Source organism: Solea senegalensis, linkage group LG11 (assembly GCF_019176455.1).
Source record: "Solea senegalensis isolate Sse05_10M linkage group LG11, IFAPA_SoseM_1, whole genome shotgun sequence".
NCBI classification, from domain to species: domain Eukaryota; kingdom Metazoa; phylum Chordata; class Actinopteri; order Pleuronectiformes; family Soleidae; genus Solea; species Solea senegalensis.
The window spans coordinates 13,821,964-13,930,304 of NC_058031.1; the positions used below are offsets into that span (position 1 = coordinate 13,821,964).

The 108,341-nt window shown below is 40.4% G+C and overlaps 7 protein-coding genes across 10 annotated transcripts in view; 1 reads left to right on the forward strand and 6 right to left on the reverse strand.

Annotated features, from left to right (window-relative positions):
* pex14 (peroxisomal biogenesis factor 14) overlaps positions 1–9,638 on the reverse strand; it is a 42,624-nt gene extending 32,986 nt beyond the window's left edge. For 2 of the 3 annotated variants that reach the window (XM_044038712.1, XM_044038710.1), the window contains exons 1-2: positions 9,543–9,638; positions 8,074–8,124 (exon numbers count right to left, since the gene is read on the reverse strand). In XM_044038712.1, coding sequence (XP_043894647.1) covers positions 8,074–8,124; positions 9,543–9,578 — 87 coding nt within the window. In that variant the 5' untranslated portion in view covers positions 9,579–9,638. The remainder of the gene's footprint in view (positions 1–8,073; positions 8,125–9,542) is intronic. The other variant, XM_044038711.1, reaches the window with a different exon arrangement.
* A 917-nt stretch (positions 9,639–10,555) lies between these two features.
* dffa (DNA fragmentation factor, alpha polypeptide) lies at positions 10,556–18,112 on the forward strand. The gene is made up of 6 exons (XM_044039323.1): positions 10,556–10,760; positions 11,984–12,142; positions 12,243–12,397; positions 13,232–13,436; positions 14,702–14,829; positions 16,036–18,112. The coding sequence occupies exons 1-6, from the start codon at positions 10,667–10,669 to the stop codon at positions 16,237–16,239; spliced, it is 945 nt and encodes a 314-aa protein (XP_043895258.1). The 5' UTR covers positions 10,556–10,666; the 3' UTR covers positions 16,240–18,112.
* A 1,765-nt stretch (positions 18,113–19,877) lies between these two features.
* masp2 (MBL associated serine protease 2) lies at positions 19,878–24,674 on the reverse strand. 2 transcript variants are annotated; one of them, XM_044039325.1, is made up of 6 exons: positions 24,587–24,674; positions 24,290–24,512; positions 24,031–24,208; positions 22,852–22,983; positions 20,750–20,946; positions 19,878–20,508 (listed from the first exon to the last, which is right to left on the reverse strand). In XM_044039325.1, the coding sequence occupies exons 1-6, from the start codon at positions 24,592–24,594 to the stop codon at positions 20,332–20,334; spliced, it is 915 nt and encodes a 304-aa protein (XP_043895260.1). In that variant the 5' UTR covers positions 24,595–24,674; the 3' UTR covers positions 19,878–20,331. The 2 variants fall into 2 exon arrangements, with proteins under 2 accessions (XP_043895260.1, XP_043895259.1); XM_044039324.1 differs by lacking the exon at positions 24,587–24,674 and having other exon boundaries at positions 24,290–24,577.
* A 16,297-nt stretch (positions 24,675–40,971) lies between these two features.
* On the reverse strand, positions 40,972–42,858 carry sst7 (somatostatin family member 7). The gene is made up of 2 exons (XM_044038831.1): positions 41,663–42,858; positions 40,972–41,437 (listed from the first exon to the last, which is right to left on the reverse strand). Exons 1-2 carry the CDS (start codon positions 41,765–41,767, stop codon positions 41,210–41,212), a joined length of 333 nt encoding a protein of 110 aa, XP_043894766.1. The 5' UTR covers positions 41,768–42,858; the 3' UTR covers positions 40,972–41,209.
* A 2,651-nt stretch (positions 42,859–45,509) lies between these two features.
* srm (spermidine synthase) lies at positions 45,510–49,431 on the reverse strand. The gene is made up of 8 exons (XM_044039417.1): positions 49,242–49,431; positions 48,101–48,221; positions 47,930–48,022; positions 47,690–47,843; positions 47,518–47,601; positions 47,197–47,342; positions 46,943–47,065; positions 45,510–46,837 (listed from the first exon to the last, which is right to left on the reverse strand). Exons 1-8 carry the CDS (start codon positions 49,370–49,372, stop codon positions 46,820–46,822), a joined length of 870 nt encoding a protein of 289 aa, XP_043895352.1. The 5' UTR covers positions 49,373–49,431; the 3' UTR covers positions 45,510–46,819.
* A 1,354-nt stretch (positions 49,432–50,785) lies between these two features.
* exosc10 (exosome component 10) lies at positions 50,786–59,927 on the reverse strand. The gene is made up of 25 exons (XM_044039134.1): positions 59,750–59,927; positions 59,115–59,251; positions 58,458–58,581; positions 58,266–58,370; positions 57,935–58,094; positions 57,724–57,832; positions 57,565–57,640; positions 57,367–57,477; positions 57,108–57,251; positions 56,154–56,344; positions 55,844–56,000; positions 55,532–55,680; positions 55,321–55,371; positions 55,096–55,207; positions 54,911–54,958; positions 54,748–54,823; positions 54,551–54,660; positions 54,372–54,464; positions 54,213–54,281; positions 53,454–53,559; positions 53,297–53,370; positions 51,410–51,590; positions 51,252–51,316; positions 51,091–51,167; positions 50,786–51,007 (listed from the first exon to the last, which is right to left on the reverse strand). The coding sequence occupies exons 1-25, from the start codon at positions 59,873–59,875 to the stop codon at positions 50,977–50,979; spliced, it is 2,682 nt and encodes an 893-aa protein (XP_043895069.1). The 5' UTR covers positions 59,876–59,927; the 3' UTR covers positions 50,786–50,976.
* A 2,373-nt stretch (positions 59,928–62,300) lies between these two features.
* Positions 62,301–99,776, reverse strand: LOC122777645 (contactin-3-like). The gene is made up of 23 exons (XM_044038995.1): positions 99,309–99,776; positions 94,723–94,860; positions 93,985–94,120; positions 91,287–91,462; positions 89,505–89,600; positions 88,512–88,715; positions 87,541–87,643; positions 87,045–87,229; positions 85,977–86,113; positions 82,779–82,908; positions 82,247–82,397; positions 81,021–81,148; positions 79,688–79,857; positions 78,178–78,295; positions 73,871–74,029; positions 72,812–72,961; positions 72,558–72,628; positions 70,863–71,097; positions 70,261–70,370; positions 68,805–68,991; positions 68,481–68,593; positions 68,232–68,400; positions 62,301–66,143 (listed from the first exon to the last, which is right to left on the reverse strand). Exons 2-23 carry the CDS (start codon positions 94,775–94,777, stop codon positions 66,046–66,048), a joined length of 3,081 nt encoding a protein of 1,026 aa, XP_043894930.1. The 5' UTR covers positions 94,778–94,860; positions 99,309–99,776; the 3' UTR covers positions 62,301–66,045.
* Positions 99,777–108,341: the final 8,565 nt, after the last annotated feature.

Sequence of the window (108,341 nt, forward strand, 5' to 3'; positions counted from 1 at the left end):
CATGACAGAGCTACAATTCTTCCATCCATCTACCACTTTAATCAAAAAGAAAGCAAAGCACTGCTGCCAGGAGAGCTGCGCAGGAAAAACAAATGCAATCTTCCTGTTAATCACTGCATTAACAAGAAGTCGTCAGTCTTGACGCACATGCCAGGGAGGGGAACCAGTCCAGGTGTTGGATAATTGTCAGTTGTGTCAGTGGCTACGGCTGTTTTTTTACTGTGCCAGCCTCTGTTTCACTGCTGATCTACACTTGTGCACCACCTTAATGATAGCTTTTAAAAGTCCTCTTTCTGCTGAAGATGGCATACAGACACAAAGAAGACTTGGCAAGGGATTCTCCACACTGACTGTAGTGGACTTGGATGTAGTCATAGATCCCACACTGTAATCAGTGCCAAGTGCGGCTCAATTTTCATGATACTCTTTCAAAATAGGTGCATCAGTTTTGAAAGAGAAGCTTTGGGAAGAAACAAACACAGACACACACATCCCATCCAAGCTTTACAACATCACATTACTGGCAAACAAATCATAACACAAAGACAGATTTGCCAGAATTCTTTGTGGCAATTGTTTTTTTCTTTCATTCACAAAAATCCCTCAGCTGCAGGTGAGAATAGAGTCAGACTCAACTTTCCAATTGTAACAGACTAAAAACTTAACCTTGATCATTCATATTCTTCAGTATTACACATCTAGTTGGGCTTATTGGAGTGCAAAATTCTCACATTACTTTTTGAGATAATTTCTCATTTTCTGTATTTCACTTTCATTTAAGTCTTGAGTAGCCCACTATCTCCTTTTTTCAGATTCCCCAGATAAAGCCACAATCTCAGGGAGCCACACACAGTGCAACTCTGAAATCCCATTAGCATTGCGCTTTCATTATTTTTAATCAAACCCACAAAACTGACACTTATTAATTAATATCCATTACCAATTTTTGCCCCTCTCCCAGAGAAGACATTGGGGGGGTAGCAATTAACTTAACAAAATAATCAAAAAAATTGTTTCACAAATCCCTGATAAATGTCATGTGAGGTCCCGTCTTAATGTAAGAAGTGTAATACATTCTTGCTGTCATATTCCATTAAACTGCTATTACCATCTTGATAGAACTATTAGTCACTACATTATTAATAACATTAATGTATTTACATTTTTGGTGTACAAGCCTGCTTTCATGCAATAATTTATGAACCCAACTTCAAATATGTTATAATGTTCCCCATCTCTGCTCTTTTGTGTTTATTATTGATTGTGAAAACGGTCAAAATTCCAAGTCAAAACCAACCCCCGCCCTTCACCCACCCCTTAATGTATTGAAGTGGGCTGTTTACATTAAAGGACTGGAATAAAGTGCATTTACATCTGAAGCATAACTTCATAATTTACATTCCAACATTTATTAAAGGTGACAAACGAGCATTTGGTCCACTCGTGCTTTTCCACAATGCAGCGCTCATTCAATCCATATAAATTACAGCCTGGCTATGGAGTGCAAGAGCAAATTATTTTATTATATTTATGCATGTATGACTCTATAGGGGGTTACTAAGACAAACAGGGAATTACTTGATTAGGCCAACTGTGGTTAACAAAGAAAGAAATATGACATTGAGGGTAGGGCCAATCAAATTTCAGCATCACTCAAATGTTTGGCCACAATTCAAATATCTAAAATACACGGATCTTATTGTAAAAGCTTTAAATCTTCAAGAATTGTTTTTATAAAATGAATAAACCGCAGACTCGCAATCTCTGGTGGATTTTACTGTACACTTCTGTCAATTGCATATAGTAGAGACCTTTTTGTTTTTAAGTATTACTGTTGCAAATGCTTACACTTAGCAAGAACTAATATTATTCAATTAAAATAAACTTGCCTAAAAGGCAGTATTATATTACATAATTAGACAGGGCAGCATTTTCTGAAGTGTAGTTACAAATGCACTGAGGGGATCCCAGCATTTGAACAAATATCTGACGCTGTAGGGGAGCTTGCCGACAAATTAACAGCTAATAACTTACTGGGAAGCCAGATAAAAAGGGAAAAAAATGTTCCCCAAAGTGTCAATTAAAAATAATTTTTCCTCTGATTTCTACTCTTGTGAAAGTGTAATGTGCTGAAAAGCATTTGGAACAGCATGCCAAAATTGCACGTTGTTTGTTTGTTTATTTAATTTTTGTATCCTGACGAACTGGATTAATGCAGAGAGAGAGATAATTCAGCACCAGCAGCAGGATTGTTCAGGAGCTCTGGAAGTATAACCATATGGCTCCCTCGTTGGTCAAAGAGGAGAGACAGGCATATGGGTGAAGGGGCAGAGGGAGTTGAAGGCGGATTCAATCAAATTCATGTTCATTAAAATTAGAGGACATCACAAAAATTAGAAAGATGCTGACAAATCAAAGGGTCTCAGTACCTGAATTACCATAGTCATTTACTTATTAAAGCCAGGATGCTTCCTGTCAATCAAGGGCCATCACAGTCTCCATTTGCAGCGGAAAGCCAGCGTAATTGCTTCTCATACTAATCAACACAACTTGTGTAATTATGCCTTGAAAGTGACATTGGAGGCTGAGAGCGATGTGAGCAGTCTTGACAGCGGAGACATCTCAGATTCATCGGGAGATTTCTAGCCTTGCTGCAAGGAGACAAGCCACTCTCAGACCAAGTTACTCACTCGAGCAGTTTACAACCATAAACACAAAGAAAAGACGATAAATCAAGCTGAAGTAATTACAAAGCAGAATAGAGTATAAAGGAAGCTCGGCTCAATAAGGCCACTTTCCCAAGTATATTGAGGCAAAGTGACTACACTGTAATTAAACCAGTGTCATATTTCTATCAATTCTTAAGTAAACACATTATGACAGTTCACTAAATTGTGGGAGAATAGGAAATTACAGCTCTGTTACCATGCTGTTTACATTAATGTACTCGCAGAGACGAAAAACCTACAAATAAAGTCCTAAGTATTCATTAAAGTTTATTGAATTTGGTGTCTCCAAAATGAACTTTGTGTAAAACTAGCTTCAGCATTCCTCAGAGCATTGGAAAACTATCCAAACCATATTCCCAGGCTGCATCTGTCACTAGTCACACTGCAGCACAGCCAGGAAGGTCAGGGCGAGGTTAAATAAATGCAACAAACCAAGAGCCACGGGTCATGACATGAAACTCTCCACATAAAATATCTGTATTATTGACATACAGTGACAACAGCTTCTTCTTCATTTACTATGAACTTTACAGCAAATTAAAAGATTTCCAATGCACTCATCAAAAACTGAGAGGGGGAGGAAAAAAAAGTTATTGTCTGGATTGGCAAAGCAGATCTAGTCCGGCTCTGCACATGAGACAGAAACCACAAAATAAATACAATTTATAAAACGGGTTTGACTCATCTGTGCACATCATTTTCAAAGAGGTGGGTGGAACCGTCAGGAAAAAAAAGTTACCAACATCAAAAAGAAATCAACTGATAATTCTGGCATACTATGAGGGGACTATGCTCAATGAGTTCATCTGCGAACAGAAACAAAGATGAGAGATTTATGGCTCATAAAAAGTTCAAACGACAGAAAAACCAAAAATCCTTGTCTGTGTCATCCCTCACTTATGACCTCCAAACTTTAGCACATGTTCGAGACAAAGTGAATACTGTAAATGCTCTTTTGTGGCTAAATACGAGAAAAACAAGTACACTTACTGATATAGAAAAAAAGAGGCTTTTACAGGAAAAGCCTGTGTGATTCACCCAGTGCATTCAACTCTAATGAGTCAAAAAGTGCAACCTGCACTTAAACAAGAAGTCAAAGCCAGAAGCTGTAAACTCATTTTCCCCATCCAAGCAAGCAACGTCTGCAGGACCTGAAAGATGTGCTCCGAGCATGCACGATAAATCTGACGTGAAATCATAATCATAAAAGCAATTAGCTGACCCTGCGCCACTCGTCCTTGGACATGACAGTGAGAATTCATACAGAGTCCTCTAAGGAGGCTGGCTGCCGGGTTGGGTGAGGAGGGGGAAAAGTGCAACACAGCAACAATAAAATGGAGGGCTTTTCCTGTATCATTAACCACCGAAACAAACAGCGTATGATGCACAATGAGTGTCGTGCTGAGAAACAAAAGAATCACGCTTTTGTGCTTTTCAAAAAGAAAACTTACACCGCGATCACTGAAACAACGTGCATGTGTGCACATGGTCTGCATGTAAATCTACTGGCAAAGAAAACAAATTACACAGGAGGTGCCACGATGCCGTCGCCATATCTTACATCAGCGTGCAATGGTTCAGTTAGTTATTTTGAATTAACCACAAAAACATGAAGATAGATTATTTCTATACCTGTCTTTGTTCTGCGCTTCCGTTTACCATCAATATGACAGGTTACAGAATGTATTGATTGTGAGATGGCAGGTGATCAAATTTATTTGACTTTTCCCTTTCAAGGAGGGTGACAGAATTTGAAAAAGCTTCCTCTCTTCACACACCACTGCACACACACATGCACATACACTAGCCATCACTTCCCACCCAGTAATTACAACAAGGCCGAACTAGTGGCTGCCACCTAGTGACCGTCTTCTCCAATAATCATGAAATATCTCTATGGCTTGCGCCCCCACTCGGACCATAACTCTCCTTTACTGCAGACAGCCCCAATAAAGGATTACAATTACAATTAAAGTAATGAGCAAAGAGGAAAAAAGGAAAATCTCAGAAGGTTCCCTTGACTAACTAAATTGTAGCCTAGTTTCATGACAGAATGGAGTTAACATACCAGACTCATTAGTGGCTCTCATTTCTTATTCTTGCCCAATAATTAATTTGAAACATGTTGAAACCTGAAAATTTAAGTCATGGATTTAACAGTGATAAACGTGAACTGAAATTAAATATCACTTCTCTAATGTAAGAGGGACCATTTCAAATTATTTTCACTATGGTAGTGAAAAATGACATATTAATTACAATCTATAGTAAAGAAAAATGTTATGTTTTCAAAATAAATGTCTAAGTTAGACATTTTTTTGAAAGACATACTTCTATAAACACATTATTCCATGGGGAAAGTCATTAAGAACAAAAAAGAATAACCGAGTCAAGACCCAAGAGTGAACTCTGACTTCCTGGTATCACCACTGTGTTACATTTGTGTTACACCCACTTAGTAAAGAAAAAAAAAAATCCCTTTTTAGAGCTACCATATGAACAACATCTGTTTGACTGCAACTCACAGGGCTCAGCAGAAGAGCCATGAGGGAGGGAGAGGTGACGGGAGGAGAAAAGAGCAAGAGAGAGACCAAAGGGGACAGTAGCAGCAGTAGTGCCTTCATGTCTTTGGCTGGACAGATTACTGCTGGCATGTCCTCTACCAACCAGCCAGGTCTCCCACAACTCCCACACTACTCTTCCCTTTTCCCGCTCTCTCTCTCCCTCTGTGGTATGATGGCTACTGCAGAGTGGCTACGGAAATTCTGAGACTGCAGAGCTAAAACAGATCACTTCAAAGCGGCTTATTTAATGCTTGCTAAATTTTTCATCACAGTCACTTAATATCCTGGGGAAGGGGAGCTTTTGAAGTTGCTGTGAGACCGGGGATGTTCTTCATACAATTCTTTTTCCCCCTCCCATTACTGCCCTCCCTCTGCTGGCTTTAAATCCCCCAAACCTAAACACATACGTACACTCAGTTTACATTATGCTCACATGTATATGCAGAGGTACACAAATGGAACACATGCACACATAATCCATACACTTTTTCTCCCACTTGAGCGTGTGACTTTTCAATGCATATAAAGTATGGGCTTACAGATGCATAAAAAGAGCGTGAATCGTACTTGGTGTGGGGTCAACACTCCACGTAAATCAGCTACACATCTAATTGTGGCGCTGTCAAATCATCTTTTTATATATGTATATGTATATATATCCATATATGTATATATATCCATATATATACATATATATATATATATATATACACATCGCCATTTGATTTTTAATAAACCATTTTAAATGGGCAGGACGATTCAGCGATTAATCATTGCTAAATGTATCACCGACTATTTTGATAATCAGTTTGAGTGTTTTCTTTAACAACTTTTTAGTTTTTTAGTATTTTCTGGGGGTGGTTGCTCCATATAATAAATAAAGGTTATTTTATGTACACTGTTTGAGTAAATGTGTAAAAGCCACATTTCATTATCATTTTTCCAAAACATTTCATTGAAAAAAAGAATCAAAGTAATAATCAGCAGGGGCTACATGCCAGAGTAGTGCCGAGCACTGTTGCCTTATAGCAAAATGACACGGTTTTGTGACATGGTTCAACCGAGGGCCTTTCTGTATGGAGTTTGCATGTTCTCCCTGTGTGGTTTTTCTCCAGGTACTCCGGCAAAGAGCACAGTCCAGAAGCAACAACAGTAACTGGCAGTGACTGGTATACAAGTCAACCATGGAACACACACACACTCACACTTTCTTCCATGCATTTATCTTTCAACAGTAAGTGCAGGTTCAGACCTGCACCTCTGGTTTAGGCAGGGGCAGAGGCTACGGCACCAGCAGCTGAGCTGGGCCCTCTTGCCAAAGAGAAGAGCCCACACCATTACAATGTGCCAGGGCCTGCTGATCTGGGCGAGGTGAGTCAGAACCTGTTAACATGACTGGTGTCCCCAGCCTGACACACTGGCTTGTCTGACATGCACATGTGCACATAAATGTTATACAAATGTGTATACTCTTGCTCGCGCTCTCCTTCTCTCTCTCTGCGTCTCTCTCTGCCCTCCCAACCCTGCCAGCACTCCCTTTCCTCTCATCCAGATAAAATCCTTTCAGACACAAATTTCAATTATTCACCTCATCCAAATAATGCCATGTGACAAGAATTATCCCTACTGTAATAATCCACTTAACTGGGAAAGAGCAGCTCATCAAAAAGAGAAAGAAGAAAAGGGGCTGGAAGTGAGTGTGGTGGTGGTGGCCTTTTTGAGGAGGCAGTCTGGAAGCGCACTGGGATGATGAAATTGAAGTAAATTGAAAGAAAGCCTGGGAGAATGCTCCCACAATCAATAACCCGAGGGTTAAATTAGCCTTGGCATGAAGGGATGATGGGGGAGGATGAAGAGTGAATGGTGGTGAATGACATTGAGACATGTAGGCTGAACAATACAATACACTCCTCTAACCTGGATGCTGTGTCCACACAAGGACAGTGAATGTACCGGTGATCCATTCCATCCCACTTAGCAATAAGACCGTCCGAGTAGTAACTGTTGTCATCACTTGTTTCACACAAGCATGTCTTATTTAACACGTTTTATTACAAATTGTCAAACAATAGTGCTGTTGATACAAAACTAAATTTGATGTTTACATGGTCAAAGTTTTATGTTAAGCATGATTAAAGCAACTGTGGCGTTAAAATAGAACTTTCTACAAGCTTTTTATTTTCTAAAGACAAGGAACACAAAGTACACTCATTATGGGCTTGGAGACATCAGTGTGGTGCTAAATGACTGGCTGCTAATTGGATGCCTTTAATACTTGATCTCACTGGGGAATGTGTAATATCATCTGATTAGAAAAGGAAAAGTGGTTTGTTGATGAAAAGATGGAAACAAACGTCCTTAAATCACCAGATCATAAAAAAACAAACACAGCGTTCCTCCACTATGTGTCATCGACAACACCACCAAATCTAGGCTTTCATTCTTTCCAAATAATACGGTAGCTCATTTAAGTGACAAACAGAAACATAGATAGGTAACAACAGGTACTTTGGTGTCCAAAATGTTGTGTTTAAAAGTTTTTCTGAAGAATTGATTAACATCAACATTAGGAAATGATCATCTAACATGGAAAATACTATTGCCTTTTGCACATGAGATTTTTGTGTCTACCATTTGATGTTCTCTGTCTTTTATCCAAATAACATTCACATAAAAAAATCTGTATAGTCTTTTGAAATGTCTAATAAAATATAGTCTGTAGTCTATTCTGGTCTATATTGCTTTAGTAAAGACACTAGTATTAAGTACCAATTTCTTACCAGCGTTTCTCTGGGGGGAGCTGCCCCACTATCTCCGGGTTGAAGGCCGGGCTGAGAAGGTAAACAAAGACTTGTATTAGAGTACCATCTACTGGATGAAAACGGGATGTCAGTTTTACAACAGCAGTGACTGGGCAAATAATAACAACAATAATATATTTATTCATGGAGAACTTTTCAAGCAAATGAACACAATGTGCCTTTCAAGTTTAAAATAAAACACAAAACAATTAAACGGTAAAAGGAGGGGTAAACAAGATGGCACAAATGACAGTCCTGTAAGGGCTCAATAACCTTTAGTCTTTAACCTGGACTCTGGAATACTTAAGACCATGAGTGGCAGATCATAGAGGCCTGTTTGGAGCATTAGGAGTAAAGAGCTCACTTAATCTCACGTAATCTATCTAGCCTCTAAAGAAACATACATTAAAAAATGTATTGTTTCTAAAGGAGTGCATTTCTAGTGGAGAAAAGTGATACAATGACATGTAAGACTCTTGCAACTTTTTTTCCTATGGGTGCCCTTCCAATCAAGTCCCAATCCCAGTCCCTACATGACAGTGTCCCAAAGGGGAAATGATGATAGAAAAATACACTGTGCAGTAAAGGATGCCCCTGTATAGGTGTGTGAGAATGTGGGAAATTATATACTAGTGGCAACTCCCTCACTTTTAATTTTCCATCTATCTAGATCTTTTGACATATTAAATATTGATATTGGTTGTGTCTTAAAATGTAGTTGTGAATTAACTGGAAGAAACCAGTGACATCAGCTATTGTCATAACACCTGAGTAGTTTTCTTCTGACTCATTATAGCCGTATAAGGTATCTAGGGTGAAAGTAAGAGCATAATATAGTCAGGTATTTTGAATAGACGTTGGCTGCTTGTGCACCAGCTAACTACTTGGAGTTTGGTCAACATAAATTCTGCCTATGCACGCCAACATCTGTGCTGAAAATGTATGCAGTCAATGTATCGGCAAGTCCTAAGCTGCTACTTGGGAATCTTGACCTTATGTCGGCTCTCAATGATTGAGTGTGTGTTTGTATAGTATAAGGACACGAGAAAGTGGTGAGTTCAAACCACCAGGTTTGTCCGGCTAATTGTGACCTTTCCACAAGCAACCAACAAACATTAACTGCACATAAAAACAAGGCTGCATGGTCAGGTGGAAGGACGCAGATAGTCGCACTAAACAGCTGGCCATCATATGTTAAAGCACAAGGACGTCAGCTTGACAATTTGTGTCAACACAAACATGTCTGATATGAGGTGGAACTTCTCAAACATTGAAAGAGCTAGCTAACATGCTACTAGCACGCATGCTATCTAACGCTAGATTGAGTAGTTTTTGAAATACGTGACAAAAGAAGAAGTCATTTACGAGCCGTCAAATATCAACACTTTGTAAGAATCCGCTGTCTGGTGTGCACAAGTGACAAATGTCTAAGACGAGTCAAAGGAGACCTGTGTTGGTGAATCCGGTTGCTCGGTGGATGCCATCTTCCTACTCCTCGTTTATTTGACAGAGGCTGCTCCTCGAACGATCCATGCTCGATTGCTTTTCCTTTGGGGGAACGAACGACGGTTACGTTGCCACAAGATCTGGTTTAGGACTACTTTACTCATTTTACTACTTAAATAACTAGTCTTCAGTCAACAAAATACTTACCACAGTGAACAGATTAAACCCAGAGCCCCCTGTGCTTACTGTAGAAGTAGCAAAAAAAAAATACAAACACAACACACCTGAACTGAAGTCATAAAAATAATCAAAATAGAAATAGTGAATCTGTCTAGGTGCAATGACATCTATTAGTACAACTGTTATGTTTCAGTACAGTTTGATGAAAATGTGAATATTATTCACATTTTCTTCACTTGTTGCATGTCCACGAATAAGTCATATGTTTATATCCAAACCAGGACGGCTTTGTCCATATTCCAAGCTGCAGTCACTCATATCTGTTTTTATCTATTTATTTTATCTATCTTTTTGTCTGTGTGGACACATAATCCATATGGATTTTTGCCTACACATGCGCTGAGTGTTGTCATGATCGACCAATAATGAATGAGTGCCGTCCTATAGAGCAGTGCTTCCAAAAAGTGGACCCACTTTTTAAAACTGAAAAACCATCTCCATCCAATAAATAATATAGTTTGTGAAAAGACATTTCCGTATAGTGCACCTATTATTATTTTTGAATAGAGAAAACAGACAATTCCAGGAAATATATTAGATACATTAATGAACTTGAAAATACACATAAATATGGAGTAAAATGAGAAATCCTGCACCTCGAATTGGATTTATGTGTCCTGTGTCCACACAGACCTGAACAAAAGACATCTGAGCAAGATCAACAGGGGAAAAAGTCGGATATGAGTCATTTTAGCCTCTTAATGTGAACGTACCGTTTGCCATTTTAGTATAGCATAAAACTACATATCCCAGAGTTCATAGCGCCATAGTGAACCAGCGCTGTTCCGCGTTGGTTCGAACCTTTTTATGCCAACTGCTGTGGATGTTTAGTGTGTGAAGCCCAGAGAAAGACAACAGAAAGTTCATTTTCCACATAAAGCTTAGGATGACAGACAGGAGACCGTGTAGAGTGTGTAATTTCACACGACAGAAATCATACGGGTTGGTCGTTCCCTCCCTGGATGATCTGAAGATAAAAGGTAAGTTAGACTTTGCCAGAAAGGCGTTGTTGTTAACTTCAAATGCCGCTGTTTCATTTAAAATTCAGAATGAAGGAAGCTCAAGCCACAGTAAACTGAAATCCAGTCTTGTGTAGTCGTATATGTTTGGTATTCAGCAGTGGTGTTTGTTAGCGTTGGTGTGTGTTGTTGGGCAAGCGTTAGTAAAAGAGGGTCATCTAATGTGAGTTTGTTTTACTGTTGGAACAATAATCTTAAAACCGGCATCTTTTCAAAAGATAAAGACGTTTTTAACAGCCACTGAAACCATCACCATTGGCATTTTTGCTGCTCATGTGCTGCACAGTGTACATCGTGTCTAAACATGCAGGAGATGAAGACGAGATGTCAGAAAGACCTGCCTCAAGTCCTGCTCATTCCGAGAATGCTAGTCAGCAGCAGGCGTTGCCCAGATCATTGCACACTCAGGCGTCCGCACAATAGAAGTGTACAGTGCACATAGTTTGTATTTAACGTCACATCAGTGGTTTTCTTCTAGGAGTTTGTGTCATTGTTGTTGTTTTTTTCTAAAAGAAATTGAGGTATTTTGACACAGGTCAAAATGATGTTACAAGCTAGTTTGATTAAAATCAGGGTTACCAACATCTAAAAAAAGTTTAAAAACAAAATGTATTTCTACAGAAACAGAAAAACACCCACACTACTACTAAGACCACAAGGAACAGACAGTTTCTAGTGATCCATAGTCTCGTTCATTTTACTACTAGCAAAAAAAATACAAAGACAAAAAATCCTCTTTCCCCAAACAGAAAAAAACCTATACTACTAGTACCTCAACAATCCTTAAATAGCTGAACTCCCACTGCACCGGCTGCCAACATGAACTGCACACCACAGAAGAAAAAAAATGGAAGTCAATATTAATGCCACTTTTGGACTGTCAGGACCCAAATACGTTATGCTCTGGCGCATTCACTGGTGAAGCAACCTCACTTGTACAGTTAAGTTAATTTTATATGTAAATTATCGAGGTACACTAATTACACACAATCATAATAAGAAGCAAATATACAGTACAGACATCTTTTAGAACGCAAGCCTAAGGTTAGAGTGTCAGTGACCACACAGCATACAGCATTGTACTGAAAGACGAATAGCAAGAGCTGTGATGGATTAACTTTGAAGTAGTGTTTGGCCTTTCTTTACAGATATGTACGTTTGTAATTTATTTTTTCTTCCTACAGGGTCTGAGTTCCTTGGGTTCAGCCCCAGAGAACAAGTCACAGTCGTGCTGGAGAATGATGGGACAATAGTAGAGGATCAGGCCTATTTCTTGTGTTTACCCCCGAACACCAAGTTCATGCTCCTGCATGATAAAGACTTGTGGTCTCCACTTCGCAGAAGTGAGCACGTTTGTTTCTATGAGATGTATAACTAGATAGTTACAATCCGGAGGGATTCCTCAGCCTTATTTTTTGGCACTTAAATATCTTTTCATTGTAGTGGATGGTGGCACGGCCTGGATGGCCAGAGAGTCTGTGATACTGGAAAGTGATACCGTTGATGCCAACATTGATGTCCCACCCTGGTGCGACTTGGCTCATCAGCTGAAGCAGGACCTGGCCAGCATCATCCTAATGTCTGAAGCAGACATACAGGTACCTAAATACTTTCTTTACTTCCCCAAACATGCGGATTCCAGCATGCAGTGATAAGAAAACATAAGCAAGCAATGTGTTGCTTTAAAACTTTTTAATGTGACTTTCAAGCACCAAGCAGTAGAGCTGCATGAAATTGTCAATTTTGATTGACTGTTCAATTCATTTTCTACCACTTTAACCTTCATATGAGGGCTGCAGGGCCGCTGGACTGGGACATGAACCGGGGTCTTTTTAATTTAAGGCAACTGTGCGAGCCACTACTTCGACGCGTGGCTTTTCAATATCAGTCAAAATGATCTTCATTAACTTGGCAATAAACATGACTTCATGATTCACAATTGGTACATCAGTGTTCATGTTTGCTTCTTAGTTGAATTATTTTTTTTTCCATCTGAAAGGCAACATTTTTGGGCCTGTGAATTCCTGCAGGACTGCAGAATTTCGTCATAACGCCATTTGACACAAATTTCATCTTAATTCAGTAATTACAAAAAAGTGTCTTTTGATTTTCATACTGCACTTTGTCGTATACTTTTCCATTAACTGTGTAGCCCTACCACACATATACATTGTTGAAAGGTCCAAAAACATGTAGATTTGGGCAAATAGGCAAATTTGAAACTCTAAATTGACTGTAGGTGTGAGAGTGGATGGATTTTTGTCTTTGTATGTGGCCCTGTGATGGACTGACGACCTGTCCAGGGTTTACCCTGCCTTTCACACCCCCCCTGTGACCCTCATGTGGAGGATAAAGTGGTAGAATATAATTCAATGAATGAATCTTATGTTATTTTTGCTTTTGAATATAATTTGTGCTGCCTGATCTCCCAGACCTTGGTAGATGCCCCATGCCCTGAGCTGGCCTCTGCTTTGCGTTTCCAAGAAAAGACCACCGAGAGCCTTCAGGAGTCACTGCAGAGGTTTTTGGACCGAAAAGAGGAAGAGCGGCAGTCCAAAGAGTTGCTCCAGCTCTACCTCAAAGCTGTGGAGAAAGAGGACATGCAGCAGGAAGAGCAGGGGAAGTCCAGTCTAGGAGGTATGGCTGTATGTAGGGCTGCAGCTAACATTTATTTTCCTAATCAATTTGTCTGCCAATTATTTTCTCGATTCATCGATAAGTTGTTTGGTTCGTGTCAGAAAATGTTGAAAAATGTTGATTGTTTTTTCCCTAACTTCAAAATTATGATGTTCTCAAATGTCTCGTTTTGCCCACAAACCAACGTTATTCAGTTTTTTATGATTTATTTGCTGTTGAACAAAGAAAATAGACACGTTTAAGAAGCTTGTTTTGATTACAAAACAGTTGATGATTAATGTCGTAATCAATACAGTTCTCCAGGAGGAACTGCAGCGGTGATATATTCAGTTTTGGGTTATTGTGTCTTCTGTTCTATCACGTAATATTTTGAATGTTCTGAATCTGTTAAATCCAAAGTCTGACGCAGCTCTATCTAATGGCCTGTTGATAACAAACAGTGTGTAACAGTGTGTAATAATGGTTGTGATGTCGGGCTCTTAGCTTTGATCTCGTGGTCTATTTATGTGATAGTCTCTTTAATTTTTCTCAAATTAATTAGTTTGTAAGTATCACAGTATAAAATGAATTTTGTATAAACAAAAATTCTGCAGTAAATGAATAAATATTTGAGACTTAAAATGCCAAAGGTGCTCATATCTCTTTCCCCACCCCCCCAAAACTCTGATCAGTAAATATGAGCACAGCATCCAACAAAATAATCAATGTAATCCAATGACTGTACAGCCTTCAGGAAAGTAATGAGCCATCTTCTGAATCTGAAAACAGTATTTTATAAATATCAATGTTTATTATTATCATTATAATGACTCGGAACACTGTTTATGTTATGTATTAATATTATATTCATGTTCATATATTGTAACAAGTATAATGATAATAATAATAATTATTAGAATAAGATAAAATAACTAATCCAAAACAAAAACTGGGTTTGTGAAATCTTTTAGCTCAATGTAGCTAATTAAGTATACCTTTAACTTGTCTTTTTTTATGTTATCTTTTCCTCTTCTTTTCCTTTTTGCCTGGTTCAGGTGTTGCCACCTCTTTCCACTGTCCACTCTTTCACATTTGAAGCTGCAGAGTCATGTAATTGCACTACAGAGGTAGAAATAGTTTTGCGTTTATGCATTCAGTGACAAAATGACTGGGACAAGGTGTGATTTTGCATTTTGGTCACTAGGTGGAACTGTTGTCACTGCAGAATAAGTATACTTTTTAGAGAACAAATGAACCTGAGGAAAAAATCTGTTTCAACGTATCAGGGGCTGAAGATGTTGATATGCCAGATGGACTGGAAGTGGAGTCTGCATCCGGATTCATGTCTAGGACCTTGATGGTGCTGAAAGGCAAAACAAGCCCAGAGACCAGGCTCTCCACTGAAGATCTGCAGGTACTCCACTCATCCAGTCTGCCTCAAAACCTGTGCAAATTAAAATAGCCCAAAATATGATAATTGTTTTTGTTCGTCTTTCAAAAAATAAAATGAAATAGAGTGATACCTTTCACCTCTCAGTAGTAAATTGGAAGTCAATAAGCTGTAGTAAAAGCTTATTTACTCCTTCCTCTTTTACAATGATCACAAAAACACATTTATGACAAAATAAAAGGATCATTGTCAGTGATAGTTTTGACAAATATATGATTGCATAGCTGATTTGGTCTGTCTTAAAGGTTTTACAGTGGATTTACTCAGACCTGAGAAACCATGGGACATTTACATATCCAAACAATGTAAGGCCAATTATTATAGGCCACCATTATATTTCTACACCATTCCTTCTGACACAACGCTCATAATAATCATTCATACCCTGTCAAGTCTAGTAAGCTGCAGTCATGTATATCTGCATGTGAAATCACGCCTCTGTTCTGTACTTTATTATCGACACAGGTCTCTGTACAGAGGGCCTTTGCTTGGGCCGGGTATCGCTGCTGATTTCCAGGATGAATTTGATCCCTATTCACAACGTCCCAAATCAATTGCATTTTCATTTAGTGATCGATTCATTTAGAGATTTGTCGTTTTCCAAACCAATCGTGCTTGGTTATGAAATATATTTTCATAACTCTAACCTGATGCATCATTAAAAGTAATGTGCATAAAAACCTTTTCTTTCATATGACCACACAGTTCAATTCTACAGTGCAGCAGTAGATGATAATTAAAACTCTAAGCCTGTTCATGTCTCGTGCAATTTGCCCTCCATAAACAGGAAGTGATGTATATTAAATGAGGATTATATGAATCGATATCGGATCTTCCAAATTAAAATAGCTGTTAACCTGAATTTGTTTTGTTTTTACCCAGCCCTAGCCTTTACCTTAGCTAAAATTTAAGTTTAACATTTTTTCCCACAAGTTTCTGTTCGCACAACAGTGTGAGGAGTTAGATGTGTAAATGTGGTTCAGTCTAATGCGCCAAAACACAACTGACTACAGCCTAAAATCAACTCCTACTGGCATAATTTTCACAAAAATCTACCATTATACTCTTCACAAAAGATATTCCAGGGACGTACGAGTGTGTCCACAGAAGTTAAATCATTTTAGAATTTTAGAATGTGTTTGAAACAAAGGCTTTTTCTTGTGTCTTTAGATGGTAGTGACCAAAGGGATTGACACTATGGAGCAGGTGCTGGGCTGGAACAGGACAAGGACGTCCGAGCTGCTCCAGGCCTGTGAAGCTGAGCTGACCAAACGTCTGCAGCAGGTTCAGGCCATACAGTCCGTCAGGAGCAGCGCGCAAGAGTCCGGTGAGACGTGCGCCGAGGAGAGCGAAGCAACTCAAGACAACAACTAGGCTGAGGTTTCACCTGAGCACAGACTGATAAGAATGAACACTACCTGCCTCAGGGTCAGTGGAATGGGTTTCACCCTGTGTTGCTGATAATATCCATACTGCTGGAATCCATGAATGCTAATGATGTTGATGTTTATATCATTTTGCAAAAAAACATGCCACTCCAACGCTTTTGCCAGGAAGCAGAGTCATTCGTACAAGTCATCGTTATCAAAGTTATTGAAAGACTTATTGGCATTAACCACTGGCATCAACTCTATATTGGCTCCTAATCTTCTGCCAGACTTTGAAAATAAACGTAAATGTAAACATGATCATGTGAAAGCATGAAGCAAGTTAGATATACAGTAGAGTATATTTATTTTTTTGCTTTTAGTAGGATGTCATCACTCTCATGTCTGACAGTGACGGGCAGAGTGAACCTGGAAAATGGCTCCACATCTCTTTTGTTTAAACTGAGTGCTATTAGTCTTCCCAAAACGTCGGCACTATTGGTTCATGCTTTTTTAATTCCACATATAATATTGTGGAGGATAAATAATAACAACAATAATAATAATAATATTGTTTACATTCTGCTGCTCATCTTTCAGAACCTTAGGTTGAAAGTAACTAATGGAAAGCTAGTTCCAGAAACCCTGTCAATCTCCAGCCTATAGCGAGAAACAAGACAAATTCTTTTGTAAGTGTTTCTTTTTGGATGTTTAGAGAATCTGGGCACTGGATTGTTCTCCTAAATTCTGTAGTCCCACATTTGATTCCAATCAGGTTTAAAGCCAAATAGTCAACTCTCAGTGTCAAGCAATGTTTAAGGTGAGTAGAAGAACACTAAAATGTATTTAAACTTGCCTAATGTGGCATTTTTGTTTTTTATCTTTTACCACAGTCTTCATGTACATGCTACTTGTGTTGAAATGTCACTGAATGTAACTGATCCGTGACTGTTAGCAGATTCTATGCTTGGGGATGAAGAAAGAGTAACATAATACAATGAGTACATGAACCAAGGTGAAGTTGCATGGCCCTGTGTTAAAACCGGAAAACTATTGTAACTATTGTTATGCGATATATATAAATTCTAATTATACTGAATTGGTATGATTATTTAATCATTTACTCTGCCGATTATTTTCTAAAACCAAAATGATTCAGTTTGAATGATTTCTTTGTTAAACGGAGCAATCGATTCATAATCTAATAATCTTTGCAGCCGTATGCAGAACTCATAAATTGATAACACGGATTAATGTACCATTCCATTCCAAAGACAAGATGTGTGTCACATATTGTACGTGCAAGTCTCACGGGACACATTATAGCTGACATGGAATCAGTATTTCTGGACGTGCGATCTTTAGACTATCAATTTTATTCTATTGTGCAAGTTTTGTGTCGATCTAGTGGCTGTGTGTGTGCATGTGCAGGTCCATGTGACTCATAGGTCACATAGGCCCTTTTTTAATGCTCGGCATCTCATCATCTGCCTGCTGAACAATGAACACAAATAATGGAGTATTTCAATTTGTGAAAGGGTCGTCTTTTTTTGTTGTGGTGAGATTGAGATGTCAGTGCCAGCTTGTACTTTCAGAACTGCATACGGAGAATAGTGGAGGGTTAATAAAGGGATAAATAAATCCCTGATACACTAAAGTAAACTGTCACTTAAAGCTGATAAGAACTGTTATGTGTGAGCTCTTCAACATATTATTTTTTAAAAATGAAAAATGTGTGACAGTTGTTCCAGCAGGAAGCTGTGTATGACCATACCTTTTATTCACATGTTGAATGGTAGGAGTAATGGTGTAATGAAACATAACAAAGCTTGGGCTAGAAGCTTTTCTTTTGATAAATAAAATTTTAATGGAATACTTCACCAATTTGCATTTAGCTTTGTATTACTAGAATAGGGGTAGTATTTTTGAAGTCGAGAAATAGCTTCTTTCATTTTTTTTGTTATGTGCCCACCAGTGACACTTGGTCCGATGCTTGAAACTGCAACGCTAATTGCGTACTTTTTAGACCCACTCGTAGGGGGGCGGGACCTCATTCCCAGAATGTAAACAGTGTCCGCCATTACAACCGTTATGCTAACAGCCTGTTAGCATAACTGTTAGCATAGTGGCACTTCAGAAACATTACTTACAAAAAATATAACATTCCTTAACATACAGTATGTGCATGCAGGGTTGGCAGCATTCATCAATAATTCAGTTTCAATTAAAAAAACAATTAAATAGCTCAGAGCAGTGATTAATGTTTGTAAGAAATGTACATACTTGTATGGCATGAATTAATATAAAAACTATTATACTTATATATACAGCACTTAACACATTTATCTTAATCAAGAAATAATGTGCTTTACTATTTATTATTTCAGTTTTTTGTAAAACAATAAATCTGAAAATGCATGGATAACAACAATAACAATTTTTACATTAAAAAAACATTTGGTTATATAGCTTCTACATACTGGTGTATTAAGTGTTTTTGATAATTGCCAATGCTGTATAATTTAGGGCAGTTGTGGCATAAATCTTAATGAAGTGCAGTGTGTAGAATATACACACACTGTGCATAAGTCTCTCGACACCATCAGCTTTGTAGTTTTTAGCGCTGTCAAATATTTTGATCTGAATATCAACACATGTGCATAATGCTCAAACATGTCTTGAATAAAACTGGTGTCGTACACCTTTTTCGCATCATTAAATTATCATTAAACAGTTGGACAAGCACAGGTTTTTACCTCTAACATTAATTAAGGTTCCACTCCAGGTTTAAGAGAGCCACGGTTGTGCTATTGTTCAAGTGTAAGGAGGTCACACTAAATACTTGACCCTTATGTTTTGTCGAGGCTGAATTTTCTTTGTGAAAAATGTGTTATCTGGATGTGTTCCACTAGGGCGATAGAGAAATAATTGCACTGTATAGTCATTAAAGCATTGCTAAAACAGCACTGTATATATATATTATCACGTATGTACTATATTATACACATTTACCAGTTACAAGGCTGCACAGACGTCCAGTATGCACGTTACAGAGCAAACCTGTATGGGGACATGTGCTGTGGATATAATCCTGTTGGCTGCATGTTGCTGCTTGATATTGTCCAGCAGTTTTGTTAATGGGTTTCATGGTGTGCGTAATTCCTGTGGAATTGGCTCCAACTAGGCTGAACAGTCAGAGTGTGATGTGGGAGCAGTTGATTGTGCCGTTATGTTCTACACCGTCTTGTTGGATTTGGATTGTGAGGATTGGAACTGCAGGTTTGGCTCTGTAAGATCCCCGTTGCCCTGAGGACTGCCTGTACAATTCACCCTGGAAATAAAACCTTACCCCATGTGGCTGGATGACTTACAAAAGTGCATGTCCACAGAATACCTTGTGATTCTGTTGGGTTGAAAATGCCAAGGTGGTAAACGGTATGGATCATTAAGTCCCTTGTCTTGATAAGTAGAACAGTTGATTCAAAGTCTGCCTTAAAAAAAAGTGCTGTTGGCCTACCTTAAAAAATAATTTGGCGCATGGGGAATAACAGAGAGAGTAAAAATAAATCAATAAATGTGTAATTCTCTCTGACAGTGGACATGCTCTTTTGTGAGGCGCAGATGGAGGAAATGAGAGTCAGTTAATTCATGGGCTTAAAGAACAATTTAATGATAGTTTTGATAGAGAACAGAGCTGGGATTGCATAATGTATGACTGTTTAACAACCTCTTTGGTAAGATTGACTGATTCCAAAATATTCAAAACAGAATGTATTCTCTATTTTTGTCAGGGCTTTTAAATGTGTCTGTTTGTAGTAGTTTGTGTTCTATGGCCACATATAGTGTATATAGGTTGTATACTGTAGTCAGAAGACATGTAGCCATACAAACATGTTAAAAAGCTGATTTAAAAATTGTAAATTGGTTGTGACAGTGTCTCAAAACAATGAAATACAAGTGAAATAGCTTGAAATCGAGAGCGTATGTTTGCAGCAAGTGTTCACAGTGTATATATTAACGCTTCACAATAAAAAAATGTGTGAAGGTGCGCCACTGTAAAAGTCACTGTATTTTTCTGGTTGTGTAGAACATACAATGTTCAGGTCAACAAAGGGAGCGACTCAGCTTTAACACTGGTGTATCTAATCTTCCACCCCTTGTTTTTCCCACTGGTGTCAGACCTGAAATGAACATGCACTTGGTAACTCCCGGTGTCAATGTCGGCTGGTGCGGTCGACCCACAGAAAGGTCCATATTCTTGTCCGGCGGTTGAAATCTTGAAAAAGAGGAAGAAGAAAAAATAATAAAGAGGTGTGTTGTTTCATCAAATGCCAGTGTGAGTTATGTCCAGCCAAATTAAATATGCAGGAAAACGCATGGCCACCCAGTACATCACCTAAGGAGGACAAGTCAGTGACAGACTGCCTCCACAAGCATGAGCAGGAATACATTACTTATTCATAATCTCGTGTGTGTGTGTGTGTGTGTGTGTGTGGCTCCGGAATCACACGGCCAACCTTCAACATGTCATACGGACAGGGGACATCTGGGTGCCCCTCAACGTCAAAGGGTTCCATGAAGTCCAGGATGATTCTGTGGCCCTCTGGCCTGCGGATGGTGTGGTCACACTGGGTCATGGGAGGGTAGGGGTTCGGGTAGCCGGGGCTGGTCAGAACCCCCGATGCTGAGGTCAACACCTGGGTGTGGCACGGCACTGTGAGGAGGACTCACACACTCATTACTGTGCTCTTTCAATTGTTGTCATTTTGTCATGTTTGAGACACTGATTCCTCTCTCCTGTGTTTAAAGTAGTAGTGGTAATGCCAAACCTTTAAATATAAACAAATGCTCACTACCTTCAAACCATTGGTAAGAGTTCACACAATCTTGATGAACCCTTTCAGCTCCACACATATGAAAGTTAACCCTAACCCTGTGGAGCTGAAACACAAGGCAACAAGGCAAGATTGGGATTTGTGGTCCTCTGGTGCCCCCTAGTACATGGTCTATGCCTAGAGCCTGTGTTCTGACAGATTTTGGTGCAAAAAATGCTACCGATGCGAAAATCAATAGCGGAGTCTATCGTATTTCGCTACCTTATAGTTTCCACTTCCACTTACAGTAATAATAGAGTGGGTAGTGGTATAATACACTCTAACATAATATGACTAATATGACTTTTAGTTCACGCTGCTGAAGTGTCTGTGAAGTGCTACTAAATCATTTTTATTGAATTAACTCAATACTACAAATGCATTTTTTTTTAGAATCCAATTATAGACCTAATATGCACTAAATATAGACCTTAGTTTAGCAGGGCAAAATTACTCATTAATCACCTACTACACCACAAAGTGGAAATGAGCGATGGGAACCACAGAGTAGCAGATTTTGATAGGTAGCATGGATTGATAGAACACCAGTTCTGTTCTCGGTTGAGCTGTATTTAGATCTTGTGTCGCCTGGCGACATCCCCACACTGCACGCAGAAAGTGGTTTGTTTTCTGTCAAGACAGACGGAGGCAACAAGCAACCTGGCTACAGTGAAACAAGATGGCTGCAAACAGGTTTCAATACGACGCAAACAAGTGCCAGCAAAACGTCTCAGAGGTGAATTCTGCTGCTCACAGAAACCTGGTTGTTTCACAGTTTGATGGGATAGATGCTGCCCATGCACTGCCACTGAGCAAATGCTCACCCAGTCAGGACTGATAGTATTGCCCGCTGTTCAATTAAAGGGCGCAACATACAAATAAATAATGTTGCATAGTGTCTGTTCACAAAACCAGAGGCAAAATAATAATATCATCAAAAACAACACAAATCTGCACTTCACGTCAACTATTTCCAACTCTTACATGTTATTTTGAAAACTGTTGAACAAAAGTTTTTTCATTACATAGTTTTTTTTTTTTCCACATCAGTTGAAATATTTCCTGGTGTCATTAATGATGGGATTCATTAGGGCTTGCATTATTGCTTTGGTGAATGTGCAGATGTTGTTACAGACAAAAACAAATGAGTGTTGCAACGAGGCCGAGTCACTGTAATTCATATAATTAGTTCAATCTTTAGGCAGATAATCATTTTTTCTGCCTATTCATTGCGTGATTTGTTTTGTTACCCTTTTTTCCTCTGGCATAGAATAATAATTTAAGGCACATCAACTGGTAATTGTGATAAATCACTTGGTGTCAGTGCACTATTAGCATGGCGCGCGGTAATAATTTTTAACATCATTTTTGAAGTCGCTTTTCCCTTAGGAATCGACAGTAATTAACCTTACTTTGCACCAGCTGGCAGAGATCAACTACTGTATGCATCAGTGGGCCTTTTCAGTCTGAAATGAGTTAGCACAGGCCGGGAGAAGATAGAAATAATTCCATATGGGGACACAACACTCGGTGAGAAGTGTCATAAAATATATTGCATATGGCATAGATACAACTCTCCAAATTGTGATCTTGTTTTCATCCGTGCTTCTCGCAATATCTTGATAAATGTGCATTTAATAAATAAAGATGCATTATTTAATTTGTATACAAATATATAGAAAGTCAAAAACAAGACAGTCAAACATGACACAGCTTCACTATACTCTGGTCTGTGTGGCTCTTACCTGTGCACGATCTGTTGTTGGCATGGAGAAGGAATCCCTGCCTGCATGTGCAGTAATACCCACCAATATAATTGTGGCAAAAATGATCACACACTCTCTCCCCGTCCACCTTGGTCAGACATTCATCGATATCTGTGAGCATCAGAGAGGTTCACAGTAAATATGTAGTAACATACTTGTGATGCAAATGATCTGTCATGTGAATGCTGTCTGAACCTGAGTAACACACGTCAGTCTTCTTAATAACGACACGAAAGAAGCTTAAATTAAATTAAAGGTAGGGTTGGAGATTCTGGAAGAACAGTTAGAGCAGGCTACATTTTGAATTTCTTCAGACTTCCCTCCGGAGCTACGCCTCCAGAGCACAGGGACGCGCGACGAACAAGGATGAGCGCAGCATCGGTAATTTTCAGTTTTCAGTTTTTTTTGACGCCAAGTTTTGTGGATATTTCAATTGACAACATGATGATGAAAAACAACAAATACTCTGGGCTTTCAGTTGTCACCACTGTTCTCTGGTCTTGGATCGTTCTGCATCAGCCATTTTCTTGGCAGTAGCTTTCCCAAAAGTGGTCTTTCGTTTGCAACCAACACCTGTTGTTGGCACCTTTTCCGCCATAACGTTGCTGCAACGGTCTCGTTGGATTTAGCAAGCTAGCACAAGCTCTGGCGCTGTCTTTTGCTCATGCGCGATTAGTGCACGAAGAGGTGGACGCACATGGGGGAGAGAGGGGCAGATGGCAGTTTGACTGATGCATCACGATCCAATTAAGTTGTTCGGGCCATTCAATATGATTGGATGGTGTTTTTACAGGCCTGTCTGTTCCACAGCTGTCTGATATTTTCCATTTTTGTGCATTCATTCATTAATTAATTGGTTGGTTACAATCGGGTTGTGAAAAGGATTTTAAGCAATAGAGAAAAAAATCTTGAGAAAATGATCTCCCACCTTACCTTTAAGATAAGAAAAACTACAGTGCATAAAAAGCTTTTTGTTTAAACTGGGATCAAACAGAGGAAACTAACCACTAAAGGACATGTTTGATAACGGTGCTGTAGCTGCATCTGATGTGTGATCTATCATCCAATTAAATCTGGAAACTCATTTACTATTGGTATAATTGCAGCCAACAAAAACAATCTGCCCTCCGGAAACAAAATGTCACTATTGTGCATCACCTTCTGAGGTGTAAAATGCTCGAAAGCCGGTGAATCGGCCCTCATTAGAGTAGTCACTCCTGAAGACCACTGACATGATGTTCCCGGCTGACAGGATGACAGTGTTCCCCGGGGTGCTTTCAAACTTCTTCTCTTCCTCACCACAGAACCGCAAGGTTTCATTTCCATCTGCCAGAACCTGCCATGACAAGGTCAAGGGCTTTTTAATAATCTCTAAAGTCTAATGCAGATAAGGGGACGGTGTTTCTCCAGCACGGACCTGGATGTAGTCATGTTCACACAGGTTGGAGGGTTCCAGGCTGAAGTGGGTGAAGTAGACTCTGACCCTGTGGCCGTCTGGGACAGAGATGTTCCACACTCGCTGCTGGTTGTCAGGATATGGCTGCGGGAAGTCGGGGGAGGTGAAACTGCCATACAGCCCTCTCATTTCCACACTCAGTGAGACATGGAGGAGGGAAAACAGGACAAAGACACAACAACCACTGGGCAACATTAAGTGTGATGGCAGCAGTTTGAAGCATTATTTGGGCAGAAATAAATGGTAACTGACGCTCACCTGCTCATGTCGGCCGCACCGTCGTCAGATATTTTGGAACAGTTCACTCTCACTCTGATCTGAGGGTAAATGAACCCTGCTGTCCTGGCTGCCTGACATTTAGGTAAACAGAGTGAGACAGGCACATGGTCAGTTTGTCATCACTGTCCACCTCCCTCAGTCTCCCAAATCTATCACACCATTGAATGCCAGGATCATTCATATTCATTCTTATTCTTTAACTTTTCTTTCTTATCGTTTAAGCACCTCAACTACATTTTTACAAGGGGAATAATTTACAACTGTGGACGACATTACACCACGCACTACGTATTTTTTTGCTTCTCACGTAATTGTATTGATTTTGCTCTTAAAACCTCATGAAAGGATCTGTAAAAATAATAAAAAAATAAAAAAATAACCCCTAACATTCATCACACTCCAGTGCCCGATTTAACTTGTAGACAGTGATGCTGATCAGACCAGACACTAATTATTTCAGACGCTGCTCTCATCATTGCTCCAGTGAGGTTGTTAAATAAAACCCACACAAGATAAACGCACTATACGCACAACATTCATCAGCCCAGCTCTTTGGTTTGGACCCTGCATTGACGTGAAGACAGTCAGTGCTTTAGCTGCACCAGTTTCCTAGAGAATGAAACCAGATTGCGTCCCATTTTTTTCTCTCCCTCTCTCTCTCTCAACGTATTCATTTAAAGCTTTTAACATTAGCCTCTTCAATGGGCCAATTGCCGTGAGGTCAGACCTCATTCTAAATGCCTTTATAACAAGCGCACTGAGAGTTCATGCTTTGTGTTTTGACGGAACATATATTGCTGTTATTTTCAAAGTGATGGGGCCTTTCAACCAGCGACTGTTTCACAATAAGTGAGCATATGATAACCAGCCTCCAATTTGCCTAATGCCATGGGCGCTAATGGCCAGCACTGAAGTGAATTACAATAATTATCCACATAAACATCAACGTTCATTTCCCTTTCGCAAATAACCTTTCCGAGGGTGCTCTTTTTTCTTTTTTTCTTTTTTAAACGATGCCGGACCCTTTTCGTTTTCACCTGTGAGCCTGTGGGATGTTGAGTTGTCGATATTCTCCTCCTATTTGTCAAACTGCTCCAGTGTGAAGAATTGACAGCTCCCAGGCTTTTATTTTCACAAAACCCACGGTGAAAAAAAAGTCAATCCTGACCTTTTGCATCAAGGGTTACAATCAAAGTCTCTAATAAGAGTATAAACAGATAACGTGCGTGCACATTGCCCTGCTGACCAAATGTTTTTCTCTTAGATATGGAGAGATCTTCTTTAAACTCCCCCATTCAGCATATTATTTGTCTCTATAATGTACTGCTTGTTTGTGTTATTGACAGCACACAAAAGATTGTTTTAACCTGAACGTCAACCCAAGTTTTCTGTGGCTGTGGACACCGGCACCTTTTGCTGCTCAGCTTCATAACTTAACCTAAGGTCAAACCTTTCACAAACGCACATTAAGGATGAGAAAATGATGAAAAAAGATACCCGATGACATTATGATTAAATCATGCTTAATAAGTTACTGTTTGGGTCTCAGATTGATGATGATGGCAATAAGAAAAATTGTTTGTATTGTCCGTTTCAATAGATAGATTGTATATATGAACAGTATGTGTCATAATAAGAATATGTAATTGTGGATGCATGTATATAGAGTATGTGTATACTAAATGATGCAATAAGATATACATTTGGATAATACACTTTGTTACAGGAGATTTATGTGGCAAAATTAAGCTAAAAAGCATATGCTTCTTCCTTTACATATACATACATAGTAGAGATAGTTTATATTGACTGTGTTTTCAAATGTTGTTTATTATTAATATTCTTTGTTGTTGTGTTTTCTTATGTGTATGAAATAAAGTGGTTTAAACAAAGTTGCTATGATTCCAGAAATAATCACCTGACAACATCTTTATTTCAAATATAATTTTTTCTTTTCACATTTGTTTGTCAGTAAAATGAAAGGGGAACTCATGTTGACACCTGAAGGCCTTCCTGGTGACTTAAACCATGAAACACAGCATCCAATCCTCCAAACACCTTCCATCCACTAAAGGCTGCAGGGTACCTTTGAATATTGGTATGTTGTACATGCGCGTCAAACAAAACACATTCGCAAGCCACTGACACGTGCCTGTCTTTGTGCACGCACCACAAATAATTTGGTCACACACACACACACGGAGCAGAGCATGCACTCAAAAATGTGCAGGGACACACAAGCACGTGATTTTGATTCCAATGTCCATGTGCGCAATGCGGACACTTGTCCTCACAGCATTGTCTCACCTGCTCGCTGTACCATGCCGTAATGAAGTGCTTCCTTTTACGAGGTCAGCCAGTCATTAAATAAAAAACAAGCTGCTGAGACTGATATCTGCAAAGTCAACACAGCGCAGTGATGAAGACTCAGGGTCGGCTACAGTACACATCAGGATTCACAAAGTTCATATTCTTCAATGTCTCTGCTGGTCATATGACAACAACTGTGCCTCGAGTTAATATTCCTTTGAACATCTTGTGCTAGTATATGTATATGTGCCCTCACTATGACAACCTTCTGCAATCTTCATCCTCACTCTCACTCTATTTTTCTTTTCCACTGGCTGTGCAATCACAGCAGTCTCAACCACCCACATGCAGTAAACTGTAATTAAGGACTTGAATAAGTGGCGATGTGTCACTTGAGCTGAACGCAGTGAAACAATGTGGAGTTAATCCACTGTAATTTGCTCCTCCACCGTATAGTTATGCAAGAACTATAGCGTTTAAGCTTCCACAGCGCAGTGTACCTGCAGCAAATAACAGAGCGGCGTGTGTCTCTTTCAGATGTTTCTTTTTGTCATTTTGTCTGCGTCTGAGGTCAGGTCAGTAAAATAAACAACCTTTAATGCATTTACTCTCTTTTAAAACACAAAACAACTGCCTTGACTCCAGCGTCAATTTCAACTGTTTGTGAGCCCAGGGAACAGGACTAAATGAATGTATTCAAAGAAATTTGCTTAGAACTTTTAGTGGCGGGGCATTCTTTACATCATTTAAATCAGTGCATTGACTCTTTAGTGTCATATACCAAACAAGCTACATATGTTGTTCTTATTTAAATAGAAATAGTTTAACCGTATGTAAACAGAAATGTACCGCAGACCGCTGTGTTCATTAGAACAACAGATTAATATATGCAAATTAACTTGGACTGTTTCTCACTTCGATGTGTGACTGTGGTTTCTGATGCTGCACAGTTTTGACAGAAAGAGGCTTTAAAACTAACAGTTTTCATGGGACACAGGCCTGATGCTTGGTCTGTGTCTGCCGTTGCTATGGGTGCACTTCGGGATTGCCAACTGTTCCGTCAAAATAAGGATTTGATCTGTATTTAAAAGATAAAATATTGCGTGTTGTACAGATACGGAATGCACTCTGTTCCTTTTTTATGATCATCAAGCAAAACCATGACAGCAAAATTACAGATTAGTCCATGAACGAAGGTTTGTATGAGAGAAACTAGGTAAATTGGCGACAGGAGGATACTGCTCAGGCAAACCCTAGTGCACTTTTTCAGCAACAGGGAGAACAACTGTGTCCGAGAACTCGGGCCGAGGTGAATGCATTATAAACATGATTTGAAAGATTCTCTGACACACGAAGCAGCGGACCCACAATGCAGTTTGGCAATTATCTTCAAAAATATGCAGTAGTATAGGGCAGAGTATTGGTTTTCTACAGGGGACTCTGATTTTTCCTGTAGTCCAAAAACATGCAGATGTCACTCTAAATTGACCATAGGTGTGAATGTGAGAGTGAATTGTCCCAATCCAATCCAAACGTATTTCTATAGCACATTTTAAAACAACAGAGTTGACCAAAGTGCTGTACATCGCAAAACTACATAAAACGGACGGCGGTAAAAACAAAACAACTGAATACAAAATATATACAACACACAGTAAAAGATCAATGAAAATGTGAAACACTAAAACTGCCAACTTTTGTACATGGCCAGGGAACGCCAAGGAGAAGAAGTGGGTTTTTAGTCAAGATTTATAAACGGGCAGTGTGGGAGCAAGTTTAATATTGGGGGGGGGCAAAGGCTCTGTCTCCACACGGTGTTTTAATCTCAATCTAGGTTTTTCTGCAGACTTCAGTGATCGTGAGACAGTAATGGACAGCGAACTGTCCATGGTGTCCTCCCCCGCCTTTCAATGAACGTCACCTGTGATCGTCTCCAGCGGCCCCGCACCCCTCATGTGGAGGATAAAGCAGCAGAAAATGAATGCATGCACATTTACTACAAGGTGTCTCAAATGCTTAAGCCAGATGTTCAACGTATAAGTCGTTGTTCAGCCTGGCTTGCAACTTTCCCCAAGCGCTAATGAGCAAGAATGGCTCCTGATGAATTGATGTTGAGTGTCTTTGTGTGGAATTTCATTTGTGACGTCAGGCCCATTACTCTTTCAATTTAGTCTGATTTGGCTCCTTTTTACAGTTAACAAATACAGTCATTTCCTTGCTAACTCAAACCCGGTCCCAGCTTTAGCAATTCAGTGGACAGCCATAAGGCAATAAAGCAGTCGGTGATGGCGGGAGGTTGCGATGATGAGAAATGGCACACAGGTGCTGCTCTCGTCCTCGAATCCTTTCCTTCATTATGGTGCTCAACGTCGCCGTGTGCTTTCCTTACTGATGCTTCAGAGAGCTTACTTGGAACTACATTGCACAATGTTGAATTTCTATTAAAGGTCAAAAGAGACATTTTAACTTGAAAAACACTCTCTCAACTGACATGACTTTTACAAAATCACACTCATCTGGATTTCCTCTTGGCAGTTTGTGGTGCAGTCAGCAGAATTCACACTCATGCAACAGGCACAGCAGGATTACTTATTCAAATGACATGGTGTTAAGCCAAAGCTTCATGATCACCAGGCTCAGGCCCGGTCCTCAGCGACCCCTGCCCTGCAACATCTTAAATGTGCAGGACGGGGGTCGCTGAGGACCAAGATTGGGAAACAGCGGCCAAACAGGTTGTTGGTTAGTGTGCCAGAGAAGACCCGTGATCTCAGAGACACAGACCTCAAAAGAGATCTGCAGGTGGCCCGTAGTATGTGGCCTAAGAGCAGTGGTGTGCTGTAGTGTGTAACTTTAGAAGATAAACTAGCGTCTGTTCCATTCAAACCAATGCTGATTAAGCCTATCACCTCCACACAACTCTCTGTGCAATAGCAATAGCAGTTCCACAGGACAAATGTGTTGTCTATGTGCTTCCGCTGTATACACACACAATTGCTCCCTAATCTGGTCTGATAATTTAAATAAATTTTGAATGACTTTATTCCTCCCCCAGGGGGGAAACACACATTCACAACAGCTCAGTTAAGGTGAGAATCGAATAAAAGAAAAAAATAAGAATAAAAATAAAAATAAGATAAAATAAAAATACAATACAATACAATAGTAGGACAAAATTACCAAAAGATAAAAAGTAAAAAGATAAAATTGAAATTACACTCTAATATAGAGTATTATCAGGGAAAGTGAGTGGACATTTAAGAGGAGTTAAATATCCGAACAGCAGTGGGGATGAAGGACTTTCGGTAGCGCTCTGTCCTACACTGAGGGTGCCGGAGCCTGCCGCTGAAGGAGCTGCCAAGCCCCTCCACAGTCAGGTGCAGTGGGTGGAGTGTGTTCTCCATGATGGAGGACAGTCTGGATAACGTCCTCCTCTGTCCCACCTCCTCCACCGATTCCAGCGAGCAGCCCAGGACAGAGCCGGCCCTCCTGACCAGCCTGTTCAGTTTCTTCCTGTCCCGGTCCGTGCTGCCCGCTCCCCAACAAACCACAGCATAGTGGATGGCAGAGGCCACCACAAAGTCAAAGAAAGTGCGGAGTAGAGGTCTGCACACTCCGAAGGACCAATCATTTTTAGGGGCCGTTTTCCAAAAAATCCCCAAACATTAAAGCTGCCACAGAGCAAACCTGTTGCAGCTCATCCTCCATGTCACTCAATCACGTGTGACTTCTGACCACCACAAACCCACGGGCCTTCGAGCCACGACGATCCTACACCATGAACACACTTGTGTCACTGATATATAACAATGCCGACAGGCCGTGCCTCAATGACTCCAGTAATGGTATTAATGAGGGAGTATTTCTTGTGTCATTGATTAAACATTTTTGGGTCTGTTAGGCCTGAGAAAAATGATGGTCAGCCTGGACATTAAACATGGATTTCCAATATGAATAATGGCACGACTCTGGTCTGCAGCAGCAAGGACTTCACATGCTATTAATGAACAAAAATCATCACCGCCACCCATAATGGTGTGTTGACATTCAGGATATCAGTAGCTCACACAGCCTTGTCTGTGTGTGTGTGTGTGTGTTTGTATTTCAAGCAACTCATTTGACATAAAGAGATTTTGTGTTGTTAGAGGAACTGCAATCAGGTGTACTGCCATCTCACAAGAGCCCAATTGTGCTGAAAATAGTCAAAAGTAGCTGGGAGAAAATACCATTACTTAAGATCCTCATCTAGCGCTGTGGCAACAAGTCTATTACAGGTGAAAGGCTGAGCCGAACAATGACAGCTCTCGTAGCTAATCACAGGATGATTAGAGACCTATATTGTGCACCTCATACAGGACACGGCAGTGCTTAAACTAAGCGGTCGATATAATCTTGTTTCGATGCCTTCCTGCCTCCCCGCCGTCCCGTTCTTCTAATGACACTATCAACATGAGTGGCTCCTCGACATGAGGCAGACGTCCAGTGTAAAAGCCAAACTAATGAGCTGTGACTGTAACTCAGCTTTAACATGATGGATTGCGTTTACTCTCATGGAAATTCGGCGTCTATAATGCAGCGGCGTTTATTGAAAATTGTACATAGAGTGCATATGATTTTCATTTTCCTCTTGTTTTTTTTTTTTTTTAAGAAGTCAGTTTCACATCAAATCAGCGTCCCTCTTCATGGGATCGCGGCTGCTGTGTACATTCTTTTTTATGATCGAAATAATGTTGATAGGTTTTCACTGAGACTCCAGTGGAAATTGGTCTTGGGGGCTTACACAACAGAATACAGGCGCCAATAATTTACTTGGACAAGATGTTGTCTCAGAGAAAGTTGAAACTGAATTGATGAATTAGTTGTCAGTGCAGAGAGTTGTTCATTTGGTCAACGATGCAAAAAAAAACAATTAATCTCTACATGCTTTGCGTTGATGTACAGCCACACGTCTGCCTCTGCACCTCCTCTTATATATTAATCCTCTGCTTTGCTGCTGAACCTCACTAAACTGTATCGCCCACGGATGTTGCTGTGTAATTCAGTCCAGCCAAGGATAAACACCAGTTCCACTGTTTTTATGGGTCTGGTGAGTGTAAAATTGTCCCTTTCTAAATATGAATATCACCCGCTGAGCAATTTTAGATCACTTTGCTTTGAAAATGGTTACAGCCCTCAGGGCAGAAATGAGCTTTAAAAGTGAAGATTAACAGCATTGGATTTTTAAGATATAAAGCCTAATATCCGTCTTCTGCTGGGTAAAAACAGCAAGACACAGGCAACAAAAAAATCACAGAGAGTGTCCTGTGGACAAAGTCTAAATTATAACTAAGAAGTGTGTAACTTTTAAATATCAACAAAAGTCCAAGACAGTTTGTTTTTGTACCGCACCAAGTCACAAAACACATTATCTCAAGAAACTTTAGGCTGATACTTTTACAATATGATCGAGAGAGAAGAGAAAACCCAACAGTTCACACAACGAGCAACTGGCATCAGTGGAGACAAATCTGTGGCAAAGAATCAAGCCACCTGCCTCGGCCAGTTGGGGTGAAAGGAAAAATGGTAAAATATGATACAGATATCTCATAGCATAATGAGTATGAATATCCCAAAGGCACAGAAAGTAACTGCTTTGTTGGAAGGAAAATGCATTTGAGTATGTGCGTTGTGCCCATGGGGCAATAAACAGACTTTCCAACATTAGATGTACTGTAAAGAAGCATTGTTACAACAAATAAATAATCGACCAATCACCAATGCCCTTACTATTTAGTTTATAAACTAATGAGCTGTTACACACTCACTGCAGAAGTTCAGTTAATGTTCATTTTTACTTCTGGTAGTTTTTATTTTGTTTTTTTTTTAGCTTTAGATTGTAATACATTTGTATCTTTGATTCATTTCTTTGCACTACACGTTGAGAGAGAGTCGGGTGGTTGGACGGCGACGCTTACAGTGATTTATAACAGAAGTTAGAAACTGGAGCTTTAACTCAAATAGTGCAGAAGAACTCTAAAGTCCAGGCCTGTTCCTGAAAATTTACAGAGGGGGTTGTATTTGAGAATGAAAATGTCGTTTTTATAATTATATAATGCATTTTATTCAATAAAATGAATCATTTACAACAATAAAACAAAGCTATTTCAAACAGAATATCAAGTGGGACAAATAACAATTGACAGGAACTAAACATGAGGGCCACACGGTTGGTGTAGCGGTTAGCACTCTTGCCTTTATAGCAAGTCGGAACAAGGGCCAGGTGAGCACAATCAACAGGTGAGGTGGGTGTGGCCGACACTCCCACAGCAGGGAAGTGGCTCAAACTGGACAGAATGATGCAGATTATGACACATAGACCCCCTTACCAAATATTTTTCTTTTTCTTTTATAAACCTGTTCTTTTAGCAAGCTGACATTAGCATTTAGCATCATCACTGCCTCACAGACCTCAGCACAGCTGCTGGGTTGTTAACACAAAATAATTGGGAGTAAACTTGTCATAACATTTTAGTTTGGGCTTTATCTCATGTGCTCATTTATTCACACTGGCAAAAAAAGAACAAACCAAATACAAAGTTGAGGGAGTTGTCGTCATCATCATCATCGTCAGGGCACATGGGCTATTGTTCTGACCTTGATCCTTAAACAAAAGGTCACATAGAGGCTGAGTAGGCTCTGCAGTCCCAATATGTTTAACCCTTAGTCCTAAGACTTCTGAAACATAACATTATGTGAAAATATGAGAGTCTAGAGCATATCCTCTTAGTTCCACCTAAACACCTGCTAAAGATTACTCCTTATTCATTCAGAACAAAACATAAACAAAAGCACTATTTTGGCTCTTACAACTAAATGAAATTGCTTTATGTAGTTTGAAAACTTTAAAAGTCCCCCTTACCTAAACCCTTTGTCTTCCTTTCACTGCACAGATCTGTCAGGACCAGAATGAACAGGGGGGTTTTTCTATTCTGACCAGCTTGTTGCATCCCTTCCTCTTGCCGGTGACAGCTCATTTTCGGAGCCACGGCTTCAGCACTGAAAGAGCAGAGGGCCCTATAATGATCAGCTTTTAGTGCTGCGGCTGGTAGGCTGAATAAGCCATCAGGCATCATTAGGCCCCGCGAGAGGAAAAACAAAAAAAACCCTCTCCATTCCAGACGGCGCAGCCAAATAGGGCAACTCGTTGGGTGACATGCATCAGAGACACTTTAGCTTTTGTGACGTGTGTGTGTGATAAAATGCTCTGCTCTGTCAATACATCACTCAGCGGTGAAAGACTCCACATTATCGATGATGACGCTTTTTTTTTTCTTTTAACAGCGTCTTTGAAAACTGTCATTTATTTAATCTGAAGCATCTGGTTGTCAGTTTATCTATCAACCGGATGCAAATTTTTTTACTTGAATTGAAAGCAGCGTCTCATCAACAGCGAGCGCACATGAAACTCGACTGAATCCGCTCTGAAAAGAGACTAATGATCTCTCAACAGCTTTGTAAATCTGTCGCATTCACAGAGAGGTCTATTATTGTGACCTGGCAGGTCCTTTCTCTGGAACATTTTTAAAAAAAAAACAGCTTCTTTTTTTTTTTTTACGTCGAAATGTCTCAGCTAGTCGAGCGTACTGCATTTGCTCAGTGCTCTCGATACAAGTTAAATCTGAAATGTCACAAATGCTAAACAAAGTGAGCCCAGCTGACAGAGATGAATACGGTGCCACGGGCGCTTCAGAGTCGCTGGGTTAATACACTACACACAAGCACAGAACCGCCATCTCTGTTTTTGAAACAAAAGATGCACACCCAACATATTAGATAAAAATCCAGGAAGTCTAGGGCAAGCAACTTCCAATTTGTATTTTTATTCAAATTTATTCTGGTACGTGCTGAACTGATACTTGCTTTGGGGAGCATGGTACGTTTTAAATGCACATCAGTGGCAACAGCCTGAATCTCTAAAACATTACATGTATAATAAATCATTCTACTCCCTTTCGTGTCACTTTTTCTTATTCTTCTTCTTCTTCAGGATTATCTTTTTGTTCACAGTGTTTGTTGTTCACAAAGAGCAGCCCTTTTGTCTTTCGGCGGGGCATCGCCACACAACCTGCCTGTTAACACCTCTCTCGAGAAGCGTCAGCCGAGCGCTGGGTGTTAATTTGGCCTGTCGTGACTGATCGAGGCCAAGCTCGTGGACCGTTTGATGTCAACCGTTTCTAAATTTTCACTACAGCGGGACGAAAATGAATTCCGACGTCTGTGAAATGCAAAGACAAACAAAATGACTCATGTGACAGTGACGCTGACACGGCTTATACAATGAACGCGGCGGGATCAAATAGATATTTGTGGAGAAGATGAGTGAGTGACTTTTCAGGGTATCATCATACCTGTCGCTCTTATCATATGTGCAAATAGAAGCAAACTCACAACTGGATCCATGGAGTTTCTCAACCAAAATGTGGCCAAAATGAGGAAATGACTGAAACAACGTTGCCGTCTCCCAACATGGCCGCCACTAATGTCAAATAAAGCAAAGTAAGCAAGTAAAATAATAGCATAATAACCTATAAACAACAAGATCTCCAAAGGTTTCCCCTTTGTTTTACATTTAATGCAGCATCACTTTACAAAACATATAAAGAAAAATAAGTGCAATTTCAACAATATTAACTCACAGATCACAGTGGACCTACAACGGCACAAGTCATTTAGCCACAGGTTTCTGGAGCTTAAAAATACAGTATATCACATTATGATTAGAATCACAAACGGATCGGACCCTCCGGTGGGGCGGCTGTGGCCCGCAGGTCGTATGTTTGACACCCCTGAACTAGACAATACATTTTTCTTTAGAAAACTAGAAACATCCTTCTGTTGCTTTATATCACACCTTTAGCTGCACTGCTGATTGTTGATCAAACCTTGTTGAAATGTTTATGGACGCACTCACAAATTGGAATCCACTATCAACATTAGTCTTCATTTGAGGGTTTTTCTGGCCACTAAAAATGTTAATCCAATATCCATTCTCTTGTTAGTTCTGTTTTGGTCTCATTTAACATTTGAGAGGAGGAAAAAAAAACACAATTTTCCCTGCTAAATGCACTTTCTTCATTCATTTGTTGTCGGTCATGTGTGCTGTGTGCTCTTTGGCAGGCAGCGTTCAAAGCATTTAGAGGCTGCTTGTTGAAAATAGCCGCCTGCTGTCACTGGAAACACATTGACCAAAACAGTGGGAATAATTTTGCGGGCCATAAAACCAAGACAATTAGCTAAAATTGGCCAAAAAGCTTTGTCGTTACATGATCACTCTCTGTGGATTTAGTTCTATAACCCACACCTTTCACGTGCATTATTTGATTAAAGGCCTAAAGTGTGAAAGACAGTGATGTCTAATGGTGAGAGAGTGCAGAGTGCAGAGTGTAACACAAGCAGGACTCACATCAGGGAGTTGTGTGGATTTTCTCCAGTTTCCTCCCAGAGTCCAAAAACAATCCAGATTTAGGGATTAGGCACGTTGGACACTCTTAATTGAGGTGTGAGTGTGAGAGTGAATGTTTGTTTGTTTCTATGTGGCCCTGTTGTAGCGTAGAAGCCTCTCAAAAACAGAAGTTATAATGGGAGCCAGACGAGGAGGAACAATCGAAAGTCAAAACCTCAAAGTTCAAATATTCATAATTCAGAGAGGTTGTTTCTATGCTACAAAAGATGCCAACATAACATGAACATACAACCAAGGCAAGGTTACCTTCAGGTATATTATATTCAAAATAATAACTGAATTAGACCAGTGTTGTCAAACTCATTATAGTTCAGGGGCCACACACAGCACAATCTGCGCTTAAGTGGGCCGGACCAGTAAAGTAATTGCATAATAACCGATAAACCCTTTGTTTTTCTCTTTGTTTTACATTTAAAGAAGTCTCAAAACATATTATGAACAACCTTTAACAACCAAGTTTTAGCATTTGCACGTGTGCAAGATCACAGTGGATCTACGACGACACAAATCATTTAGTCACAGGTATCTGGAACTGAAAAATACAGTATTTGACATCTTCCTGTGGGCCGGATTGGACCCTCTAGTGGGCCCTGAATTAGACCAACCCACAAACTCTAAACAAAATGATCATATTCAAATTCAACATTCAAGCAATAATTGAATCGGAGCAACTCACAAACTCAAAACACAATTCAAAATCAACAATCAGAGTGTAAGAGTATGTATCTGTGCATATGTGTACATATGTATGTGTGTGGGGGAGTGTGGGGTAATGGGAATATAATTTCACTTCAGTTCAGTTTCAGAGGGATATGAATTGATTATGGGGTGTGTGTGTGTGTGTGTGTGTGTGTGTGAGGTAGACAGAGAAAAAAGACAGAAGAGGGAAGAGGGGGGTGATCTGTAGTTTGAGGTTGGAAGCCAGGAGAGTTTTGAACTTATCTGCTACGAGTAGGTGTCTTCCAACCAATCCGCTTATTCCTCTCGTTTTTTGTCCCACCCCAAACTGTCTTTCATTTTACTTTTCTTAGTGGCTCAAAGAACTTCATCGAAACTTCAGAATATTTCGTCATTTGTCTGCACTCCTTCTCCTGCATTCATTCCACCTTCCAGCTTCTTTTGTTTGTTCCCGCTCTCTCCTCAGCTCTCAGGTGTGACTGATTTATGAGTTCCCTCCTCCTTTTACTTCCTGCTCTGGTGAGGAAAAACTTGTCGGCCATTTTCTTTTTTTTTCCCCATCCTCCCTTCTCGTTACACTGTGATGGACTAGAGACCTGTGCAGACCTAATAAGTACAGACTTATTCTAAGTAGCCACTTTTTTGTGTCTGATACGATACCGATATCACAAACTTGAGTATCTACCGATACCGATATTAGTCCGATACAATCATTTTAGACCATTCCAGAAATAAGCAGCCCAAACATGACTCAGCTAAAATGCTTTTGCTGATTTTGATTTCCATTTTCACAGTCTGTGCATAGTAAGGTATGTGATATATAGGATTTTTGGTTGTATCAGATTTCACATTTGTTCCTGTCCGATATACAGCCCAGTGATTTTGACCAGTATCACACTGATACCGATACTGATCGATACCGATACCCATCCCTAATGGTATATATATATATATATATATATATATATATATATATATATATATATATATATATATATATATATATACTTCCGCACATCGTGCACATGACACGATTTGCGTCATCAACGCCTTTTTTCTGTCCAGAAAAGTTGCAGAAAAAGTCACCATGGAGAATAGTGACCACAGATAATGACATTTCACTGGCAAAATGCACTCAAAGACAAAAACCCAGGAATGTACCGCTCAAATAATTTGCATTTAAACGAAACCAATTTATGTGACAGAATGTCTTTCCACTTAGGTTTCTCCAAAACTCAGTCAATGAGGAAGAAAGGCGCACATCAGTGCGCTTGAGGTGGCACTGTCAAAAACACTGAAATATGTCTGACAGCTACAAAAAGCACACGGTGTGAACACAGACAAATTCTGCTACAAAATGACCGACAAATTGTGAAATCGTGGAGAAAGATGTTGGAGCTGAAAGAGAAGAAACCTGAGAGAAAATTAAAAAAAATACACTGTTGCCTTTGATGTGTGTTTGCCCGCCTTTGATCTGCCGTCTCTATGAGGGAAATTTGAATAGTTGCTCAAATGTTGTGAGCAAGCCAAACATTTTTGATGTATGGACTGTTTAAATCAGCTGAAATCGGTATTCTCAACTAATACATGATCAAAATGACCAGATCAAAAACATTAGCGGTAACCAGACAAATGAGTGATACCATGACAGGACCTCTAACATACAGTCACATCCTTTAAATTTTACAACTTTCTCGACATTTATGGAGTGACCATTACGGTTCATTTAGGAGTAGGTTGTTTTTTTTTTATGACGCACACTAACAAAACCTTAAAAGTCTTTGTTATTTTTAAACACCGGCGCATATGAAGTCACATTTAAATTTAAAATTACACAGTTAGGCCTGAGCACTCCCTTCCCTCTTCCTCCAGATCAAAAGGAAAGCTAATAAAATGCTTTGCTTCCAGGCATCAGCTTTGATGTTGCTCCTCTGCTTGCTCATTTAAGCTCAGGGGCATAAAGTCAAGAGTGGCCAGCACCTACTGACATCAAATTGTTTTGTGTTCTCTCAACTGCATGAGATACTGATTGGTACAAAGTCCTGTGTAGAAGTAATATTTTTCATTTTTTCCTCTAATTCTGTAGATATGTATGTATATATATATATATATATATAAAAAGATTGCTGCTTTTTCTCTGGCAAAGGGTAGTTAGTCTATGTCAGTCCATGTCGTAAACTGCTGCAAAATGTATGGTTTCAATATGGTTCTTTTTCTTTCATGACAGACGCTGCCTGAGGAGCCATAATCAAACGAGCCCCTAGGAGCCTTTATTATCCGGCGTCGTTAAAGGAAGCAACATGACACAGAGCCATGTAATTAGAGAGTTTTGTGAAATTTGTGGAACTGTAACTCCGCACCAGCAGGTGATTTCTGCAGATTTTTGCATTGTCTGTCTCGATGCAAAAAAACTATACGGGATCATTGAAGAGTGTCGCCAACACGTGCACATCAAGAAAGGGTAAAAAATGTCATTAACGTGGCCTTTGATATTCCACTTGTGTAACTGGATCAGCACTGCGTGAACCCGGGCGACGGCGTGTCTCTGCAGCACGTGTGAAACAAGCACATTCATCATTACCTGCTATTCATCCAGTTTAGGAAGATGATGAGCAGCACACCAGCTGAAAAGAGCGTAATGAAGCCTTTGCCTTTGGCTGCACGGGATTTCTAAAGAATCTGGGGCTACGCTGTCTCGTAGGTTGTTCACGAATTAACGTGCAACTTATTTGATTATCCATTCTCTCGGCTTCCTCACACACAGCTTGACGTCACTGTTTGAGTCAACACTCCAGTAAAGTTGGAATGATGTGTTATATGATGGACAGAATATAAAGTGTCCCAAGTGCCCTGTGTTTAATGCACGCTGTTGTTAGTTGTTGCTCCTCTTTGGTGTATTTTTCTTCTTTAATGACCGTGCAAGAATGACCGGTATATTTCACCGGGTCTGATTTACAACGTGAAATTCATTCACTATAGAAACTGGGGGCAAAAAGTCAATATTTGAGCGTGCGTGCGTCACCTCGTGCGACTTTGCCTCAGTAAGTGGTTCAGAATCCCATACATCACATTGTTGCCAGGAAGGCTATGAGAGTGTGTGATAATTGCAGTGTGACGGATTCACCCTGTAACCAACACAGAGGCTTTGCTGCTGCAAGAATCAGAAGCCGGGCTGATTAGGTGACACTGGAGACGGCACTAGACTTAAAGCCTGCTACTGAACGTGTTTTGACGGCACAAGGATTTTCTTTATCCCAGGCTACATGTCGTGCATTCAGACATCAGCATCCAGCGAAGACGGGCAGTTTATCTTCCACTTTAATCTGCTCTCCTAAATGGGACTGACGGGTTTAACAACCTGTGATAAGTCACTACTGAAGCAACTCCCTCGACTTGTGACTGGGAATTAAATGAGGAATTAAAAGGACCACTGTCTGGAAACTACTATTCTCTCACATCACAGTGTCACCAGCATTACATTTAATTTGATTTATATTTAAGAATGAATGCTCTTTTTCCCCCCCCCTTCTTTGAAGTTGAAAGTAGAAAGCAGAGTAAATGCGATACACAGATTACGAACCTACCTCTTAACACACTGAGGGGGAAATAAACACATTTACAGCCACAACTTGGCTTTTAGTAGGCGAAGACATAAATCTGTGCAATAATGATGAACTATAAAATATCTTAACTACTTTAGCGCAGTAAATGTGGTAATCATAATAATAATAATAATAATAATAATAAGGATAATAAAAAAGCAGCCATAACTGTTGCATGACATCAGTGTTTGCGTTTATATCGTAGAAACAGGTGGGGAAATATTATGACCTTTCTCTCGGAACACTTTGCAATTAACTGTTATTACCATCGCAAATATTATATCCATGCTTTATTGTTCACCCTGAAATAAAGTGTTACATACATAGATACACACATTTCATACATAAAAAGATAAATAAATAATGTTCAAACGCACAAACACTGTCTCAGTGAAGTCCATCAATGCTGCATGTCTGACAGTTGCAGATAATATGTACAGTCGAGGTCAACTCCAGTTCATGTGGAGCCGGGAGGGACGGAGCACATTAGGGCGGGCAGGGTTTGGGGCAGTGTTAGCAGGAGGTGAAAGTTTTCCAGAAGAAGTTTTTACAGGGGGCTTTGCGGTCGCGCTGAGGCAGCGATAACCTGTTATAGACAGCCCTCTCCTCCAGGCGAGACTCCAGCGGTTCCTCCAGATCCTCGGACGCCACATCCCCGGGCAGCATGTTGGTGTCCAGAGCTCCGTCCAACAAGCCAGACACCAACTTCAGGATCAGGTCTTTGCGCTCTTTGCTCAGCTCCTGCTCAAACAGCACAGCAGAAAAGACAGCATTATTACCAATATGACTACCAAGTCATTCAAAAAAGGGAGCTCTAGAATTGTTATTTTTCACTTTAAATGCAAATTAGAAATCTTTAAAACATTGTACATAATGAATTTCAAAGGTAAGTTAAAAATGATTCAAATTTTCACAAAACGTAGAAAATCTGAAATTTCCCCCCCTGAGCAATAACAATGAACTTACCCTGTTCACATGGATGGAGCTTCTGTCCTCCACAGGAAGCACAGCGGCTGCTCTTACACTGAACACAACCCCCATGAGAGCTGCTAACATCACCAGGAGCTGCATGCTGTGACAGGAGTGCAGGGGACCGACTAGAGCTACAGCCACAGGAGCAGGAGGCTCACAGAGATACTGTAGGAGTGAGTGAATGAGTGAGTGAGTGAGTGAGTGAGTGAGTGTGAGGTCTGAGCAGCTCACTCTGGCCAGAGATCCACAGGAGAGTGGGTCAGAAAGTACAGTGCAGGAGATTTGGAAGATTTGGAAGCCAGTGATGTTTCTTCTCCCCTTCCTCCAAAGTCCCTCACCCTTTTATATGCCTCTCTCTCCCCCCCCGTCTCCCACTGACGTAGAAGGTGGTGGGTGTATGACGGAAGGGTGGAGTGTGTTTTGTGTACGTGCATTTTGGGTTGGTGGGTTTAACGTGAGTGTGGAAGAGGAGGGGAGGTGGAGGAGGAGGAGGAGAAGAAGGGGTCAGGGGAGAACAAATGGAGGTGGCGGGTGTTTGTGTGATTCACGGGGAGAACATCTGCAGCGGACAACGTCACCGGGCTGAAACAAGGCTCTGACATTGACGCGTACCTAATGTATTGGCAGTGATGAGAGACGATCCTCAAACAAGACCTCCTCAGACAGAGGGACAAACCGTTTCAAACTCATCCCCAGTGTGATACCACCCGACGTACTCGAAACCCTCCGTGACACGCCAGATGAAGTGGTCACATTTGAGCCACGACCACAAACGCTACAAGAAAACACGACCTCATCACAAGCGGACTTATCAGTGATTCCTGTCACAGTTACATGAGCTTCTCTGACACCTGCAGATTACAATTGACTGATCTGACACACGGCATGGCTTGGGCAGCTGTCCTTCATTACGTGCACATCACTGACTGTTGCTTTAAAGAAATAAACTTTTTAAAAAAAGAAGCATACGTGTAGGATCTGGAGCTGTTCATTAAGAGCGACACAAGCAACTTGGTAATTACAGTTTACAGACTTCTATTTGCATTTTAAATTAAATCCAAACAGTATCTCTGAGAGTGCAATATAGTTTATGGTAAACAGGAGCTACTTTTAAATTAAAGTCACATGCATTCAATTCATTGGATTCAGCAACTGACGAATGCTTTGCAGTGAGCAGCCGATATTAAGTGTTTTATGAACAGTCAAGTTACATATGTGTGTGAGTACGGAGGAGTATTAGGGCCACATACATATATATATATATATATATATACATATATATATATATATATATATATATATATATATATATATATATATATATATATACATATATGTATATATATATACATATATACATATGTATATATAAACAAATAATATAACAGCATGAATTCTGAGATTAACGACAGAATTCTGAGACAAAAAATAAGAATTCTGACTTTAATCTCAGAATTCTGAGATTAAAGTGAACCCAAGTGAGCATGTTTTTTTTTGTTATTTTAGGTAGTTATTATCACAATAATGTATGTTCAAGTGTTTATTTCCCCCGCTAAGGTGTTTTTAATTTGTTATTTGATTCTTTAAACACGGCCTGACCTCCTAAAGCTTTTATTTTGGTACTTCCGGTTACCAGCAGTGTGAATTTGCATATTAGCTAAATATTTAGTTTCACCCAAAAGATTTCAATTTAACATTTAGATTTGGATTTAACTGTATATATATAATATATATAATATATAATATAATATATTTCTAAGTTAACAGATATTTTTTTTTTAAAATGTGCTAAAAAGCAGGAGCTAAATGTTGTTTTTTTGCACAAAAAAAAGAAAAGATTTGTGTGAAAGTCTCCGAAAGTAAATTTAAAATATACTATAATTCTACACCCAGTCGACTCCTCACAACAAAAACCGTGATGTGAAGCTGATAATGAGCTCATTATGAAACTGAGCACACTTGTAAATCTGGATGCAACCGACAGCATCCATCACCGACATTAACAGTAAAAGGTTGTTTTTTTTTTTTTTAGGTTTATCGTTTCCGTCAGTGCTACTTACAGGGAACACGCACTACTTCTATTCCAGTATAACGGGGTCAAATGGATTTGTTGTGCTTTGAGAAAAAAAAAAAGCGTTTGAGGTATTTTCCTCACACTCCGCTGAGCTGGAAAAAAAAAAGGCCCAGAGCAAATCAGAAATGAGCTGAAATGGTTGTACAACGAACCGGCCCTCCTAAAGATATCTGCAAGACCGTCTGCCACAGACTTCAAAAAGTGTAGGACGTCACAGTGACGTCTGGTATAGGAGCTACCACATGTGACTAATGTGTGTGGCGCTGTTAACTTTTCACAACAATTACTTCCAGTGTGGCCCCCCAGCACTGCCTCGGCACCATCTCAGGAAGAGATCGCCAAGGAATATTGACTCCAAGATCTTTGGTGGCGAGTGTGATGACCTGGTGAATCAAAAAACATTTGAATTTCACTAAATACGACTTGCATAAAAAGACAATTATGTCCTCCATGGACAAAAGAGTGAGGAAATACGTTCCAACTACAGATGACGCAACAGAAGGCAATATTGATCAGAGGAGTGTAATGAAGCCCAGGGCCTTTTCATTCAAATTCAAAGGTTACATAAAATATCTGTATTCACTGAATATTAATTCTTTCTTTTTAGTTTAACACCCTCTGATGTGTCAACCCAGTAAACACATTCAAAGATTGAAGGGTGACACCTTGTGCCAATACAGGGGAACTGCACTTCAGAGAGAGTTGGCACTGCTCGCACCAGCGCCTGCCGGGTTGTTTTCAATAAAAAGCAGTTGAAAGTAAAGTATTAAACATAGTAAACTGTGTGGATACAAAGTGACGTTGTTAAAGTTGTCAGAACAATAAACGCTTAAGATTTAGAATGCACACACACGCCATGGACAAATCATTTCTTTCCACTAAAGCACCACAACTTTTAAATGACACATTTTAAAACCACAAAACTTGCACAAACTAAGTTGTCTTAACTGTGATTTTGTGCAAACAGACGATAGCAGTGAATATGCTAGAAATGTAATAGTATTTCCATTTTATCAATTATTACAGCTCATTATTATAAAATCTAATAAATTGATCAGGTGTGAAAAGGGGTTCGTTTAACAGAGACTAACAAAGACTAATATAATCCTGCAGTAAGACTTACTTCAACTCACTAGCACTGGTCAATACCTAATGCAGAGTGTTCCATAAGAAACTGATGTATACGTATATGTATACATATATTATCGAGTAGGGACATATTGGCTCTAAAATGTATTATTAGATATCAGCAAACATGGCAGGAAAAGAACAGGAGGCTGAATAGGATGATAGCTTCTTTACTTCTATTCCCGCAGCTATTTTTTTAATGTTCATTTACTCTGCACAAACATATAGAAGTATATCTACACCACCTGCCACATACGTAAGTACGTAAAAATACTATGTTTATTTCAATAAAGAGACTAAATGATCTTTGCAGTTGGGCACAGGGAAATACATAACATATAATAATATAAGGGCTCCTGATATATCAGCAAATAGTCCAATATTGTGCATGCCTACTATCAAGGGTATCACATAAAACTTTTAATGCTCAGTAAGGAGTCCAAAATTGGAAAAATTTTGTTTTCAATTCATGTTGGTCAAAAATAAACAAAGTTTAACAACAGGACCAACTTAGCGTGACAGGGAAATCAATGACTTGTCGCTCTTTCTATAGCAATTACATAAAAGTGATGTGGCCATTATGAGGTGATTGAGCAGCAACATCTGTAAGTGTCAAAATAAAGTAATGAGTCTGTGAGATTCAAAGTTTAACTTCCTGTTTCAGCAAAAGAAAAAGGGGGGGGGGGAGAAAGCAAACCAAAAGGCTGTGATTTTTGTTACATTCATAAATTTATAAAATACCAAGTGTTTTTTTTTTATATTTCCCCAAGGATGAAGTGAATATACAATAATAATCAATGGAAAGTGTATTTTCCTACGATGACAAGCTGATATCATCTACAAATAAAAATGCATTACATATACATACGCTCTATAGTATGTAACATACTGCAAAATATGTTAAGTACAGTGAATACAATGAACAGCTCCATGTTTCAGAGTGAGGTCAGGTATGACGGCAATGCTCTTCCTATTCAGCCCAGCCCACTACATTGCGAAATGTTGATAAGACGAGAGTAAAAGTGAAAACGTAAACACGAGTGAAAAAATAAATTAACATCAAAAGCATGCGGAGAGGAAACCACAATCAACAATCTCTCTCTAAAAATAAGCAAGTTGTCCCCCACTGATTCTTAGGCCTAGTGTTAACATCCATGCTCGCTGATCTGATCGTATGTGGACAGACTCAAATATGACTGTTTACACTGGCATTAAAATGTGTCCTGGGTGTGTTTTGTGTGACCTAATACGATTGAGGCTGACGTGTCAGGTTGTGTTGGTGCATGCCTCAGTGTGCCTGTGTGCGAGCTACAGAGATGAATCCGACAGTTTTAACAATAATAAAAATAGTCAGAGGACGTGGAGGAATACTTAAAACAATTTGCATTTAGCTTTGTATTACTAGAATCTATCTATCTTCACTCTCTTCTTTGTTATGTGCCCACCAGTGACACTTGGTCTTGTTAGCCTAACTTTTAGCAAAGATGGAGGACACGGTTTACATTCTGGGAATGAGTACCCGCCCCCCCCTCCGAGTGGGTCGAAAAAGTGCGAGATTAGCGTTAGTTTCAAGGCTCGGCTCTAGTGTCACTGGTGGGCACGTAACAAAAAAAATAAGAATGAAGATATTTCAAATGCAAATCGGTGAAGTATTCCTTTAAGGACTGATATCGTTCATGCAGCGCACAACTGTGGACACGTGTGTCCTCACACCACCACCGAACTTGGTTTCTGTGAACGGATCTGGACATGACTGGATCACTCAGGACGGATGTTACGACCAGGTCTGAATGGGGACTTTGTTGAAGCAGCCTCCTAAGTACGAAGTATGATTGAAGCCGAGTTGAACCGTGTTGAGGATTTGAACTGTAAAAGCTGTAGATTAAGGTTGCCTATCTGTGATCTGAGGGCCAGGCAAGGGATGAACATGGTGGTCCTGTTGTTTCTGGTCATGCTTCGCGAAGTACCTGCCAAAGGTCAAAAGGCACTGAGTGAAGTGTTCTTAGTGCGTACATCAAAAAATATTACATATAAATATAAAAGAAACGGATGCATCACGTATTTTAACGTACCTTTCTTGCAAACTCGGGGAGGACGAACGATGCTTTGTGAATTTCAGGGTTGTAATACTTAAGGTTCATACTTTCAATTTCTTCTTTTGCCAAAGCTTTCACTGGATTCTTGAAATCTGTTTCCTAATTCAAAAAAACAAAAGAAGTGTCTTTAAAAGTCTGTAAAGTCTTATGACGGTCTATGCCAATGACATAAAAACAGGAGAAGTCACTGAGTGAGTGTGGTGTTGCATAATTACTCAGATCACACTTACAGAGTTTTTACTACAGAGCATGAATCCAATTTGGCCACTGGGATATGTTGGGATGGTGCTGTAGGCATAGTCGACCACAGGGAACAGGGTCTTGCAGAAGGTCTGCATCTCCTTTATCAGCTCCAAATGGAGCCACTGACACTCTCCTGAGAAAATGACAAGAGCAGAATAAGGAACTCGTTCACCTTGACAGATAAACTAGGTTATATACACAGGAGTACTTAATCCTCACTTATGAGCATGCCCACTATTTGTCTTCTAAATTATCCATTAAGCCATCTTTAACTATTGACACAAAACTGGGGTGAAAATTTACGTTACCCTGGGAACAAAGAATTCCACCATTCCGTAATGCCGCCCTCATCAGCTGATAGTAAGACTCCTTAAACAAACTCTCAGCAGGCCCTGCAACCAAAACAGACAGGACTGCCTCTTGTAACAGCTCACAAAGTAAGACATTTTTTTTTTTTTACATGAATTATGAGGCACTGACCGACTGGATCTGAGGAATCAGTTATAATGACGTCAAAGGCATCCTGGTTCTGCTTCATGAATTCAAAGCCATCTCCCACATGGAGGGTGAGCTTGGGACTGAAGAATCCTTTGGCCATCCCAGGGAGGAACTTCTTTGATACATTAATCACATCCTACACATGAGACAGCATCGATATTGACATGAGCAGGCAAGACACAAGGAAAAAATCAGTAACTGTCAGGGTGGTGTCGTTCCCACCTCATCTATCTCACACAGAACCACCGACTCCACCAGTGGATTTTTCACCACTTCTCTGAGCACACCACCATCTCCACCGCCGATAATCAGAACCTGAAAAACAGGAAAAATGATTTGAAACGATCTCAACAACTGCAGCTACTGTACTTGTAAACATGCACAGAGTCATACCTTCTTGGGGCAAGGGTGGCTGCACAGTGGAAGGTAGGCAATCATCTCTTGATAAGCAAACTCATCTCTCTCGGTGCACTGAATCACTCCATCCAGCACCAAGACATTACCATAGGTTTTACTGAGAAGTGATTTTAAAGCACAGAATGAGAGACATGCTTGAAAGGTCTGAATAGAAACACAACTTTAACAGGAGGCAGCAGCAGATGTCAGCAGAAAGTCTGTCTATTAATGGGTGATGCATTTGTCAAGATGACGGTTTCTTCTTTATAGTCCACTTGCTGTCTATGATGAGCAATGTAAAGTCAGACTGGCCGTATTAGGACTGGTGATAGGGCCACAAATAAAATCAGAAAATGTCGAAAATGTCAAAAAGTTTAGCCTCTGTGGGATAAAGCTAAAACTCAAGAAGTCTTTTGGATGAAATGTCTTCAAGAATCCAAAAACAGGTCCACTTGCATCTGATTAAGCACCTTTGGATAACTATGACTATAATAGAGAATCTACTCAGTTACACTGATCAGCCAAAACAATAAAACAGCTAAGTGAAGTACATTATTGATATATTTTAAAATAGTTATCATTACTGACTTGTAGCCCAGCACCAGTAAAATTAGACTTCCCTAAAATGACTAAAATGGCCAAGATTACAACTTTTATTTTCTGTGACAGACACTTTCCATATGATGTACACACACATTCGAGAGTAACAATGTAAACAGTGTAATATTAAATTAATAACATCTGTAATTAGGAGTTAATTACTTAACCACAACAGTCTGACACTGTCTCCTCCGCGGACCGTTTAAAGTGTCAACTCGTATGCCTACTGTAGTAATTCTGAAGCATCAAAATTATCGATCAGAAAATAACAAATAAAAGACTGCTTTATTGGCTTATGTTAAATTGTTAGTGAAGGATAACATTACAGTTAGCCTCACTTACTTCCCACTTTATCTGATGTACGTTGATGAGCTGATAAGTGGGTTTGTTAGCTTAAACTTGAGCCAAAGTAAGAAACTTGAACGACGCCATCTCACGAAACTTATCACGACTCCACGAGCTCCAGAACACACGTCCACTGCTACTTGATGCTAACGGCTAGCGGCGTTAGCTAAGTTGTACACCTAAAAGTACTCACCTCTTAAAAACCATAACATCTTGAAATTTTGATTTATTGTGGTAGAGGACCTCCTCCACTTGGAGGCTCATCGCTTGCCCCGGCCATAACGTGCACAATTCTGTAAACCAGCCGTCTTTAATGAGGTCCATAACAGATGCCAACAGCCACAAGTACAACCAGCGGGTTTGTCAATGCAGCAACGTGAGTACGCTACGACACAAATGACGCTTGACGGCTACATTTTGCTGCCCAGGGCGGCCACCAATGTACATGACGTAGCATTAAGTCAGCCAATAGGAAGGCAGTATGAGTCGGCACGGCGCCGCCCATTGTGTTGTGAAGAGCAGAGAGCGCAAGTACCATAAAAGCTGTATGGTATGGCAAACCCTTTTAACATCTACGTTTGACTACCTGGAATTACCATTACAGATATGTGTGAGAATGAACTGTAGTTGTCTATATCTGTGACGCAATTCTTACTAGTCAAAACTAGTTTCAGATATCTATAATGATAAACCCCATCCACATGAATGGCAAAAGTGATGTCATTCTGACTAGTACAAAGTGAATTACGGATATCTAATTTTTTGACTAGTAAGAATGACTTTGCAGATAGTGAATGTCCCGTCTACCAATTAAATATTGAAACCACTTGCCAGATACGTTACAAAACAAATACCTGAGAACTCACTACCCCCTGTAATACCTGAATTAAATATAAGTTATTAATTATTTATTAATTAACTAATCAATTAGTGATGTTTTCATTTAATTTGCCTGTAGAGAGCTGCTAATGGGAAGTCAAGATGGCCTTCAGCTTATCTGTGGTCACTCCTGGTGAAGTAGTTTTAGCATTAGAATTCCTGAGAAATGTTAATAACCTGTTGGTAAATTATGCAAATACACATCTCGAGTTTCATTGGAAAAAAGGAAGTCCTGGAAGTTGCAGCCTTCCTCATCAACCTTTATTTTTTTAAGTTGTGGTGGCCATGATACCACCGGCAAGTTTGTTTGATCACGCTGGGAACTATAGTCAGTACATTTTAAAAAGGAAGTCAGGGGCCACATCAAACCTGTCCAAGTGCCATGATTGGCCTCAGGTCCAGACTTTGAGATAAGAACACACAAGTGGTGATCTGTATCTGAATCAAAACCAAAATCTAATAACACCCCCAGAACATTTTACATTTGAATTTCCCTGTTCACAAACAAGCATTCAAATACATTTGCCAAGGTAGCAAATAAGACTTCAACTTTGTGGCAGTAGTTTGGCCTATCTGTTTGTCATTAATGCCCCTGTGCATAAAATGAGGACCACAAAGGAGAAGTTTTTTTAAGGTTGGGGCCCCATCACACACGTATAAAAAATAAACTGGAACACTGGCTGAATGACGTGATAAGGAAAGGCTTTCCAGAAGTGGAGGTTGTTGAAGCAGCAGCAGTAGGGATGTGATGTTAATGTGTGATGCTCTCCAGACAAATGTTGATACTTTAAAAAGCACACATTTACTATCTTAATTGTTTCTGCAATACCCACAAATTGAAAAGTGTAGACATTAATATTTCCCTCTAAAATCATCTTTAATGCAGGTTTGTGTTTCCACATATTTACAGGATACACTGTTACAAAGATGGAAAAAAAAACATTAAATTACAGAAATACTGAAGTGAGTTTGAAAGAAAGCAAAAAAGTCGATAAACGTTTTAGAACAAAAAATGTTATAAAACACGACAAAATACCATTAAAGATGGTCTATCTTTTGGGCCAGTTATGCCGGAATCCTCTGTGGAAAATAAAAAGATTGTTAACATACAGAGATGTTTCAATTTGAGTTCAAAAAAAGCCAACTGAGTGGTGAATGTTTACCTGTCAGATTTTCCAGAGAGGTACGACATGCTTCGGTTTCCAGCACTAAAGTTTGATTTCTGTCCTTTGGGAGTTTTCTGTTAGATAAAAGATTTAAACTCAATCACAAATATAATTTCTACTGATCAATCAACAAAGAATAAAACACTTTTTGACAATACCTTTTTCCTTATATCGTGGCCTTGTCGGTATGGGTCAAACTGTGCGTTACCCTTGGATTTGGTATCTGTGAACCAAAGGAAATGTAATAAAAGGGATTAAATTTAAAAGGACAGTATCTGTAACTAATGCTATGAAAATCAAAATCAAAAATACACACCAGCAAACACTTTGAGGTCTGACTGACTATAATCAAAGGGTGTGAACTCGTCTTGGGTAGGTGGTTCAGTGTTCTGGGCCTTCGCAGCGGATTTCATCAACTTCTTACTCGGTTTGGGAGTCGACTCTCCAACCTCACTGGGAACCCGCTCTCTTTTCTGTCCGCCACCTTTTGCTGATTCCTGATGAAATAGAGTCAGTAGCATGATGAACAGCGTTTGACAGTATTGGTGCGGTTTTGCTGCACAAGTAATCAAACACCTCTTTGATTTAGGATTGTTCATAATAATTAAAAATAATGGGGTTTCAAAACATAACAGAATCTTCTCCTCTGTGATTTCAGAGTGCGTGCCTTTCTGTACCACCGTCCCCTGGAACAACCTCCCTGGCTGTTCATCTTTATGCTTCATCAGTTAGTACCATTTTCTTTAATGTGACACTTAATACATGTTCTAATTACACAATATAGTTGCAATTAGTGCCGTCAACAAGATGACTAAAAAATGTCTTGTCTTGATAAAAAAGAAAGTGTTTTACTCTTCTGAGGGTAATATATTTTATTATTATTATTTTGTTAGCTGTAGTTATCCGACAGGCGGGTTACTTGTTGACGCTTCATAACAACATCTACAATCCATTTATCTACATTCAATCTTTACCCAATAGTTGCATGGTCGAACAAATACCCGTTTACAGGGTCTCTCCTCCTGTGATCATATCTTGTAGTGATTCTTCTTCCCGAGTTTGCATAAGCCAGTATGATCTGTTATTTAATCCATGATGAAAGGTTTTACGCAACGCTGGGTACATCAAATCCACTTCACTTTATCTTACCGCAGTCACAACATATGGTGCAAATGACAACATCACTGTCGCCCCAGAGGTCAGGTTTACGTTGTCATGACTGCTGAGTGATTAAAAACCTGCCATAACATCTTTTCTTCAAACCACAGTGATTATATAATTATTTTATACATGAGTCTGAAGATTTTTATTAAACCAATTAAACAATACTACTGGCAATTAAGAAACCAGGGATGTTGGAGTCTGACCACAACACACACCTCTTTTAATATCAATGAAAACTTCACTGCCAAAGTGGTGGCTGACACTAACAGTTTAGCCGACACAGTTAATATTTGCCTGCAGTTGGCTGGTTGAAGAGTGTCACTTTCAAGTGAAACAGCCAACATTTCTGATGATGGCACATGCCAGCGCCATTAACTGAAGACGCTCTTTTGAGCAGGGAGCTCTCTAAAACTAATTTGTCACTTTAGCCATCATCACACAATGGATTACTGTGTGTCACAAGGCTGAAGGCAGAGAAAGCCTGTGGGGAAGTGGTGCCACTAGAAGGGACACAAGAATCAAATGGCGCGAGAGTGGTGCTTTTCATATTCTCCTTCACCGTGGACAGAATATGCAGCACTGGGATTTAACACAAAGGGAAAAAACACCACATGGCAAGAGTAACCAAGCAGGAGGGAGCAGAGCAATACCACAGAGAGAGATGCAGCCAACAAGAAGTGGGCTTTTGGGCAAAAAGCAGCTATTGTTACTCAGAACACTTCTGCAAGGCTCCAGTCTCATGCTGTCTCTTCCCCAGACACAGATATACAATAACTTCTCTGTGCTGCAGAAAGGCAGTAGTGCTTCCACTGAGTCAACATGTTAATGTGAAGAAACAAACAGCCATATATCAAATCATTAGAGCAGTGTTAAACTGACTAGTAAAACCCTGTCTTTAATATACCATGCCAGTGTCTTAGGAAAGTGCAACTCTTGTTTTTGTGGACTTGAACTTCCCTTAGAGGGACATCAGCATTGAAGTTGACAACAAAGCCAAAGTGAGATGGAAATGCAAGGATGAGAGCGCTAAATGACTCACCGCTGCTTGCTGGCGAACAGTGGCAACATTTTTGAGAGACTCCTGGTAGCTCTTTTTCACCTTGTTTCTTTCCGCTGCAGAAATCAACATTAAAATACATTGAGGATGACGACTCAATAAACTGTAAATTTAGTGAAAGTGCGAGCTCTTTCTTTACCTGCCACTTTCTTTGCCTGTTCTTTCGCCTCTGCCTTGGCTTTCCTCTTGGCTTCCAGCTCCTCCTGCTGTTCTGCAATATTCTGCAGTTTCCATCTTTTACTAATCTGTAAATGTGACAGGTTATCAAACATGCAGGTGAGATGTGTTGGAATGAACTTGGTATGATTAACCATCAGTCGATTCTTTGATGTAAATAATTTATCGAATAAGAATTTATTGATTAAATAAATAACAACTGTTTTCTTTTCGTCTGTGCATCATTTCTCTGGAACCCACAAACAGTGTAGATGTGACTTAAACCACCAGAGGTTGCAGATCAACCAAAGTGCTAACATAAGCAGCAGGAGAAGGAGTCAAAATGACTGGAAATAAAGCTAGCTGAAGCAGCCTCTGCAACAGCAATCCATACGATTGATTAAACAACCATTTTACATCGTTTCATTGTTCTTATTTCTAGTTCATGGAAACACCTAGAAGGTGCAGCTTGGACACATTATCTGTGACGAACCCAGGGTCATGGGGTGTTTCAGACACCCTCACCTTAAATGTATGTGAGTGCAAATCACATTGTGATAATTCTGTTTATAGAGTTATGATGTTTTCTAGTAAGTTTACTGCTTTAAGATAACTACTTTACAAATGAATCTAAATTCCCTGAAACATAAAAAAAATATCTGCGAAATGGCACTTCTTTTTCATACAATATATATCGTGGAGAATAAAGTGGTAAAATGAACTCATGTAGCTTTTTAATTACCTCAAATATTTTTGAAGATGGGTCAAACTTGGCATTCTTGTTGACGTGCACATCAGTGATGGGTAAATACTGAAACACAAAAGATGATAACAGCATTCTGTGTGTCTGGTTAACTAACGTGCAGATAAGAGTGACAATTAGTCACAGGGCACATCTTACCATTCTGAAGGGGTTTTCAAATGCCTCAATGATTCGTCTGGCTTTCATTTGAGCAACAGAAAGGGACTCTTGGTCGTTCTTGGTTTCCAGCTCCTTCAAAAGGTACAGTCCTCTACCATTAGTTTCTAGTATGCACAAACCATCTGACTGAATTACTTAAACTACAAATGTATCCCTACCTCAAACAGTGTGATTTTAGCATGTGCCACAAGACCATTTGTTTCCTTAACATCAACATCCATTTTGTCTTCATCTTCTGAGAAGAGCATTCCCTGTTTAGCAGGCAGTTCTGAAAAGAAATACAGTTTGAGGCTTAACGGGCTAAAACAATGAATCAGCAAGCGTTATGAAAAACATGTACAAACATCACGCTTACCATCAGGAGGAAAGTGGGGGAGATCACTTTCAGAGACCCTGGAGGTATCATGAGGACCAAACAACGTGACCTCTGGCTGGAAATGTGCACCAGATCACAAATATTTTAACAACCTTTTCAAAAACAACCTTTAATAAAACACTTTAATATGTTTTTATCCAACCTTTTTTATGGGTGTGAGTCCCTTTGTCTTTTGAGCTGCAATCTCAGCCTGTGTGAGGTTAAGAAAATATTGCAAGGTAAATAGATAACCTCCACTGACTAGTAAGTTGACAACACAAACACTGAAATTTCATCACAGACAAAAAAACTCATAACATTCCCACTGCAGACATGCATCTTTCTTACCTTAAGGAGAGGCATTTCTCTTGCTTGTTGCACTAACAAATGGAGCTCATGGATCTGTTGCCTCACCAGTGGGGGTACAGGGTTACAGCAGGCAATGATGCCTTGAGGCTCTCTGAGTTGATAAAAAGAAAACATAACACAATGTGCTTCAGATTGCAAAGAACCTAAAAACTTTAAAGTACACACAAAGCGTGTAAGGTTAAGTGGGACATTCAGTCAACTTACTTGGGAAGTTCTTCTGATATTTTGCTCATCATATGAGTGGGCAGAACATATCTAAAGACATAAGTAAAAACAATTTAAAACATAGTATGAGATAATTCAAAGCATGAATAATGTCCCAAGATTTCGACTGCTTGGACACAATCTATAAATAGGAAAACAGTCCGTTGCAGATTTCCACAACAGCTTATCTATCCATTTCCAAACAGCCTACCCAGTGCTTTCATCTTCCTGCCTGGCCAACTTGTCCCTCCAGGCAAAGAGCAGTCTGAAGGCTGTAAGCTGCTGGGTGTTGAAAGACCTTTTCTGCTTCCTCTGCAGCTCCAAATACGACTCCTCTGTAAATATAGGCTTCACATATCTCTGCATGAAAGGGAGGCACATGAAGCATGGCAAGTGTCAGAAAATGTTGGAGATTTTGGTGTGGAAAGTTAAAAATGTGAAAGCAATAAAATACACAATTGGACAGAAAATGGTATAAATTCCATTGTATCTTTGTGGTGTTTGAGGTGAGGTTTGTGGACACCTTCAGTGAAATGTCTTTGCTCTTGTTCCAGACACTCTGCAGCAGGCCAGGCTGTCCATGGTTTACAGTGAGGAGCTGTGACCTCACAGAGTCGTAGATGTAGAGGAGATAATGTGTGTCTGTCCGGGCGTACTGGACCATCTCTTCTGGCAAGGGGCTACAAGGACAAGTTATGGGACAGGAAACATGAGGGAAACATGAGAAATAATCTGATTTGTCATAGTTTCTAGTTAAAAAGGAACTATAGGTCATGGCTAAGCATAACCAAAATGATCAAATTCAGCATGCCATTGTGTATTCATCTCCATACCGAATTCTCCAGTCGGCCAGTTGAAAGCGTTTGTCTGACTCCACATTGCAGAAGTGTTTGAGCAGGTGGTCGAGAGAATGTCTAGCCAGGTTCAAAGCTCGGCTGGCCTGATGTGTGTCAAACAGGTTGACGACATACAAGCCAAAGTCTCTCTGGAGCCACTCAATGTCAGAGTCAGCTCCATGAAACACCTGAGAACATAAAAGAAAGCACATTCCAAACCCGATGAGGTAAAAACACTGCTTACAAACAGAAAATTAGGGACACATTTTTTTCCATATGGCTGATTCTCACAGGCACCATCTGAGGTGCAAGCCCACATACTGCACGTTTTCACCACCATCCTACAGTATGTGAGTCATGAAGGCTCCCACACAAGACACCCGCCAGCTTTATTTAACGAGTCAATTGTGGCTCCAAGACGCCTCAAGGAAATTCTGACTCAATTCGGACATGCTGAACACTGCTGAGTGCAATTCACTGTGCAATTAGTGGAGATTTTCTTCCCTTGGATCCTTTTTTTATTTCAGTAGATGATTAGATTATTAGCTCAGAAGCAAATTTCATAATAGTTCATAAGGTCGTCTGAACTTCTATAATTACACCTGTCCAAAGATCTATTAGCTTGAGGCCATTTTCTGTTTCTGTTGCAGATAAAAACAGCTTTGGGAAACAGACAATAGTGCAAGGTTAACTGGTTAACTGTTTGTTTTTTTCAAATTATTGATTTAAATTGTGTGCAACCCAAGGGCTATGTACCAGTAATCCCTCTCATAACTGTCAAATGCACTGTGAGTGCAGGGAGTAAGACGACTAAGACTGAACAACAATTAAAGTTGTAAGCATTTCACATAGACGAAGTAGAATCTACAATCTCATCTCGAGAGGCTGTAGTCAATAGGTTTAACTATATTTTCAGGTGACAGGAACAAATGTTTGGGACACTGCCTTTACCTTGACAATAGATGGGTCACTGAACACTTCATTCAGGATGTACATCTCGCTGCGGAGTTCCAGGGTGTCTATGATAAAATCCTCCTCCCTGGTGGAAATCTGCATCAGACAGGTGAGGCCGAGAAAACTCCTGTAGGAATGATGCTGCAACAGGAAACAGTGTTATCAAAATGTGTCCGCACTCATCAGCGTTTAAACAATGGGAAAGGCTTAAAAATGACCTAAACAAAAGGCTATAGGATCATGTCATGCTTCGCACCTCAAGGTCAACTGCAAATTCAGACATGGTGCACAGTCTTTCATTCAGAGCCACCAGATCCTCCAGGGTATCGATGAAGGAGAGCTTGGTCTCAGCCATTACTTTGTACATCTAAAAAGAAGCCACAGAGTACACATCAGATCAAGGCCTCACCAACAATGAGAGAATCATATGCATAATAGTTCTGCTGTAACATGCCTGTGGTTCTGGCTTAGCCAGAAGGCTTTCTGGTATGGTAAGATGATCCAATTCATACTGGTATGGGTGAGCAAACCTGTATGGATAAAAAAAATAATAATAATAATTTAGACAAACAACAAGAAATATGAATAGATTTGGAAAAGAGGAAAAACTTACATGTCTTCAACATGTTGCTGAGTTCTTTGCTGATGAATGAAGTCAGCAAGGGCAGCCGGGACATCAAGATCCTCAGGTCTCTCTTTGCGGATTTGTTTGTTGGTAAAATCTACCAGGGGAGAACAATGTATCACAGTAAAGATAATATGACTAATTAATCAAAAGAAAAACAAACAAATTTGAAGAACAGAGAGTGAGTCATAGGTCTTACAAGAAGGAAGTGGCTTTACTGCATTAGGCTTGATGAAGATCTTCGGAATAAAAGGCGTGTTGCTGTTGTCAACTTTTTCCTTGAATTTAAACTGAGGCCTTGCAATGTTCTTGGCATGGAGCAGTCTGAATGTCTCTGAACGACTGCCAGAACCCGAACCCTGAACAATAAAATAACTGTTTACCAAAGGGTCTGGAGAACAAGTGTGAAAATTCATCAAGGGCTCCAAAGAAAATATACTATAATAACAACTATAACTGGCAAATAATGCTTCAGCCCAAAACAGAGACTGGGATCTGCAGTGCGAGAGCTCAAATGTTAGTTCACCCACCTTGCGATTCCAGCTGGAAACGACAATCTTGGGAGGCTGAAAGCCTGCAGGCATGACAGGCTGTTGGCTTCTGTTCACCCCATCAGCTTCATCAAGGAGAATCCCCTGGAGATGAGATACAAGAGCTTAGTTGGTTTGCTTAGACCTTTACGATGCAGAAACTTGTAAAAACACCAAGCCTGTAGGCCATACCGCTCTTTCAAGGATGGCATCATTGGAGTCCACAATCAAGTCAAATCTCTCCTCCAGCCCGGTCAGCTTGCTCTGGTTCCTCACGCGAGATCTACAGCCATGGTGCTGCATTATTTGACTCATGCTAACACAATGTTAACACAATGAAATTAATTAATTTCTTTTTTTTTTGGAGGAGCATGAAAAACAAGTGGTTACTCATCAAAACCACCAATATCTTTGCTTTTATAAGGCTCAACCAGACCTGTTATAATCAGAATACTTTATTTAGACTGGAGGAAATTGTGTGGTCAGTACAAAATATTACAAAAAATAGAAGTAATTATATAATAAATGAAAAGTTAAATCAAATACCCACTATAAACCAAATAAAAACATTAATAATATGCTAAATAAGAAGAGTTGCAATCTGTACAGAATAGAGCTGAAACAATTACTAATTATTAATTGATTCCTAAATTAATTGTCAACTTTTTTAATAATGGATTAATTGGTTTGAAGCTTTTTTCATTATTAAAACAAGATTTGATTGTTTTAGCTTCTTAAGTGAGTATTTTCTTCATTTCTTTGCCCCATATAACAATTCATTAAAATTTCTAGGTTTGACAAACACTGATCAACATTAATCATGAAAATAATCAGCAGATTAATACTCACCAGTGCAAGAGCTTATCTCCTTGACTTTCACAGAACTCTTGGAATCCTGGAAAGCTGCGATAGAAATCATATTCATCCCCAACTTGAGGCAAACCAGCGGATGCTTTAGTGGCCGATAATACACCACCCAATCCATACTGCAGAGGAGACAGACAGAAAAGTTAATCACAAGTTTACATCACACAGTGTTCAACTAAACAAGTGTGAGAAAACACTGTTTTTACTCGTTTACTTATCAGTTCATTAGTCTAATGAATATCGATAGCTTATACAGTTTTCAAAATAACAATATGACGTGAATATCAATATTCGTGCGTTTGGTTATTTACTTTCTTAACTCCATTCACTTCAGCTGGCTTGAGGTTTAGGACAGTTGCTGCCAAGTACTTAAGTGCTAGCAGCACTACAGGAAATAAACCATTAGCCCGAGACGGACATATTCTATGAAATAATCGCTTAAAAAACAGAATGACACAAGTCTACTGCGACAACACTTATCTGTGCACGTTTTCCTGCAACGTCAAACTCACTTACACAGCCACCTCAGCTTGTAATCACCAAGCTCACCCACGTTGTCTGACTGATAGCTAGCCTGAGCTCAAAACCCCTGCGTTCAATTTCCACACTTCACTCACTTTCACGAAGGCGTCCACGTCTGGAAAACCGGGACATAGCTCAGGTTTTTTCTCGTCGTTCGTGTCTGCATTTCCGTCCTGAGGGCCGCTGTTTGTGGCGTCTTTCTTTTTTGAAGACTCCATCATGTACTGTGTGGTGCTGCTGTGTACATGTGAGCAACAGGAAGCAGCCACAGTGTTTTCTCCCGAGCTGCTGAGAGAGACGCCGCAGTAGACACAGTGACACCCAGTGGCCTGGGGTGGACACGCCGCATTTTTGTTTTTTTTAATTTATTTATTGGTTTATTTTAGACGGACACTGCTAATAATAAAGCTTTCAGTAGTCCATGGCCTGACGTTCCAATAAGCTCCCTTAAAAACAAAAGTAAGAATAAAACACAATAACTCGACTGAAATTGCAACTCGTTTGGAATTAAAACATTAAACACTGATAAAGCCTGCCATGTAAACATTTATGGTAATACACATTTGATTACACACACAATAGGTTTCAACACCTATTGCTTCGCTTTAAAGTTGCCATGTAATCATTCATTGCAGGAACGTTTAGGTAAAAAGTCTTAAAATTATAATATTTAAATTTGGAGAGCACTTTTCAAGAATTTGTTGGATAATAGCCAAAATAAATCACTCTCTGTTTATGTAATGTAACACTTAAAGAGATCATCACAAACCTAATGGTGTGCACAGACATCAGAACACGTGTACATTTGGGAAAAGCGATGAGTATTAACTGTTTTCCACTTTCCTTGATTTATTTTCCACCTCTAACCTTAATTAGAGTCTTGTCTGAGTCCTCGACTGACTCTCATTGTTCATGGCTTGTTTTTTGATTAATGATATCCTGATGGGGTCATTTTCATTATCATACCATCCTACCTACATGATTTTGGACACACACGACATCATTTCCCAACACCGTACCTTTAAAGACCTTAAAAGCAATCTTTGTGATAGCAGAAAACCAAGGTATGCATGGTATTATTTTCTGATGAGGTATTACAAAATGACAGATAGGTCTCCAAATTCAGCTTTCGGTAGGATGTTTCGACAAAGTTGAATGTTTTTAGTCAGGACACCGGCCCTGCATACTGAATTTCATGTGGAACTCTATTCATTAATTTCTATCACTGAGATGGACATTTTCTATACAGCACTGAAAATGATATCCTCTAAAAGGACACCCTTATGTCATATAGAGACAATTTTGGGAACATTATGACAACACCCTTTTTGATTGGAAAGGCACTTAAAAAGGGTGGAGACACTCCTTTAAAACCAATCCATTTTGAAATTCATATTTTGCTTTATAGGCCACATATGTCAACCAGTAGGGCACTTCCTCATGTTTTTACCACTCTAGAATCTAGATGGTACTGTAGTGTGCATCTTGTGTCTCAAGAGAGCACTCTAGCATGCTGTGTTTTTGTCCATTAGGCACCAGGGAACTTGCCACCCCTGACCCCCTGTGCATGCCACAGTTGCCTGTTATTATGTCACCTGTAGTCTGGAATGACAAGTAAAATGACTCTTTTTTAAACCAAACCTTTACATGGAAATGAACATACTTTACTGGCATAAATGAGGGCCAAACCTCCTTGCCCAGTGCCTCAACCATCCAATCTTATAAAACAACTGCACCATGACACTGGTGCCATGAGGGGGCAGTGTTGACACTTGCAGAGCAACAAAGCTACTGCAGTATGCACCAACAATGTCTTAGCTGTAGTTGCATTACAAGCTATCAAAATCATATCTGAACCCAAAACCCATTTTTCATTTTTCTGCAGAGTTGATGCTGTGGGTATAAATTATAAATAGTGTTGTTCCTTTGGCGAGTCTTGTGTACAAAGAAGTTACAGTGAGCTGCTGTTGTGATCCAGTGGTCAATACCATGTGAAGAGACATTGCCTAAGTATTGACAAACCAACTCATTACGGATGATCTGTGGTGTGTGTGGAGAAACCTCTCTTTTCTTCACTTCCTCTCCTTATTGATCTCTTCACAGGGTCCTCTCCCTCTTATTATCTTAAAAGCATCTCTGCAACACCGACTCGATCAATATTTCACAGTAGCTTTCCATGTCACTCCGTTGTTTTAGTGGAAAGTATCATACATTCAGCAGATACATGGTCTGATAATCCAAAGAAATGAATTAGTTTGTTACAAAAGCTGCAGTTCAAAGCCCACTGCTTTTAGACGGTGTATTCTTTTTGATATTGAAAGTGACATTACTATTCAATCTATCCTCATGTCTTGTGATGATGAATACACATCATCCAGAAATTAGATATGCAGCAGAAACCTTTGTGACTGTGTTCTTTATCCGGAGTAGGCCATTACTGCTGTCATATACTGTCATTCATATATATATTTTTTCATAATATTATGCATTCTACAGCTTTGATGATGCCCCAAGGTACCACTCAAAATGTCTCCTGCAGAAGAGGACAGTAAAACCGCTGATGCCGAAAATGACGCTGTTCCACATGTACTTTACAAAAAAAAAAATCCAAGACCAAATCCTCAGTGAATTGTTTTTATTAACTCCCTCATTTAGAAAACACAAATGCACCAAACAATATCACACATGCACAGCTTCAGCATATCAAGATCAGCCGACATCTTTTCATTGTGAAAAAGTTTAAGCCACGATCTCACAGAGATCAGAAGGACATCAAAATACTGTGGAGTCACAACAGAAAGGCCAAGCGTTGTCACCCAGAGCGGTAATTGTGGTTTTTCATCAGTCTTTATGGAATTACAAGTCCTTTTGATTTGATTTTCTGATTAATTCTGAAAAGAGCAAGAAAACGGTAAAGGTTATTTGTATAAAAAGACAAACTGCACCGATTTACCACCTTGTAACAGGTAGTCTGCGTGGCACGGCACCAAAGGGCTGTTTAATAACAGCTCCTCGGAAATGTTTTTTTTTTAATTCATTTTAATGAAGAATTAGAATTGGAAGTAGGACACCATATTTTTGTCTCCCACTTAGGGACTTTGCTTCAGAGCACAACAAACAAACAGTATGTCAAGTAAACTGTATGAGGGAGAGAGAGACAGAGAGAGAGACAGAGGTCTCACATTGCCCTCGCTTTTAAATTAACCAACACTGTTTCTTGTTTGGCATTTTTAAGGGTTAACACTTGACCTTTGTGCAGAATTTTTGGAGGAAAATATGAAATAAACAATCAGGAACCATAGCAAACATTTAAAAAAAAAAGAAAAAAGAAAATCAAAGTTAAAATCTAAACATCTCACAGTACTGATACAATACAAAACAAAGAGGTTGGCGACGCTAGTATGTTTCCAAGACACAAGTTCATAAAGTGTGTACTGTTGTCTTTTTTCAGTCCATGTCATTAATGAATTAGCCAGAAAGATGCATTTCCTGTGTAAACATCTGTAAGCTCAACAATGACAGTGTGTGAGATGAAAGAATGGATACAGATTAACCACACATTAAGCCACAAAAACAAAATAACAGGATTCAAAGACTGCTTTCCCAAAGGTAATACACTCATTTTTCACATTTAATAAAATTGTAATCATGTGAGGTGCCCCTTGACCACTTCTTCCTGTGCACTAGCAATCCATTGCACTTTGACAGAAGAACAGACACTTGGTCTGCTTCAATTTTTCTCGACACTTCCTATTGTGAACTTCTTTCACTCCATTTTAATGTCTGTGACTCTTCAGCTGTTTGGAGCCATGAACCGAGGAGGAAAAAAGAAAGGGGTTTGAACAATTTTCAGAGGTTTTTAGGTCCTCCTAAAACACTTGTCCGTGACACTGTGGGGTAAGGTAACACAAACATGCACGCACATTTGCACACACACACACACTGATTTAGTCCTCCCTGAATCCTGATATATTAGTCTTGTGTGGGTGTCATTAGTACCATTACTCCTATGCCCTTTACCTCAGTGGCCCCCCCTCAGGCCTGCACTCATTTATTAAACTGCTTTCATGTCGGCTCAATCGTGGCACACACCAGGCTTTCCATTCATCAAGTCAGACTGTTCAAGAGACCCTCGTGCCTTGTGCTGACAGACCTGTGATCGGTCTGCTCCTGCCATTTGTGAGCGGTTCAAAGATACAATGGAGCAGGTCTGTATACCTGAGCAGTGGGACGCTTACGCTGAAGTACACAAACGAACAATGACAACACATATCGCATAAAAAAAGCCAATACGACTGACGACAAAGAACAGAGTCACACATTAAAACACAGCTGACCGTACATTTTTGCCAAGTAACATCTAAGCTGGTGGCTAGATTTAATTTATCAGACTGGCACAATAGGCAGCACTTTAAACCCCTCGTCTCCACTGTCGGGGCAGATGATGCACATTGACTGGCACTGACTGCACACATGTATCCAGGATAAGGCCGCAAATAATGATTGTTTTCATTATTGACAAATCAGAAAGTCGTATTCCCTATTAACAGTTAAAATAGCACAAAATGTGTCTCATTGTTTTTTGGTGATTAGAAACTAGTGCACCAGACTTGAAGTGTTGATATGAAATCATCTTTTGACAACTTGACAACTTTGCTTTGGACCAAATCTCAAGTCTTAATCAGTAAAAAAGAAGTTTATGCTGATGATCAGCCTTGAGAAGAAACTTGATAACAACAAACTCCTCACTCGCAGATATGGTTTTTAAATGTGTCCGTCAAATGACTTCTCCAAGAGTTTCCAAGAACGAGCGTACTCAGCTGTTCTGATAATATGCTCTGATATCATATTGTAACGTTGTTGTTTCATGATTTTAGTGCCTTCAGTGTAATTAAGCTTTAAACAAAATAGCTCAACATATGTGAAAGATGTGCTTATTCTCTTTCTTGTTCAGAGTTAGATGGAAAAATCAACAGCACCCTCATGTCTTTGCTTTAACTTTGGAGCACTATAGCGATTCTGATGAATGACATTGGTCCCAAATCGAGGCAACAAAGAAGATAGAAGATGGTAATTAGTGAGCGAACATAGGTGCGGATAGTTGTTTTTCTGGACACTGGACAAAGACAAGGGGAACCTCTTGACCCCAGTCTTTATGTCCATATCTAGTAAGAGTGATACTGGTCTTCTCCTCTGATAACAAACATTATGCGTATTTAGAATGATTAAGGATTTGAACTCATTTGAACTAAATGGACGGACTGAAATACTCCGACAATCAACTGTTTGGTGCTCATCTACGTATATCTTAAGATACTGGTATTACTGCATATTACTGCATACTCCGTGTAAAGGTGGGATGTAAATTATTGGTGAATAACTGAATGACTGATATTTTGATTTGCATGGTTTTATAGCAGTTTTTTGGCAAATGACCACGGTCTTAAGTGGGATAGCACATTCCAAGGCAGACTTTGTGGATTGTAATAGAACAAACACCTTGGTGGATATTATACCCTTCATTAAAAAAAACAGCAAATGCTCATATTTGTGAAGCTGGAACCAGTGGATGTGTGGAGTTCCTTTTGACAAATGACTTCTATGATTGCCATTGATACATATTTCTTGATTGGCTGGTTGTAATACCTGTAAATACCAGAAATACCCCCGTACTGCTGTGTATAGGCAAAGTCAGATCAACCAATCAGTGGAGCCTCCACAGTACATTCAGCTTTCCAGGATCAAATGACAAAAATTAAATGGCACTGAGGGCTATTCTATGAGTTTCACATGGGATTGAACTGGAATTGAACGCATGTAAAGATGAACATGGCTGCAGGATGATCGGAAACCCCATCACTGACTCGTGTTTATAAGTGACGCCGTTACGAGGATCTCCAAAGGCACAGGCACGGGTGAATGAGCATGTTCCGACTCGCCAAATCATTAGGAGAAGAAATCCTAAAATATTCAAAAATACAATGTACAACATCCCATCATGGCCCTCTGTAATGTACGCCGAGACCTTCAATAATAAGAAACCGTGCAGAATAAAGTACTGAGGAAAGCATGTGGCTATTTTAGCGACAACAATGAGAAGGCTGAAAACTACTTTGGCACATGAATGGAAGTAAGGCATCTGTTATCATTCTAGAGTCCAAAAGAAAATGGCTAAAATGGAGCATTGTTCCCAACCAGCAAAAATATCAAAACGAAAAGAGGAAAAAAAAACAAAAAAAAAAAACACAAGCATTTACTGTTAATTAAGTATCTGACAGCACACTCCACTTTTGTGCTTCCTCATATCTGCAAATTCCGGCAGCAGTGCCAGAGAAGAGATGAACAGAAACAAAACGGAATTAAACAAAGGAGAACAAAGTCTGTCACTGTGTCATGACGTTGACCTGAATGTTGATATTGCAAGAGTGAGGAGCAGGGGGAGGGATGAGATGTCCACGCTCCAAGCTCTCGAGCCACGGGCACTCATACCTGCAACACAAAATACCACAGAGCTGTGAAAACCTGCACAATGAGTCACACACACCTGAAAATAGTCAGCAATGATTTCGTCTCAGCGTTGTCTCGCGCACACAACTGAATGAAATCATTTCTTCATTTTCAATATCTACAATAACAGCCTATATACATCCATCCATCCATCAATAATCTACCACTTTATATGCTTACAAATTAAAGACAAAGACAAGTTTACACGTAATATAAAGGATGTGTTGCATCGTACATCGAGGAGGAAGAACGTTTCAATTATTAGTTTCGACCCTTTTTTCGCCGACTAATACATACCAGTGATTATAATATTAACATGAACAGTCTTCACCCGGCCCTGTCCCTTGTGTCCTCTTCTGTTACCAAGTGTCCTCCTTCACAACATCCATGAACTTTCTCTGTGGTCTTCCTCTTTTCCTCCTGCCCGGCATCTACATCTTTAAGATCCTTAAGGTCCAGTATAATCCCTATAACTTCTCGGCATGTGAGCAAACTGTCACAGCCTTGACTTTCTTACTTTATCTCCAAACCATTCAACTTGAGCTGTCCCTCGAACATTTCTAATCCAGTCCATCCTGGTCACCTCCAACAAAAAATCTCAGCATCTTCAGCTCTGCCACCTCCTTTCTTTTTGACAATGCCTCTGTCTCAAAGCCATACATCATCTCGCAGGTCTCACTACCAATCTTGTGGACCTTCTCTTTCACTTTTGCTGCTGTCCTTCTGTCACGCATCACCCCTGACACTCGTCTCCACCCCGCCTGCACTCTCTTCTTCACCTCTCTTGTGCACTGTCCATCATCTTTGCATCTTCACCGTACCACCTACCTGTCTCACTGTCATTCACACACAGGTGTTCTGTCTTGCTCCTACTTTCCTCTTCTCTCCAGTGCAGCCCTCCACCTCTCCACACTCTCTTCCCACCTGTCCTTTACTCTCACTACAGATTACAATATAATCTGCAAACTGCATGGAGACTCCTGCCTGACCTCACCTGTCAACCTGTCCATCATCACTGCAAATAAGAGTATATTAACACACATCGTCATCCATTACACTGAAATTATACAACAATTATACACTAACAAATTTAGTGTATAATTATTGTATAATTCTGTACAAAAGGAGTTTAATGTTTAAGTGCCAGAACGAAGCTTGATGCAGTTTGCACTTATCGCCAGTTTAAGTATTTAAGCGAGTGACTGATTTCTCTGGGACAATATAACATCTATAATATATACATATATGTATATATATATATATATATATATATATATATATATATATATATATATATATATATATATATATATACATATGAAAAAAAAGCATATAAAAAGATGCACAAAAAAAACAAAATCTGATGTGCCTGGGCAAGTAGTTTCTATAAACAGTGCTCTCTGTTGCCTGCTAATGTGTTTTCCCACATATTTTTCTTTGCTGTACCAAAGAATCTCTGGGGGAAGAAGTCGGCAATATTTCAAATGAAATTTACTAGAAAACTCAACGTGGAATTCTATCTCTCTCAACTGCTGTTTTCTGGGATTCAACACAGAATATTAACAATGCAAATTAGCATTTAGAGCAGGGGAAGAGCCCCCCTGGTGTCCCACAGGACAGTAATAGCGTCTCGTAAAAGAGGAAGTCAACCTCTGCGACAGAGATGGATCGTGCTGCATATTTCAACAAACTATGGGAGAGAGGCGCTCAACAGGGGAGTGATGATGAGTCAACGGAGGACAAAATGTCCTTGTTAGGTTTAAAAAGTGTTAAGTGACTTTGATTGTAAAAGTGGATAAATAAAAACAAATTAACAATAAGATTGAGGTCCTCCTGAATTCACATTCAGGAATCTGCAATTTGTCTGTTTCTCCGTGGAATCAGCATATTTCCCTGCTACGGCTGAAGACAGAAACCTTCAAGTGTTTTTGTATTCCACCCAAGAAAGAGAATTGGAAAAACGTCAAGATTCAGTCTGAAACTACAACTTGAAACTGAAATTATTACTTGAGTATTTCTTTTGCCCACATAACCACAGCAATTTTGGTAAACCTTCAACTACTGGCTTACTTAATTGGTGGATTCGTATGGGATCCGATGTCGGGCCGAGCCCTCCTTCGCTCACTGTCTGAATGTAGATGATGTAGTCATCCTCTTCTTTGGGAAGGGTCAGCTCTGCGGTGGAATTGGCTGTTGTGAGCGTGTTTACCTCTTTGTGTCTCTGTCTCCTGTATGACAGCTGAATGGGGGAGAGAAACAAGGTGGTCAAGGCATTGTTAGTATGAATGAGTAAATACACGGAGAGGATAAAAAGCTCACCTGGTAGCCTGTGACTTCACACTCAGATTCCATTGCCGCCACGGGCTCCCAGTACAGAGACAGCTGAGAGCCAATTAGGGTCCATTCAATGTTTTGTGGAGGTTGGGCTGGTGCTGCATAATCAAAAGATGTCTGTTAATCAGCACGGGAACATAACACTGTCACATCCTCATACTAAATTTGAGGTTTTTTTTGTTGTAAATGCAAACATGCCTATTATGAACTTCTATCCTCTGAAAAAAGACTTGATTCAAACTGTTCCCTAGATTATTATCAGTGCGGACACAAAATCAAACCTCTGGAGCAGCAGAGTTTGCAACTTACGTGGCTTTTTTGTGGTGACATTGATTGCAGGGAGGAAGGGCCCGGTGCCTGCTGTGTTGAAGGCGCTGACTGTTAGGAAATACTGCGTGTTTCCTGCCAAGCCACTCACTGTGACCGACGTTTGGTTCCAAGGCACCCTGACCTTCCCCATGGTCTCTGGTTTAGTGTCATCTTCCCAGTAAACCACCTGTTTGGGGGCAGAGAGCATGTTATCTGGGATGTATCTATGGTGTGTGGTTTACTTAACTTCAGTAACTTAAGTGTACTTTCGATCACTTGCATAATTTGTAGTTGTTTTTGAGGACCTGGGAAACATGTGGTGGTGTTGCGTCATTGCCTCTCGGTATATCGTCTACCTGACATTATGAGGATGAATGTAGTTTTACAACTCTTGTTGTAGTTACGTTTCACTGTTGTTTTTGTTGTTTTCACTGTTGTTCAAAAAATCAAAGAGAGGCACAAAAGGGCAGAAATTAACCTTTAGTTTCCCCTGCTGCGTCATCTATAGATTTCCTGATAAATCAATTAACCATCGGATCAATAATATGACACAAATAAAATAAGGAAAATGTTAATTGCAATTTCCCAGAGCCCAAGTTGATGTTATGGCCAATCGACAATCAAATTCCTCAACGTATTGAAAGTTAAAATCATCAATATGAACAACAAATATTCTTTTCCAGCACTGACACCAGACACGCTGATAAAGTCCCATTCAAGTGGTCTTAGGCTTGGATCAGAGTGAAATGTAACGTCTAACTATAAATATGCATTTACGGTGATATTGATATTTTGTTCACATCTTGTTGTTTGTGATTTTGTTTTTCATTATTCAGTGTTCGCTGATGCTGAGATTACTGAGGCGGCTCAGATGGAAAACTGTGACAAAAACTTTACTTTGCACATGAAAAGATGGAGACATCTTTGATTTTACTGAGCAAAAGAACAACACCACGCTACATTAAAGCCCGATTATTCAGTCTGAAGCAAAGAGACAAAGCAATTTGGGTGTCCCAGTTTTTTGAAGGTAAGAGAGACTGTAATCTCTCTACAAATTAATACTTTAATAGTCCTAATTTATTCGGAGAACAATGATGAGACTTAGGATCCGTTCCTGTGGTGCAGCTGTGTTATCAATCCTTGGCAGTTTTCAGTAAGAGCTTCTCATGTGATATTATGCACCTTCCTCTTGCTCCTCTGACGTGATATCTGGGATAGTGTACAGTGCACAGTTTATAATGAGGCTCCTCTCTGATATCGCACCACCATTTGCAACATTAAAGCAACATGGACATGTTTTCTCCCACGTTGGCAGAAATAACTGCATAATCTTGGCTAAAACACTTATTTCCACCCTGACACAAAGTTCGGAAGTGAGGCACAACAGGGTCGACGATACGCGTTTGAATTTGTGCTGTGTGTGAGTTCTATTTCCATTTAAAATAGTAAGATGTACCTCATAGCCCAGAACCCTTTCAGGGGTGAAGGAGAGCGCCTGCCAATTCACCTCAATCTCAAAGGCAGAGAGACTTCTGGCCCAAACGCCTGCTGGCATCCCACTTGGCTCTGAAAACAAACAAGAGGAGACTGAGCACTGCTGTTTGCAGCACACACACACACACACACACACACACAGGCAGAACAAATCTCTTCCTTTGTTACATTTACAACTGCGGAGCTCTCTTGTTCTCTGCTTGGGTGAACCATAGCACACTGGTGCAGTTGGAAAACAACAACCTAACACCCCACCACACACTGACCTGCTCTCAGTATGTTGAGAGGGCCCACAGATCTAAATGCCAACTGATTTTTACAATGGCAGAACCATTCAAACGAGGGGCGATATAATCGAGGCACTCGGCGTGTCCTCACATGAATGTGTTCCGTTTTCTGCACAGTTCCATTTCAAAACAGGTTGGGTTTGTTTCCCTTTTTTCTCTTTATTTATCGAGCACTTTCATGTTGATGCAACAAAAAATTTCCATGATCTTTGTCCTTTTGAAGAAAAGGAAAATCTTTGCAGCTTTGAAAACATCCCACTCACATTCATCCCCTTACCTATCTCTGCAGAGTAGATGGTGACCACCGGGCTGAAGGGACCCTGTCCTTTGCTGTTGTAAGTGCCAACCTTGACATGAAATGGAGAGAAGGGCGTGATGCTGTCGTTGCGGTACACATAGCGCGACGCTCCGGGGGCAGAGGTGGCCACGTGGGTCCAGCTGACTTCTCCGAAGGCACGGAAAGCAATGATGTAACCAAAGCTCTCACCATTCTGTAGTTCTTCAGGGACAGGCTGAGAGTGAAACACAAAACTATAGTGATATTAAAACATATACAAACCACTCACGTTCACCCCGCCGCTGGGCTCACACAATCACCACCCGCTCTCATGATGCCAAAAGAAGCACATGACCCACAAATTGCTTTTGTGACCCACCTGACGAAATGAAATGAGCAGTAAAATGCCATTAAAAGAAGAAAAAAGAAAAAAACTAAACTCATTACAGCGCGTCCGTGCAGCTTTTAAAACGAGAACTTATTTCTGCATTTAATGAAATAAGAAAAATTCAAATAAGGAGATAGCTTTAGCCGCCTAATGACTTCTCCAATATCTGTGTATTTCTTTCAGCTCTGTGGTTTATTTCAACAACAGCAGTAATTCACCACAGATCCAAGCCTGACAGCGTCACTGTTTTCCATATACTGTTTATATATTGTTGGTGGCTTTCATGCAGACTCTTTAAAGGGGAATTTTCCAGTCTGGGCTCTGAATTTATAAACACGGCTGTGTTAGCGTGTGACGGTGCTCCAGTGATGTTGTCAGAATCTGACAAGAACAATTTGAGCCGCGAACTGGTGAAAATAAGCGCTTTTAGTCCACATAACGTAGAACGTCACGGTTGCCCCATAGGATTAGATTATATCCCCATGCTACCATGTCACAGTTGCTTGGACCAATGCCGTGTTTCCACTACATGGTCCCAGCTCGCCTTGCCCTGCCCTGGTTGGTTATTCATTAGAATATATTACCTCCTCAAAGTGGGCGGGGTCATCACAGTGTGGCTGCATGAAACCGACGTGAAGCAGTTGTTTTCAGTGAAACTGAATCGTTAGAATCACTTCATTAAAACGATTAGTTCAGTACTTCCCGCATGACCAGAGCACAGACTCCGTCTGACACAGTCAATGGACTGAAACTGGGTCTGTGACGGCGTGCGACGCTCACAATCGCCGGCTTTCAATCACCGACTCCTCTGTTAAATATTGAGATTTTAGAGATTAAGTCTTCAGAATTGTTAAGTCTTTTTAACTGATCTGGCACTCTGACCAGTCAGTGAACAGCAGTCTGAAGACGTAGCATCAACTCAGCTCGCTTGGAACCTCGCCAGAGCAGGTTCTGAAAAAAGTACCAGGTACTTATCGCTAAAGGAAATGCAAAATAACCGCCACGTGTCGAGGCGAGTCAAGTAGCACAAGTGGAAAAGGGGCTCAAGTTTCTGAAAGTACCTTTCATCTACACGCCCACACTTATAAACAAACTCTGGTATTCCCCTTTAACTAAGAGTATTATTTTTTTACAAGAGCACTATTGTGACAACAGCAGCTCCAGGCATCACTTGACCCAGAGCATGTATGACACCTGCAGGCCGAACAGGAGCAGGAACTTTTGTTTAACAAAAAATATTAAACATTTCATTCAAGAATATGAAAAAAAAAAAAACTAACTGTAGCCACTTAAGACTGTTGACTTACCTCCCATGTGATGACCAGTTCAGACCTGCTCCCCCCTCCTCCACCGACATCACCCGGCGCTGCATCGGGAACTACACAACACAGAGCTTAATCACACCTTTGGAGAGATTATGTATATATATATATATCTATATATATATATCTATATATATATAGGCTTCTCCAAATAGTACAGGAAGTAACAGAGGTGTAATAGGTGATGATTATAGTTTGATTTATGTACATCTAATTGAACAAGAGGGAATTCACTCCACCTGCATCCTCTGTGCGGGTCTTGACAGACACCGGGCTGGGCTCCCCAACACCAACACTGTTCTTGGCCAAAACCCGAAACTCATACTCCACCCAGGCGTTGAGATCCACCACAGTGGCTGTCAGTGTGTTCCCATCAATTATCTCAGGGACTGGGGCAAGAAAAAACAAACAAATACTTAACAACAGAGGGGAAAAAACAGATAATGTGAAATCATAATAAAGCAGCGTAAGGGACATTAACGACACTACAAATGAAAAAAGACACGCAATCAATCTTAAGCAACACAGACGGGCCCATAATCAAATTGACATTTGGGTTAATCCTTACAGCCAACGTTTTTCTCATTTACTATAATTTTTTAATTTAATAATAGCAGCTTTAATACACCTGGATTCTTTTTTTATTTTCTTTTAATGTTCCATTTCTTTGTGCACTGTTGCTACAGTGTGTTATGTTATTATTATTATTATTATTTATTTCATAGATAGGCGCTACACTGGTGCATATTTTATTGCTGTGTGTATCTATGATTTGTAAAAAAAATGCCACTTTATTCTATTTCTATTGCCTTTTTGACATTTGGCAATGGGCAACAAATAAAAATAATAATAATAAAAAATTACAGCAGTGTCTCCCAAATGTTTTACATGGGGACCCACTTTTTTAAAATGAAAAACCATCATGACCCAATTCATAATAAAAATCATAACAAGGCCAAATTTGAGCATTACTGTGTATATATGAATATATATGTATATATATGTAAAAGGCTGGAAATCATTCAGCTAATTTATCTGGTGATCCAAAAAAAACTCTCCCGCATCTAATCTGTGGGTCCTGACCCAGTCTCTAGGAATGAGTGAGTGAACCAAAACATTTCTGCTTTAAAACCCCTTTGGGAAATGCATTTGTCCAAAGAAACGTGCAACGTCTGCTTTCTTACTCCTCAAGCTCATTGCTGCAGCGGGCCGGGTGAGAAATAGGAGAATTTCCCCGCAGGGCTTCGTGAATTATCATCGTACAGCACGTGAAAATTCATTCTTTAAGTGCTGCCTACCGGTGTTAACCCTCTGCCAGCCCACTGTGAAGGGAGTCCTGGTCTGTATGAGGTAATCGGTGATGGGGCTGCCGTTGTCTCTGCCCGGGCTCCAGGTCAGCTGGGCTGTGCTGTCTGTCACCTCCTCCACAGTCACAGAGTCTGGAGGGCTGGGGGGGCCTGGCTCAATCAAAGGGATGGACACTGTGAGGTATCTCGCAGATGGGATTACGGAGCTCTGATGTCAATGTGTAAACTCACACAAACTTGAAAACATACATATATATATGTATACATGTGCAATTTCCTCCTAAATTTAGGTGCAATAAAAACGAGGGCAATGTGTAATTCATTCATGTCACTTACCAGTCGCTCCCGTAGCCATCTTGAAACTCACAGTGCATACTTCCTGGTTTCCCTTACTGTGTCACATATTATATGTCCTAGTTCACTGGAACACAGCCTATGCTGCCTCTCCTTATTTGTTGTTGTTGTGTTTCTCCTTACATATGTACAATTTGGCTTATTCCATCAGCCTGCCAAGCGGCTACATATGTAAATAAGCCTATAATCTGGCATTTCTCACGTTGATGTTCACCCTACTCAATCACCCTACTCAAAATAAATGAATAAATGAATCGAGATTAAGTCAAATTCATCCTCAGTCTGCAACCCTGCCTCTATTTTGAAATCAATGACAAAAGCAAACCAAAAGATTTGTTGGATTGGAGCTGAAGAAACGTCATCCAAAAGACATAAAAGGTTCATTTAAGATTTATCCACCAACATTCCCCCGACTTGTAATCCTTCCCTTTTCACGGTCCTCCCGGTAAGTGATCGATGAAATGGTAGATGTAAGCAGATGCTGGGAGTCAAATTAAAAGGTAAAAGATGAAGAAAGACCAGAGTTCTATCATTTATTTTCGTTATTCGGCCAATTAAGTGGTGTGATGGTTTACTTTGGCCTCATCCACTGTTTGCTGTTCTAATGAACGTGTCAGCTCATCAGAAATAATAGACCACTGGAGAGCTGTGAGAAAGGCCCGCAGAATAATAACGCCCTAAGCTCTGCTCACTCTCCTCGCTGCCTCTGAAGTGGTTTCTAATTCGGGAGTACAATGATATAAATTATTAAAGCGTGAAATTATTATTTTAATAAACGACCAATGCGATAAAATCACACAGAACCGATTTTGTATTTATGCTTTAAGTGCAGCTTGTTATTGTTGGTATAAATGCAAATGTAAATACTTCAGCGTGTATTCAGTATGCATGCTAAATAAGTAACTGCTGCACTTTTTTATTTTATTTACATAAGTCTCAAATGAGCTGCACTCAAACATTCGGCCTTCAAGCATCGACTTTAGAGATATTGATCTTTGTAAAACTCATTAGCGGCTCTTAATAAAATAAAAAAGCAACTTTAAAACACAGACATCATTAAACATAAAGCAGTCTTGGAGCAAAGAATCAGGGATCAATTCCCTTTTCCTCTTAATTATATTTCATTGGCTGAGGCAAAATAGTGCTGTCAGTGTCTTGGGGGTGTTGGAATAATCTGTGATTAATATGGACAGACTGGGCTTTTATTGAGAACATGGCACAGAGTAAATTAATATATGGCTGTATTATCATTAAGAACCCTTTTAGACACACTCATATTGTTCTGATGTGGAGTGAATATTAGCCTGTCAGAACAGAAGTGAATGGAAAAATGACATACGGCCGTACAGCGTTGTATTAGCGGCGTTGCACTGAGGTGTATTTCACCACACAGTGTCGACCGGGATGATCAACGGTGAGGATGCAGCTGTCAAACAAGCACAAGTGCTCACCAAGTGGTTTTCACACTAATGACAACGACACTATCTGTATGACGTGACCTTCTCTGTAACCACCAGCACCCACTTAAGTGTTTGGGAAACATCATGGAGTGGAATCCAAAAACCGCTGTGGTAAAAAAAAACAAAAAAACATAACAAACAACAACCCAGATTGATCACTCAAAAGTCTCTGTGTCAGGAGCAATTGTCATTATTGACCTTCAACGCTGTGAGAGGAGCAGAGTAAAAGAGTGGCAATCACATCCGGCAGAATTACTGAGCCACTGTCACCAGCGAATATCACACAATTACAATTATGTGTTTATGGCCTATAATATCAATAGCTGCCATGATTGTGATCCTAATCTTGAATGTCAACACAGTGTATGAACATATACGGACTGTGTTGACACTGTTCCTGCACTCGCTCTGATCATAATCATAATGAGTCCTGCATTATTCACACTGTTGTCTTAACATTAAAACCGCATTCTGAAGCAGATGTTAAGAGCAGCCACTGACAGACGTTACACTAAATGTTTCTCCTCACCTGGGAGGATGTTTTTTAAGCTCTGAGATTTCTCCATCGCAAAAGAAATGGCAGTGAATGGAAAATGTTGTACTGGCTTTGAAATGACAAACAAACATGTGAATCCAGTGTCGTCAGCACTTTGAGATAATCCGCACAGCATGGAACAAGCTTTTCGTCTGGAAAGATGAAAATGTGCCCGTCCCATGGACAGACACGCACACAAAACACATTTCTGTCCATTTCTGCAAAATGTATTCAGTTGCACCTCCTTACTAACATATCATCTTGTTAAAATTCTATTAAATTGCAGAAGATAAAAGGTCATCCGAAACAAATTAGTAGACCAAATGATATAACCGTTAAAGAAAAAGCGGCTAAAAGTAGTTGAAATTCTACCACATACAAATATGAAGTGATGCATCCATACTCATGTCATCACGGACACATGGAGTAACAGATCAAGGTCGCTTTTACGCTTGATAATTTAAGTACATTGGGCTGATAATTAGGGCTGCAGCTGATCATACATTTCACAATCGAATAATCTGTCGACTATTTTCTCGAATGAATGATCCGGTTATTCATTAGATGCAGAAAATGGTGTAAAATGTTTATCCGTGTTTCACCAAAAACCACAAAATTAGGACATCCTCAAACCAGTTTACTGTCAAAGAAGAATTTGTGGAACAGATTTTATAGCATGATCTTACTTCATCATGCTTCACTTAAAGAGTAAAGAGACCATGTGTGTTGGCTGTACTCGCTTAGCATGGTGCAGATCATTGTCGCTCACCCGCGTTCTTCATGGGTCATGAGTATAAAGGCAGTGGAATGGGATGGAATAACGACTGCTCAGCTACTATTTGACATGTGGCCACAGTCCGTCGGTTAGACTGAATCTTTACCTGCCGTGACTTGTTTTTGCTTTGCCCCCCAACATTTAAAGCCCTTTGATCCAAGCATCCACAGACTCATGACAGCTGCCATGAGCAGGACGTGTAAATAATGCACAGCCTGAGTCATCAACAAGTTTCTCTCCAGTCAATAGCAGGGCAATCCATTCCCGCGGCCTTGATATTGCTTCCCGTTGAAAGGCGATTTCCTCTTAGTTGTCAGCCAGTTGGAAAGGCTTATTAATGCCATTTGCCTTAGAGATCTTCAACATGCCAAAGTGAATCACGGCAGAATATCTTTAAAAGACAAAGATATGGATCCAACCTTTTCAAATCCTGACATCAAAATCATCCCTCACCTCATCTGACATTTAACATATGTTGTGTCAATTTGCTGGGCTATTTGGCGTATTGATCAAAGCCAGCGACGTCCGACCTCTCAATCTGCACACAACCCAAACCTGACTCTCCCTGAAACACACTGCGAAAGTTGCTCGGTTTTGTTGTTGTGCCCGAACGGAGCTCCCAATAACTGTGTCCCTCAGGAGCCACACATAGTGCATGAGTGAGCGCAGACAGGCATCTAAACATTCATCTGTCAAGTTCATTGCAGCAACACTGACAGTTGTACATTTAAATTGGAAAGAGGAAAAAAAGTCAAAAACAACTCTTTTTTTTACGATTTCACACACAGTCTGCTCAAGTTCTTTACTTGCACTATTGTCCCTGAGTGCAAATATAAAAGAAAAGCAAACCTCTTCAATTTGATATAATCATGCCACTACTAGAAATAAGAAAGACATAAAAAAAAGATTTTCATGAGGTTATGAGTATGCATTCACGGGCTCAAACAAAACCCATTTGATTTTAAAAGGCTACGAGAACATAATGCGGCCAGAGTCGACATTATTTTTTTTTTTGTCAGTAAAGCATTTCCTTAATGCTCCTAAATATTTCTCTGCCACAGCTCTGTCTGGTAATCCGTCCGGTTTACAGTCAAGTCGGTTTATTTCAACAATACTGGCTGTACTAAGCCATGTCATAATTGGTGACTGCAGCGTACAAAGGAGGCGTTCTTACCTTTAACAATCAACACAGCCACGGCTGACAGGCTCTCCACGTCTGTGTCCACCACGCAGATATATTTGCCGGCATGGTAAAGCTGAATGTTTCTGATCATCAGATCTCCTGCTGTTCTCTACCGAGGAGGAAAGAAAGCCTTATGTAACATGAAAGACAGCAGACCTTGTGACAGCTTATTAAAACATGTAGTGAAGCATGCTTATATGGCGCCACGTAGGAAAACCCTGCTCTGTTTTTAAAAGACAATTTACATCAAAGATCGGTCACACATATACTGTGTCTTGACTCTTCTCGCGGTCCGAGCCGCAAAAGCAAACGCAGAGAAACATTTCTGAATGTGAGAGAACCTACGGAGGTTCAAGCTCAGATGAAAAGGATCACAAAGACTGTGAGCAGCAAAGGGAGTCTTTGTGAGTGACAAGGCCTCTGCTATTTTGCGAGGTCACCGCCATGACCTTGGAGACCTGTGGCGAGGAACTACACCCGTAGTACAGCCGTGTGGTTTTTGCTTGACGTGAAAGGGAAAAACCTTCAGAATGTCATCTGAAAAGGACACCTGTCAGTGGAAAATGGAAACTTAGTGGTGAAATTATTCTCCCGGCATTGGCTGAGAAATGTGGCAGTTGTGGTTTAATGATGGAAATGAAATTCCTAAAGTAAAGTTGATAATCTTTCTGGATCGGGCTGTAGCATTTCTGAGGAGGGAAGTCTCTTCAGATAAGAGCATTGTCCGTCAAACACACACCGGATGAATCAGTCATTTTAAAGGGGTGTGAGTGTGCTCTCAAAGTGTTTTGGCAGTTCTGCCACGCTTTCATTCCTTTAAAAGACACCTTGAACGGTGTGTATTCCCTTTTTGTTATGACGAGCTGTGCAGCAGACAACTGTATGTCAAAGTGGGAGGACCAGCCCGAGTATTAAAAAATAGATTACTTCAGAAAGCTGAGCTGGCGGTATGTGAGGTGTACCTGTAAAAACCTGTCACAATCTGTAACATATTGTCCACATCACATCACATTTGTGCCATTTCGAGCTATTCTCTCCAAATGTGAGACAAATATTCTTCTCAGATAAAGGGACTGACTCTGTCGTGGTTCTAGCTCCACCTGTACTGTAGGTGGAGCTAGAACCACCTACAGTACAGTAGGAGGGGAGTCACTCCCTTCCTACACCTGCAGTCTATTCTCATACAACGCTCGACATTTTGTTGGGACAAGTTGGGTCTTACTGTTCTAAACCGAACTGTACCATGATGGAAACGCGGCCCTTTGGAGGACCTGAATAATCTAACAGAACTTGCTTCACAACCTAAAATACCTCCAAAGAAAAACAGGAAAGGGATAAAAAATCAAAAAAACACAATTTGTGACAATAAATCTCTCCACAATGTCACATCACAGCTGCCTCTTTTAACTAGTGGCTGGGATTAAACAGATAACAGCGGTACAGAGGGGCCAACTGCCCATTCACACATTCTGAAGAAGAAGTAGGACGGCAGGTCACTCACCCCACCCACTAACTCAAAGTGACCATCTCCCTTGGCGATGAGCTGTCCGTTGAAGGCCCAGGAGAAAGAAACGTCAAGGACAGGGTCGCTGGCAACCTGACATGGTAACACTATGCTCTCGCCCACAATGATCTCCATGTCCACTGGCCCCTGGAGGATTCTAGTCGGATCTGGTTTGGGTGAGAAAAAAAAAAAAACCCCAACACATCATGAGTGGGAGTCTTTTCTGACAGGGGCCGCCTGCCAGTCTCACACAGAAAATGAGACATTTCACTGCACGGAGATGAGCAATCCTTTGCTGATATTCTGATGCTGAAGCACACAAAGTGAAAAGACACTTGCTGGAACACAAGAGCCTGTTCTGTAATACACGGAGTGGAAGGCATCCAGTATTATCTACTAGATAAAGGAAGGCCTCATGAATGTGGGATAATGTGATAACATGCAGTCTGCCACCACTAAAAAGGCCTAATACTCCAGGCTGACAAGACGAGAATAATCTCTTGAAATCCTGATAGCAATTATAATACACTGCAGATCTGATAAAAACTCGTGTAATGGGTTCCTTCGTGCTCCCAGAACAAAAATGAGAGGCACAACTTCAAAGTCTACCATCATTTGACTATGGTGTGTCGGAATAAAGATGGTGCAAACCAAAAAGTAGGAGAATTTTGCACTCTCTCATTCTACTTTATATTGACTTTCATGGAATAAAATGCTATGCTACGTGTAAGAAGTTGTCCCTTCAGTTCATTATCTCGTAATAATCAAAGTCTGGGTCATGGCTTTGTGACTCTGACTACATTATGACTCCAATATAGTGACAAAAGTAAAAACAGATCTAGCAGCAAACAATAACAATTTTCACATTAATAAAAGCAATAAGAATCTCGGAGAACACTTAACTACTGCGCCAGTAGAAATGCACACACACACACACACACACGCACACAATACAATAACAGGGCCTGCAGAAGCACTAATGCTATCATTGCTTCCACTCAGAACACTTTTATTTGTGTTGTTTCGACTGTTTTTGAGGAAGACGACCATTGACCTATTTTCCTCAAACACCTTCAAAGTGCATTATTGCGGCCGCAGAAAAATGCAGCCGCACCAAACCCCTAAACTAAAACTGAAAGATGAGATTTTTTTCCTTTTCTGAGCTTAGCTAACCCATGCACGCAAAATCTGAAGACTTTAGAGAAGACAGAGGCTTCCCAACTGTTCTATCCACCAGTTATGGACTCGAGTCCTTGTGTTGATCCACAGTGAGCCACACATTCAGTTCACTGAAAGTTTGGAAATTCTGCTACTTAATAGTGAAGCTTACCGGTAACAAGAAGCCTTCCGGTTGTACTTGACATGCCAAATCTATTCCTAGCGAAGCATGTATAGCTGCCTGCATCAGACTTGCTAACGTTGGCAAGCCTCAGCGTTCCATCTGGGGAGAGTGTGATCCTGCAGGAGAGCACAAACAAAGAAAAACAAAAACTGTTTATATTCTAACTGCGAAACACATGATGAAAGCGTTTTGTCATTAGCTCTAAATCTGGGTGTGTGCGGCTCAATATCCTGAATGGCCCCAGTTAAGCAGAGTGTGAGGGCTGCACATGTATTGAAAATGTATCATAAAGATGTTCAGTTTTTCATGCTTAAGGCCAAGTTTTTAAAATGAAATTAATATACAGTATTTACATGGTTTTCAGTGTCTCTATACGCTACTTACTGTCTACGCTTGTGGCAAACCCAAAGCAGAGAGACACAATGATTTACCTGAGTGTTTATTCAATTATTGCAAGTAATTAGGGCTGCAGCTGATGATTCTTTTCACTATTGATCGAGTACTTGTTTGGTTCTTAAAATATTAAAATGTTGATCAGGGTAAACTAAACCAGGAAATAATGATGTTTTCAAATGTCTTGTTTTGTCCACAAACCAAAATGATTCTGTTTTAATGATGTATTTATTATATGGAGCAAAGAAACCAGAACATAATCAGACAGCTTGTTTTAATTATCGTTTCAACACACAAATCGGTTCATTGAATATCAAAATATCACAGTTGTTGACGTATTTCTTTTAATAATCGATCGCGGTCCAAAGCGCTGCCTTTATTTGAATAATTGCTCTCGTCCTTTTAGAAAGCTGAGAAATCTGAAAGCTTGTTTTAATTATTGCAAAAACGAATAAATCAATTCATATCAAATAATCAACTATCAAAATAGTTGACGATTAATTTAGCAATCAATTAAGTAACATCGTCAGCTAGGGTCGAACAATGAATCAAACGATTTTCATGGCAGCAGTTCAAGTTTTCTCTTTTTGACTTTCCTGTCTTGTCTGCAACTTAAAAACTTTAACATCTTAACCTTGCAACAGAATATAGAGCAGTTAGTGCCTGGGTGGTGATGTGTGATAGTGCTCCATCACATTTGAGATCTATTACACAGTGAATAACTGTACCCTGACTGGTAAAATCAAACCACAATTGGAAAAAAAATCACAATTATATACAGTATTTAGCCCCAAATTGTTCACCTGTATTGTCATTGTTACCTGTCATTGGTGTGGATGGGCAGGTTTCCTTTCTTCCATAAAATGCTGGCGATGGGAAAGGCCTGCGGTTTGCACTCTAAAGCCACTGTTGTTCCCGCCTTGGCTTTGAGCAAAGCTCTCAGAATGTTCCCTGTGAAGTCTGGAGGAGAGGCTGATGGGAAACAGTAAACGGATTTTAGTCTGAGCTGAGACAAAAAAACAAAGTGGTAATTAAAACAGACCTTTTGATACGTCTGTGATTAGCATTCTCTATTGGTAAAATGTATGGAATGGCAATTAAAAACTGTAACTTACTCATTATTCTATTACTTTTTTTCTATTTATGTTCCGTCACCCAATCCAAGTAAATCACAATATCCCAAAAGACAAAAAAAAAAAGATTTTTTAAATGTGTTTGACCCCACGAAATGATTCTCGCTGACCCCATTATCTGTTAATCCAGACAACCTTTACGAATGACAGTAGGGTGACCTTTAAGAGTCTTTGACAACAATGGCTTGAGGACTTAAGGGAGCGATAAATGCCATCCTACCTAAAACCATCAGTTCGGCAGCAAAATATATGACGCCATGTTTATTCTCTGCCACACACTGGTACATGCCGGCGTCAGACAGGGTCAGCACCGACACCGACAGGACCCCGTCCTCCACACGGACCCTGTCCTGTGAAGAAAAGGATCAAAGAAAGCAATTATTGCTGAAGACTTAAAGGTAGCTTTTGCTTTGCTCAGCCTCCTTTGGCAAAGCTCAATGAGCATTCGATTGGGTTAGTTGGACCTGTCAATAAGTGTAGATCAAGTCAGGATTATGTTGCAGAGAAGTAAGCAGTCAGACGGCAAACCACATTTTTGTTTTTCCAAATATTTTTCCCACAATCATGTCAACTAGTCTCAAAGGTGTTCAGTATTTTGTGTCGGGTGTAAACACAATCAGAGTGACCTGGTTTTTTGTCTGCATGGCAAAATTAAGATTCCTGATCCATTATATAATATTTGAGTGATGCAAGAAAAGTCTAGGTTTGAATCCTGGGGGCAGTGGCACAAAAGTAGAATCAAGAAACCAAGGATATCTAATCCAAGTCTTCTTCTATGTACCTTATTCCTCTCTTGTAAGTCGCTTTGGATAAAAGCGTCTGCTAAATGCTTGAATGTAAATGTAAAAAGAGGGGCTTAACCTATGCTACTGAGTTCATCTTGGCTTTGTCTGCTGCAGAAACGGCAAAGCAGGAAGAGAAGTGCACATTTTTTAAGTAGACCCTGACATCGATCACAGATTCACTGTTGCAGAAATGCCATTTCTTGCCAAGCGAGCAACAGGTAAAACACTAGATACATAAAAAAAGGCAACACAGCTTCTAAGATGAGGAAAAGTCTGCCAGACAACAGAGGACTGACAGAATGCATAAGTAGCCCAATACTGTATACTGTTGGAAATATCAATCAAACTGTGGTTGGGTGATTTTTTATACATCAAAATACAGGTGTCCTAAGAAATCCTAAAAAACTGTTGTGCTTATCTGTTTTTTTTTTATAAGCTCCTCATTTCCTATCCACTGCTCCATTGAAATAACTATATTTGCTATTCAAGGAGTGACTTGTTTTTCTAAAAAAGTTGTACAATCTTCATGTGATGAGTTATCCTGCTGCGACTGTAAGGGATACAGCACCAAAACAAAACTCCGGAACAACATCAACACTGCTATATGGTGCAGAATCAACAGGAGGACATGCACAGCACACTCAATAGACGCAGGTGGACCTGGATCGACCATGTCCTCGGAATGAATGTCTGTGATGAGTCGCATTACACTGGAACCCAGAAGGCAAAAGAAATCGAGGGCGGCCTAAAATGACGTGGCGCTGGACCACAGAGAAGGAGCTCCAGCAACATGATCAAAGCTGGGGGACCATAGAGAAGTTGGCCAAAAACAGACTGAAGTGGAGAGACTTTGTTGCTGCCCTATGCGACAACCGGCGTAATGGGGATAAATGAAATGAAGAAATGACTGTAAGGGAACGAGCTTGCTGGAATCTGTAATTCACGTTACCGACAGTCTGGTAGAATTCCACTTTAATGTAGCACAATCTTCTCTGGCCAGGGAAGGTGATGAAGATGTCTGCCACTAACTCTATCGCCAAAGATATATAGTTCAGAAATTCATACCTTTTTCTGCGATGTTCTGCATTGAATATAAGAATATAAGAATCTGTGGTACAGTTATTGTACAGCTCTGTAATGTGTGATGCTGTGACACAGTCGGCACAGGTCACAGATACCATTAGCGGAAAATGGATACCTCTTGTATAGGTACTTGTCAGGAAACGCCAATGAATTCGACCTCTCCTGAAACTCTCTCGAAGTATTTGAAGCTAAAACATCCTCCAATAACACAAATTGGACTTTATATCTTATTTCTAATCATCTCAACAACTGCAGTAATATTGCAGGGGAACATCAAACTCTGACAGCAATAATATAAGATCCATTTAAGATTAATATTGACTATCACAATTAAAATAACATTGACCGAATCACAATTTGTCTGTAATATTTTAATGTAGGCTCATTAAACTGAGGTCAAGCACATCCAGGCGCTCGTGAATAACTGTAAATCACATTTATTTACGATGAGAGTGGCGGCTGAATGAAAGGATTGAGCGACAGGATTAAGACATCCTTGTTGTTTAGCCTAGTCTGGACCGGACTAACTGCAAAGACTAAATCTCCACGGTAACTGCAACCGACTTGAGGTGCAGTTTGAAAGTATATATCAAATTGCAATTTTATTTGCAATATAAGTTTTTAGGTCTAACTTCAGTTGAATATTTACCGAGTTATAGATCTAAAATAAGACGGAGCGTTGCCGCGGGAGACACCATCACAATATTAATTGCAAAACTGTAACGCAAGGACGAGAACGTAAACATATGAATTGCTTATCATATTTATGTGTTGCATTTTTTAACTTGGCTTGAACTCAGAATCCAAAACAAGTGATATTTGCTAATTGTGTAATTTGTTAAGCCCTGACATTAATGTGTACACATTTATACACCAGTATGCTTGCCATAATACCTCTGAGGCTGAAATCATAAAAACAACAATATTGCTTACACTATTCACTTTCTGAATCTTGCAGGAGTGAAAACGTCTTCAATTTTTCAAACAATAAAATCCGACAGGTTATATTTACTCTGTATATCAAAAGCATTGTGTCTCACTCTAAGCATTATTAAACTGAGAGAATAATAATAAAACTCAAAAGCATGTTATAGTCTACATAATTTAAAGCTATGGGTATTGAAATACAAAAGGGCTCTGTGTATTTCTGGTGGTGTGGATATACCGCTGTATACGGCGCGTTTTTACAAAGGATTAAGTCCATTGTTTCTAAATTTTGAGGAGCCCAAATATACGCCATGAGTAACGAAAAACAACCCCTGACTTCAAATGGAATGGCGAAAATCTCCTGGAGGGACAACACTGATCCACTCAGTAAAACTGTGTAATCTGTCAGGGCAGGACAGACTAAGAGACAGTTACATTCGTGTCTCATCACCGCACACCGCAGCAAAGATGTTTACCCTCTCCTCTCAGAACTGCACTTGGAAAAAAAACGTCAGTGTGTGTTTGATGTCAGGCTCTCTAAAATGAAAGGATGAGGTAAAGCCTGAAGATTAAGCTTTTAAAATGAAACATCGGTCAGTGGCAGAAGACAGGTGGTAATTTACCTCCGGGAGAAGCTGTTGGCCGTTCTTCAGCCACGTATAGGAGGGTTTGGGTTTGCCGTTGGCTCGACACTCCCAGTATAGTCTCTCCTCTATGGCCAGGGCTGTGTCCTTCGTGGTCTGGATCCACTGAGGCTTGGCTGGGGACACAGAAACACACTCCAGTGAAATATCTGACAAGATCCAGGAGGGGTAAGTTTTGAGAGAGAAGAATGATCTTCGTTCAATTTCAACAGCACACATCCCTGAAAATCATAAAACATTATAAAAAAAACAAAAAACTAAAAAAACGGACAGAGATATAGGAGTGAATGCAAGGTGTGTCACTCAGTTTCGTCACTAAAATGTGTCGGCGCCCCGTGGCAACTGGGGATTAGAACGAAACACTGCACCACAGAGCAGGAAGCTGTCACGGCGAGAGACACGCACGCGCCGTCACTGCTCACCTCGACCTGTCACCTTCATTTTACGTATAATAAACTTAACCCGTGTCGATTTCCCCGTCCAGAAACCGTCTGCCTGCAGCTTGCCGCTCACATATTGACAGCTTTTCAGGAATTTTCATGGGAAGAGAGCTGTGCTCATAATAAGCACAGCTCACTTCTCAGGAACTGTACATGCCATCAGCTCCAATTTTCACAAGTGTCATTCTCCCTCTCTCACAAATTCAGGGGAAAACAACAAGTCAAGAGCTTGAAAATGTAATAACAGGAGCACAGTTAAAACCAACACAGCGCATTATATTATTATTATACTTGAAGGGGGAGTTGAACGTATAAGAATAATTTTATTTTATAGCTACTGGAGATATTAGGGATATAAATGATGACATTATCTTCTTCTCCTTATACCAATTAAACCAATTCTTGGTGTCAGACACTGACAGCGGCAGCATTAGCATCTAGTACAGGCACCTTTGTAATTCACACTGCATGTTTTTCATACAATGAGATTACATTCAGTTGCTCTGAGTCGTTTGCTGTTGGTTAGCGCTCGCATCGAAAAAAAAGAAGACAAAAAAACAAAAAGTGTGAATGCACCATTTGGAGATCCAAGCAGAAGTCACACTACCATAGAAAGCCAGACGACCGGTGGCGGTGTTCTTCCCCATCTTGTTCTCGGCCAAACACTCGTATCCTCCTGCGTCGTCCTGCTGGAAGCTGGGTATCTCCAGCACGGCGTTGGAGTACTTCATTTTGACTTTGCTGGGGAAGGGAATGCCGTTAGCCCTCTTCCACGTGATCTCTGGGACGGGACTGGGAAAGACAGAGGAAGCCATTTCGAACAACGTGTGCTTAGGTCGCAGGTGTCTGTGATTATAACCCTACAATAAATTGCTTGATAGAGCTGATTGACTGTATTTTGGCAGACGAATGGTTTAGAATCCTAGACCCGTAAATACAACAGCATGCTGCGCAGTATTACATTGCTTTCAGACTAATCATTGCTTGATGCCACACTCTAAGTAATAGCCACTGTACGTCTGCTACATAGAAATACAGAGGAGCCTTGTCTGAAATGTAAATCGGCAGAAGAGTGAAATCATGCTTCAAGGAATCCAGCTTACTTCCCAAGGGCGAAACACTCCAGTGTAACTGTTGATCCTTTAGCGGCGGGTACATTGTCTGGGAAATTAACTTCTATTTTTGGCTCGTATTCACCCATCACTCCTATGTAGAATAAGCACAAGAACTTGTTCAGTCGTCCATTATGTATGACTTACAAGCTGTATGGCACTTGCATTGTGGACCAAACAGTGAGAACTAACAGAGGAGAAATAAAAGACACAAGAGCAAACATTCTCTCATGGGTGAACTCAAAGTGGTACCTCACTTAAGTGTGCAGTCACCAGAATGTGGTGAAATACCAGCCAGGGATAATTTAAATCTCTTCCTGGTGGACTAGACGGAGTAAATGTGAAATCTTGTTTTGCTCAGCGAGTCTGGCTTTTTATCTATTCTTTCAAAGCTTGAGTGGGCAGTTCCAAACCTCTGGTGTTTTATTGTTTATATCAGTATTCAGGGGAGACAAGAGAAGTCCCACATCAGAAAGTGATGCGATGGGATTTAAATGTATGCAGCTACATGTACAGTACACTGAGTGGGAACTAACTGGTTGAGCCATCAGAACACTCAATGTAATGGTCCAGTGATGTATGGCTTATGTTTAATTCATTCTAAAGGCAGTCTTTATTCAATCTTTCTGTGAAAGCATAACAGAGAATAGAACAACGGGCCACTGCGAGGCAGCCTGAGAATTCATGTGAAACGCAGCAAATGCTTTTAAAGTGGATGTGAATTACAAGAACGCTAAGTCAGCAAAGAGGAGATTTGTGTGCTTTGTTTGGTGGCCTACATTGAGGCGCAACTATTAACTTACTCGGCATTAGCACTCGGTGACTCACCTACAGTGAAGCAAGACACGACAACGAGCACTCGTGCAAGTGTGCGACGACTTAAGCTGCCTTAAAACGACAGACCCTTAATGCAAGGCTGAAAAGCTCACTTGTCACATCGAAGTCTAGAGGCTGTGTCTTACCGTCTGTCCTGAGGACCAGAGACGTAGGTGAGCTCTGAACTTTGCCCTTTGTGATGCTGTTCATCACCACACAAGTGTAGTTACCCACATCAGAGGGCTCCACCTTGGCGATGTAAAGGTTTCCTGTCTGCTGCGAGACGAAGCGCCGATTGTCTTGCTGAACAAAGTATGGGTACTCGTTGAAGACCCACGCATACGTAAGGTCTGCAAAACAAACAAGGACACATGGAGGTCAATGCATTGACCTGTTAGGGCGGCCATTTTTCCTCTGAAAGTAAAATATCCGTTTGCACACTTGAACCTTAAAAACTTAGAAGTGCACCAGACTATCTGAAGTAATAGTGCAGGCCTTACATCGACTGTAAATGCATCAGAAAAAAAGGAAAAAGGTTAATTTTTGCAGTAAAATGGGAGGACAAAGGTATTTAGCCCAGGTAGGGCGTTCACTCACAATAACCTTTGCGCTCCCTCTCAATTGTTTTCCCTCTCCGGCTCTCCCTGTGCCTCCGGCAGACCTGCCCGTCTGTGCATGGCACTTACTCCCTGCGAGAACTCCCCGGAGCTTCGCGCCAGGGCAGCACTCAAGCCGGAGTTCCATGACTCCAATAAGCGGAGCTACAAATAAACGGCTACGATATACAGAGCACAGCTCCCTCGCAATACAAAGCCTGGGTTGCGTATATAGTAGCTGTTTATTTGTAGCTGGAGTATGAGGTCGTCTCAGGCACGGGAAGCAAGGGAGCAAGTGGCATGCACGGCCAGGCAGGGCAGAGAAAAGTTATTTACGGGGGAACGCCTTAAAATAAATCCCAACCATGACCCTACCCGGCCTCTGTAAAAAACAAAATCATCCTCCTGAGCAAACACTCACAACACCAAATCAACTGAAAAATGGCATGTACAAGCATTTCAAAATCTGGATCTCACAGGACCTTTAATAAAAAAAAATAAAAAAAAAAGGAAAAAGTTAAAGATGAAGGCCACATAGTTTACCTCCTGAGGAAGTGGGCGTTCCACAAAGTAACACCACTCCTTGTCCTTCTCGGACTGACACCGCACTTCTGGTATGGACTTTAAAATGATCTAAATCTGAGGGTGAAAAACAAGAAAGTGAAGTTAAGAGCATATAAGAGTGGAGCAGAGCGAGAGTAAAAGCTTTCAGCTCAACACTGGCACACGCCTATAAGGAAACTGTCATGGGAATTGCACATCTACCATGTCTGAGAGCGAGAAAGGGAGAGACAAGTTAGGACAAAAGGGAGCTTGTTTTAAGAGCTTGAGTAAAGTGACCAAAATAAAGTGCAGACACTCATAAATAAGACATCAGAGGACTACGGCTGGGAGATATGACAATATATTTAGTGTTATAGATGGAAACCCGTCATCATTTCATTTGATCCTTGGTTATATATTTGTTTCTACCACAATCTTTGTAACAGCTGTATTTCTTGTCATTTCAACAGCAGAGGCCAGCGAGCATGAACAAACTCATTTATGTTATTATTGGCAGGAGAAAGACTTTCACCATCCAAGGTGAGAGACAGCACTTGTACCTTAAAGAGGGTCAACTTCAGTTGCACAGCCCTCGCATTAAAAGGTTCAAATGCACCAGAAAATGGTCCTTTGTCAGACACCCACCAACCTATTTTACCACCTTTGCAAGAATCAAAGCAAACCTCAAACTCAGACATTCTGAGATTTTTGTCCGAGACACAATGCACGGCAGCAGACCATGAAAGATGAAGAGGACAAAAGCTGCAGAGATATGAGCAAAAGACACAGTTGTGAAAAGGTGGTGGGTGATACATGTTGCTAAATGGATATGAAATTACCTTTATTGAAATAAATGAATGAAATATACTGTATCTGCGTCATACAGCACAGCCATATTGTAATATAAAGTGCGTCTCTATGAAAGCCGAGTAACCACACGAACACCTGAGCCTAATTTCATTTCTTTAGAATAAAATTCAAATATGAAACTATTCATTTATCACCCATTCAAATATCAGTTAAGCAAATTTGTGATTTCCTTTCTTTCTTTCTTTTTTTTACATTATTCAAATTCCCCCCTGTTTTTCAGCCCCCGCTTAATCTGTATACTCGACAGATTTTGCTGCAATAATTTTCTTCCGAGGATGCAAATAGCTAAAACTCTCACCAGCGAGGTGTGAATATTACTTATTACTTCTGAATAGACTCACTGTGTCTGTGTTTTTTTATATAAATATCATTAGTCAGGATTTTTGAGCACCAATCTCAGCGGTGCAACTCTTAAAAGCTTGTCAGTCAAAACCAAAAATATTCACAGTCAGATCCCAGCATCCAGTAAAGGTGTGAAAAGAGGCTTTGTTGTTTTCAGCACGGAAAGAACCCTTAAAATACTGTGTATGAATAGCAAGTATTTACCTCTTTATTCGTTTTAAGGTGACTGCTGTTCTCACCACCATAGAGGCAAACTTACAGTTGCAATATAAGGCAATGCAATGCAGCTTTTACACATTTGCATTAGTCTTATTTTCTGTTTTTATTACAGCATTGGCATATAATGTTCCCGTCAAACCAAATGTTTGTTTAGGTTTTCGTCCTTGTTAAGCTATTCTTCAAACACAAATCACACATTGCATCCCAGAGACTCTTGCATACACATAGGTAAACAACAGACCCTCCACAGTTACTTTAACATATAATGTGACGTCCAACAGCAGCTTTTACGATAAATACTGCAAATATCACCCCGCCGGTTTTGATGAGTCTGCATTATTTACTACTCACAGGCGAAATGTAGACTTGCTCTCCTGCTGAGGATAGCTCCTGCAGTGTTGTAGGCCATACACTGGTACATCCCTACATCCTGGTGGCGGTCCAAACTGCTTATAATGAGGTTCCCCCCAGACAGCCGCCGCCGGCGATCCTGGCCCAGATTGATGAGGGTCCCATTCAGTGACCATCTGTGAGAGCAAAGACAGGATCAGTCTGTGGCAAAACACACTTTCAAATTCTGTCTACCAACCAAGGTTGTCCGACAGGAGGTGAAAAGAGATCACAAATTATTCTAGTCGGAAAATATGTACAGTACACTTGCACTGAGGCTTAACCTGTACAGTTGTGCTTTTTGCCGGTAATTATTTATCATCCTGTCATGCGTCCAATCAAATAATTGACTTAAGTGCTTCTGGGGATGATGGGAAATACCCTGATGAATGTAAATCTGTTAAAAAATACACACTTATATGCATCTGGATTGGCCTCTTTATTTCCTTTCTTACAATCATATTCTGCCAAGTGCCATAGTTGCTGCATACCTTTCTTCTATAATCCATTATCGTGCAAGTGCCATATCTTTGAGTCATCTGTTTAACTTCCACACTCCTCTGAGCTCTGTCTTTAGATAATGTTTAAATGTGAATAGCTTTTTCACGCTGTATTTTTCAGTGTTTTTTTTTATTATGCTTCTCTTTGTTTGTATCGCTTGTGCGTATCACTGCAGTAGCCTTCCCATTTTCCCCACAGGGATCATTAAAGTTTAATCTTTGAGTATCAAACACAAAGCTGTCCTCTGCTATTTAAGGTAAACAGGAGATCAAGGTGTTGGGAGCGATCCTGAACATTACCATCAGTCTAACCCTAATCACCTCTTTGCTGTCACATTATATTTACACAATGTGACATTACTCCACCTTTGACTTTTCATTAGGGCAGAAGATTAGCGCTCGGCGAGAGGTAACTATGAGCAGACGTAACAAAGGATGCTGCTTTCCACCTTCCATTACATCCACACTTAAATGCAGCATGGGGAACACATGCTGCAACACAGATTGATGTTAACAAATAATAATAATAAAAAAAAAAACCTTTTCAAAACATCAAGTTAATTCACTGATTAACACAAGCCCCATTATTTAGGAAGAAAGGGCTTTCATTTTCTGCAACACTGTCTTTTTTGAAATGCTATTCAGAAATGGAGCACTGATGGGTTCAAGAACAGAGCACTTTCCTCAAAGCAAGCAAAAATATCCCCACACACACACACACAATCACATTCTTCTATTCTGCTTTCATTAAGTGGGAATTGAAAACATAGAGCTGAAGCCTATAATTGCAAACCTTCAAAAAAAGTGAGTCAGAGACTAACCTTCAAAATAACTTTTCCTGCTGCTACATTATATGTTTGTACATTTAATATTGATAGCTGTATGTATTGAGATAAATAATAGAACGTCTTCAGACACCACTTGTATGCATTCACTTATTCACCACCAGTTTCACGTCACTGCTGTTCACTGGGCTGGCAATTGAATAACACTTGAAATTCATTTTTTTTGTTATGCGAACACCTGACCCCAGGCTTTTCCGGTTGACATCACCGTCCTAAGTCAAGTTAAGGTCAGACGCGGCACCTTCTGCTGAGATTTTCCAAAAATCCCTGCATCCCGTGGCTCACTATGAAGAGGATGCTTTTCCATAAGATGAGATGTGGTTTTCTCCCATGACTTATTACGCAGCCTCACTCAAAGTGTGTGTGTGTGTGAACTACGAACGTCTCACATCTTTGAAAGTGACAGCAGAGGAAAGGGGAAAAAAAAAGAGAGGAAAGAAGGAGGGGGTGGGAGCAGTGTGAACCCATTTACACTTCAAGAGAAGAGCCAGAGAGGTGCTGAGGGCATGCAGAGCCGAGCACAGCCGGTTTGACAAGACGTCACGTTTAACATGCTCATTTCACCTTTAATCAGTACGTGGAAATACCTGGTCTTAGGCAGGGGATGTGAAAAGCCTCAAATAATGAGTGTATGCACTCTCCACCACTGTCATTCAGCTCATCCATGCCGTCCGTGCTTCAGTCATTTCAATGTTGAACACCAAAGACACTTGTAATCAATGCATGTTGGTGCCAAAATGGCGCCTCGCAACCCACACTGGTCTCATGGCGTCTTCATAAGAGGTAGACAATCATTAAGACGCCGTACGTGTGTCACTTAGATGCTGTCTGGTGAGACAGAATCCAGATTCACACAACGCGTTTCAGTCTAATTTGAAGTGAATGAATACAAGAGGAGGTGCCAGGATTCATTTATTTATTTATTTAAATGAACTATCATTTGAAATATAAAAGAATCTACATATTAAAAAAAAAAAAAAAGGATCCCTTTGAACACATTTTTATGTCGATGTTATGTCCCAGTGCAGCCACACATTAGCTTTCCTATGCATGCTAATCTTACAGTGTGACATTAACTGCACCTAAAATGCTTTCAAAGATGAAAGTCGGTTGTGAGAGATCGGGAGAAGGTGCCAGTGAGCTGCTGATTATGGGGCTGAGTCCTTCTATGCTCGTTAAAAAAAAAGAAGCAATAAAATGGTTGTGCATGGTATTTGGCATTCTTGTTATTTTTTATTTGTCTCTAAACGCCTTTGAAACGAAATCTCGTTGTTTTTTTTTTGGTTTTGAACTTCATTTCGACGATGCCCTCACCTGTACTGAGGAGGCGGCGTCCCTTTAGCGTCGCAGGTCAGAGTGGCTTCTTCTTCTATGGAGTCAACGGGAATGAACAAGTCACCTGGCTCCATCCTCCATCGTGGTCCATAATATGATCCACTGTCTAGACAGTCTGTCAGACACACGGTAAGCGTCTCAGCATAGAAACAGAGAAAAGGGGACATTGTTTTCTCCCTCTTACTGTGGAGGAAGTCGTTTATTTGACTCTGACAGACAAAATGGCTGTGACTAAATTCTCAAAGTGAATAAATATGGAAATATGGTAATGAATACATTTAATAAAATTAACACCTGAATAAGGATTTCCACCATGGAGAGTTGTTTAATTTTTTCAGTGAAAGTAAAAAGTGTTGCACATTAAATGTGAAGTGTTTGTTCATTTGTTTTGATTTCACAGTGGTAATTGTCTGTGTCTCTAATCTTGGTGAACAGAGGTGATACTGTTACAGTCTGTGTCTGTGACTAAGAGTTTCTAATAGTTGCTGAGTATAGTATAAAGGCGGGGAGGCAACGTCAGGAGAGCGAAGAATTAGATTGAGACACTGTGTGTGTGTGTGTGCTTTGAGTGGAAGTCAATACTGTGGATTGTTCCTTTAACTATGGCCATCCTATCAACTCTGACACTGACACGATTTTCTGCTCCTCACCTACCATCCCACAACTGTAAATGTCCAAATATGAAAGAATCATTACTCATATAAAAAGGAGGTTTACCTGCCAGACGGTCAATGATTGATAACAGCAGAAACTGTTTCCATAGCAACGTCATCTTTGGCAGCCAAGGGCAAATGAAACTCTCATCCAATAAGCTTTGAAATGGCACTCTTGTTCACTGAGGGAGGGGAGCTTGACCTGTTGGAACAAGAATTTTGCCAAAAGAAGAAAGAAAGAAAGAAAAGAATATCAGCAAATTCCAACACTTTTATTCTACTTTCAATTATCCTGCCATTTCATTACCTCTCAAACAGAGGAAGCATACATTTTAGAGGCAGAAATACTATATAAGTACAATGAAACTGAACATTGTGTCGCCTGTGCAGGCTCACACTTCTCATCGGTGAAGATCCAGAGGCACTCTGGGTACTCTGGGTGTGGCCAACATGTACCCAGAGATGTCTGAGGGTGATACCAGAGGCATATGGAAAGAAGCCCATGCCAATCTATTAGGGGAGCGATCAACGCCTCAGCTCATCCTTCACTTGGATGGATTCAGTCTCTGGCTGCCTGAGGAGACTTGGACCTGGGAATTGGGTGCCATCCAATCAATTAGATTCATCCACAGCAGCATGTGTCTCCCCACATGCTGCGGAGAATCAAGGCAGCCCGAAGAGGAAGCCATTCCACCCAAGTCCATAATCAAGGGCAAGTGTCTGTCTGCTCGGAGCACACGTTGCAAATTGTGATACGCCCACTTCTTGCGGGAAAGAGCCCGAGAGTGAAATGTCATACGTGCACACAATGGCGAAGCGGCGAATGATAATGCCGCGTTTAAGTGAGCACGCTCCCAAACGGAGTTTACACATGTATGTGTACATTAATGTCACCTGCATGCAAACAAGCACAGGAAGCAGCTGCTCTGCACATGCAGAAACATAAATGTCTTCAAGAGGTGTTCGAGATATATCGAAGGGGCAGAGACAGATATTCACACCAATATGCTGAATGTCACACAGCCCACACAGGCCCACATGAGTCAGGTTTCTCACCGTGTACAACATAACCCACTTGTCTCCCCACACACACACACACACACACACTGACTTTCCAGTTGGAAGACATGAGCCAACAATGTGTGGCTCATTTGTGGACTAATCCCGGGGCAAGCCGGCATCAATGCACTACTTATGGAGGGTCTAATTGTTTGTCAGCTGCCTGGATGTCAGATCAGACATGTGCGGTCTCAGCCAGGATTTTCTTCCCCACCTTTCATGTTCGCTCGCTCCTTTCTCTCCGCCCAAAGTCTGCAAAATTGGATTGGTACGCTTCCTCTCAGAAAGAGCCCTGCATGCCATATCTCATTGATAGGCCCACACTGTGCAAAGTGCTGGCACCTCAGGACTGAGAATCAGTGTGTGTGTGTGTGTGTGGAAGGTACAGTGGGTAGTACAACTGTCGACTCCGCATGTTACGGTTTGCATTTATAATGAGCAATCATAAAGGACGCCACTGTGAGACGGCTAATGCCAAGGGTTCAGTTTTCATGCGGATCTAATAAATCATTTACAATTGGAAAATGATCAAATGTTGCCGGTGACATTACACCAGAGTGGACTAATCAGTGATTCACAGGTACATGTTGTATGAGCCACAGATGCACTCGCACAAACGCACAGCTATAGAGGCAAAACCACGCGGGCTCCCGCCGCCCACATTCACACACACGCACACATTCACACACTCATTCTCAGCTTGCACTCGGATAATGGTGCTAACGATGACGGTGACAGAAGGTGGTGAGAGAGCTAAACCGGGTGAATCACTCAGAATCGTGGAGGGTACCCATTTCTCTACCAACACACCACTTGGGTTAATTGATGCAAAAAAAAAGGTATGATCACAATATCTACCACCTGCCATCACACTCTGCCTGCATCCAAGTAGCACGCTGCTTCAACAAACAGCCCTGCTAGGAGAGTGGGAGTGTACTTACTTTGAAGGTCTGAGTCGCATTTATCATCACATACATTCCAGCAGACATCGTGACACACCTGATAGCAATGTGCAATTACCTAGTGTGTGTGTGTGTGTGTGCGTGTGTGTGTGTGTGTACACATTTGTGTTGCCTCTTCAGGTAGATAGATCTTTCCTGGTATAAACACTGACTTTTCAGGAACAGTAGTAGTAGTCATGGGAACTAAAGCCTTGTCCTAATGAACACTAGTTACTGCATTCATATTTTGCCATTGCTTTTCTTAGTCCACTTCACTCACTCACTCACTCATCTACCGCTTTATCCTCCATGAGGGTCGTGGGGGGCCAATACCAGCTGACATAGGGGAAAGGCGGGGTACACCCTGGACAGGTCGCCAGTCCATCACAGGGCCTCACAGTGACCACTCTCACACTCATGCTCAATTTGCCTAATCCCCAAATTTGCATGTTTCTGGACTATGGGAAGAATCCTTTTTTTTTTTGTCAACCTGGTGTCTAATCAGTTTGAGGCTTGTTGTCCGTTATTGCCTTTCTCTCCTCACTGCTCGGACCATGGGGTGAGAGCATGAGAGGCCACTTCTTGGCATTTTTCAAAATCAGGTGGGTGGAGTTTGCATCAGAGGAGGAGGTTTATTTAGCCTTCAAAGTGTGGTTGTATGAGGCATTGGCACATTATCAAGTGTGACTTACACACTGTGCCATTATTTCTGTGGACTCACCTGGGAAAATGAAACTGTAGTGAAGTTTGTAAACGGTTTAGAGCTGAAACAATTAATCTTTAAAAAACGTTAATCTTTAAAAATCAAAGTCCAAAAAAAACCCAAAAACCTGAAACACAAACAGGAAGTGGGCGTCTACTTCCTGCCATGCAGAAAGTGTGTTACTAATTACTACAAGTATTTTATTAATTTCTTTGCTCTGGATGACAAAGAAATCATTAAAAGTCAATCATTTTGGTTAGTGGACAAACCAAGACATTTGAGAACATCATCATTTCCGGGTTTGACAAACACCGATCAACATGTTTAAAGGTTTTCTGATATTTTATGGACCAAGCATTTAATCGGGAAAATAATCACACAAATTTATCGATTATGAAAATAATCGTTGGCGGCAGCTCTAAAGCGGTTCACTATACCACACCAAGCTCCACACAGAAATCCCACAATTTTAGCTTGTGGGGACACAATATCCACTGATCTACTGCTGCCTCATTTAGTAAGACTGTGTCACTTGGGTAAATCCGAGCTAAGGATTTCAAACACCAGAGTCACACGACAACAAGTCTGAACTTAAAGGAGGCAGCAAGGAATCAACACCTCCTCTGTGTCGTGATGTAAATTCACTTGTTTTCTCCATGGACAGTTTACAATCTTTAGGTTTATGAGCTACGAAAAAACAGCAAACATATTCTGAAGATATCACTGACTTGAACCTTGTCTACATCAGTGTAGCACTCCACACACATAAATATTCAATCTCATATTCCATTGTGGCAATTTCCCATCAAGAAATGGGCCTCATTTGTACGTCCTTGTATTGTTTGAGCGCTGAGTTGTACATGTGTGGGCACTGGAGGACGTCCTAATATAACCTCAAGCAAGTTTCCATCGATATCGTCTTGTTTTGACCACAACGTGCCATCAACAGGGACAGAGAGTGTTGCGCCACAAGAAGCCGTCGCACATTTGTTCGCGTACAGTCCATGTGGGTCAAAACTCAAATGGTGCAGGTGATAAAATTTACGCCACGGATGTGGAAAGTCAAAAACCCAGGCCTTAAGCACTTAGTGTTAAGTATCAAAAATCTGTTTGTTTTTTTTCCTTCTGTGTCTACCAACAGACATGTTATCAGTTACAGAGAGTGTCCGGGTTAAGGGCTGGTTAAGGGAAACACAAAGTGGCATAAAACCACACTTTAAGGTAAGGGCTAAGATTATGGTGATGCTGTCCAAGTGAATGAAAGTCAATGCAGAGTCCAAATAAAACATACTTGTGCACACCTCTGTGTGTGTGTGTGTTATGAGATGAGCCAATTATTGCCAGAACACCTCCCAACTAAGGTTTGCTTAAGTTGTTTTTCACTTACATATCAACAACATCCAAGCACATTTATTTACAGCTTTATCTATTGAAGCCAGTGCATACAAGCACCAAGTCAACCCAAGGCCGATTTAGCACTAAAATGTATGTGTGTGTGTGTGTGTGTGTGTGTGTGATTGCCTGCGGTTGCACAATTCAGAGGCTGGGGTAAAGATGTGTATCACACCAGCTCGGGAAACAAAGAGGGTAAAAAAATATCATGTAATTATATGACAATAAGGTTTTAAGCTATCAAAAACACTGTGTTGAGTAAAAAGACTGCATGCCCCTCCAAAATTCTGACTACTAGTCTCGTGTGTGCAGGTATTGGCAGCAGTTGGGTGAGCACGTCTCTGTTCCAGCCTTAAACAAACATTTATTATAAAGTGTATGATTTTAGATATTGATCGGCCAAGTCTGGACAATATGAATGACACATGACGATGTTAGAGTGGACACATATGAAAGCAAGGTAAATATCACAGTGTTAAAAAAATGCTTTCTGTTATTGATGCACGTTCGCAACTGCAAAGCGCGCGCATGGGCTGTTTTTTTTTTTTTTCTTACCTCTTATCTTGAAATATCTTGAGAGCCACAGGAACCGAATTCAGTCCTCGCGCATAAAGCGACACATTGATCCTCCATGGAAACGTCGTTCCAAAAAAAAAAAAAGAGAAAAAAAGAAGAAGAAGAAGAAGAAGCAAGGTCTCTGAGCCGCTGGTCAGTCAGCGTTTAACCACACGCCATAACGCAGGACGTAGAAACACACGCGCTTCATATCGCTCCCCACCAAAACACACACACACACACACACGCGCGCGCGCGCGCACACACATCCGCACAACACCCACGTTGTTTGCTGTGCTGAATCACATTTGAAACACTCTCAATTCTGTGTTTCAAATCTCCTCTGGAATCCAACAGACGCAGCTCTGCTGGGATTGGAGTGAATCTTGCAGAAAATGATTTATTGTGCGCATCCAGTCAGCTCCTCCTGTGAGGAAGAAGAAGAAGATGATGAGGAGGAGGTGAGGAGGAGCGGAGCAGCAGCAGCAGCAGCAGTGATGGGGAAGAGGAGGTGCAGGATGGATGGAAGGAAGGAAAGAAGGCGCACCTGGAGGAAAACTGCGCCCCCTGCGCCGAAACCTCCGTATTGCAGAATAACTGTGAGCATCCGATTATCACCACACTCATATAATCATCTACTGTGATGGGAGCAGAACAGTGGACATAGCTCAATATTTCAAAACACCATTTAAAACACAGAAGAAGATTAAATGTTATTTCTAAATGCTACACATAATATCTAGATAGATAATACATAAACAAGAAGGCAGAAACAGCATAAAGAGTGTTAAAGAAGTATTGTTCTTGAAATCATATGTATCTATGGGAACCCATGAGCCGACGGAGAACATCCTGCACTTTTTTCATCTATGGTGCATCACCGGTGTGAAGGTCTATCTTAGAGACACTGATCCATGCTTTTATAACACCTCCGCTGGATTACTTTAAAGAAGAGAGACCACATCACACCTGTGTTACGCCTGCTCCACTGGCTTCCTATTCGTTTTAGGATTGATTCTAAAACGTTATTGTTGGTTGTTAAAGCTCCTAATGGTTTGGCACCATCTTACCACACTGAGCTCCTTCTTCACACCCCATCCTGAGCTCTGAGGTCTAACAACAGGTTGCGTTTAGATGTGCCAAAAACCATAGACCCTTTTCTGCAGCTGCCCACAAACTTTGGATCGACTTACCCGTGGAAATTACATCTACCCCCACCACCGAACATTTTAAATCACTTTTAAAGACCCGGTGTCAGCCGAGACACTTTACTGTTTTACTTTTATGTTTTTTATGTTTTATACCTTGTTGCTGTGCCTTTAACTGTGTAAAGTACTTTGGTCAACCTTGGTTGTTTTTAAACGTGCTGTAGAACTAAAGTTGACTTGACTCATAATGGTTCCGTAACAGGCTTGGGAAAGGGAGAGCAGAGCAGAGACTAATCGGTTTGTTGCAAACTGCAGACAAAAGGACGTAGCTTGGACTGACTAATCACAATTTCTGCTGAGCCACAAAGAAATAAAAGTTAGAATTCGGTGTCAACAATATAGGTCCAGAGAACCAAGCTGCCATGAGTCAACAGTTCAGACTTTTGTTGTTGCTATAATGGTTTGGAGAAGGTTTCCTTGGCATGCTTGGATGGTTTAATGTACTGCTGTGCTGATCGTGTGCATCCGCCCCTCTTTCTTCTTATGACAACTTTCAGAATGATAATGTAGGATGTCACAGAAAAAAATGTCATCTTCAGCTGGTCTCATAACCGTGACAATGAGTCTGAATTCCACACCTCTGGGACGTGGAAGAAAGGGAGATGTGTTACACGAGTGTTCACAGGCGTCGTCGTGTCGATGCGGAGCAGAAATTCAGTGCTTCCAACGTCTTGTGTAAATTGAAATGAAGGCTGTCATGAGAGCGGTGAATGTAAACGAAGCGGTCAGTGAAGTCAAACCCATGAAAAATGTCAATCACGGCGCTCCAAAGCACTCCACTATAACCTTTTTGGAAGCAAAAGAGCTTCATATGAATCGGATCATTCATAGCAACAGCGGTGCTGTTTTTCTACCAGTTGCAGTGACTTAGTTAACCACATGCACACTTGACCTTTCTAAGCAAAGAGGAGCTCACCCGCCTGCGTTCAGTGTTAAAGCAAAGCGTACGGCTAAGAGGCTGCTCGCTCCAGCTTCAAATAATGCAATCATACATGTGAATCCGATCGGATGAAACTGTATTTCTCTACAAACAGGCCTGTTTAACCCTTACAACACAGCATTCCGGCTGTTTTTTGCCATTAATATGTTAAAATATACAAATTAGCTTGCACTGTCCATCTTTTTCAGTGCAAACTAATCTGATGAATCATTTATTTTTCATTTTCACCAACTACATAAACACACCTGAGCAGAATGTTTAAAATCAGATTGATTTCGTGAAATTTGGAAATACGTCACAGTGCAAAGTTCACGAGGCTCATTTTTAAGAAGAAAAAGAAAAGAAAAAAAACGTCTGTCTTGTGACTTCTGCACAATTATTGCTACTTTATATCGCGACTAAAAATGTGACATAAAATGAATCATAACTTTGACTCAACAACACATAAGAAGTCAAAGAAAACCCATTTTTTTTAAATATGTGACTATATAAGGAATTGTGTACTATTTGCACATCAATTTGGTGCACCTGCGGATTAAAACCCCTTACTCAAACTTCTTTTCATCTTTTGTCTAAACTATCCATGTCGGAATAGTTTTAATAGTAAGTGATTGGCCACACGGTTGGTATGCTCCAGTTTCCTGCCACAGTACAAAAGCATGCAGATTTGGGGATTAGGAAAATTGGACACTCTAAATTGTCCGTGAGTGTGAGAGGGGTTGTTTGTCTCTGGTTTTGACGTTCTTCACCAGTCCCTTGTTGACTTTAGCTTACCTTCATTTTGCACTCAAGAAGCAGCATGGAATCAGCTTGTGACAGTTCATGAGCTGGGATTGGCTGCCAGTTTTAATATGTGGGGTCAGTGAGAGCCATCGTGACTGGAGCATACATGTAGCAGCAAGGAAATATAATGAGTTGCAAGTGGCTGAAAACATAGAGCTGCAGAGTGGAGTGTTGAAATTGCCCAAAAAATGTGCGAGAGAGGCTTGTTCTTTGTGTGCAAGTGCTGGGGCTTGAATTGGGGAGCTGGACAAAACTCACTCAAGTTTATTTCTGATTGGAGGAGACTGAAGTGTTGTGGGTATAACTGAGCTTTTCCACTTTTCCACTGCAGCATCAATAATGCACCCAGTTGTTATGCAAAGGAGCAGGTACCATTGTTCAGAACAGGTGCAAACCGAGTGATCTATTGATGATATTGATACTCGTGACATCGTCCCCTGCCTTCTTTCCTTTTTACAAAGAGGAGGGACAATGAATGTGGAAATAATAATAAAGCGCATTACCTCGGATTCACAGTAATAAAGTTTCCCGGCTTCAGTGATCATAACTGGACTTGGACTGTACCAGCTGCATTTGCAGTGGACCTTTGTTGTCATGGTAACAATATTAGGTGCGTTCCCATCCTTATGGTTACGGTTGTTGTGGTATTTTCTTTTTAAAAAACAAGATCATATTAATTACAGAAGGCTTGCATCATCCTGGTTACAATACTGTTAAAATGAAATAGAGATAAGGTTTGTGAGTTAAGGAAACAACATCGACTGTCAGTTTCACACAGTAACAGTGTTAAGTTGGTTAAGCAGTTAAGTGTAACTCCCAACGTTGTCCATTTCAGCTTTAATTCAAAACTCTTTTACATTTTGCCTGTACCTCTTATAATTAACGGTAACCTTGTTATGTAGTATATTTGACAGCACTTTCATTCAATTTCATTTTATTTGGCTTTATACTTATTACAGAGAAACCTAATAGGAACACAATGAGCATGCACTTGGCAACAGTGGAGAGAACAAACTCCCTTTTAACAGGAAGTAATCTCTGACACAACCAGACTCAGAGTGTGTGACGATCTGCCTAGACAGGTTGGGGTAGGAGGTTGGGAGAGGAGAGAAAGGAGGGGGTTAGTGAAGGAGAGGTGAAAAGAAGAATGGAAAGAAGAGATAGAGACCAGCAGGATTTTATTATAGTCTGTTCAGGTCTGCCACATTTAGAACACATTACAACATTTATTAAAAATTGGTGAAAAAACAGGTGTCTGCATATGGTTTTACTCACTTTTTGTTTTGTTTAGTACCTGCATGCGTCCGGAGGGAAAGGTTGTGAAGTAGCAGTGTTGTGGGTGGGCGGTGTCTTGTGATGTTGTGTTTGTGATGCGAGTGATGGCTCTGAGGTTTTGCTGTGAGAGGTTGGGGAGTGGGGAGTGCTATTATTTTTGTGGCTATTTGGCGTGTGTGGGTGAGTTTGTTGGTTGGTTTTTGACAGTGAAGCATGTGGAACAGTAAAGCAGTAGAGGCTGAATAACACAAATATCTTTAATAACGATTACCATCTTCATTATCTCGTTCCAGTGGTGTGACATGCATACAATGATAGGTATAGCTGTAGTATTTGAGCTGCGGCGTTGAAGCTTTGGAACGAGGGAACAAAAACAGAAAGAGAGGGGACAGAGAGGAAGGGCACCAACTAGGGGGAGGTAGAGAAAACAAAGTTATTGCCATGATGGAGTGTAAGTGCTGAGAAGGGGAAGAGGGAAGGAGAGAGAGAGAGAGATGCATAATGGCTGTTCCCCCAGCAACCTAACTTCAGTGATGGATCAGAGTTCACTTGAACCAGCCCTAACTATAAGCTTTACTAAAAAGGAAAGTTTTAAGTTGAACTTCAAATGTGTGAGTGTCTGGTTCCACACTCCCATTCTACTCTTAGGTTCTCTGGGAAGCACAAGCAGGCCTCCATTTTCATAGCGGAGTGGTCCATTTGTGTAGTAAGGAATAATCATCTCTTTGAGACATGACTGAATTTATAATTCTATTCTAAATGTAGAAATAGGGAGCCAGTGTAACGAGCTCAGCACTGGTGTGATGTGATCTCTTTTCCCACAGTTCCCGTCAGTACCCGTGCTGCTGCATTCTGAACCAACTTTAAGACTCTTTTCGGCGCATCCTGATAATGATGTTTTACAGTAGTCTAGTCAGGAGGTAAAAAAAAAGGCACGAACAAGCTTTTTTAGCATCCTTTGATGACAGGATGCTTCTGATTTTTTGTTATGTTGCGCAGGTGGAAGAAAGATGACTTACAGACTTTTTGTGAGTCGAATGACAAATCTGGGTCAATTATAACTCCAAGGGTTCCTTACAGTAGAACCGGAGGCCATGGTGATGCCATCCAGGGTGACTATCGATGTTTACATTATTTATTTAATATAAAAGCTTTTGTTTCCCGCTCTACGTCAGCATGTCTGTCCATCGTGGAATAACTTCTCTTCCTTCACAGCTCTGATGGAGGTTTCTGCTAATGTGAGTGTTTACTCCTGACTTGTCCCAGTCAAGGGTAGAGGATGTTGTAAATTGTTGAGGCTGTAAAGCCCTCCGAGACACATTTCTGGGCTGTATGAGGAACATTTTACTTCAAGTACTTGACGATTATTCAAAAGTGCAATTGCCAGCTGAAAGAGATTGGGCTTGCTGTGCGCTCGAGTTGCAGAAGGCTGACATTTCACCGTTTTTGATAAGCATCCGCTGACAGCTTTGGTTTGTGCTGAAAAGATCTATTTTCAGTTTGGAAGCGAACTTCCCTCGCTTCCAAATCTTTCCCCTTCTATTCTCATTCTCCCATTCTCCAACAAACAACTGCCCTTCATTACTCTTGTCGGTCTGTCTGTGTCTCCGCAACACTGAATAACTCTTCTTTACTACGACAGCTACACTTTTGCACCCTCTCTCACAATCACAACAGAAACCCCATTAAAGCTAAATTGCTTATCCTCAGAGTAAGGCCCAGGTTCCTTTAACATGGCCAGAGTGTCATTAATAATGCTCCATGCAGCAGTCATTGACATTTCCTTTAATTTTACCTGTAATTTATTCACGCTATTCATTCTTGTTGTGAAAAGGCTTCTCCGCGAATATTTTATCCCACTCCTCTTGAGGTCCGCGGATTACCCATCTTAATAGCACCCCCCCGAAGGTATTAGTTCTTTCCGTGTATGTGTGTGTGTGTGTGTGTGTGTGTGTGTTTGATGGCAATGAGCATTGTGCCACGAATGCACGTGTTAAGCTGCAAAAGTCATTAGGTCTCATTTCCCAGCTATTAAAGGGGGCTTGATGTACATTCTCCTGTATTACTAGCTCATCTAATTTTGGGAGAGCACAAAGCAAACTGCAAGTGGAGGCAAGATCTGTGCTTATCGCACAATGCAGAGAGCCCCATGCTTAACCCAGTTTTGGAGAGGAGAATATCACCCGCTTAATTTGCTCACTCTGCAGGTCGGTTAACAGGCAGCAAAACACAGCAATTTCCCCAAAAAGCGGCGGAGAGAATTTGAACTGCTCACACTTCAAATGGGCTTTAAGATGTTAATTATAATGTTTCTTGATCACAGAGCATTGCTCAACTCCACGCCGCACACCTGACAGAAATTATTTAGGCTGCGTCGGAAAAAAATGCAAGCATTTGAGGACCAGAAAGTGGAGACTCCTGTACGAAATACACAACTACACAGACACACACAAACACACAGACATGCATGAGGAGAAACAGGGGGCAATTTGTCTCTTGTAAATGGAAAGTAATTTGAGAATTTGTCAATTTGTCAGGACTGGAGGAAGCACTATATTGTTTACGTTATTATTTCATGAAAGATTTAACAGCCCCTGCGACAAATATGTAGGCTTGCATCACTTCCACTTGTGTTGTAATCCTTTTTCCCTCCACAAAACCATAAATCTTCTTCCCTTTTTCATAACCATTTCCTATATTGTATTATAAATCTGACCATAAAACACATTTCTCACCTACGTGACTGTCAATCTAAAATGATTTGGGTGTTTTTTGCAGTTAATTTGAACGTGCAACACAGCTGCTCGCAGTGTTCTCTCTTTTTCTGTCTCTCTCTCTCTTATAACCTCAGCCCCATTTCCCTCATTGGTTTTTCTTTTTCCCTCTCAACATTTCTGTTAGCCCTAGTTCATTAGCCAGACTGTTTTCAACAACCTTACATAGAAGACTAATGGGCTAGCATCCCTTTTATTGCACAGTGCATTTCTATGGCTGTACAGGTCCATTACTTTAGAGAATCGAGAATTTACTCCGTTCTATAGGGCGGCCTTGCAAAGACTAATGAAGGAAAATATCTACTTTGAGATAAATCTTTCTCTAGGTCAATATTTCTTTCTTTCTTTTTTTATTTTCTTTGCTGTCTGCAAATGGGATCTACAATTAACAACCAGCAGAGAGGTTTGACCTTGGCTCAGTCCGCCTGTTTATGTAAATGCATATGGCAGCAATACATTCATTCATCTAAGTAAGTTAGATGTAAAGAATTAACCTCTCTGAGTTTAACCATTTTTAAACACTAATCAATGATCAGATGTTTGAAATACATTATACTCAGAGAGCACTAATGTTTCAGCGTTCATAAACCGAACGGGCCCATCGTAAAACTGGAATACTGCATTACTCGTCATGCGTGAGGGTGCGTGCTGTAATGAGGGATGAAGCACGCACTTACTTCTAGCACTTGTTTGTACCCAAATGTTGGAATGCACTTATTGTAAGTCGCTTTGGATAAAAGCGTCTGCTAAATGACATTTAAAAATGACATGACATGCAATGAACGGAGCGTGATCCATAAAGCATAACGCTTTCCCTGCAACAACAGATTGAGGGATCCATTATTATTTCTTCATCTTCAGCTCTATTACACAAACTAATACAAAGTGATGTGGCATTGAGCAGCAATGTATTACACGATGATTTCTGAGTAAAAGATTGTGTCACTAATGATCTCAAACACACTTTCGTTATAGTATATTAATGTAAATTCTTATTAATTACAGTATGAATGCTATTAATTCAATTCAGACCGTATTACAGACTCATAGTGACACGTCACATAATATAAAATAATACCATTACAACTTTGCAACTGATCTAAACTGAGTTCTGCTTCCTGTTCACAGTGATTCATACAAAGTGAAGGTAGTTGAGCTCATGGCCGGTTGCACCACAGACTGTCAGAGGTGTTGATTTAACTCACTGGTCGTGAAGAGGCTGTAGTTTGGAGGGTTATTCAGTAAATGTCCCGTTAAGTGTTTCAGGTTGCGTCGATGACGGGCTACTCGTGACCACTGCTCTTTGCTGAAGTACTGTGGAATATGCTTCATTATTATATGATTTCACATGTGGTTAAAGCAGCAATTTCAGCACTGACAACCGTTAAATCAGAGCTTCACACACGAGTGAGGCATTTCGGAGCTGCATTTTATACCAGAGACGAGAAAATCCCGGCTTTTAAGTTCAGAGTTTTCAAATTAATACAAAGCAACTTTAAGAAACACAAAGAGGCCACAGAGTGTCTCATTCTAGGGCAGCAGTACATCACCCTCACAGTAATTTGGGGTTTAGTGTTTGTCTCAAGGGCTCTTAAGCTGTGCTTGTGCTCTGAAACAACAGCCACCTTAGAGTCGATGGTAGTGAATTTAATAGCTCACCTTCCTCACCCATGCCAGAAATCAACAGTAGAGTTTGTTGATAGTATCTCTACCTCTAGGCCAACCTTGAAGTTTTGACAAAATTAAATTGCACGGGCATCATCATTTCCCAGTGCCTTTATGCCCTGGTAAAAAGGTCCTTAAATCCTGAAGTCGCAATGTTGGCAGATTTAGACTCACTGACAGTAGCCCTGCACTGAGCTGAACAGAGCAGAAAACACTAGGAGAGGAGCAGGTGGCAGCCGATGTCACTGCCCACGTCCTCATGTCAGTCTGGATAGACAGTTCCCTGTGCAGCTCATTTGGATAGACACATTAAGTGATAACTGGATCGGAATTGCTTTGTTGCTGTTCGTTCGGAGGGGAGAGGAGCGAGTGGAGAAAGGGTGGGAAA

Excerpts from the sequence above, each read along its gene's own strand:
- dffa (XM_044039323.1), top strand. The coding sequence starts at position 10,667 with ATGACAGACAGGAGACCGTGTAGAGTGTGTAATTTCACACGACAGAAA. Across the intron at positions 12,143-12,242 it reads GTGGTCTCCACTTCGCAGAA|TGGATGGTGGCACGGCCTGG; the intron begins GTGAGCACGTTT and ends TTTTCATTGTAG. Across the intron at positions 13,437-14,701 it reads GGGGAAGTCCAGTCTAGGAG|GGGCTGAAGATGTTGATATG; the intron begins GTATGGCTGTAT and ends TCAACGTATCAG.
- masp2 (XM_044039324.1), bottom strand. The coding sequence starts at position 24,523 with ATGTTGCCCAGTGGTTGTTGTGTCTTTGTCCTGTTTTCCCTCCTCCAT. Across the intron at positions 20,947-22,851 it reads CAACAACAGATCGTGCACAG|TGCCGTGCCACACCCAGGTG; the intron begins GTAAGAGCCACA and ends TCCTCCTCACAG. Across the intron at positions 20,509-20,749 it reads GTCCGTATGACATGTTGAAG|ATTTCAACCGCCGGACAAGA; the intron begins GTTGGCCGTGTG and ends CTCTTTTTCAAG.
- sst7 (XM_044038831.1), bottom strand. The coding sequence starts at position 41,767 with ATGCAGCTCCTGGTGATGTTAGCAGCTCTCATGGGGGTTGTGTTCAGT. Across the intron at positions 41,438-41,662 it reads GCTCCATCCATGTGAACAGG|GAGCTGAGCAAAGAGCGCAA; the intron begins GTAAGTTCATTG and ends CTGTTTGAGCAG.
- srm (XM_044039417.1), bottom strand. The coding sequence starts at position 49,372 with ATGGACCTCATTAAAGACGGCTGGTTTACAGAATTGTGCACGTTATGG. Across the intron at positions 48,222-49,241 it reads GATGTTATGGTTTTTAAGAG|TAAAACCTATGGTAATGTCT; the intron begins GTGAGTACTTTT and ends ATCACTTCTCAG. Across the intron at positions 47,066-47,196 it reads TGCTCTGTAGTAAAAACTCT|GAAACAGATTTCAAGAATCC; the intron begins GTAAGTGTGATC and ends TTTTTGAATTAG.
- exosc10 (XM_044039134.1), bottom strand. The coding sequence starts at position 59,875 with ATGATGGAGTCTTCAAAAAAGAAAGACGCCACAAACAGCGGCCCTCAG. Across the intron at positions 55,208-55,320 it reads ATATCAGAAGAACTTCCCAA|AGAGCCTCAAGGCATCATTG; the intron begins GTAAGTTGACTG and ends TTATCAACTCAG. Across the intron at positions 51,317-51,409 it reads AGACCTCAAAGTGTTTGCTG|ATACCAAATCCAAGGGTAAC; the intron begins GTGTGTATTTTT and ends TTTGGTTCACAG.
- LOC122777645 (XM_044038995.1), bottom strand. The coding sequence starts at position 94,777 with ATGACGTTGCTATGGAAACAGTTTCTGCTGTTATCAATCATTGACCGT. Across the intron at positions 70,371-70,862 it reads CATCTACTCTGCAGAGATAG|AGCCAAGTGGGATGCCAGCA; the intron begins GTAAGGGGATGA and ends GTTTGTTTTCAG. Across the intron at positions 68,594-68,804 it reads TGTCACCACAAAAAAGCCAC|CACCAGCCCAACCTCCACAA; the intron begins GTAAGTTGCAAA and ends TTGATTATGCAG.